The sequence below is a fragment of the Emydura macquarii genome, unplaced genomic scaffold (genome assembly GCF_026122565.2).
Source record: "Emydura macquarii macquarii isolate MOO-44397 ecotype Brisbane River unplaced genomic scaffold, CSIRO-AGI_Emac_v2 contig_294, whole genome shotgun sequence".
Lineage (NCBI taxonomy): Eukaryota > Metazoa > Chordata > Testudines > Chelidae > Emydura > Emydura macquarii.
In genome coordinates this window covers 8,833-149,118 of record NW_027130431.1, presented here as the reverse complement: position 1 = coordinate 149,118, position 140,286 = coordinate 8,833, and the positions used below count along the sequence as shown (strand labels likewise).

General features: G+C 51.1%; 2 protein-coding genes across 2 annotated transcripts; both read left to right on the top strand.

Annotated features, from left to right (window-relative positions):
* The first annotated feature begins 23,499 nt into the window (after nucleotides 1–23,499).
* Nucleotides 23,500–117,400, top strand: LOC137153874 (uncharacterized). Its single transcript, XM_067549694.1, has 20 exons — nucleotides 23,500–23,919; nucleotides 24,249–24,344; nucleotides 25,048–25,278; nucleotides 25,650–25,672; nucleotides 26,473–26,585; nucleotides 28,365–28,385; nucleotides 31,761–32,243; nucleotides 39,878–39,994; nucleotides 43,005–43,352; nucleotides 45,003–45,284; nucleotides 47,408–47,524; nucleotides 100,334–100,450; nucleotides 102,235–102,582; nucleotides 103,483–103,764; nucleotides 105,300–105,407; nucleotides 106,071–106,091; nucleotides 107,687–107,707; nucleotides 111,014–111,034; nucleotides 115,503–115,535; nucleotides 116,862–117,400. Exons 1-20 carry the CDS (start codon nucleotides 23,500–23,502, stop codon nucleotides 117,398–117,400), a joined length of 3,741 nt encoding a protein of 1,246 aa, XP_067405795.1.
* LOC137153865 (butyrophilin subfamily 1 member A1-like) lies at nucleotides 48,385–94,929 on the top strand. The gene is made up of 8 exons (XM_067549683.1): nucleotides 48,385–48,442; nucleotides 48,942–48,962; nucleotides 49,065–49,091; nucleotides 54,103–54,174; nucleotides 88,808–89,162; nucleotides 90,843–90,897; nucleotides 92,836–92,946; nucleotides 94,861–94,929. Exons 1-8 carry the CDS (start codon nucleotides 48,385–48,387, stop codon nucleotides 94,927–94,929), a joined length of 768 nt encoding a protein of 255 aa, XP_067405784.1.
* Nucleotides 117,401–140,286: the final 22,886 nt, after the last annotated feature.

The window sequence follows — 140,286 nt, the reverse complement described above, 5'->3', positions numbered from 1 at the left end:
GAAATAAATGAAAAAGCGATTTAAGATAAAAAAGAACAATGCCAACCTGAATCCACTGATCTGTGCCCTCTGTATGAATAACGTGTGGAGCCAGCTTTTAAAAACTGGCAGACAGGAATCTGAGGAGAGCTAGATCTCAGTGCCAGAGAGCAGGCGCTGGGTGAGAAAATCCAGCACCAGCTACCTGCAGAACACAGTAAAAATGACTCTGCAAGCTCAGAGATGCTGAGCTGGACCCTCATTATCCTATATAGCAACAGTGGTGAGTGCGACCAGACAGTAACATTGTACTGCTGCAGCCAGGAGAGGAAGTGTGGCAGCCGCCATCTGAGAAAGGTCACACAGCCAGCTGCAGGCACAGAATGTTATCTTCATTTGGACTATTTATTAAAAGTTGAGAAATCGACTGAAAAAGCAGGAAAACTAATAAAACAAGCAGGGAGGCGATGAAATCTACTAGTTTTGAAAATAATTAAAGAGACTTCGATACATTTGAAAGTTTTCCCAGGCTAACCTGATAATCCATTTAATTCACTGACTGCAGTCAGTCCCTCTATGTAATAAGTCATTTAGTTGTAGACATGGAACATATTTTGATATGAGAAGTTTACGTATCTAAAACATTTAAGGCTGTTGTGTTTGATAAATTTCATATGCTGTTTTGTGTGTTTAATTAAATTCCAGTTACCATCCTAATGTAGTGTGACATAAATCATGAGCAAAAAGTTAATTATCTATAAATAAGCAACATCACTCACCATTTTCTAATGTACTAAGAATGCACAACTAATAAGAATCCCAAAATACTAAGCCACATAATTGCTTAAATGAATTGACATAGACATAGTGCACTCTCTTGGTGCATCTTTTTGCTATCTAGATCTAGTGTAAAGACTCTGTTTAGTTGTGCATCCAGAGGTGTCAATGGTTCTGTCAACCAACGAGAATGCAAGTCACTAACCCAAACAGACACAGGCTTAGGAATATTTCCTTCCTGGGTTTTAGTTGAATCCTCAACCACCTCTGGTACAACCGACAAATCCTCAGTTAGCATAAGCTGAAAGGTACTTTCTGCCTGCTCCACGGACAGAACACTGGAGACCAACTCTTCCCCAGCAGAGAAACTGCTATTCTTACCAGATGAATACTATGAAATTTCCTCCCCCTTGCCCCAGCTCTCATGGCTGTTCACAGACAAAAACTGGGAGAGTTGGATGGCTTCCTTCACAGGCAATGTGCCACTGCCAATAGAAAAGCACTTGGAGACAGTTTCTCCCTCAGTAGACAAACTTCTTTTCTGAACAGGCAAGCCGCTATTTTCCACAATGCCAAGGCTAGAGACACTCTCTTCCTTGTCACAGTATACTTGGCTAAATACAGACAATTGCTTATAGTCATGCACCCCCCGCCCTTCGTAAATTTCCCTGTTGCTTACAGGTAACACAGAAGATTTACATTCATACTCTTTTGGGGACTGGGTTATGTCATTGATACTATTATTCATAGCCACAATATTGTTTCCTATTAAAACATCCACTGGGAGAAGCCCTCGAACTCCAACCATTGTGTCACCTCTAAAATCTTCCCACTCTAAGTGGATCTTTGCTAAGGACACCTTTGCCACATACTCAGAAGTGCCACCAAGTTCACACTTTGATTTGGCAAATAATCCTCCTCCCAGACTAATTTTTTTTTTGACTAAGGTAATTTCTGAGGTAGAATCCCTTCATCCAGTACACATAATCCTATTGACCCTGGCACTCTTTATGAATTCCTTATTGCCCCTCCATGTTTCTGCCCTCACATAGTTAGTGAGGCAACTCTCATCCCCCCACTAGGGATTACTAAAGTGGTAGCATTAACACCTGCCATGTTTGTTTCCAGACACAACGTGGTGGGATCAACATTTATCTGGCCAGTCTCCGTACTTAAGGTGACAGCATTCAAATTCCAGAGGGGTAGTCATGTTAGTCTGTATACAGCAAAAACGAGAGTTCTGTGGCACTTTAAAGACTAACAAATTTAATTTCAGCAGGCATAAGCTTTCGTGAGTCTCAGCTCACTTCCTCAGATGCAGTAGGTAGAAATGATACAGCAAATAGGTAACAGAGAGGCATCATATACATATACAAGTGCATAGAGGACAGTGGGGGAGGTGGATACAAGCCAGGTACTTGAGGCCTAATGACAACCATTGAGTAGGAGGTGAGAATGGGTGATCAAAGCAATTTACCTCTTGTAATGAGAGAGCCACTCCAAACCTCTGTTTAAACCCAGTTTGAATGCCTCAAGTTTGCAGATCATTTCTAACTCAGCAGTTTCTCTTTGAAGTCTGTTTTTGAAGTTTTTCTGGAGAAGTACAGCAACTTTCAGGTCAGCGACAGTGTGCCCTGGGAGATTGAAGTGTTCTCCTACTGGTTTATGGATATTATTATTTTTTATGTCTGATTTGTGTCCATTTATCCTTTTGTGTAGTGATAGTCCAGTTTGGCCAATGTACATGGCAGAGGGGCATTGCCGGCACATAATGGCACATATAACATTAGTGGATGTGCAGGTGAATGAGCCCCTTATGGTGTGATTGATGTGGTTAGGACCAGTGATGCTGTCACTAGAGTCGATGTGTGGGCAGTGCTGACAACGGGGTTTCTTGCAGGGACAGGTTCCTGGGTTGGACTTTTTGTAGGGTGTATGGTTGCTGGTAAGTATTTGCTTCAGCTTGGGGGGCTGTCTGTAAGCCAGGATGGGTATGCTGCCCACTGCCTGGGCGAGAGACGGATCATCTGCTAGGATAGTTTGTAGATCTTTAATGATGTGTTGGAGAGATTTGATTGATTTGATTGATTATTGATTATGGACTGGGGGGTTGCTGGCCTTGGATTATTCCTATCCCTACGGTTTGGACAATTTGGCTTTATATGGCCAATGAATCCATACAGGTGCAATGTAGCAGGTTTTCCCCCTCAGTAAGACGTTTCAAATTCTGGGTTTGTTTAAGACTTTAGTCAAGTTGGGACAAGTCTTATTCCTGAACCCATCCTCCCTGCTAATCTGTGATGAATAGAGGTTGCTTTTCCCCTGAGGCTTATGCCTTTCAAGGTTCCTATTCTCTATGAAAGCATCAGCAATTTGTGCAGCTTCCAAAATGGTAACAGGGTTTTTATCAAGCACAACTGCCCTGATATGGTGCGTTGCTATTTCCAGGAGCTGTTCTCTAGCAACTAAATCAATAACCTTGTGTGGCAGATAGCCGAGTACACCCTAGTGGGCCTCACGCTTCCATTGCTTGTAGTGGGTCAGGGCGTCTCCAGTCGCTCCAGTTTCCCCGAGGAGGGGGTAGGGACCCGGGCCCACCCACTCCTCCGGGTCCCAGCCCAGGGGCCCTGTGAGAAGCAGCTATGTGCTGCTGGCACCGTGTTCCCAGCTGCAAACTCTCTTCCCCTGGGCTAATTTTCCCCCTCCTTCTGGTTTCTTGAGCCTGGTACCTTCCTCCAGCCTGCTCCTCCACAGAATCTCTGCACTCAGGTCTGTCCCTCCTCGCAATCAGTACTCCTACAAACCAAACCGAACCGAACCGCACCGCACCGCACCGCACCGCACCGCACCGCACCGCACCGCACTCTTGCTCCTCCCAGCTCATGCCCTGTCTGTTTGGGTCAGAGGGTTTTTATGGAGCACCTGGCTGGTCCCTAATTAGCCCCAGCTGCTCCTAATTGCCCCCTAACGACTCTCAGCTAAACTGCAGAGAACAGAGCCCGGCACATTCTGAGGCTTACATATCTCCCTTCAATCACTTTTCTAGAGCCTTCTGCCTTCGCTATATCACACTTGCCATAACTATTACAAGCCTTTGCCCCCCCAATCCACTTTTTCATATATCCAAGCAGTTTATGAGCAGTTTCAACAGAGGTAACATTATCAGACAACTTAACATTTCTAAATGTCAGCCTATAAGACTCGGGAGTAATTAGAATAATAGAATCATAGAATATTAGAGTTGGAAGGGACCTCAGGGGGTCATCTAGTCCAACCCCCTGCTCAAAGCAGGACCAACCTGGTCTAAAACATCCCAGCCAGGGCTTTGTCAAGCCACACCTTAAAATCCTCTAAGGACGGAGATTCCACCACCTCCCTAGGTAACCCATTCCAGTTCCTCACCACCCTCCTAGTGAAAATGTTTTTCCTAAAATCCAAACTAGACCTGCAACTTGACACCATTGCTCCTAGGTCTGTCATCTTCTACCACTGAGAACAGCCTAGCTCCATCCTCCCTGGAACCCCCTTTCAGGTAGTTAAAGGCTGCTAACAAATTCCCCCCTCATTCTTCTCTTCTGAAGACTTAACAAGCCTAGTTCCCTCAGCCTCTCCTCATAAGTCATGTGCTCTAGCCCCCAAATCATTTTTGTTGCTCTCTGCTGGACTCTCTCCAACTTGTCCACATCCTTTCTATAGTGGGGGACCCAGAACTGGACAAAATACTCCAAATGTTGCCTCACCAGTGCTGAATAGAGGGGAACAATCACTTCCCTCGATCTGCTGGCAACGCTCCTGCTAATGCAGCCCAATATGCCATTAGCCTTCTTGGCAGTAAGGGCTCACTGTTGACTCATATTCACTTTCTTGTCCACTGTAACCCCCAGGTCCTTTTCTGCAGAACTACTGCCTAACCTGTCGGCCCCCAGTCTGTAGCCATGCATGGGATTCTTCTGTCCTAAGTGCAGGACCCTCCAGGCTACCTGCTTCCTGCTGCCAGGTGACACGCTCTTCCCCAGACCATATGGGCCACCTGTTCCCACTTCTGGACCACAGAACCAATGACAAGGAAAGTGACCAAACACAAATCAGGAGGAAGAGGACGATGGTGAAGCTAGTTCTAAAACCCCTGTCCAGGGACAGGGTTCGAGCAGGTCAATGTCTCGTGTGACCCGCTGCGCATTTACAGGCAGAGCTGGTCAGGGGCTCGTTACATCTCTGGGGGGTTAGTGAAGTGAACTCAAGGTGCAGATTCCCTGACAAATCCTCAGGCACTGAGTCATTGACAACATCACCGTGAAAGGGCCAATCTGGGGCCTTCTGAAGTGCCCAACCACCTAAATCAAGGGACCCAGGAATTACTGAGAGGAAATGAAAGCTGCCAGTGCCCTGGGGATGGGCTGAGGCATAGCTGAGTCTCTGGCTGTGCTGGTAGCCTTGGCAGTGTCTTCCCTGGGGATTCAGCCATCAGGGCCTGTAATTGTAGCAGCTGCCAGTGCATGAATCCCTGGTGTCGGCCAGGAGTGGCGCCATGTGCGTGGCTGGAGATTCACCCTGCTTGAAACCAGCTTTGCCTGCCTGCCCTTGGGGACTTGAACCAATGAAGCTACACCAGTCACAGGCCATGGATGGCTGAACTGGGGTGAACCCACGTATAGACCAGGCCTTAGTGAAACATGAGACCAGGGTGGAGATGGACCAGAGAGTGCATCCGGTGTGTGGGTTTCTCAGCACAGGGAGAAATGGTGGATGGATTTTGATACTAACTAGAGACGCCTTGGGCCTCTTCCCTTTAATAATAAACAGTACTTGGATTTTGCTTTCTCATCTACTTCCCCTCTTTTACCTGGAGAAAAGATATAGGTCCCCACAGGAGTACACTGGACACAGTGCTGTGTTACTTCACTCGTCAATACCTTTTCTTCTGGATTTGGGGTTGCCCAAATTTCCACATTTCAGAACAACATTGAATTTTATCTCAGATCTGGGGTGAGCTGCATGTGAACTACAGATTCTTTGAAAATAACCCTTTACACAGAATTGTACTTATCAGGGCAGGGCTCTTAACAACTTGTGACTCATTTACTTCTTTTCTAAAAATTAAACAGGAAGACACTCACCACATGTTGTCAACACTTTCCCCAGAATTAAGAAGTGCAAATAGCTCAAAACTTGTCCCCTAGTGCTTAGCTCAGCCCCCAGGGATTCTCTGTAACCTCGATAAGTCCAACAGTCCATTACATGCTCCAAAACATCATTAACATGAGTGAATGTTTCCCACTCGTGCCTTGTGCCCATCCAGAATTCTGAGTTTGCTGCATTGAAACTCTGACAACCATGAAACGAAGAGTTTTGGTACATTCCACTTCAGCAGTCCCTTGCTCAAATGACCCTATATTTGGATCTTTACCCCTATTCCAGGCTCCGAAGAAGCTAAGCAATTTTCAATACAATCGGAGTTAAACGTGGATTTTATGGCACTCCAAAAAGTTGTCTGTCCCAACAGTAAGCAAGGAGGCATGTGTGGGTGCAGTTTGTGGAGGGCAGTTCTATATTGGCTACAAGGGGGGAAACATGCATGATTTCTATCTGCAGCGTGATTAGTGACTTTAGCAGCTCCTTCTGCTCCTCCATGGCTTTTATCACGCGTTCATGACCTGCCATCACTCGTTTATGGTTTTCTTTCCTCGCCTGGTGATCCATGCTTCTCCCTGCCCTTTTTCTCTTTTTTGTCCATCTCAGAGGCCTGAAGGAGTTCTTGGAACATCTTTTTGCTCCTCCAAGGTCACTTTCTATCAACCGCAGCCGTTTGGCAGGTGTGTGATGTTTGACTGGAAAGGCCACATCTGCAGAAGCATAATAAACAATGAACAGAAGCATTATTGTGAGTGCAATAACAGCATTGGTGCATTACTGTTAAATACAGCTCTTCCTCACTGTCCCCTGGCAAGTGCACAGCTCCATGGTGAAGCAGGGAATGGTGATTCTTTCCTTGGGGTTGGAGGGGCCATAAACCCGGGGAAGAGGTTACGAGAGGGAGGTTGTTTAGGGTCTCGAAGCTGTTCGAGAGGGACAAAATTGTAAATTGTGCCACCATTTTCCATAGGCAGGGCCATAGAAGCCGATATCTCACTCCTGAGAGTAAGCAGGATGCTAGGGTGCATCTCCTCCATAAGCGCAGCTTCAAACTGGGTTCCTATGCCGCTCGCCTGTGTGCCGCTTTGATGCCTGTACAAGTGATTGCCGATTGGCATGGGAAAGTTTCCTTCAGTGGTGGAAGGAACAAAGCTGCTCTGCCAGGGAACCTTCAGCAGAGAATTTGCGAGCACCTCCAAGAAAGTTTTCTTGAGATCTCTCTGGAGAATTCCCGAGAAATCTCGGCATGCATTCACATGCTTTTCCACACACTGCCTCGCTGAAGGGGGAATGGGAAGCACATGCAAACACAGGATCTACTGTTGTGCATTTCTATCCCTTCAACCAGCTTTATAATGCAACAAACCAAAGGACAGTTTCCCTCATGTACACAAGATTAAAAAAACCACTTACCTGAGCCCCCCTCTCGCCTGGATCCAGGACACCAACGCTGTAGGTCTGGGACTGGCTGCAATCTTCTGGAGTCAAGAAGAGCTTCATGTCACGCTGGCTGGATTGGGAGGAAGGGGTATTTATGGTATTATTTAACATCAATATGTCATAATCATAATAGTTCATGTGAGATATGCCATGTCAGGTATTGTTAGAAAGGCTCTAATGTGCTAAGTAAGATGATAATGTTTCTATTCATGTGTTATATGTGTAATGGAAGTTATGGATATGGTTGCTATATCTGTATTTCAAATTGTGCTGTGTCTGGGTAACAACTCAGACAGGATGGCTGCAGCACTAGCCTGCTTAATGGCCCATTAAGAAATTCACAGGTGCAAGGGGCCCAGGCGGAGAAGCCAGGGATATACCTGATGAGTCACCAGGACTTGCCCATGTTACTCTGGACTCCATTTTGGTTCCTGTAAAAAATTCCAGAAGCAGCATGGCATAGACCAAAGGACATAAAAGGCAGCTGCCCGGGATCTATTTTGTCTTCAGTCGTGTTCAGCCTTCAGTCACCTATCTACCTCTGGATCAAACTCAACTACAACTGAAGCTGTGAAACAAAGGACTGAGACCCATCCAGGTACTGGATGTATACCAGAGGGATTATACAAGCCGGCAAACTCCACAAGTCTACTAGAAACCTGATATATATAGACTTTCAAATCATTTGTATGTATCTGATTACTTTAATCCTTCAACATTTCTCTTACTGTTTGTTTCTTTCTTTTTATAATAAACCTTTAGTTTTAGTTACTAAAGGGTTGGCTGGCAGCGTGGCATTTTGGGTAGGATCCAAAGTTATATTGGTCTAGTGATGTGGCTGACCCTTTGGGGTCAGGATAACCTTTTTGGTAAAGAGCACAGAGTTTGAATAACTTATCTCTGTAGTGGACCTAGCTGCTAACTGGGGTCAGTGACTGAAATGCAGTAAAGGGTGCTGTGTAACTTTTTGGTTTTGACTTCTTCATAAGCAGTGTGGGGGATCAGAGGCACTGCTGGTGACTGGTTGGTGAATCTAACTGCAGTGTTAGCCACCGGTTTGGGACAATCTGCTCTCCTTTTGCAGCCTGCTCTGACCTTGGCATTTTCCCTGGGCACAGATGGGCCAGAGGGGGTGTTTGTTTTTCAAAAATGTTGCAGGTAATTTATTAATTGGTTTTGTTTGTTTGTTTTCAAATCAGTGATTTCCTAAATGGAAACGCTCCCGGCTAAGTCAAATGACAATGAAAACCCCAGACTGCAAAAATAATAACCGAGCAAGAAGCCAGACAAACAAGCTTAAGAACAATGGGGCACTCACCCACCAGGCCACATTGTCCTGTCCCACGTCTTGGCCACAAAAGCAAGCTGATAGGGTCATAGAATCAGAAGATGAGGGTTGGAAGGGACCTCAAGCGGTCATCTAGTCCAACCCCCTGCTCAAATCAGGACCAACCTTGTCTAAATCATCCCAGGCCGGGTTTTGTCAAGCCACACCTTAAAAACCTCTAAAGATGAAGATTCCACCACCTCCCTAGGTAACCCATTCCAGTGCTTCACCACCCTGCTAGTGAAAAACCTTTTCCTAATATCCAACCTAAACCTCCCCCACTGCAACTTGACACCATTGCTCCTTTTCTGTCATCTGCCACCACTGAGAATAGCCTAGCTCCATCCTCCCTGGAACCCCCTTTCAGGTAGTTAAAGGCTGCTATCAAATCCCCCCCTCGTTCTTCTCTTCTGCCGACTAAACAAGCCTAGTTCCCTCAGCCTCTCCTCATAAGTCATGTGCTCCAGCCCCAAATCATTTTTGTTGCTCTCCGCTTGACACTTTCCAATTTATCCACTTTCTGTAGTGGGGGGCCCAAAACTGGACACAATACTCTAAATATGGCCTCACCAGTGCCGAATAGAGGGGAACAATCACTTCCCTCGATCTGCTGGCAATGCTCCTACTAATGCAGCCCAATATGGCATTAGCCTTCTTGGCAGTAAGGGCTCACTGTTGACTCATATCCACTTTCTTGTCCATTGTAACCCCCAGGTCCTTTTCTGCAGAACTGCTGCCTAGCCCGTCAGTCCCTGTAGCTGTGCACAGGATTCTTCCGTCCTAAGTGCAGGACCCTCCAGGCTTCCTGCTGTCAGGTGACGCTCTTCCCCAGACCATATGGGCCACCTGTTCCCCCCTCTGGGCCACATGGCTCACACAGCCAATGCCAAGGAAAGGGACCAAAAGCAAAGCAGGAGGTGGAGGATGGTGGAGCTAGTTCTAAAATCCCCCGTTCAGGGACAGGGATCGAGCAGGTCAATGTCTCGTGTGACCCACTGTGCATTTAAAGGCAGAGCTGGTCAGGGGCTCGTTACATCTCTGGGGGGTTAGTGAAGTGAACTCAAGGTGCAGATTCCCTGACAAATCCTCAGGCACTGAGTCATTGACAACATCACCGTGAAAGGGCCAATCTGGGGCCTTCTGAAGTGCCCAACCACCTAAATCAAGGGACCCAGGAATTACTGAGAGGAAATGAAAGCTGCCAGTGCCCTGGGGATGGGCTGAGGCATAGCTGAGTCTCTGGCTGTGCTGGAATCTTTGGCAGTGTCTTCCCTGGGGATTCAGCCATCAGGGCCCGTAATTGTAGCAGCTGCCAGTGCATGAATCCCTGGTGTCGGCCAGGAGTGGCGCCATGTGCGTGGCTGGAGATTCACCCTGCTTGAAACCAGCTTTGCCTGCCTGCCCTTGGGGACTTGAACCAATGAAGCTACACCAGTCACAGGCCATGGATGGCTGAACTGGGGTGAACCCACGTGTAGACCAGGCCTTAGTGAAACATGAGACCAGGGTGGAGATGGACCCGAGAGTGCATCCGGTGTGTAGGTTTCTCAGCACAGGGAGAAATGGTGGATGGATTTTGATACTAACTAGAGACGCCTTGGGCCTCTTCCCTTTAATAATAAACAGTACTTGGATTTTGCTTTCTCATCTGCTTCCCCTCTTTTACCTGGAGAAAAGATATAGGTCCCCACAGGAGTACACTGGACACAGTGCTGTGTTACTTCACTCGTCAATACCTTTTCTTCTGGATCTGGGGTTGCCCAAATTTCCACATTTCAGAACAACATTGAATTTTATCTCAGATCTGGGGTGAGCTGCATGTGAACTACAGATTCTTTGAAAATCACTCTTTCCACAGAATCGTTCTTATCAGGGCAGGGCTCTTAATAACTTGTGACTCATTTACTTCTTTTCCAAGAATTAAACAGGAAGACACTCACCACATGTTGTCAACACTTTCCCCAGGATTGAGAAGTGAAAATAGCTCAAAACTTGTCCCCTAGTGCTTAGCTCAGCCCACAGGGATTCTCTGTAACCTCGATAAGTCCAACAGTCCATTACATGCTCCAAAACATCATTAACATGAGTTCATGTTTCCCACTCGTGCCTTGTGCCCATCCAAAATTCTGAGTTCGCTGCACTGAAACTCTGACAACCAGGAAATGAAGAGTTTTGGTACATTCCACTTCAGCAGTCCCTTGCTCAAATGACCCTATATTTGGATCTTTACCCCTACCCCCGGCTCCGAAGAGGCTAAGCAATTTTCAAGACAATTGGAGTTAAACGTGGATTTTATGGCACTCCAAAAAGTTGTCTGTCCCAACAGTAAGCAAGGAGGCATGTGTGGGTGCAGTTTGTGGAGGGCAGTTCTGTATCAGCTGCAAAGGACGGGTGGGGCGAGCATGCATGATTTCAGTCTGCAACGTGATTAGTGACTTTAGCAGCTCCGTTTGCTCCTCCATGGCTTTTATCATGTGCTCATGACCTGCCATCACTCGTTTATGGTTTTCCTTCATTGTCTAGTGATCCATGCTTCTCCCTGCCATTTCTTCCTTTTTGTCCATCTCAGAGGCTTGGAGGAGTTCTTGGAACATCTCCTCTTTGCTCCTCCAAGGTTGCTTTCTATCAACCGTAGCCGTTTGGCAGGTGTGGGATGTTTGACCGGCAAGGCCACATCTGCAGAAGCATAATAAACAACGAACAGAAACATTATTGTGAGTGCAATAACAGCATTGATACATTACTGTAAAATACACCTCTTCCTCACTGTCCCCTGGCAAGTGCACAGCTCCATGGTGAAGCAGGGAATGGTGAGGTTTTCCTTGGAGGTTGGAGGGGGCCATAAACCTGGGGAAAAGGCTATGTGAGGGTTGTCTGGGGTCCCGATGCTGTTCGAGAGGGACAAAATTGTAAATTGTGCCACCATTTTCCATAGGCAGGGGCCATAGAAGCTGATATCTCACTCCTGAGAGTAAGCAGGGATGCTAGGGTGCATCTCCTCCATGAGCGCAGCTTCAAACTGGGTCCCTATGCTGCTCGCCTGTGATTGCCGATTGGCACAGGAAAGTTTCCTTCCGCGGTGGAAGGAACAAAGCTACTCCGCCAAAGAACCTTCGGCAGAGGATTTGCGAGCACCTCCAAGAAAGTTTTCTTGAGATCTCTCTGGAGAATTCCTGAGAAATCTCGGCATGCATTCACACGCTTTTCCACCACACTGCCTAGCTGAAGGGGGGATGGGAAGCACATGCAAACACATGATCTACTGTTGTGCATTTCTATCCCTTCAACCAGCTTTATAATGCAACAAACCAAAGGACAGTTTTCCCTCACATACACAAGCAGCATTAGATTAAAAAAAACACTTACCTGAGCCCCCCTCTCGTCTGGATCCAGCACGCCAATGCTGTAGGTCTGGGACTGTCTGCAACCTTCTGGAGTCAAGAAGAGCTCCTTGTCACGCTGGCTGGATTGGGGGGGTGGGGACTGGGGGCATTTATTGTACTATTTAACATCAGTATGTCATAATCATAATAGTTCATGTGAGATGTGCTAAGTAAGATGATAATGTTTATGTTCATGTGTTATATGTGTAATGGAAGTTATGGATATGGTTGATGCCTCTATGTTACCTATTTACTGTATCATTTCTACCAACTGCATCTGAGGAAGTGAGCTGAGATGCACGAAAGCTTATGCCTGCTGAAATTAAATGTGTTAGTCTTTAAAGTGCCAGAGAACTCTCGTTGTTTTTGTTGCTATATCTGTATTTCAAATTGTGCTGTGCTGTGTCTGGGCGATACCCCAGACAGGATGGCTGCAGCAATAGCCTGCTTAATGGCCCATTAAGAAATTCACAGGGGCAAGGGGCACAGGGGGAGAAGCCAGGGATATACCCGATGAGTCACCAGGACTTACTCATGTGACTCTGAACTCCATTTTGGTTCCTGTAAAAAATTCCACAAGCAGCATGGCACAGACCAAAGGACATAAAAGGCAGATGCCTGGGATCCATTTGGTCTTCAGTCGTGTTCAGCCTTCAGCCACCTATCTACCTCTGGATCAACTCAGCTACAACTGAAGCTGTGAAACAAAGGACTGAGACCCACCCAGGTACTGGGTGTACACCAGAGGGACTGTACAAGCCTGCAAACTCCACAAGTCTACTAGAAACCTGATATATATGGACTTTCAAATCAATTGTATGTATCTGATTGCAGGGCAGGGGGAAGTAACTGGCTCAGGAAGTAACGCTGAGTTCAGGGTGCGGGTGCGTTTGCTGCCTGGGAGGAAAAGCAAAACTCTTTGGTAGCAGCAGCTCGAGGGCTCAACCCTCTTCTAGTAATAAAATACACGCTCTGCTTACTGAGTGTGGGGCTGGGCCATCATTCTGGGGGCTCTGCCTGCTGGTGTGAACCCACCAATAAGGAGACCATGAGGCCACGTAACATGAGCTTGAATGTGTCTATGACCCCCCACACACACTGACATTGCTAGCTCCCCTCCCCTTCCCATCCTGTCATGCCAGATGTTGGCCCTGCAGAAGCCATTAACAAGTAAGAAGTTGTTCCTTGCTCTCTCTTGCCCTGTGCTGCTGCCTACACGTATCACAGCCAGCAGCTTACAGGGGGGCTGTATGCAACATTGCTCATGTAGCCAGAGCTGAGCAGTGAGCTGGGCCCCTCACTCCCATTACCCACCCCTACCTGGGCCTCCTGCCCCAGCTTCAGAAAGGCTTCCCTAGCCATGCCCCAGGCCCACCCAGTGCACCCGTCTCCGAACCAGGCTCCTGTGCCGCACACAGGGGTGATGTGTAGCTTAACTCTGCATTTTCTGGATTTCAGATGTTTCGATTTGTGCCAGCTTCATCCCTCCCCCTGATCCCGGCGCACATGGAGGGGCAGGGAAAGGGGCTCAGACACCCCGAGAGGAGCAGGGTCTCCCACATCTCAGTGCACACACAGAAGGGGAGAATTCATGACTGACAGGTGCCCTCACCCCATAACCTCCAACATCCTCTGCAACCTCTCACATTCTGCAACCCTTTATGTCTTCTCCCCTCCCGCTCCCCTGTAATCCTGACCTCTCCCTCTTACCTGAGCCCCCAGCCCCTTTTCCCTGCCTTACCATCCGTTCCCATTTATCCTTCTCCCCAGAATACCCCCATCCCTTGCTGCAGACCCAAGCCCTCCTCCACTATTCCCACTCCTCTTGCACCCAGAGCACCTCCCCTCCCAGGGAGCCTTCACATCTGCCATTAATTTTCTTTTCAAAAATAATTTCAGCACCTTCTGAATATTCTGCTGTACACAGGTGATATTGCTCCACAATCATCATCATCACCAAACACCTTGGCAGAGGCAGATGTTCCCCAGAACAGATGTTCACTTTTCCTTCTCAGAGTTCTGCCCACGGCAGGTTTCAAAGTTCCAGGCTCCCAGAAATGTCCAGAGGCTCAGTGAGATGCTCTATTCCCCCCACGCAGGTGAACAAACACAGCCTGACACAATAGCTCTGGGACATGAGGACTGCTCCATTCACGTCAGTGGCTGTTCCCAGCCCCTCCCCAGTGCGGGAGAGTTTCTGATACCGGTCAAGCCTGCCCATTCTCAGATCCTCACCCCACTCTCTTTCACAGATGGGAGAGAGGGAGGGAGGAGGGCTCAGACACCCCCAGAAATGCAAGTTCCCCTGGAAGTTAGCTCACATGAGGGGATTTGAGGGAGTCAGACACACATAAACTGCAGAATCATTCAGAAAGGATGGACTTCTCCTCTTCACAGGGACCAGTGCAAGACCTAGGCACGTACATCCCATTTAGAGTCCCAAAATGGGACATAAGCAGGATCTCAGCTGGGTCTAAGTCTCATGCTGCCTTCCAAATGGACGAACATTTCACACTCTCAGTCCAGTCGGGGTTTAGCTAGGTGTGGAAGCACAAAAGCAAGGCCTGGTGGGCCTTACACTGAAATGAATGATGGAAATGTAAGTTAGCATGACTATGGATGGAAAAACCCACTGAAGACGGCTGATTGCGCTTTAAGCTGTTTTTGCAACTATCTGCTCTTGTAACCGCTCTTAGCTATTCTTGTACCAGAGAAGGGGAAGCTGTTAGGTTTGTGTAATAGATAAGGAAGTATCTGTCAGACTTGTTTTGCAAGAGAAATTCCACTATGTGACTAATATGTGAAGAGCTATTCTATATAAGCCATAGGCATTCAAACCCATGGGGGGAGGGTCTCCTGACAGCAGCACAGAAACCCGGTGCTGTCCAGGGCTCCCCTATGGCCATAGCTCTGTGTGTGTCTGTCAGAATAAAGCTCTGCTCGATTTGACCCAAAAGAGAAGCTGCGTGATCTTTGCCACGACATAGGTCATCACAGAAAATGTGGAAATCTGCCTGTCAGTTATCCAGCTCCCTGTTTAGAACCAGCACTAAACACAGCGTAGCTAATTATTATCACACACAGACCGTTTCTCTCAGTTTCAGAGAGGTTGAGCAGAAGTGCCAGACATTTTTTTCAAAGAGCATTAAAATCAATTTTAGATTTTAAGAAAGCAAATTTTTAAAACCATGGAAATTCAAAGTCAAGATTCAACTTTAACTAAAACCACCCGGAAGTTTAACTTTTCCAAACCACTCTTGCAAACCACACTCAGGGTCACCCAAACAGATGTAACTCCATCACAGAAATGTGGAAAACGTTGCCCACATCTCTTGAGCATTAAACACACATCTCTGGTGTTAAGCAGAATCCTTTGACTGGAGACTGAACTCTGCTGGTGCCATGCTCAGTTTTAGGTACCTATATGGCCTCATTATCACAGTGTCTGGGCTCCTCACAACCTCACAATCATTTGTGTATTTATGCTCATAACCCCTCTGTGAGGTAGAGTCCTACTATTATCCCCATTGCACAGACAAGTACTGGAGTCACAGAGGGACAGGTTTTCTAAACAGATTGAGGCACCCAAAGATTCAGATAGGTGCCCAGTAGGATTTTCAAAAGCAACTAGGTGCCTAACTCCTATTGAAATCAATGGCATGTGGGCACATCTGAAAATCCCTCATGAGGTTCGGGACCCTCATCAGCCTTGCATTTCCCACTCCCTGTTGGAGCAGGTGCCTCCATGGCTGCTGGGCTCTCAGTGCTTCTGTGTCTCCTTCCCCCGCCCCATGCGCTCTGCTGTGACTGATGGGAGGTGCCGCTGCTGGGCTCTGCCCTCGCTGGTGGCAGGGTGAGGTGAAGAGAGGGAGGCGCCTGGAGGGGAAAGAGGAGAAGGGAAAACAGAAGAAAGGGGGAGAGGAACCAACTGAGTGAAGAGGAGCAATGACAGAAAGGGCAGGGACACCCCCTCGCCAGGGAGCAGGAGCAGGAGCAGGGAGGGGATTTTATCTCTGTGCTCGGCCCTGCTGAGACAAACACTGGGACACTGCTCCCAGGGGAGGGTGCAGAAAAGAGCCACAGATTTGATGGCAGGGCTGGAGGAAATGCCCTCCAGGGACAGACTGAAATGCTCAATCTGGTTAGTTTGTCAAAAAGAAGGGGGAGGGAGACACGGGGCACTAAAGGGCTCTGGGATCTGGTGGAGAAAGGCAGAACAAGAACCAATGGCTGGAAGCTGAAGCCAGGCACATTCAAACTAGAAATAAGGCACAACTGTTAACAGTGCAGGTGATTAACAGACTCCCCAGGTGGCAGATCCTCCAGCCCTCAGGGCGGGTCTACACGACCGCTTACATGGATCTAACCTACGTCACACAGGGATGTGAAAAAGTCACCACCCCCGTCCAGCGACACAAGTTACAGCAACCTAAGTGCTGTCTATAATGGTGCCCACAGAGGTGCAGTAATTATGCTGCCAGGAGAGTGTTCTTGTGTTGGCTTAGAGCGTCTTCACTGGAAGCGTTACAGCAGCACAGCTGTGCCAATGTAGCACTTGCCCTTCAAATGTCTTCCAGTCCAGATTGGTGCCTCTCTGAAAAGAGGCTTTAGTCAAACACAGGTTGTGACATTAGGACCGAAACAGTCAAGCAACTTTGCAAGTTGCATGGCCCAGCTCTGACTGTTCAAGATATATTATAGGAAAATACACTAGTAGTGAGGGTCATTCCTTATAAATAGACTAAATCTTTGATATGCAGGTGTATTGCTGGTAGTTATTTGCTGTTATTTACGTATCTCTTGTCAGAGGTTAGCGATGTAGATGAACTGCTTTCCTGTCTGTCACTGTTCTATTGATTAAGAGTTCAAAAGGAACATATGAACATTCAGATGGAACTTTGAATGTAACAATACTATTGTTTGTGTTTCTCTTTGAAGTTTAAGTAGTGAATACCTGTGAATGGTTGTAAACGGCCAATTACCTTGTGCTAATGTAACTAGTTACCAGTGTGCACAGGACATGGGAGATGGTACTTCAGAGTCCCAAGTAATCATCTATTAATTGTTTAAGGAGATACCTGCTGTCAAGAAAGTATCGGTCAGCCTGCATGGATCTATAAAAGACTAGGGGACTGATCCTTTTTATCTCAAATCTGTCCAAGCTTGTCAGGGAAAATTTGGATCGCAAGATTGAAATCCCAGCACCAGCCTGGACTCACCCTGCTAATTCTCATGGGAGAATTTGAACAAACTCTGCACATGGACTATTTAGCCTTCATTCCTCTGGATCAATTCATCTACAATTGAAGCTGTGAATCAAAGGACTGAGACCCATCCAGGTACTGGATGTACACCAGAGGGACTATACAAGCCTGCAAATTCCACAATTCTAGTATAAACCTGATATAAATGGACTTTCCAATCATTTGTATGTATGTGATTGCTTTGATCATTTAACACTTCTCTTATAGTTCATTTCTTTCCTTTTATAATAAACCTTTAGTTTTAGTTACTAAAGGATTGGCTGGCAGCATGGTATTTTGGGTATGATCCAAACTTCCATTGATCTGGTGCTGTGGCTGATCCTTGCGGGTCAGGAGAACCTTTTTGATAAAGAGCATAGAATTGTAAATAACTTTTCTCTTTTTACTGGACCTAGTGGCTGATTGGGAGCCAGAGACTGAAATACAGTAAAGGGGGCTGTGTATATTTTTGTGTTAGCTTCTTGATAACTAGTGTGGGGAATCAGAAGCATTGTCTGTGGCTGGTTGGAAAGTCTGACTTCAGTGTCACCCACCAGTGCTGGGAGAATCTGCTCTCCTTTTGCAGCTTGCCCTGACCTTGGCATTTTCAGGTGGCTATCCTAGGCATGGACGGGTCACACAGGTTATTGGACTCAGGAACTAGGTGAAATTCACTGGCCTGTGTTACAAGGGGGTCAGAATAAATCTAAGGGTCCTTCAGGTTTTAAAATCTATGAATCTATTAATTCTGGCAGGGCTGGGATCGTCCAAAGTCTCACTTCTGGAGAAACATTAGGAATAATACCACACGAAGCAGGCTGTGAGTAAAGTGCACCCACCCGCAGAGGCTGTCCTGCAGGTCCTTAAAAATGTGGGAGGAAGATAGGAAAGAAAATCCAAGAGTTTGAGGGTCTGAGACTAGCACAGGGCGTCCCAGGGAACAACGAATGTCCCACTGGCCTGTCTTTACGCTCACTTTCGATTTTGTGTTCGCATTTGATCATTACACAGTGACTGGAACCAACAAGAACATTCTGTTATTTTCTAGGGCTGGGGCCTGGTTTTCTCTGCTCCTAAGGACAGAAAAATCAGTGTGGTCAGCACGCACCGTCCAGTTCGGTTTATTGTTTCCTCATCCTCCCTGCCCACAGCTGCACTGGGAGTCCCTGTCACTCACTTTGCCTCTGTGGTGTAGATTGTAGCTCTCTGGGCCGGGCACGTCTCTTTGTTACACGTCTGTGATGGGGGCTCCTGGGTGCTATGTACCAGTCACTGATACTGATAACCAGTAACAGCCAGTGGGGGAATAAACCAATGTGGTGACAGTTCTATGGCCCAGGCCGGCTCCTTCATCACTAACCCCACCTCAGAGTAACGCACCACCACTTGCCCCTCCTGAACTCCCCGGAGGGCCCTTCCAGCCCGACGTTTCTATTCTCGCCTGTCTGAGACTGTCTGGGCCTTGGAGCCTGACCCCGCACCCGCTGCAGTCAATGCTCAGAGTCCCAGGGGGCCCAGGCAAACACGTGGACAGGGGAGCTGTTTTTAGGGGAGGGAAGGTACTAGAGGGAATTATTGAGCTCCTGGGGACAGACACGTCCATCACAGCATATCGGGGGAAACATGACAGGGCAGGTAGCCATTAGCTCAGCTGTAAATAGGGCCAGAGAGCTCCTGCTCTGCCCACTGGACCGGCTGCCTCTGCCTGACCCCTTTCTAGCAAGCTTGAACCCCAAATGCACAAATACAGAACGGGGATAACTGGCAGGCAGCAGCACTGCTGAGAAGGATCTGGGAGCTGTGGTGGATCCCAACCTCACCATGAGTCAGCCACGCGAGGGTGCTGCAAAAAAGGCAAATGCAGTTTTAGGTTGCATTACCAGAGGCATGGCATGCACGTCACAGGAAGTGATAGTACCCCTCTGCTCGGCGCTGGTTAGGCCTCAGCTGGAGTCCTGTGTCCAGTTTTGGTCACCAGTGCATAGAAAGGCTGTAGAGAAACTGGAAAGGATCCAGAGGCGAGTGACAAAGATGATGAAAGGGCTGGAATGCTGCAAGCCATGTCAGCAAAGGCTGAAGGGCCGGGGTATGTTTGGAAAAGAGGAGATTAAGGAGGGACATGAGAGAGGTCTTCAAATGCTTGAAAGGCTGCCATAAAAAAGATGGACAATAGATGTTCTCTCATGTGACAGACAGCAGGACAAGAGGCGATGGCTTCAAACTACAGCACAGCAGATCTAGATTAAATCCCAGGAAAAACTTCCTAGCCATAAGAACAGTGGGACAATGGCAAGGGTTGTTCTAGGAAACTCCTTCACTGGAGGTTTTCAAGAGCATGCTGGATAGCCCTCGCTCCTGGCTGGCTTAGACACTCCCTCTGTTCTCTGCTACCCTCCACTTGGCCAGGATCACCTCGTCTTAGCAGCACAATGAAGCATGGTCTGAGGTTGCCCAACCCCCAACCCACGCAGAGACCAGGTAAAGCCCGGACAGTCAGGTTTACTGGGCCCTGTCTCAGTGCAGGGAGCTGGACTTGGTGACTTCTCGAGGGCTCTTCCAGCCTGACGTTTCTATCTGTTAGTTCTCACCTGTCTGAGACTCTCTGGGCCTTGGAGCCTGACCCGGTGCCCCCTGCAGTCAATGCTCAGAGCCCCATTGGCCGTTGGATCTGGCCCTGGTGCACATCTCATCCCGTTTATGGCACTGCGCATTGTTAGGGTCCCAGCAACCCCTGGGCTATTGTTACAGCTGGACACTGCACTGAGCTCACACAGTTCTGCCTCCTCTGCTAAATCCCCTCTGGGTTTCCGCCATCCCGGCCCTGAAAATGGGAATGTACGAAAGTAACAACAGGCCTTGGGCTGACCCGAGTGATGCTACAGGGACACTGGGAGTTCGACTGCTTTTGAGTCCGACATCATAGTCCAGCCTGAACCAGGTGCCAGGTCAGCCTCAGGCAAACCCCAGGTAAGTGAAGAGAAAGGAGCACAGAGAAACGAACAGTGTAATTTTATTGGCTGTTCTTTTCTGTGGCCACATTTTTCTCCAAGAAAATAGGCTCAGCCTGGTGACAATGAGAGAGAAAAATAGTATTTAACAATTAAGGGGGAAAAAATGCAGTAAAATGGGTAACAGGAAATAGTCGTTTATTGAGCTGCAGAGGGGAGCGGTGTTCAATTGGAGCCTCTGGGGCCAGAGTCTCCTTTTTTATGGTGCATCATTGAAATATTGAAATATTGGCTGAAGACGGGAAACTTAAATGGGTCCATGTGTTACAGATAAAATTGTTCTTTTATCTAACATATGCTTAATCATTTCAAGTATCCACAAAAAATCGGGTTCTGCATGACGTCCGGTGGTCTAGATTCTGAACAGCCGTACTGGGACTGTTTCAGCCTTTGTGAAAGCCCTCGGCACGGTGGTTTCCTAACCCAAATCTTTTTCTTTTCCTGCACAAGTGTTTTTACAGAAGAACCTCCATGGAAGCTAACTAAGGAAAAGGAGGCAGGTGCTGTTTTTGAAATTATTAGCAGGATTATTTGGCTTAATAACACCTGATGCGCATTGGGGAGTCCAGCGGTTTAACTTTACCACTTGAAACCAAATCCAAATAAAATCAGCACCCAACAATCCACTGCGTGGGCCCTTTGCTTTAGTTACCCTTCAGGCCTGGGTGAACATCACTCCCAACGACCATAACTGCAATCAAAGTAAGCACTCCTATTGGACCAGTATCAAATGTGAACCCACATTGCCACCCCATCCTCCCTCGTTACCACCTTTCAAACCAGGGCCCCCAGGAACTTGTACAGTAACAGTATGGGTAAATAAGGCTATTTTTGTAGGCAATGTGATGATGCTGTTTTTAAATGGCCTTGAGCCCCAGGAGGTCCCCCTCCCGCATTTATTCAAAATGCAACCCCCTGTTGAAGTGCAAATGGCACCACTAATCATAACCCTGCCTATCACAGTTAACTGGACTAAGAATAATTTAACATTAACCCAGCCCAAGAGTACACCTGATAGCACTCCTTTGTTTAATGCTTGGTTCAACTCTCTACAGTGGGAACATTCCCCCTCCCGCCAGCGGTGGGATATAACTGATACCATAGTGGGGGGTCTGGGAGCAGACACGGGAATCCAAAATTCAGTGAATCTACACGCACTGAAAAATACGGCTAGTGTGGTAAAATCTTTACATAACAATATTGTGCAGGGGCAGGAGCACCAGATTGCTGAGCTAGTACAGACCGGGGTAGACACAATGCCCACGAAAGCTTCTGCCCAAATAAATTTGTTAGTCTTTAAGGTGCCACAGGACTTTTGCTGTTTTCTTGTAATTAAAGTAACTCTGTTTAATTGTTTGTTCTATAACATTCTAACCAACGTCTGACATGGCTCCAGATTGTAACTGAAACTCCATTTTGAAGAAGTATACTCCATTTTGTATTAACTAGTCTAAGTCTTGCTGAAAATTCATTAAGGCGTGTAAAATTTCATTTAAATATGTAAATGAGTATGAGTGAAGGCATCAGTCTCCAGCCCCAGCCTGTCCTGATGGTAGAGTACAAACGCCAGTACCACCTTGATGGCTGAAAAAAACAGACAACACCCTGGAAAAGCAAGAAGAATCCACTCTAGAAAAAACCAAAAAAACATTATAAGATAAAAGTCACGTCTGTAACTGACTGGTGATCAACGGTCACACCGAACCCTGAGGCAGCATGATACTGCAGGATCCATAGACTCACCTTAAAACTAAAACATATAAAAAGATGGGTGAAAATGAAAAGATCTGGGTAACATTCTGCATAGCAACGTCAAAGAGCATCGGTGTGTACCCAACAGAGACCCTGCTCCTCCTCCTGCCCGGCTTCCCTGGCCAGTTACCTGCCACGAACTGCAAACACCAGCTACGAACTCCAGCTGGGATCACAAGCTATAGGCAAGACTGGGAATAATACACGATTAGCTGCAGAACATTTGTGTGTGTGTGTGTGTGTGTGTCAGGTATCAATTATGAGTTATGAATGCAATTGTGCTTTTTCATAATAAATGTGGCACATTGCCTTGTCCCCTGAAAAACATCCCATGTGTTTCTATCAGCCTAACAATGTATCCAGCTTAAACATGCCATCTCCAGCTGTTTGACCAATGACTGTGCTACCCCGACCCAGCTGAACTGTTTTCATTTCTCCAAATGTTACCCAGATCGTCAAGGCCTATGACAACACTCGGTCAGCAAATTTGAATTAAACACAGATTCCTTAGAAAAGAAATAGGAGGAGGAACTAGGCCAATGATTCTTTGCTATCCAATGGAAACAAATTTTAGGCACTGCTCTGAACTGCTCCTTGGATCTCTGTTTAAGATTAATCCGGCTGACAATCCTATGGAGAATGCATGGGACCCCTCGCCAGCTGTTCAAAACTGATGGTGCTAAATCAGACAAATGTCAGGGCTGTGACTGAGCAGGTGTTAACTTAATTCATAGACTCTGGGCCTGCTCCTACACCCGCAGAACTGAACTGCAGAATTAATTTTTGTAAGCTTGGCGACCATGGAAAGAATTGAAAACCATCCCAGAAACACACCAGAAAAATTCTCAGAGCTCTGGGAAGTTTTCCTGGCAGTATCTCAATGATCCTATTTAATATATGGGGGCAACCTTCCCTCCCCCTGCTCTGCACCCACTTTCTTCCTGCCCTGTCTCTATCTCCTTCCTCTGAACTTTCCCTCCATTTGTTATTTTAACTTAATTTTTCTTTGACTAGTTGGATTTTTGGAAGCAAATTTTGTTTTTTCTAAATTGTGTAATACAAATAAGTGATTTACATTTTACTCCTCATATTATAGATATCTTTCAAATGTATCTAAGGTTAGGTAGCAAATGGTTCTCATATTGTGAGGTGTTAATGTGTTATGAGAAGTTTAGGTGCCATTGGTTATGTCTGTTTGTTCTGTTTGTGTTTGTAGCTATTTAAAAATGTAATAAAAATATAACATGACAAACCAAAGCCGCACCCAACAACTCCCCTGGCTCTGGCTCTGTCTGCCCTGCCCCGGGGCTGTGACACTGGTGGTGACTCAGTGCAGCTCAGCCCGGGCCCGCTGGGAACAGCAGGAAGGGAAACGCCCCAGCCAGCACCAGCTTCTCTGAGCTCAGGAAAGTGAAACTAACCCGCAGCGGCTGTTTCCCGGCCAGAGCAGAGGAGCCATGGCTGCTGCCGGGGAGCTGCCCCGGAGCTTCCAGGACGAAGTGACTTGCTTCTACTGCCTGGAGTATTTCACAGATCCGATGATGACTGAGTGTGGGCACAACTTCTGCCGAGCCTGCATCAGCCAGTGCTGGCGGGAGTCGGAGCCAAACTTCCCCTGCCCCCAGTGCCGAGAACCCGCCCAGCAGAGACACCTGCGGCCCAACAGGCAGCTGGGCAACGTGGTGCAGTTAGTGAAACGACCAAGGCTGGAGGCAGTGCCGGAGCCCGAGAGGGGGAGAGTGTGTGAGAGACACCAGGAGGCTCTGAAACTCTTCTGTGAGGAGGATCAAACCCCCATTTGCGTGATCTGCAGAGAGTCCCGGGCTCACCGCGCTCACACCGTGTTTCCCATCGAGGAGGCTACCCAGGAGTACAGGGTAGGGCGCAGTTATTGCCATGGCTGGGAGTTACAGGCCCAGCCTCTCTGCACTCACAGAGCCCCTGGCCTGGGTCTGACCAGCCCTGGATTGGAACCTGGGAAGTGCCCAATCCCGGGACCAAAGAACGTTCCTGGGGCTGACGGTGCTGGGGAGGACCTGGGCCGGGCCCAGCAGCTCTGCCCAGAGAGTTACCTTGGAGCTGGGGTCAGTCACTTTTCAGTGGGTTGGAGAAGGGGACGTGGTTCCCCAGCCTCTGCTCAGTGACAATCACAGGGCACAAAGCAAGGACCCGAACCAGCCCCCAGAGCCCTTGTCTGTGTTTGCAGGAGCAAATCCTGATCCGCCTGCAGCGTCTGAAGGAAGAGAGAGAAGAGCTCCAGTGCCTGAAATCCGACTGGGACAAGGAGAGCGAGAGGCTCCTGGTAGGTGCCCTGCCCCGCCCAGGAGGTTTGCACAGGGGCGCCAGCGACAGCAGCAGGGGGAATCTCTGCCCTGTTTGGTGTCTGTAATTCAGGAGGGTGAAGGATTTCCAGGGTCGATGCAGTGAGGGATTTTAGGGCATTTTAAACAGCGCGGGGCAGACTCTGCTCTCAGGTACCGGATGTAAACCAGGAGTGACCCCACTGAAGTCAGTGGGGTTAGGGTCAGATGCTCTGTGATCCTGGTGTTAATTCCCGCTGAAGTCAGGCGGTCACACAGGGTAGCTGGGAGCAGCCTCTGGCTCTGCCTCTGTAGCACTGGGGGTGAGAGGAGACTAGAACTGCTGAATGTGCACAGGTGTCGCAGGGGGTCAGGGTGAGGCTGGAAGGAGATTTTTGCTGATCCCAGGGTTTGAGTGTCAGACATTTCCAGTGACGCCATCGGGTGGTTTGGGCAGCAGCGTTTGCCAAGGCCTGGTCTACACTGAAATCTGTTGCTGGTACCGTGATGGGGTTTGGGGGGATGATTTTTGGTGACATTTTTTACTCCTGGCCAGAGCCCTGGTGTAGACACAGTTCTACTGGCAGAGAAGTGACATGAAACGCTCTGTGCAGCCTGGACAAGGCTTTGTGCCATTTCCCATGATCCCCCGCTCTCCCCGTGTCCCCACCCTGCCCTGCCTCTGCATCTCTCTGTGCCCCACAGAGGCAGACGGAAGTGGAGAGGCAGCTGGTGGTGTCCGAGGTTGAGCAGCTGCGCCAGTTCCTGGCTGAACAAGAGCGCCTCCTGCTGGCCCGGCTGGGGGAGCTGGATGAGGAGATTGGGAGGAGGAGGGAGAAAAACATCACCCAGCTGTGTGAGGAGATTTCCCGGCTCAGCGCCCTGATCACGGAGCTGGAGGGGAAGTGTCAGCAGCCGGCGCATGAATTCCTGCAGGTGAGACAGTGTCAGACGCCCCCAGAGCCCAGCGCAGGGGCTCACAGGGTAACTCAGTGCAGAGAGCACGGTCTGGGGTGTCTTCAGGGCCAGGGGCCCCAAGTCTGCAGAGGGACAGCAGTTTGGGCCATTGGGGAGGCTGGTGAAAGGCTTCTCCGGCCCCAGGGCTCAGCTCAGGGGCCTGGCCATCCCTGCAGAGCAGCTGGTGGGAAAGGGGCTCTGCTCGCACTAGCACAGCCCTTTAGTGCCTCCACCGCACTGGGGAGCAGCCGGTGGGGCTGGGGCTGTGGGAGCAGAGTGACCCGTCTGGAGCAGTGGCTGGGCTGGGCCGTGGGCACTGACTCTCTGCTCTGTCTCTTGTTCCCCTCTAGGGTGTCAGAAGTGCCATGAGCAGGTATGTCCGGGCTCGTCTGCCCCTCACACCCCGTCGTGCTGGGAAGAGGCTCAGAGACCCGACTACAGATCCAGCCCCCAGATCCCCGACAGTGGGACGGTCTCATCCTCTGTATCCAGCCCTCCTCCTTCCCCATCGCCCTGGGGCGGCTGGAGCTGTGTCTTTTTGACCAATCCGGGGGAGGGGATGGCCCCACAGCTGTGGGTTAGAGAACCCTCCCTGGGGCCGGGATAGCTCAGGGCATCATTACTGGGGCTGGGGCCTGTCACCCCGAGGGCCAAGCTAGGACCTGGCCCCAGCTCTGTCATGACACAAAGCCTGTCCCATGTGAGGGGGGCCTAGGGGCCTGTGGGGAAAGAGCCGAGTGTCCCAGTTCACAGCTCAGAGGGTCTGTTTCCACGTCCCAGAACCCCCCACCTCATGGGGAGCGACCAGGCCCCTTGGAGGCTGAGAGGAGACACTGAGGAGCGGCTGGGCCTGGAGAATGGGCCCCTCTCTCAGTCCTGGGAGTGGCCCCTCCAGGTCCTGGTGGGGAACGTGGGCCGGGCCGGGCTGGGTGTGAGGGGAGCTGGGGCTGGGGCTGCCCAGGCTGTGTTTTCTGTCTGGACGGAGAGAGGCTGCTAGTCCCCAGGCTGGGCCCCAGCAGATTGTGCAGGCACTAAATTCCCTGGGCAGCAGAGGTCACGGCCCTGTTAGCTCTGCCTGTGGCCCCAGCTCCCACCCGCTCCCCTTTCTGGCTTTGGGCAGCAGGGACCGAAGGTCGAGGTGGGAGAGGAATAAACACACTCGTGTCTCTGCAGGGGAGAGAAGGCGACGTCTCCACATCCGGTGCCCAAATCCCCTGAGCTGGAAAAAAGAATCCGGGATTTCCCTCGAGAGAACAATCTCCAGGGGGCTGTGACGGGATTCCTGGGTAAGGGACGCTCCGAGGGTTTCTCTCTTACAGTGTCCGGGCAGGGACAGGTGGGGGACTCCCACGGGGAAGCTGCAGAGCTGAGACTGCAGGAGGGAGGCCCCCGTTGTTTGGGTTATTGTCAGTCCCTGAGTGTTCATACCGAGCGGGGCAGATCACTCGCAGTCACTGCCGCTCTGGCCTGGCCAGCTGAGCTCAGGGGCTGACTCTCCTGCAGCTGCTGCTGTTCAGAATTTCTGGGTATTTCTCAGGCTCCGATTTGCTGCTCACTGCTCTAGATCTGCAGTTCAGCCAGCTGAGGTTGAACATGGAGCTGCCACGAGGATCCACAGGGCGAGAATCTGGGTCTGGGGGTCAGTGAGCAATTACTGCATCCACAGCCTCAGCCAGCACTGCTGGTGGGGCAGCCATTGATGGGCTGTGAGCTTGTGGGGCCAAGCACCCCTGGATGTCCTGGGTCCTGCCCAGAGGCCCTGGCTGGCAGGGCCACCCACCCTTGGCCCAGGCAAGCTGTTTAAGGCCTAGGGGAAACTCCTGGAGGCTGCCTTGGTACAAATGTAATTCCCTGACCTGCTGCTGGGTTAGACCCTCCCTTGTTCTTGCTTCATTGCCTTGTTCCAGCCCTGTCCCAGTCTTGCTTCTGCCTTGGACCCAGCCCTGCTCCTGCCTTCCTTGACCCAGATAACCTAGTTCTAACTCTCAGCTCCCATTCCTGGCTCTGGTTCTGGTTTGACCCTCTGCTCAGGCATTCGGCTTCTGGTTCTGGCCCTTGGTTCCATTTCTCAGCACCTGACGCCTGCTCTGATCGCTGTGCTTGGCTGCCCGTGTCCTGGCTCCTGACAGCCATGCTGCTGGGCTGTGATTGTCTCTGTTTGGAGGAGGGGAGCAGGGGGTTGGTGGATTTCTGAGCTCCAGGGAAGCTGTTCTGAGCAGAAAGGCAGATTTCCCATAAAGACATCGATGGCTGAGAACAGGAGCTTGGTGTGAAAGTGCCTTCCCCGCTGCAACTACCCCTGCGGCAGCGCCCTCCTGCTGGGAAACGAGAGTCTCCCTCCAATGTGCCCTACGTGGGCAGAGGGACAAGCGGGATATTTCTTGGGAACGTTGGTAGCTGGTCAGCGTGAGACACGTTATCACAGACAGACTCAGGCCAGGTTGTCAGCTCCCTGGTGTCAGTGGAGCTTTGCTGATTTACACCAGCTGAGCATCTGGCCCTAGTGTTTGAGCACCTTAGGCCAGATTTTCAGAGGTATTTAGGTGTGTGGTGGGATTTTCAAACACCCCAGAGCAGGTTAAGCACCTATCTCCCATTGATTTCAATAGGAGTGAAGTGTCTGAGCTGCTTCAACACTTGGACAAATCTCCCTAGGTGTCTGTCTGCACCTTTAGGTGTCTAAATCCAGTGAAAAGCTGCTTCTTGGGCCTTAGGCCTGGTCAGCACCAGAAAATCAGATCAGCAGAACTGTCTCACAGAGGCATGAAAAATGCACACCCCTAAGTGGCGTAGTTAAGCCAACCTGTGTCCCTGCCTCTCAGGGACGTGGGGTAACTGCACCGATGGGAGAACCCCTCCCTCGGCATAGGGAGCATTTACACTGAAGTGCTACAGTGAGGCAGCTGCAGCAATACCACTTAAGCGGTTTAAGTGTGGGCAAGTTCTTAGTGCCTCTTCTCTCACTGACATCGTATCATTTGGAAGCTGTGATCGAATGATTGTTAGCACTGGTGATACAGGGACTGGGACTCATTATTGATTTTTCTTTTTCTCTTTCCTTGCAGAGGGGCTGGCTGCAGAGATAGGTGAGTATCCTGAGTAGCTGTTCCTAGGGCAGTGTTACCCACACACTAGAGCACCAGACCGTTTCCAGGTCTGTAGGGCTCCAGGGAAAGGCACCTACCCTTACCCAATTCACACTCTAGGCTCAGGGTCACCCTTTCCCAATCCATAGGGCTCTGAGCATAATTCTCTGCAGGTTTGCAGGATCTTTTACCTGTGAAGGAGCCTTACACAGTAATATCCCTATTCTCTATTTATTAATAATTACCAAACATAGTACACATGCTAAGCACACAGGGCTGTGCTCACCAATCCTCATCAGGCAGGCAGACTTTCCCTCTTAGCCAGGCAAGGTCAATCTCATCTGGATTCTGGTTGCTGCATGTCAGGGTTGTGCAGAGGATTCTAGCAGGTCTGATCTTGGGCGGTCTTGTGGAGGTGGATTCTTCTTCTTCCTTCAGGTCTTTCCTTCTTATTTTTCTTGTTCCCCTTTTCTTCTTCCAGCTGCTCTGCCTCTTGAACCCCAGTTTTTATAGTGAAACATGAGTCCTGCTTAGCTACACCGTAACCAATCATATTACAAAATAAATCTTTGACCAATCCTAACATATTGCAAAATAATTCTTTAACCAATCAAACCTGACCACCTTAATTAACCACATTCAGTTCTCTTAGTTATGCAACAGCCAGAAACAATCAAAGAAGCAAACAGAAATCATTCAATACACAATAGAGAAGTGGGTCCCATACAGACAAAACAATAAGAAGTGTAGAGTTTACAACCACAACTGTCGATAAGTGATTCCTTGCCAGACAGATGCTATCAAACAACGTTTTCTTTAAGCATCTTAAGATCTGTTTCTTTATCTGGTGGTGGTCAGTACTATTAGGACAGTAGCACCTTCTTAACAGCCCGATACTCCATTGTCTGGATGTAATGTCAGGAGGGTGAAGATGTGACTGCATGCTGCTTAGCTTATGGCTGCTGTCTCCCCTACTATGGCTGTTACTGCTTAGCCAAAAAACAAGGCCTCAGACCTTACAGCAGGGCACAGCAGCTGCTGGGAGCCTGTTCCCCTGTATGGAGCAGCCCCTGGGCTGGGCGGGTGTGCAGTGATCTGCACAGGAGAGAAACCCAGCAGGTGAACGTGGGAGAAGAAGATGGGCCAGAAAATACAAAACAGTCAGAACCTGTCCAGCCCTGGGCTGTTGTGAGACGGTGCAGAGCTGGGTGCGGTGGGAACAGGCCCATGTACCTGGCTAGAGCGGCTGCTGCACCATCAGGGCTGTTTGCATCAGGACAGCAGGGTCTGCCCCCGCTGCACTGGACCCCGCTCTGGGTGCCCCTGCGGTGTGAATTCTCACCTCTCTCTCTCTGCTGGTTTGTTCCAGGACTCAGAAGAGCCCAAGGATTTGCAGGTAACTGAGGCCAAACCTGTGTCAGTGACTCCAGCCCCTCCCCTGGCAGAGATTCACTCCCTGCAGCTGCTCCTGGCACCAGCGCCCTGTAGTGCCCGAAACCTTGGCTCCCTCCCTGTGACCGGCCAGAGTCAGCACATCCCGGCTCCCCTCCCACCGGCCCCGGCACGGCTGGGCTCCGGCCAGTTCTCAGCCCGGCCCATGAGCCTGTTGGGATCCTGAGCTCGTCTTCCCGGTGCCTCCTCCTAGGGACTCACTGACCCCTGGGGAGCATCCTGTCCCCTCCCCCTGTCACCTGTCCTGGGCAGGGCACCCCAACCTGTCACCCCCTCCCGGGCAGAGTCCCAGGCCCTGAGAGACTTGCTGGCTGCCCCAGGCTGGCCAGGCCCAGGGTGTCCAGCAGGGCCGTTGGTGCTGGCGCCGCGCTCGCTGCCAGAGCTCCCAGCCCCTGACCCAGCCCGGCCTGTTGCCCTGCACTGACCCCTCCTGCAGGTGGGGACGCTGCTGCTCTGATGGCTGAGCCCCCTCCCCCCCCTCTGCCGCTGCCTCTGCTGCTGTGCTCGCCGGCTCAGCTCGTGCTGGGACCAGTGCGGCGCTGCTGGGGCGGCTCCTTCCCTTGGCACCTGCATTATCCGTGTCTGGGGCGAGTGGGCAGGGACCTGCTCAGAGACACACGCCCTGTGCTGCACCCAGAGACCAGCCCGGGGCAGGCAGCAAAGTGCCACCGTCCTGGGATTAACCCTTTCCTTCCAGCCACCCCACCAGCCCCCAACTGGGCAGTGCCAATCGACTCCCTTTGCTCTGATCCCAGAGACCCGCGTCTGGTGCTCGGGGAGTGGCTCGGAGACCGTGTGTGCCTCCCTAGGGCCTGTCCTTCGCACCCGTCTCTTCTGAGCCCCCTGTGCTTATCTGCTTCCTCACCCCACATTTCCCCCGGCTCCTGCCCCTCGCCTCTGTGCCCCTCCTTGTCTCCACCCCTCCACTAGCCCCCCTCAGCTCTTCTGGTGCCTGCCCCTTCCTCACTCCCCTGTGACTCTGGCACCCACCTCTACCCTCCCCCTCTGCCTTTTGATGTCTGCCCCTTCCCTCCCCCCAGCTCCCTTTTAGTGCCCACCACACCCCTCATTCCCCCCATGCCTCTCTGGTGCCTGCTCCACCCCTCACCCCTTTGTCCCCTTGTCACCTGCACCTTCCCCCGCCCCATCCTTGGCCCAGTTGGTGCCCCCCAGTCCCCACGCGACCCCTCTGACACTGGGGGATGCCCCTTCCCCCGCTCCCCTCTAGTCCTCTGGGGCCAGCCCCCCTTTCACTCCCCCTCTGCCTCCCTGGGGCTCCTCTTCCCCTTAAACCCCTGACACCCGCCCCTCCCATCACCCCACTCTGCCCCCTGGCACCAGCCCTCACTCTGCCCTCCGGTGATCACCCCTGCCCTAGACACCCCCGCTGTCCTGGGCTCCTGCCTCACTCTGTGCCCCTGGTGCCTGCCTGTTCCCTCCCCCGCTGCTCCTGGCACCTGCCCCACTCCTCCTCCCCCCACCCTGGCACCTGACCCTCCTATTCACTCCCCTCTGCCCCCCCTAGAGCCCCCCTCTCCTCATTCTCCTGCCTCTTGGAGCCCACCCACCCTGTTGCCTCACCCCCGTCTGTCCTCCTGGTGCCTGCTCCTTCCCTTCCCCCCACTGCCCTTGTGCCTGCCCCTCCCCTCTGCCCTTCCTCTGCCTCTCCCAGAATCAGCCTGTCCCCTCCCCTGCCCCTGGGCTGCCCTCCCCTGCCCTGTCCCCGCTGACACCTTCCCACCCCACCCCTCCCTCGCTGCTGCTCTCCTTTCCCTCAAGTTCGCTCCCATGGGCAGAGGGGCCCTGACTCCCCTTAATGGGCAACAACCCCCCCCCAGTGATTAACGGGGACGCAGGTTAATTTCCCTTTGATCCCCGTGACCAGCCCCTGCCCCGGCCCTGACTCTGTGACTCTCTCCCCAGTGGACGTGACTCTGGATCCAGACACGGCAAATCCCTGGCTCGTCCTGTCTGAGGATCGGAAACGTGTGAGATGCGGAGACACATGCCAGGATCTGCCCGACAATCCTGAGAGATTTGATCGTTGTTCCTGTGTGCTGGGTGCTGAGGGGTTCCCGGGCGGGAGGCGTTACTGGGAGGTGCAGGTGGGAGACAGGCCTGACTGGGAGGTGGGGGTTTGTAGGGAATCTGTGAGCAGGAAGGGGACGGTCACACTCACACCTGGGAATGGATACTGGGTCCTGCGGCTGTGGGATGGGGAATATGCGGCCTGCACCGCCCCCCCAACCTCCCTCCCCATGACCGTCAGGCCCAGCCGGGTGGGGATTTTCCTGGACTATGAGGTGGGCGAGGTCTCATTTTACAATGTGACTGACAGGTCCCAGCTCTTCACTTTCACTGACACCTTCTCCGGGACGCTTCATCCTTATTTCGATCCTGGTTACGGTAATGGGGAGGAAAACGCGGCTCCCCTGATCATCTGCTGAGTTCCAGCCCAGGCCGGAGGGAATCTCTGTCCTTGACAGCGACACCCGCAGCAGAGACTGTCCCCTCCCAGCGCTACTCCCCAGCCCTCAGTTCCCAGCACCAGGCCTGTCAGATGGGGGAGGGGAGAGGGGCACAGAAGGGGGTTAGAAGGAGCCAGCCGGGGGGCAGGGCGGGGTGTGTGTGGGTTGGGTGGGGGCAATGTCACTGGTGGATGCTGAGAGTGGGAGAAGGGAGGAAGACTGGGGGGTGGGTGGGTTGTAACGAGAGAGGCCCCCAATAGAAAGAACCCCTGGCCGAAATGATGGGGGGGGGAGTTGCTGGGGAGCCCAGTGAGCAAGGGGAAGGTCCCGGCATTTCCTGGGGGAGTCTCTGCCCATGGTGGGGAGTGAAATGGCCACAGGGGGCAGGGGTGAGAGCGCTGGGGCCCTGCTGTATGGGCCGCTCTGCGCGGCTGCCTCAGCCTGTGCGGGGAGCTGGTCCCAGCGCGATGGGGGGAGAGCTGGGGGAGGGGATTCGATAGCTGGGCCAGGGAAGGGCGGTGAGAGCCCAGCCCTAGGGCTGTGTGAGAGAGGGGCCAGGCTGCGTGAATGGGACCTGCTCATGGGAAGCAGCCCAGGCAGCTTTTCCCCCTTCCCCATGTGTTTGCCCCACCCCGATGCAGTGCAACAAACGGCTCCCGGCACAGGGTGATACTGGTAGGAAATACGGACAGACAGCTCGTGTCTTCTGCTGCCCCATCACATGTTGCTGCCCATCATCTTTCCTCATCCCCTGTCCCAGGGGTAGCAGACGGTGACGGACGGGGATCAGTCACTCCTGTCCGAATTTCTACTCTGTGAAATCTCAATGTAAAATATGGAAGGAAAAAAGCGAGCTTGTTCTCATTGATAAAATATTATTACTGTAACAAGGTGTCAATACGTTAATTTACATTTCAACAACATGCTTCTAAACAGATTGTTAGCAATGGAATTAACATTTATTTTGTCTTCACTCACATGCCTTCCTCTTTGCAGCCGCTCATCTGGCAAAGGCTAAAGGCCTGGCCTCTGCCTGCCTGCTGGGAACAAAGCAGGGACTATAGCCAGTGACCCCCGGGACCTGGCCCCGTTGGCTCCAAGGGGCAGGTCGTGGATAATGGAGGGCAGCATCTGGCCTGTAGCGTGTGATGCTGAGTCTGCTTCAGTTAGATAGACAAACCTCCTGCCCCGAAATGAACGTGCAGGGGGATGGGACCGTCCCACTGAGATTCTCTCTCCTATTCCTTGTATCTATTCCCAAAGGGACACACAGAGAGAAGGAGACGGTGGAGTGTGAGTTTCAGAGAGTCCAGGGGGCTCTGAGAGGAGCATTAGCAGAGGAGTAGTTGCTCCTGCAGAGAGGAGGAGGAGAGGGAGACTCTGGAGAGACTCTGGGAAACGTAGCCAAACTCTCCCAGCAAAGCTTCTCTCGGACTTGGCTGGGCATCGAGACAGAGAAGTGTCAGCTGGGCTCCTGAAGGTGAAACAGCATAAAAAATCCCCCCATCCCCTCACAGCATGTATTGGATTAAAATGAACTCGCCTCCTTGTGAGGGGCCCTGGCGCTGTAGGGAGATGATAAATTTACTTTCTCAGTGTAGGAGGACTATATAATGACTCACATTCATGGTATTCCAACATGGAGGAAAACTGCTAAGAATGGTCCATTAGTGAAATAATTCCTTACAGAAACACTGAGTTGGAAAAATAATCACTGATTAGACCTGAAAAATAGTTCACTGCATAACATGACAAAAAGCACAAAGAACGGCTCATTCAAAGAACATAGTCACTGTTCTCCTCACTGGAATGAAAACAACAAGAGTTCTGTGGCAAACTTTAAAGTGCCACTGAACTCTCGTTGTTTTTGCTGTATACAGACTAACACGGCTACCCCTCTGGAACTACACTGGAATAGTGATAATTTCACCAGGACATACACCAGACATTAAGATTAAGCTAACACCAGTGTTTCTTTTGCTTTTCCTTTTTTAAAAAACAAAATCATATATAATTGCACGTCACTATAGCAACATCCATAACAGATCAGTTTGTTACGATCAATTTGGTAGAGCAAACTTTACCCCCAAAAGAAAAAAATAAAATAAAAAACTTTAAAAAAATTGTGAAGACTAGTTTGTCACAGGAATACACCACAGCTACAGTATAAGCTAATACATTTCAAGCTACTGTATAGAAATAGGACACTAGCATGCACAACATTGTATCAATAGAGTAATGGAGCAGTAATCATTTCACTGAAGAGACGGTGTCATAGGCACATGCATTTCTTTAAAAAAAGAAACCATTCAAGCTGCTTAAAAATCGAGTCCCCATCCCCACTCCATTTTTTAGCCCCCTTGTGCGATCTTTCCTGCATAATTTTCTAAAGCAGCAACAGCAAACGCTGAAATAAAAAATGGGTTTTGTAATTCCAGTAAATCACTTCCAGATTATACAGCTAGGGACAACACTGCTCACTGGACATGAAGTGAAATGAAATAAAGTTAAGAAGCCTAAATAAATCTTCCAGTCCATGGCATTGACTGTAGGTTTCTGTCAGTTACCTGAGCTGCAAGCCTCTTCCTATTGATCTTTCCAGTAGGGTTCGTTAATCAGGCTATTTCATTTGAAGTTTGCAAAGGTGGGCTTCATTTGAAGTCACTCAGTGCAAACTCTGTGATGTTGCAAATATATGTGCACGTGGTCATTTCTAGTAAGCCTATCTTTGCATGATTTGCATGATTGCCATTTTAAATTCCATTCAAAAGCCCCCCAAAAACAGTTTATTCCTCCTGCCTTGTACTGTTCAACTGACAAGTGTGTGTCTGTCACAGGCCACCTGTGCTGCTGTGTATAGTTAGTAAAAGGGTCACCTGGCCGCACTGCGCCCCTGAGATTCCTTCAGGCTGTAACTTCAGTGTAAAGCACAAAAGATGCAAAACCCTCAGTTTCTGGGCTCTGAGCCAACTGGCTGGATTCATACAAACCACGTGAGTTCCCCTTGCACCATCCCCAGCTCCTTCCAGAACAGGGAAGGGAGGAAATGCTGCATCATCACTGCCATTTGGACAAACGCCCTGAGCCAGAGACCTCCTTGCTAACATCCCTCGGCCCAGCAGCCCTGAGCCCTCCTCCCTCTCCTCAGTGCCCCCTTCTACTGCCCCCCCCAGCACCCACACCTGTGCCCCCCAGCACCTCTCGCCACTGCCCCTCCCCCAGGAGCCCCTGCCACTGCCCCTCCCCCAGCAGCCTCTGCCCCCTCCCCCCAACACCCCTCACTGCCCCTCCCCCTGGCGGGTGCAGGGTGGTGAAAACTTTGTGGTGCTTTTTGCTGCTGCTGCTTTATTTTCTCAGCTGCAGAAAGCTGTGTTCGCTGGTGCTGCGCAGAGGGGAATTATTGGGCACATAGTGATCCATGGAGAGCAGGCAGAGCAGGCTCCAGGGGTGGCAGTGACACCCCCTGCGCTGGCATCCACATCAAACCGTCCCTGCCAGAGAATCAGGCCTGTCCCTGCATCCCTGTGACTGGGGGTGTTTCTTTAAGAGGAGTTTCCTCTCTGCCACAGTCAGCCAGAGACACAGCAAACCGTTACTTTAGTTTAGTTCAGTACTTTCCTTCTCCTTTTTGATGCAGGTGGAAGCGGCAGGGGGGCCGGGCGCTGGGCCCGGTTAATGGAGTCACACGTAACAAGTAATGGTGAGGAGTCTGGTCTCACCCTGTGGCTTCGTGACTCCCTGGGCGGAACGGGTGCCGCAGCCTCGGTAAGTGAAATGGGGGCTGATGGCGCCAACTCTCCGTGGCGAAGGGGCCGGGGGTGCTAGAGACACTGAGGGCCCTGGGAAGAGACAGACACGGCTTCAAACAAAGCTTCTTTCCAGGATTCAGCGGGGGGGAGCTCTGGGCTCTGGGTCCCCAGCTCCCCGGCTCTGGCTGAGGCGTCCGGACACGCAGCACTTGTCCTGCGGATGAGCTGCTGCTACCAACGGGCCTCACTGAAGGGATTGTCAGGGAGAAACTGGCACCTGCTGAGTCTGATATAAACCTGGCTGTGGAAACGTCCTGCAAATTCAGAGATTTCTCTGTTCATTTGAACACAGACCGGGACGCTGGCGCAGCGCTGCCCTCCCGCCCTTTTTCACTGCTCTGCTCTCTGCAGTGATGTTAGATGCTACTTGGCCAGCAATCGCTTCTTGTGATGATGATGTGAGGCGGGGGAGGGGTTTGTATTTGTTTGTGTTTCTTTCTCCCCCGTCATCACCTTTGTTGGTAAATCACTAACCTGAAGTTCAAGAATGAGGGGGTGAAAGACAAGAAGAGAAAAACCTTGGTCCAGTGAATCCTTCCCAGCCCCACCTGAGTCTGCAGGGCCAATGTTACTTCCAGAGCAGGGGGTGCTTCATCTCCCCCCAGAGCTCTGGGGTGTGAGGGGGGGAGGCCGTGAATCTGCATCCTGGATCCCTAGTCGGGCTCCCTTCCTGGCCAATGCTGGCCTCTCTGTGGGCAACGCTGGCCCTGGCGGCTTCCCAGTCTAGGGAAAGTCACAGGCACAGTCTGTTTCCTGGGAGGACATTACACCACGGCACAGCCTGGCAGGGGTCGCATGCCTGGGTGCAGCATGAGCCCTGAGTGACTCTAAGGGCTGGTCTAAACCAGAAGGTTAGGTCAGCCCAGCTACATCACTCAGGATGTGATTTAGCTGACCTAAGCCCTAGGCCTGGTCTGCACTGCCGGCAGCCGTTGACAGGAGATACACAAGTTACATTCTGTAGCTTGAGTATCTCCCGTCAACTTGCTTATGTTCCCTACTGAGGCATCTGGGACTCCTGGCTTCAACCTCGGCTTAATTTTGGCTTCACCTCCTGACCCGGACCCTGAAACCTGAGTTGGATTGTGAACCTTGGTATCGACCCTGGCCGGGAACCTGACTACAAACTCCTCTGCCACTCCCAGCCTCAGATTTGACCCTGCTCTGACCCTGGGTCCTGACTGCCCTTGTCAGGATCCTGACAGATGTTCCCCAAAGATCCCAGTTATAAAGAAAAAGAGGATGATACAAATCTCCGTGGATCTTAACAGACTTAATGAAGCAGTTGTGAGAGAAAAATGGGATGACTTCCTCCCAGTGTCAGGAGGATACAAAGTGAAAGGAGCTGCAGTGTTCCCCAAGTTGGAGGCCTTGAGCCAATTCTGGCAAATTTCTTTCACCAAAGGAAGTGCTCAGCTGACGTGTCTCAAACCCTGGGAGAGATTTTGCTTTGGAAGATTGTCTTTTGGCATTACCGGTGCAGCTGGTATTCCACAAAGACAGATTGCAGAACTGTTAATGAGCACAATGGGATTGTAGCTTTCATGGATGATATTCTGATCGATGGGTCTTCAGTGGAGTAACACAACAAAATCCTCAATGAGGTGAAAGCAGCTGTGATGCTGGAGCGTTTCCAGTGTAGACACAACATAACACGTTACCTAAAGCTCTGTGTCTCTCAGCGCTGAGGGCCAAAAGTGGCCCGTGGAGTTTTTCAAAGAGGCCCGACGCTCCCCTCCTGCTGGCTGCAGAAGGGAGCCGCCATCTAAGGACTCAGGTGGAGTGTGTTGCCGTGGGCTACAAGACCGGTGCAGGCTCCTTGCTCCAGCCAAAGGGACGAGAGATCAGTGCACCCCTCCCCCTGGCTGTTGCAGTGATTTCCCGTCCCCCTGGCTGCAGAAGGGAGCCGCTGCTTAGTTACCCAGGTGGAATGCAAGGGGCTACAGGGCACGTGCAATTTCCCTGCTGCAGCCAGGGGGATGGGAGATCAGATGGGAGACAGCCTCTGCACCGAACTCCTTACATCTGGCTGCAGTGGGAGCTGGGGATGGGGGCGGCGCGGCTGGTGGAGCAGCCAGCACCCATCATGCTTGAGGAGAGGCAGGACTCTACAAATCAGTGCCTTACCACCCACCATGACTTAGCTGCCAGGCCACGTGCTTCAGTGTGTGGGGACAGTCACCCATCTACACTAGTGCTTTGTGTGCGAGTGTGTGACGTACTGTGAGTAAGTTGTAGTTGTAAAATAGTGAATGTAAAAATGAGCACAGTAGCTGTGACCTGTCCGTGCCCAGGGCAGCCACCTGAAAATGCCAAGGTCAGGGCAGGCTGTAAAAGGAGAGCAGATTCTCCCAGCACTGGTGGGTGACACTGAAGTCAGACTTTCCAACCAGCCACAAACAGTGCTTCTGATTCCCCAAACCAGTTATCAAGAAGCCTGTATACAAATAGACACAGCCCGCCCCCTTTACTGCATTCCAGTCTCCGGCTCCCAATCAGCCACTAGGTCCAGTAAAGAGACCAGTTATTTAAACTCTATGCTCTTTACCAAAAAGTTTCTCCTGACCCCAAAGGGTCAGCCACAGCACCAGATCAATAGAAGTTTGGATCTTACCCAAAATACCACACTGCCAGCCAATCCTTCAGTAACTAAAACTAAAGGTTTATTATAGAAAGAAAGAAACAAACTATAAGAGAAGTGATACAGGATTAAAGCAATCAGATACATATAAATGATTTGGAAGTCCATATACTCAGGTTTCTAGGAGAATTGTGGAGTTTGCGAGCTTGTATGGTCCCTCTGGTGTACATCCAGTATTTGGATGGGTCTCAGTCCTTTGGTTCAGTTGCAGATGAATTGATCCAGAGGTAGGTAGGTGGCTGAAGCTGAACAGGATTGAAGACAAAAATGGATTCCCAAGCCACTGCCTTATATACCCTCTGGCCCTGGCCATGCTGTTTGTGGAATTTTACAGGAACTAAAATGGAATCCAGAGTCACATGAGCAAGTCCTGGTGACTCATCAGGTATGTCTCCAGTTTCTTTCCCCGGCCCCTTGCATCTGTGGATGTCTCAATGGTCCATTAAACAGGCTATTGTTCTGCTGCCACTCTGTCTAGGGTGTGTCTCAGACAGCACAGTTTGAAATACAGATATATCAAATACATCCATAACTTCCATTACAGATATACCACGTGAACATACACATCATCATCTTACTTAGCACATCATAACCTTTCTAACAGTACCTGACATGGCATATCTCACACGAATTATTATGATTTTGACACACTGATGTTAACCAATATGATAAATGCCCCCCCCTTCGATCCAGCCAGTGTGACAGTAGCATCAAAATGTTCCTTGTAAATATGTAGTGATTTGCAGTCCATAATGGTGTGTGCGGCAACACATTGTTTGTGAGTTGATAGACGGGTGGCCCTTCATGGTTGTAAAACTGATATTTGTGGCCCTCGAGTGAAAAAGGTTGGGAGCCACTGATCTAAACAGAGCTGACAGCCCCACAGGTGCCAGCCATGGTGTGCGCGTGGTGTGGAACGGCTGCCGGCAGCTCTGGGGTTTTAGCCACAGCGACATCGAACCAGCTCCAAGCCAGGGCAGACGAGGCCGATGGGGGAAATCCCTTCCCTGCCGGTGTATGTTCGGCAGCAGTGAGGCTTGTTCCCTCCTCCCCACTGCCCGTGTCCCTGTCCCTGCGTCACACTCACTCGCCGTCTGGTTTGTTATTTCTCCTCTTCCCCAGGCCAAGCTGCGATGAGTGGGAAGGTTCCCTCGTTCTCCCCCGGCTGCACAGTGAGCTCCGCTCTGCCCAGCTACCTCGCTCTCTGCCTCGCTCTGCAGGCACACAGGCTGGCGTCAGGTAGGAGCTCCGGCCCCTCGCTGGGTTTGCTGCACGTTGCTATTGCTGGTCATCACCGTCCCTCTCGCGTCACGGCCTGGTCTGATAACCCTCCTCTGCTCCACCCGCCTGCTGAGGCTTTGCTCTTTACACAGCAACTGGCCACATGGAGACACCACAGGGCACAGCTGGGTCCCCAGGAACCATGGTTACTAGCTACACACAACGTTGTCAGGCCTGGACACGACACCATCCTACGGCTCTGGCTGGGTCCTGGCAGCTTCTAAAACACAGAACCCAGCAAGCGCCACGGCAGGGCTCACAAACTATTTAAAGGACATTTCCCAATTTCCCCACACACCGCACTGCCCGACCACGCACGTCCCAAATCAGACTCTGCAGCCACAAACGAATCCTGAATCCCAGACTCTCCAGTTACCAAGTGACAACCCACAAGTTCCTCCTGCTGCACTGGACACGTCTGATTAGGGCTCAGAGCTAAACCTCATCTTGCGATAAGGATGTGAGGACATTTGCCGGCTTCTTCATTCTGTGCCCTTGGTGAAGCCCTTATGGTGACCCTCACCATCCCCAGCTACTCAGGCTCTGTGGTTCCATCCTGCTGTGGTTTCCAACCTGCCAATTTAACCAGCTCTCTCTGTGTCTCCTGATGCTGAATCTCTGCCCTGAGACACACCCCCAGTCTCTGCACTTTTCTATCTGCCTCTTTCTCCCTCTCCATTATCTGACCTCTGACTTCACCTGCATAGTGATGACGATCTATGTTCACATCTGTACACCTTGCAAGTCCTTACACAGTCCCTACACCCGTCGGGAAGGCCCCCCCACAGAAGCAGCATGACATGTCCTTAGTGTATCAGAGAACCAGGCCCCCCAGTATCCATTACACCCAGGGTGCCCATGAGAAGTGTTGATCCCTATTCACAGATACTAGGGACAGTGTGTAACATTCACAGGTGAGCTCTGTGTGACAGACACTGCAACCACACTCGCTATTTTGGGGATTACTGAATGAATGTTATGAATGTTCTGTGTATTTTTGTATCTGCCTTATAAATAGTATCTGTATGTGCTATGTGTATCTGTGTGTGCTCAGGGCTGTAATCTATGCCATGGGGGAGGAATATCCCATCTGCTCCACTATCTATAAACCATGGGGGGTAATTACCTCTGGGACAGGTAACAGCTCCAGATGAGTACCACTCCTAGGGAAAATTGCTTGAACTAGTTCAGACCAGGTCCCAGAAGCCAAAGAGAACAAAGATTTTTGGTATAAACCCTTGATTTAAACTGACCGGAAGCCTGGGATCTTGGACTACAAAGCAATGACCTGTTAATCAAGAGGGTGAACCCTTAGAGAAGGATCTGAAAGACTTTGGAACCTACCAGAGAGTCCCATGTGCCAGATGAGAATCTTTGTTATAAGCGGGATGTGTCCAGACCATCGATTCATTTATGTTTTCTCTGTCAGGCTTTTGTCCTTTAATATTCTCTGCTTTTGAAGAGCCGTTTGGTTACTGGTAGCTGCTGGCACACACTGTTCATAGTCCTGAGAGGGAAAGCAAAGCGCAGGTGTGCTGGACTTTAGTCAGGCCTCCTGGGAAAAGCACAGAGAACTGCAGGGGGCTGTGACCCTTCCATGCCTAGGGCAGCCACCTGAAAATGCCAAGGTCAGGGCAGGCTGTAAAAGGAGAGCAGATTCTCCCAGCACTGGTGGGTGGCACTGAAGCCAGACTTCCCAACCAGCCACAAACTATGCTTGTGATTCCCCACACTGGTCATCAAGAAGCCAGTATACAAATACACACAACTCCCTTTACTGCATTCCAGTCTCCGGCTCCCAGTCAGCCATTAGGTCCAGTAAAGAGACCAGTTATTTAAACTCTATGCTCTTTACTAAAAAGGTTCCCTCTGACCCCAAGGAGTCAGCCACAGTATCAGATCAATAGAAGTTTGGATCTTACCCAAAATACCATGCTGCCAGCCAATCCTTTAGTAACTAAAACTAATGGTTTATTATAAAAAGAAAGAAGCAAACTATAAGAGAAATGTTAAAGGATTAAATCAATCAAATACATACAAATGATTTGAAAGTCCATATATATCAAGTTTCTAGAATAATTGTGGAGTTTGCAGATTTGTATAACCCCTCTGGTATACATCCAGTACCTGGATGGGTCTCAGTCCTTTGTTTCACAGCTTCAGTTCAGTTCAGTTATAGATGAGGTGATCCAGAGGTAGGTTGGAGACTGAAAGACAGAGTAAAGACAAAATGGATCCTGGGCCTCTCCCTTTTATGTCCTCTGGCTTTTTTCTATGCTGCTTGTGGAATTTCACAGGAACCAAAATGGAGTCCAGAGTCACATGAGCAAGTCCTGGTGGCTCATCAGGTATATCCCTGGCTTCTCCCCCTGGGCCCCTTGCACCTGTGAATCTCTTAATGGGCCATTAAGCAGGCTGATGTTCTGCAGCCATCCTGCCTGACGTGTTACCGAGACACATCACAGTTTGAAATACAGATATATCAAACATATCCATAACTTCCATTACACATATAACACATGAACATAAACATCATCATCGTACTTAGCACATTATAGCCTTTCTAACAGTACCTGACACGGCATATCTCACATGAATTATTATGATTTTGACATACTGATGTTAAATAATTCAATAAATGTCCCCCCTCAATCCAGCCAGCGTGACAGGGGCTGCAATCCTAAAACCCCTGTGTGGCGGGGGAGGGTTGTGGGTTCCTGCCCAGAGAGAGGTGATGGCTGGAGGCCTGAGGGGACAATCCTTGAGCAGACCATGGAGGGGGTCAGAGGTGCAGTTACCCCAAGCCTGTGACTCTCTGCACCCACAGACATGTCTGGGGTACTGCATGGGTACGTGGTGCTCACTTCTAACGTAGGGCGCTCTCTTACTGTGAGTCTTGCTGCTGAATTCATGCCAACCCCCAGCCCCTCGCTGATTTAATTTCCATTTATCACTGCACATTTCACAGCACAGTTCACAGTGACAGGACCTGACCATCCAATCACCACCTCTCTAGGTGGGGAGGCCGTCCTGCCCTGCCACCTCTCTCCCAGGATGAGTGCTGAGAGCATGGAGCTGAGATGGTTCCGATCCCGGTTCTCTGCAGTCATGCACCTGTACCGTGGTGGACAGGATCAGTATGGAGAGCAGATGCCGGAATATCAAGGAAGAACTGAGCTCTTGAAAGTCGACATTGCCAATGGGAGTGTTTCCCTGAGAATACTCAATATCCGTCCCTCAGACGATGGGCAGTACAAGTGTTTTTTTCAGTCCGGTGTCTCTTATGAAGAAGCTTTATTGAAACTGCAGGTGGCAGGTCAGTAACTTGTTCTGATGTTTTGATATCTTCAACAAGGTGATAAGTGGAGTCAGAAGGTTCATGATGAGATGACACCTGATTTTTCTCATTGTGGTAGGACAGTAGCTCTGGTCTGGTTAAGCGTGACTCTAGTTTACTGTTGAACAGCCAGTTTTTTCCAAGTGTGCTAAAATCCACACACATGTTCAGACTGTCTTGCAAATGCTGTGACTCATTGGAGTCTGGGGTAGGGTTAATGGCGAAATTTGAGGTTGTTTGAGCAAGGGGTTAATGAGATACACAAACACCTCAAAACAGTCAGGTGACATTAACATGTTGTGGTTATTACAATTTTTTTGTGCACACCTGGGGGCAAAGGATGGCTCTAATCCTCCCCAAACTCACCAGCTGGGATTGATCTCAACTCGTGTCTGGCATCCAGAGGGTAACAGTGGTTGATACACAGGGTGCTGTAGCCCAGAACCTGGTCTAAGAACTGAGAAACTCTCCTCCAGGAAGGGTAAAGTTTGGAGGCCTCACACTTGAAGGTGGACAGAAAGGAGACAGAAGTGAAGCTAGTTCTGTAACCGTGACATGAAGTTTATGTCAGGCGTAGCGAACTCCGGCTCTACACTCAAACACTGAGCCTGCTCCACACAAACCAAACCAGACTTGCCAAATGTTATCACTCCTTCTCCTTTTCCCTGGGGAGTTCTTCTGACACATTGCCTTCGCTTACCCCACCCTAGGCCCTGGAGATCAGTCTTGTGTGCCACCAAACTAATGACAATCGCAAGGACAACCCCCATTTCCCAAATTTATGAGGGTTTTTCAATGGGTGTGTGTGTGGCTTCTGGTCTGTTTGATCCCTGTGCAATGGAGCTCCCAATTGTGACCAGAACGGTCAGTGTCAGGGATTGTGGGACAGCTGCTGAAAGACAGTTAGGGTCAATATAAATAACACGGTGTCTTCACTCGTTCTGCATCAATCTCTGTACATCAACCTCAGCTCAACATTGCGCAGGGAGGTGATGTTACTATGTTGGCGTCATGGGGCTCTTACATCGGTGGGAGACAAATTTAAGTGTAAACTGATGCACAACCAGATCAATGCAAAGTGGCGTATGTCGACCTATCATTGTAGTGTAGACCAGACCTGAGTGTTTCCTGGCTCTCAGAGGTGTCTATTTTCTGCTGCCACCTTCTGTGCTCCGGAAAAGTAGGAGACACTGTCAAGCAGCCTGAACTCCCTGTAATAAAGATTTTTGTTAGTGAATTAATATAAGGCTTGTCTACACCTACATCTGCACTGGTTTCCATGAACTAGTGCAAACCTTTGTGTGGACACAACCCTTAAATGGGTTAGGAAATGGCTTATCATGATTTATCTTGACTTAAGAGTGCCCATCCAGGAGTTTGCTCTGGTTTAATTACACAAGTTTAGTTCAACTAGAACCAGTTCATGCACAGAACAGCCCCAGACATTAACATTAATTCTACTGTGTATCAGACAGGAATCTGGCTGGATTAACTGACCAGCCCACACCCGTGGACTCACATTCAATTATTATTTTAACAGGAAATGGCTTTTGATAATAGTGTAATAAAATGTTTGGCTCATTATGGGACACTGTAGGATCATCTCAAGTTCACTTATTTCTTCTGCAGGTTTGGGCTCTGATCCTGCCATCTCTGTGGAGGGACATCAGGATGGAGGGATCCGGGTTGTGTGTCGATCATTCGGATGGTTCCCAGAGCCCGAGGTGCTGTGGAGAGATCTCCAGGGGCAGCTCTTACCATCAGCCTCTGAAAACATATCCCAAGAGGCCAATGGCCTGTTTCAAACAGAGGCTGCCATTGTTCTAACAGAGGAGTCCAACCGGAAAGTGTCCTGCTGTGTCAGGAACCCCCGACTGAACCAGGAGAGGGAGTCAGCAATTTCCATAGCAGGTCAATGCCCGTCCAAGCCGCATGTGGCTAGACTGAAGCGCTGCACACGTAGGTGGAGAGTATTTATCATTGGGTCTCCTATTTATTGGCTTGAACCTTCAAAGTGCTGAGAACTTCTTGGAAAGTCCTGAGAAGCCTCAGTGCTCTGTGCCTCCAGTAGGAGCTGAGGGTGTTCAGCACCTTGCAGGCTGGGACGCCATTGCCCAGCTTTTCAGAACAGCTCAGCACTTTCAGTGCATGGCAACAGGGTCCACACAGCCAGTGAGTGCGCAGCAGGCTGGTGCGAGGTGAATTTACTTCCCAGCTTGCCACACGTTAACTGTTCCTGTAAACGAGACAACGTAAAGCAAGGTGCGGAGAACTGGGCCCGCTGCCTTAGGGAGCAGCCCCTCTCCATTGTGGGGTCTTGTGTGTTAAGGGTCTGGATTCTAAGAAACAAAGTTGTGTTACGCTACAACCCCCCAGCAAGAATATTTGTGTTTGTCGCTAACTTCCCTGTGTGTGTGCTGTCCACACCACAGTTCTCAATGTGGGGTGGGGGAGAGAATTCTCCTTTGTTCTCAGAGAGACTCGCTCTGTGCTGAGTATTTATGAAAGTCTGGCTAAGAAGTCACTTTCCTGGACAGCACAAGGGAGCCCTGGCTATGGTCTGAGCACTGCTACTTAGATGACATCTGAAAACACCACATCAGAGTGAGAGCTGCACTGTGAGCCCGTCCTGCAGTTCAGACTCTGACTAAACTCCCACCACCTTAAATGAGAGCGTTGCCAAAATCAGAGCTGAGGATCAGGCTGTAACTTGTATTTAATAACCCAGAAAGCAGTAAATGCAGAGCTCTACAGCCCAGCCGCATAACCCCAGTCACCATGGGAATGTGCACTGCAGTTTTTCATTTCACAGTCACATAGTGGGCCTGATCCTGCCTCCCCTGTATAAGCAGGTCAATGGGAGTGCTAGCAATAAAGGATCAGGCCCAAAATATTCAGAAACAAAATCTGTTCAGGTTTTATGTATTATTATTTACTAAATAACTCTGTTAATACAGAATGACTATTTCATCACTGTCATAATAAGAATGGTGCATTTTTAAGCACCATTCATCTGAGATCTCGAAGTGCTGCACTGCTGATTAGCCTGTGGGATGCCCAGTGTTACCTGATGGGTGTGTTCAAGGCACACACAGTGAGAGTATAAAACAAAACACAAATACTCTCCCTGGCAGGCTGCAATGTAACACTGCTTTACGTCTGAGAATCCAGAACTCCAACACACCACAGCCAAATCCATATAGACAGAGAGAGAACAAAGCAGACTGCTCCTTAAGGCAGAGTGGCAGAACCAAACCATCCTGCTCCAGGCTGGCTCTATGCAGACTGACTGCAGAGGACCCAGATACATGGCCCCGGCTACAGAGCCCTCAAGCCAGCAAGCAGGCCCAGCAATCCCCTCAGGATTTAAAGTGACAACGTGTAATGTTTGCACAGTTTCAATACACCACACTGATCGCTTAGCAAAGGACTCTTTACTCAGCCATTGCTCCTGGGCCCAGGCACCAGGAATCTGGAAGTGTTTTTACTCTGAATCTCCAGGCTGAAGTTTTGTTTTTATTAAAATCCTGCGTTAACATATTTTGGGCCAGACTCTTTAGTGAACGTGAACCCCTCTGAGCCCAGGAGAGTCGGGGTGTCAGGAAGCTGGTTACAACTGGAGCCCTTTGTACAAAATACAACATTTGTATCTGCATCCGATCTGCGACCCGCAAACATGGTCCGCGGATGTAAAGCAGATATCCACAGATTTGCTGGGCTCTCGTTACAAGTATCTGATTCTGAGGGCCAGTCTGTACTGGCTGCAGCCCTGACAAGATAGAGCAGCCTAGGGAATGCTTGAGTGCAGCACAACAAAGTTCCACTCTACCCCCTCCTTACCTCTAACACGCCCCCTCCCATTAATGGTCAGTCCAGGCTAAAGCTTGGACATTCATTGGCTTAATAATAAAGTACAAAGAAGCCAAATCTTCCCTGTGAGATTCTTTTAACTGGTCACAGTGTCACCATTGTCCCAGTGCCTGTCTTCATTCTGCACGTGTTTGCTCCCAAGTCAACAGCACTTTCTCTTGCAGAGCTGTTTTTCCTGAGGCTCAATCCCTGGCTGGTGGCTCTGAGTGTGACCCTGGCTCTCCTGGCTGGTCTCATTCCCCTGGCCAGTTACTGCTTCTGGAAGCAACACAGAGCGAAAGGTAAAGTGACAAGAGGGGAGAAATTAAACACACACATAACAAGCTATAAACCCGCTGAAGGGGCAGATGTTTCAAGTTCTTCAGTCTGTGGAAAGTTATTGGGAGCCCCAGGATGGATGTCAGGGTGGGAGGTGCCTGCACGTCACCCCATGACACTAGGGGGTGCTCTGGAGCTGGCATCCTCCAATACCTATGTAGACAAGTCCTGACTTACACCAGGGGCTGCTTTAGCATGCAGGGTACCAAGCGACATTAGCTCTCATGCGCCTCTGGGGCTGCAGTGGATTTTCATGAGAGCCTAAACTTCAAGGGAACTAGTTTTATTTGGGAATTATTATCTAGATCCAGAAACAGGCCTTTAAATGTACATTCACTAGGGCCCCAGTTCAGCAGGGAAGTTAAGCACTTGCTGAACTTTCAGCCCAGGAGTCAATCCAGCCCTGTTCAGCAGGTGCTATGTGTTTTGCTGAAGCAGACTCCAAAACAGAAGCTTTTAAGAACACAGGAGTCACCAGAGCAAATGGGACGAGTCTGTCTAGTCTGGGATCCTGTCTCTGACAGAGGCCCCAGTCTCTGATCCATGACAGTCTTACCTCTCATGATTCGGTGATTGAGTTTCCTTATAACCTCGTGTGAGGAACTTCGTCAAAGGCTTTTGAAAGTCCACAGAAACCGTTGGCTCACCCACCTTGTCTAATTTTCTTGGACCAATCCAGCTCCACCAACACTGCAAACACATAAACTGTGTCAGTGGTTCTTCTTTGTCCACTATTTTATTGACATGCTCAGAGAATTCAGATAGATTTCGGGAGACACCATTTCCCTTTGCAGAAGCTGTTCTGGTTAGACCTTAGCATAGCATGACCATGGAGCTCTGTTACAATCCTATTTTAGTTCTTGTTTCACCCAGTTCAGCAGGTACTGACAGAGAGCTCACTAGCCTGTAATTCTCAGGATTACCCCTATCAGATTTTCAAGATGGGCACAACATTCCCAGCTCTCTGATTCTCCAGAACAGTAGCTGATTTTAATGAGATGCACATTCGTATTAGCAGCTCAGCTCTATCGCTCTGACATCATTTCAGATCTCCTGGACATTTGCCATCAGCTCCTGGTGACTTCTGGCTCTTTAATTTATCAGTTTGTTCCAAAATCTCCACTTCACACCCCAATCCCTGATCTTTATATCCTGAACTGAACAGCTCCAGGGCAGGACTCTCCCCAGCACCAGGTGGCCGGATGGGGTTACTGTATTTCTCCCCTTGCTGATGCCTTTGTTGCCCAGGATGTGCCAGGCTCTGGTTGCTGATGTAGCCTCCAGGCCAGTCTAAGGATTTTAACTTCTAAGGCCTTTTTGACTCGCTTCCCCTGGTGAGATAATGTGATATTGACGCGTTTCTCTTTGTTTTCTTTGTAGAGAAACTCCAGGCTGAGCTCAGTAAGTTCCATTCCCCCCAGTATCACCTTGTCTGACATTGTCTCCTGCTCAGCATGTCTGTGTTCAGAGCGTTCTCACCCCTCTGTCTGTGCTTGGTTTCAGGGTGGAGAATCGCCCAGCTCTACGCAGGTACTGTACATCCCGCTGATATTTTATCCAGGGTGAGACCCCTCCTCCCCCTGGGGGTTCTCTGCTCCTTTCCCTGCACAAAGCATTTTCCTAGGACATTCAATGGGCTAGAAGCAGCAATGTCACTGGGGCAGATGGAAAGGGGCAGACGACACCCGGGTTTATTGCAGGGCAGGGACACACCCCCTGTGGGAAAGGGTTGATTGGTGAGGAAAGACTGACCCTGCTGTCAGCTGTCCAGAGCGGTAGCTGGGTTCTGCAGGACGGACATTCTGACCTGTCCATAACTGGCACTGAACTGCCCAGCTCTCTCTTCCCAGCCACTCGATTTCCATGCTCAGACTGGGCTCTAGCCCACAATTTCCTCCTAGCATAACATGCCCAGATAGGAGCTGTTCTGTGTCTTCATGGGTTTGGGGCAATGAAGGCCCTGTCCCCATTGCAAGAGCAGACGGGTTTTTATAACCAGCTTGTGACACTCCCCAAACCCAGTTACAGCAAATTGTGCCCACACGGCACCTTTTCTGCCTCACAGCTGTGGCTGAGCTGTGTGTGTGTGTGTGTGTTTGCTCCCAGTATGCTGCCTGGCTGTGTATGCACTGGTGCATGCTGGGAGAGTCCAGGACAGCTCCAGCAGGGCTCAGAGAGCCCAAGGGCCATGCACACACATTGCAGCACCACTGGCCCAGGGGTCCCTGCACTCCGGGGTATCTTACCGCACAGAGCTGGGGGCGGGGGGCAGGCAGGAGAGTGACACAGACACCGCTGGGGGGCCTGTTAGGGTCGCCTCCTCTGAGGTCCAAAAAACCAGGACATCTGCCTGCTCCACATACCCCGCCTGTCCCCTCACCCCAGCACTGTCTGCCCAGCCCACCCTGGGAGAGCGCCCAGCCCCCACAGTCTCCTGCCTTGGGGCTGCTTCAGGTACCAACCATGCCAAGCAGGACATGACGCCAGATCTACTCCCTTCGCCCCCAGCGGTGACCCCCACAGCCAGTGCCTGCGAGGTGTTGAATGGGCCCTGCTAGCACAGAGCTTCCCATCTCACTCCCTGCTCCCAACCTGCCCCATCCCCAAGGTTCCCAGACACTCTGGATCCAGGCTCCCTCTGTGCCGTCATCGCCCCCCACAGCTCCCCACGTCCCAGAGCCACGGACACACCCGACACTTGTAGACACTCCCCACATTAGCCCTGATCATCCCCCCTGCCTGTGACACTGAACTGCTTCCCCTATGAGTCCCCTCAGCGCTCTCCAGCCTGGGGAGAAAACGCTGGACATTTCAGGCCAATCTGGCTGGGCACAGGGAGAAAATTGAGTGCTTGGCTTTGGGAAAAGTCTCATTGTAAACACAAAGGGTTCGTCTACACGGCCCGCAGCAGCGAGTCTCAGAGCCGGGTGACAGACGTGGGGTTTGCACCAAGTCACTAAAATTAGCTGTTTAGACGTGTCTGGGGCTGGAGCTTGGGCTCTGGGGTGTCTGACGTGGGGTCCCTCGTTCTCTCCTGCTGCAGACGCCCCTCAGTGTCTAAATACTGACTTGGGCCCTGGGCCAGAGCGTGAGAGTGAGAATGACTCTGCAGCCCAGTGGGTCAGGCCCTACCCGGGAGCCCCAGAGCCCAGCCCCCCTGCTCCAGTGACCCTGTAACTATTGATCCGTAACCACAGTGAGGGGAGGGGTGACAGCCCCTGGCACAGCCGTGTCTCAGCTGTGTCGGTGCCTGGTGCAAAAACCAAGTGTAGACGCTGCGTGGGTGTGAGCTGGGACTGGCACCCGGTGCAGCTTCTCCCAGATGGAGGGGGCAGTAAGTGGGGAAATGCCCCATCCCCTCCCCACTGCCCCGGCCTCATCAGCAACAGCCCCTGGTCCCCCTAGCACCAGTTACACTCCCCACTGCCCAGCCCCCCCACTGCTCTACCCTGGGGGAGGGGCTGGGCTGGGCGAGGTGAGGAGCTGGCTGTGGGGTTTGCCTGATTGGAAATTGGGCCCGTGGGGCCCGCCAGCATGGAGAGTCCCAGCTGTGCCCCCTGGGACAGGGCTGCCCGGCCAGTGTGTGTGGGATGGCACCGACCTGCTCTTAGCAACAAACCAGCCACACACGGCCCCAAAGCAACAGAGATTCCCTGGGGCCTGCCCCCCCTCACCCCTCTCTGCCCCCTGGTGCCCCCCATCTCCTGCTCCCCCTCGGCCCTCTGGCTCCTGCCCCTCCCTTACCCGTCCCTCACCCCTGGGCCCACCTGTCCCTGCCTCTGTCCTCCCCCTTTCACTAGCTCCCCCATCCCGTTTTTGCTACCCTGGGCCCCTGACCTTGTCCCCCTTTGCCTCCCTGGTATGTGCCCTTCCCCTCCACACACCTCTCCCCTGAAACCCACCCTCTCTTCGCCCCCTGCCCTCCTGGCATCTGCCCCTCACTCCCAACCACCCTCTGCTCCCATGTCTCCCACCCTCCCCTTGCCCCCATCTGCCCACCTGGTGTCTGCCACTGCCCACCCCACCCCTCACCCTCCTCTGCTGTCCTGCCTCCTGCCCTTCTCCCCTCCTCACGCCGCCCATCTGCTACCTGTGCACCCCTGCCATTCTCCTCAGCCCCATCTGCCCCCCGGTGCCCACAACTTCCCTCACCTTCCTCTGCCCCCAGTATCAGCCCCTCCCCCTGTGCCCCCCTTGTGTCTGACCCTCTGCTCCACTGCTCCCAATCCCTCAGTACCTGCCCTTTCCCCTCCCCCTTTATTCTCCTAATGTCCACACCCCTGACCACCCTCTGCCTCCCCATCATCCAGGGCTTCCCTCACCCCCTGCCTTCCCGGTGCCCAACCCTCCTTTCACCCCCTTCTCTGCCCAAGGTACCCGCTCCTCCCCTACCCCCCCAATCCTTTACCTGCCCCTTCCTTTCCTCCCTTCTGCCTCCCAACAGAAGTCGCCCTGGCACCAACCCCTTCTCTTGCTCCCTTCTGTCCCTCCCCCTGCCCCCTTACTGCCTGTCCCCTCTGCCCCCCCCCCTCTGCTCCATAGTTGCAGGCCCCTTTCCTTGCCCCCTTTGCCTCTGGCTGTCACCCCTTCTACTCCCCTGGCACCCACCTCTTCTCTTGTCCTCCCACCTCCTGATGACCCCCCTAGATCACCCCATGGCACGAGCCCCTCCCCTCACCCCCTGGTGCCTGCCCCTTCCCTTGCACCCCTCCCCCTGCCACCTTCCCCATCTCCCACCAGCCCCTGCCCCTCCACTCCCCACCCCCCATCCCCTGGTGCCAGCCCCTCCCTTCACTCCTCTGACCCCCTGGTGCCCCTCTCTACCCTCACACCGATCTGCCCCCTGGTGCCCACCCATTCCCTTGCCCCACATTGGGCCCCCTGCTATCTGTGCCTCCCCACACCCCCTTTACCTTCTGGGTCCCACCCCTCCCCTCATCCACCCTCTTCCCCCCCGGTGGCCACCCCTCCCTTCGTTACCCTATGCCCCCATAAGGCTGCCCTTCTCCACACCCCTCTCTGCCACCCTTGTGCTCATCTGTCCATCATCCCCCCCCCATTCTATCCCAGTACCCGACCCTCCCCCCTCTGTCCTCCTTGAATCCACCCCACCATTCACCCCCCTCAGCCCCCATGGCACCTACCCCTTGACTCATTCCCCCCGTACCCCTGGAACCCACCCCTATTATCCTCACCTTCTCCCCATTAACTGCCCCTTTCCTTGCTCCCCTGCTGCCCCCTGGGGTCTGCCTTTCCCCTCTCTCCCCTCTGGCCCCCCGGGCACCTGACCCTCCCCTCACCCCCCTTGTCACCTTGTCACCTGTGCCTTCCCACACGCCCCCTTTGACCACCTGGTGTGCGCCGCTGCCATTGAGATCCCTCTGCCCAGCCTGCCTGCCCCTTCCCTCACCCCCTCTAGTGTCCTGGAGCCAGCCTCACCTTTCACTGTCCCCCTGCCTCCTGGAGCCCACCCCTCTCCTCCTTCCCCTGCCCCTTGGAGCCCCCATTCCCTCATAACTCTCTGCCCCTGGTGCCTACCACCCTCCTCCTCTCCTTCTTGACGTCTGCCCCTAATCTCACTCCCCTGTTGCCCCCTTGGGTCTGCCCCTTCCCTCCCCTCCCCCATCTCCCTGTTAGTGCCCACCACACCCCTCAACCCCCCATACCTCTGTGGTGCCTGCCTCACCCTCTTCGTCCCCTTGTCACCTGCCCCTTCCCCTGCCCCATCCTTGGCCTACCTGGTGCCCCCCACTCTCCTCGTGACCCCTCTGCCACTGGGGGCTGCCCCTTCCCCTGCTCCCTCTAGTCCTCTGGGGCCAGCCCCCCCCTTTCACTCCCCCTCTGCCTCCTTTGGGCTCCTCTTCCCCCTTTGCTCCCCCTGACACCCGTCCCTCCCATCACCCCCCCTCTGCACCCTGGCACCTGCCCCAGCCCTCACTCTGCCCTACAGTGATCACCCTGCCCTAGACACCCCTGCTGCCCCTGGCTCCTGCCTCACTCTGTGCCCCTGGTGCCTGCCCCACTCCTCCTCCCCCAGCCCTGGCACCTGACCCTCTTCACTCCCGTCTGCCTCCTAGAGCCCCCCATCTCCTCATTCCCCTGCCCCTTGCAGCCCCCCATTGCCTCACCCCCCTCTGCCCCCTGGTGCCCCCCTTCCCTTGCTTCCCTGTGCCCCTGGGACCTGCCCCTCCCTGCACCCCCCTCTGTCCTCCTGCTGCCTGGTCCTTCCCTTCCCCCCACTGCCCTTCTGCCTGCCCCTCCCCTCTGCCCCTCCTCTGCCTCTCCCAGCATCAGCCTGTCCCCTCCCCTGTTCCTGGGCTGCCCTCCCCTGCCCTGCCCCCGCTTACACCTTCCCACCCCACCCCTGCCCCGCTCCTGCTCTCCTTCCCCTCAAGTTCGCTCCCATGGGCAGATGGGCCCTGACTCCCCTTAACGGGCAACAACCCCCCTCCCCCAGCGATTAACAGGGTCGCAGGTTAATTTCCCTTTGATCCCCGAGACCAGCCCCTGCCCTGGCCTGACTCTGTGACTCTCTCCCCAGTGAACGTGACTCTGGTTCCAGACACGGCAAATCCCGAACTCGTCCTGTCTGAAGATCAGAAACGTGTGAGATGCGGAGACACACCCCAGAATCTGCCCCACAATCCTGAGAGATTTGATACTCGTCCCTGTGTGCTGGGCGCTGAGGGGTTCCCGGGCGGGAGGCGTTACTGGGAGGTGGAGGTGGGAGACAAGACTACATGGGCTCTGGGGGTTTGTAGGGAATCTGTGAGCAGGAAGGGGCCGGTCAGACTCACACCTAGGAATGGATACTGGGACCTGTGGCTGAGGGATGGGAGATACAAGGCCCTCACCTCCCCCAGGACCATTCTCCCCGTGAGGGTCAGGCCCAGCCGGGTGGGGATTTTCCTGGACTATGAGGCAGGTGAGGTCTCATTTTACAATGTCACTGACAGGTCCCAGCTCTTCACTTTCACTGACACCTTCTCCGGGACGCTTCGCCCTTATTTCTATCCTGGTGCCAATGCTGGGGGTGAAAACGTGGCTCCCCTGATCATCTGCCCGGTCCCAGCCCAGGCCGGAGGGAATCTCTGTCCCTGACAGCGACACCCGCGGCAGAGACTTTCCTCTCCCAGCGCTGAGCAGCCCCCAGGCCTGTTCCCAGGGGAGGGTCTAAAGGGTATCAGCAGGGAAGGGGGTGGGGGGAGCCGGCTGCTGGGCTGCGGGGCAGAGGGTGTGTGGTTTTGGTGGGGGCAATGACAAGGGCAGAGGCTGAAGGTGGGGGTGGGGAGGGGGCTGCAGCAGCAGGAAGGGAAGATCCCAGCTGACATGAGGAAGACTCTGGCGGGGGGGGGGATGTAACGAGGGGGCAGGGGAGAGGCCCAAGTAGGAAGAGCCCCTGGCAGAAATGACGGGGCGGGAGGGTGGGGGCGAGGAGCCCAGTGAGTGTGACGCCAGTGAGTCAGGGGAAGATCCTGGCATTTCCTGCCCTGGGGGAGTCTCTGCCCATGGGGGTGGGGGGAGTGAAATGGCCACAGGGGCCAGTGCAGGGGCAGGGGTGAGAGCATCGGGGCCCTGCTGTGCAGGCCGCTCTGCGCTGCAGCCTCAGCCTGTGGGGGGAGCTGGTCCCAGCGTGATGGGGGGAGGGTGAGGGTGGGGAGAGCTGGGGGAGGGGATTCAGTAGCTGTGCCCGGGGAAGGGAGGTGAGTACCCAGCCCCAGGGCTGTGTGAGCGAGGGGTCCAGGCTGGGTGAATGGGATCCATTTACAGGAAGGAGCCCAGGCAGCTTTTCCCCCTGCAGCCTATGTATTTGCCCCATCCCAGTGCAGCGTGATAAATGGTTCCCGGCACAGAGTGATCCCACTAGGAAATACGGTACACAGCTCACAGTGGTTTTATTTGCTTGCTATATCTGCTGATGGATATTGAGGCCCTGTCATGATATGTTCACCTGCAGCCACTAAATGTTTGTTATGTATTGAGTTCCAAACAGGAAAACTGGTAAACAAGAGACAAAGCTGGAACATGAGCTGGGTGTAAGGCTGTTAGTTGGTAGCTGTTTTTTGTTTTAAAAAAAAAAGGCCTCCTGGTCCTAAGGTGAGAAGAGCAGCCCTTTCTTTTCTATTGTGCATGTTAATTTACCTAACTGGGCACCTATTGACATTGAAATTAAATAAAGATGATCAACATTTTTCTAAATTTGGATGGACGTTTTTGCAAAGATTGTGGCTGATTTTGATCAGGAATAGAGTGGATGGATGATTTGGATGGAAAAAAAATTGCAAGAAAGGTTCTGCATTTTTCAACCAGCTGAAAAAATGAATAGGAAGGCTGTTAAGATCTACATGGTCCAATAACAAAGGAACTTAGACGTTGTGATGAAGTGGAGATATTCTTGGGGTTTTCTTGGAGTGCTGCATGTGTGCCTCAGTTTACCCCATATGTTACTCATGTATTTCAGTGATGGGATCTGGGTGTGTGATCATTGCAGAGGCCAGTAGAGGGTGGATGGGCCTTCCCCAGACACAGGTCCACAGACCAGACCTCTCTGCCCTATGGGTCAACCAGCTGCAACAGGTTGCGTCAGACAGAGACAAGGAGGAGTGGCCACCTTGACTGGGAAGGAGACCAAGGACTAGGATGGGACAAGGGGATGGGTCTGGGGGTGAGGCTGGCTGAAAGATCCAGTCCGTCCTTCATAAGGGGGCTCGGGAGCAGGGCATGAGCATGGGCTCTGAGGCTCCCTAGTTGGTTACTGCTGTAACTTCGAATTCATCTGCTAACAAAATCTTAATATGTTGTGACCCTGAGAACTAGAATCATAGAGTTGGAAGGGACCTCAGGAGGTCATCTAGTCCAGCTCCCTGCTCAAAGCAGGACCAACCTGGTCAAAATCATCCTAGCCAGGGTTTTGTCAAGCCGCAGCTTAAAAACCTCTAAAGATGAAGATTCCACCACCTCCCTAGGTAACCCATTCCAGTGCTTCACCACCCTCCTAGTGAAAAACTTTTTCCTAATGTCCAAACTAGACCTCCCCCACTGCAACTTGACTGTTGCTCCTTGTTCTGTCATCTGCCACCATGGAGAACAGCCTAGCTCCATCCTCCCTGGAACCCCCTTTCAGGTAGTTAAAGGCTGCTATCAAATCCCCCCGCATTCTTCTCTTCTGCAGGCTAAACAAGCCTAGTTCCCTTAGCCTCTCCTCATAAGTCTTGTGCTCCAGCCCCCTAATCATTTCTGTAGCCCTCCGCTGCACTCTCTCTAACTTCTCCACATCCTTTTTATAGTGGGGGGCCCAAAACTGGACACAATACTCCAAATACAGCCTCACCAATGCCGAATAGAGGGGAATAATCACCTCCCGCAATCTGCTGGCAATGCTCCTACTAATGCAGCCCAATATGCTATTAGCCTTCTTGGCAACCAGGGCACACTGCTGACTCATATCCAGCTTCTTATCCACTGTAACCCCCAGGTCCTTTTCTGCAGAACTGCTGCCTAGCTCATCAGTCCCCAGTCTGTCGCTGTGCATAGGATTCTTCCGTCCTAAGTGCAGGTCTCTGCACTTGTCCTTGCTGAACCTCATCAGATTTCTTTTGGCCCAATCTTCCAGTTTGTTTAGGTCCTTCTGTATCCTATCCCTACCCTCCAGGGTATCTACCACTCCCCCCAGCTTAGTGTCATCCGCAAACTTGCTGAGTGTACAATCTACCCCATCCTCCAGATCATTAATGAAGATGTTGAACAAAACTGTCCCCAGGACTGACCCCTGGGGAATTCCGCTTGTGACCGGTTGCCAGCTAGACATGGAGCCATTGATCACTACTTGTTTAGCCCTATGCTCTAGCCAGTTCTCTATCCATTTTATAGTCCATTCATCCAACCCATACTAATAAACCCTTCTGATTTCCATGCTGGCTGTGAATCGCTGGCTTGCATGCCCCTTTGGGGGCAAGGTGGGTTCCAGACCCCCAGGGGAAGCACTGAGGCCAGATTCAGCAGGCCGCTGCACTGGTGTGTGGAGACGGGGAAGGGAAGGGGCGGGAGAAGACAGACTCCAAGTGGTTCCAGACCAGAGCACTGTTCCTGTGGGACTCCCACAGATGTAAACAGGAAAAATAGAACAGCAGGAATTTAGAGGAAAATCAGGAAAAATATCAACATAAAGCCTTTGGGGGGAAATGTACTTTTTCAAAAAAGCAGCAGCAGCAGCATGGCATTTCCAGTGCCCTAATTTCCCACCATTGATGTGGATGCAGCAACAGCAGCAGAAAAAGGAAACTTACAGGTGAGATGTGGAGGAAAGTTTACCCAAAACTGCTAGAAATCCAGGATTACTGCTGATGCTACAATGCCCGTTAGAAATTCGATCTCCTTAATATCACTGCAGAGAATCTGTGGCCAAGCAGCGATCACAGCACAGCTAAACGGGTGGAGAAGGGCTGTAATGGTAACATTAGCCCTGAATGTGTTTGTTTCTGGGGGTACGGGCTGCATGGGACCGTCCCTTTAAAGCCACTCTATCGCCATCACCCACAGGGAGCCCTGAGCAAATCGCTGCTTGAACATAGTCCGGTACAGGGCCGCTGATGAAATGTGTCTAGTTCTTTTTCACAGGCAAGGCCCTGGAGAAATGTTAATTGACCAGCCCCGTGAGCTCGCTCTGCGGTAGGTGAGCCATTGCTTCTGTTTCGGACACAGAGAGACTCAGGTGCGGAGCAGTTAGGGCTGAATTCAGGAGGCTGAAGCTTGGCACATAAATAAGTGTCGTAGCGGCTTAGCCAAGCTCCGCCCAGGGCTAGGCACAGACCCGGCTCCCCGGTGTAACCGCTGTGTAACCGCTCGCTGAGTCACCCGGCCCCGCGCGAACCGAACCACCGAGCGTCCCCGGCGGTGCCCCCGCCTGGCTCCGTGGGGCTGCCCGACACCGAGCACAGGGAGAGGACAGATACGGAGTGGGGCAGATTCTTGCTCCCGGCTCCCCGCGCTCCGCCACAGGCTGCGATGGGTTTTTTGGCATATGAGGAAATTCTTTAGTGCTGGGGGAAGCGGCCTGACGGTGCCGGATCATCGCGGGTCACCGCCGATGGAGCCGCACCGCGCAAAATCGCACCGCCGCTTGCGCCCGAGATGTTCAGGGAAAAGCCGATCCGCAGCCCGAGTCCGGAAACGGGCGGAGCAGGAGAGACACGATCTCCCTGGCAGAGCCTAAGGCGACGGGCGGTGAGATGAGCGGTGCGATCGGCAGGGAAAGAAGCGATGCGCCGGGCTGTGAAATGTCCAGCCCCGTAACGGCGCGTCTCCAAACGCAGCAGAATTTCCTCCTCTGCAAAACTCAATGGCGGGGCGGGATGCGGAGCTCGGAGAAATGAACCCTGCGATGGCGGGTGAAGTGAGCGACGTCCGGGGCGTTGTGAGAACAACGCGCTGTTCAGTGACGTGAACTGTGGGGTCGGTGTGAAAATCAACGATGCGTCGGGCGGTGAAAAGAACCAGAACCAGAATCACCTTCGCTGAACATCAGTGTCAGATCCGCATGTGCAAAGACCCGTCGCAGCCGCTGGCAGAGCGCGAGGAGCGTAGCAAGAAACCGCCGCGATCTTGCCCTGTCCTCGGTGCCGGGCAGCCCCGCGGAGCCAGGCTGCCGCCAGCGCCGGGGAAGCTCGGTGTTTCGGGGAGCGAGGGGGCGGCGGCCGAGTGACGCAGCGAGCAATCACGCAGCAGTTCCGCTGTGGCCGGGGAGCCGGTTCTGTGCCTATCCCGGGGCGGAGCTTGGCCCGATTCCGACCCACAGGCGGGTGTGACCCAGGATAAATGTCGCGGCGCCGGTCACGGCGCTCTCAGTGCGCAGGGAGCGACTCCCCCGGACACAGACACCGTAAATCTACCTCGGCTCCTTGCACCGCAGGTCCTGCATTTCACGGGCAGCCCCAGGGCGCCAGGCTGCTGCCGCCATCGCCGGGGAAGCTCGCTTTCGGTGAGCGAGGGGGCGGCGGCCATGACTCAGCGAGCAATGACACCGCAGTCTGCGCAGCCGGGGCTCTGGCTCTGTCTCTGGCCGGACACAGGCTCTGACCGGCTGCGGATCCACTCAGACCTGCGGCAGCACCGCCGCTGAGCAGCGGGAGCGGATTATTCTCGGCGAGGAATGACGATGCTGGCAATCTGCAGTGCAAACGCTCCGCACCCACGAGCAGCCGCAGCCTAGAAGTGCAGATCGCGGCTCGCAGCTTCGCCCGGCGCGTTTCCGGCTCACCGGACCCGCCAGCTGGAGCCGTGTGCGATGCAGGGTCTGCGGCGGGCGCTGAAATGCAGGAGCTGCGCTGGAAGGAGCCGAGGTAGATTTACACGGTGTCTGTGTCCGGGGGAGTCGCTCCTGCGCCCTGAGAGCGCCCTGCCCGGCGCCGCGGCATTTATCCCGGGCACCCCCGCCTCTGGGTCTGAATCGAGCCAAGCTCCGCCCAGAGCTAGGCACAGAACCGGCTCCCCGGGAACTGGTCTGGAACTGCTCTGCCCGATGAATAACCCGACCGCCCTCCCCGCCGCTCGCCGAAGCAGGAAGCGGCCATGCAACGGCAGCAGCCCGGCTCCGTGGGGCTGCCAGACACAGGGAACCGGCAGAGGAGAGATGCGGGGTCGGATTCTTGCTCACGGGTCCTAGCGCCCTGCCACCGGCTGCGATGAGCGTGTGTGTGTGTGTGTGTGTGTGTGTGTGTGTGTGTGTGTGTGGGGGGGGGGTGCATATGAGGAAATGCTTTTCTATTTGGGGAAGTGTCCACACGGTGCTGGCTCCTCGCACGTCACAGCCGATGGAGCCGCACCGCGCAGCAAATCTCACCACCTGCTATCGCCCGAAACCTGGGGGAAAAGCCAATCTCCAGCCCGGGGCCGGAGAAGCTCGGAGCAGGACGTGCTCCGCTGGGATCAGGCACCTCTGGGGAGGCCGGGCGGCGGGTTTGCGGGGCTGGCCCCTGCCCCCTGTGCAGATCGTCTGAACCCGGCCAGCTTCTTTCCGAGCTGAACACCTGCCCCGCCTCCCCCGCCGCCGGGGCCCTGAGCCCTCGATTGCTGCTCCGAGAGCCGGAGCCCAGGAGCACAGAGCCCAGCTCGCAGCTCGCCCAGCTGCTTCCCGTCGAGCGGTGGAGCCACGTGCGAGCTGTGCTGTGCGGTGAGACGGGAGGTGAAATGCAGCATCTGCGGTGCCATGAGCCGCGGGAGATTGACGGTGTCCGTGTCCGGCGGAATCTCCCCCTGCGCACGGAGAGCCCCTGCCCGCCGCCGCCACGTTTATCCTGGGCCACACCCGCCTCTCGGTCGGAAACGTGCCCAGCGGTGCCCCCGCCTAGGCACAGAACCGGCTCCGCTGCAGCTGCTCGCGACTTGCTCGCTGACTCGCCCGGCCCCGCGCTCTGGCTCCGCGAAGCACCGACCTCCCCTGCGATGGAGCAGCCTGGCTCCGCGGGGCTGCCCACACCGAGAACGGGGAGAGAGAACGGGGGGTTCATGCTGCGGGGCCTCGCGCTCTGCCGCTGGCCGCGCGGACGTTCTGCACACGAGGCAGTTCCTTGGTGCGGGGAGAAGGACTGGCTGTGCTGTGCGCTCGGGTGGCAGAGTCGCGCCAGCCCCGGATTGGCTCCAGACCTTCAATTCCCACCTCCCAGGGCGGTGCCTGCCAGCGCTGCGTCTAACTAAGGGCACAAGCGAGGAGCGTCTCTCTTCCGGGTGTTGCCCTGGTTTAGTCCCTCTGTGGACCTGGGCCTTACAGCTGTGCAACCGCCAGTGAAAACATGGGGCTGCGCAGACGTGAACAAAGCAGCAGGGGAAGGGGCTGGGGGGGGAGGAGGTTTCCTGGGGGAGGGGTGTCATTTGGGGAAACAATTGTCTCGCAGCTTGTACATGGGGCCCATTTCATAGAATTGCTGGGCATTAATAAGCCTCAATCCTCCAACGCGAGTTGTTAAAATCTTATTTGAACGCACAGCTCCAGTGTGAACCTTCAAACTCTCGAGTCCCCCTTTGTCTCAAGTCCCTTTGTGTGAGCGCCGAGTTTGCAGCCGATCCAGTTTCGCTCAATGGAGCATCTCAAAGAGCTGACGGCGTCTTCACCCAGAACAGCGCAGTCCGCTTCCCTCGAATATGAGACGTGGGTGGAAGGTGCGAGATGCCTGAGAGAGGCGCTCCACGCTTGGGAGCTTCCTTCGACACGGCTGGGAGCTTCCTTCGACACGGCGCTCTCAGGCATCTCCCTGGTAGGAGGGGAATTTAATGTCTCGAGCCAATCAGGGACACAGACGACTGGGGAAAAGCAGCTAAGTTCCATTTTCAAAAGGGAATCCGGCTCTGAGGAGCACGTGACACCCCAGGGGTTCTTCGGGAAGGAATTCACCCGATCCCTGACCGGTTCACGGATGGGACCCAGCAGTGCCCACCTGAGCTGAACGTCATCTGCTGGAATGAGCTGGTCTCTGAGATGAACGTGAACGGGAGAGAAGAGACAGATCCTCTAAAGGATCAATAGGATACAGAGCCAGGGCTTGGATCAGTGTCTCGGTTCCTTTGATTTGGAGGAGACTGAATGATGAGGACACTTCTCTGATGGGCCAGTGCTCAGCGAGAGTTCGTCCATGTGCCGCAGGGACCTGCCTACAAAGGCAGTAACAGAACGTTACTAAACAAAACGATTCACACGGGCTGTTGGACGGAGACGTGCGGGTGTTCCCGGATGTCCCTGCTCGGGATAACGGGGTGTTGTCAGCTGTCGAGCACCAAAGTCCAGATCCGCAAAGCAACTTAGCTGCCTAAAGTCCAAATTAGGCACCGCTGCGATCCACAAACCCCTGCTGGGCTCGGCTGTCACCTCACCCCGTAGGTGCTACACTCACTCAGCGCCTACACTGTCCCTGTCCGAGTTCTCCAGCTGCTAACGTCCTACCTCTGAGCACTCGCCCCGCTGCCTCCCAGGTGACTTTCAGCCCAGTGGTTCGGGCACTGCCCTAGGATGTGGGAGACCGAGGTTCAAGCCCCCTTCCCACTGATGGGAAGCAGGGATTTGAACAGGGTTTCGCACCTCTCAGGGGAGCGCTGCACCCGTGAGCGAGGCACTAATCTGACGTGGGGGCTGCCTCGGTCTCTCTTCAAGTTGTTCCACTTTAACTAACTAGCAATGGGCCAGAGAAGCAGCGAGACGTACTCTACAGCCCTGTGGTTCGGGCATTCACCAGAGAGGTGGGGACACTGGTCACATCCCTTCTCACTCCCAAGAGGGAATTGAAGCAGACGCTCTCACAAGCGAGCTGAGTGGTTCCCGGCTACGCTGGAACTGGTCTGGAACTGATCGGTGACTCACCCGGCCACCGCCCCCTCGCTCACCGCAGTAGGAAGTACTTTGTGTACGCACGAGTCCAAAGGCGAAGTGAACTGTGCGATCGGCGGGGAAATGAAGGTGGCGATGGGGGGTGACATTTTCCCAGAGATGGCCAGTGCGGTTAATGAAAGATTCGATGGCCGTTGAAATTAGGGATGGGATGTTCGGTGAAGTGAACTCTGTGATCACTGGAGACAAGCACAGTGCCCTGAGCGAGGAAATGAAGGAGGTGATGGCGGTGAAATGAACGGGAGCACGGGCGGTCCGGCGAAGGGAACTACCTGAGCGGAGGGGAAATGAACGGTTCGATGGGCGCACGATGTCACCATCATCCTAGCTTCCCAGTCCCAGGCCAGGTCCCCGCTGTGCCAGGCTCTGTGCACACACAGCAGGAAAGGAGATGTCACGCTGCAGATACACCCGGCGCAAGGCAAATGAGAGCGATCGTGGCGCTGTTTATTCAACGGAAAATGTTTATTATGTAGTCAGTTACGTTTTTGTCTCTAGCCTGGACTCGGACAGGGATGTGCAGCCCTTCAATGAGCACAGTCGACGTCTCTTGGCTCTTTGCTCCTGGCGTTTTTTGTAGGCTTTCTTCATTCTCTTGGCCAAAAGGTTAGCACATTCCGCTGCTTCCTCCTCCAGGGTCTGAGTCAGATGCTTCTTTAGAGCAACGCGTCTGCGCTCATGTTGTAGAACTCGGCAAGTCCCCAACGGCTGGATCTTACGAGTCTCGGTCCTGGGTTTGTTGCGCTCCTTAGTCAGGCGTTTCCTCACTACATGCTGACGGACACGATCCTCTTTGGAGAGGTGAAACAGCGGGCGGATTCTGCTAGCCCTCGTGGGACGCAGTCGAGGAAGCACGGTGGGATCTGTCAGGCCAGGCATGCTGAGCTTCACCCTAGCCAAGGACTCGCCAAGGCTCCGCCACGGCGCAATCTTCTCGTCCTCCCGTTCTCCCATCTCCATCACCTCCATTGCCTCCACATCGCTGCACTTGGGATCGCCCTGGTGCTGGGGCTCTGTCAGGGCACAGGCTCCTTGAGCGGCTGCTGATCCACTGAGATCCCCAGCAGCACCTCCCTTAGCAGGTGGAGTGGATTATTCTCGGGAAGGAATGACGCATGTTGGGAATCTGCAATCCAAACGCACTGCACAGCCAGGTGAGAGGGCAGAGCGCACAGAGGTCTGTGCTGCTGGCACAGGCAGGGCCATGAGGGCAAAAGCATCCAGCACGGGATAATGTTCATGGCTGCACATCTCTGAGGATGCCCCGTGGGCTGCGGTGCCTCTGCGGAGGGAGAAGCTGCTGACTCCATCTGGGCTCCTGGTGAGCTCTGGACGAAGATCCGGCCCCTGTCGGGGAGCTGGGCGGCAAGTTTGGCAGGTGGCCCCGCTCGCTCCTTCCCACTGTGCAGATTGTCTGAGCCAGCGAGCTTCTCTCCCTTGTTCCGAGCTGAACCCCAGCCCCGTCTCACCCGCCACCGGAGACCCCTAGTCCTTACGAGCAGCCAAAGCCTAGAAGTTCAGCTCGCAACTTTGCCCGGCGCGTTTCCACCACACGGGATCGGCCAGTTGGAGCGGTGGTGCGATGTAGGATCAGCGAAGGCCGGGGAAATGCAGGATCTACAGTGCAAGGAGCCGAGGTAGATTTACGGTGTCTGTGTCCAGGGAGTCGCTCCGTGGGCACTGAGAGCACCCTGCCCGGCGTCCCGGCATTTATCCAACACCCGCCTCTGGGGCCAACACACAGAACCGCCTCTGGGTCGGAATCCCGACCGCCCTCCTCGCCAAGCAGGAAGCAGCCGCCCAGGGCTGGGCACAGAACGGGTCGGATTTTTGCTCCGGGACCTCGCGCCCTGCCACCGGCTGCGATGAGTGTGTGTGTGTGTGTTTCTTTTTTGGTGTTTCTTTTTTGGGCTGGGCACAGAATCGGCTCCCCAGCTGCACAAGAACTGGTCTCACCTTGCTCGCGGACTCACCTGGTCGCCGAATCCTCCCTCAACGAAGTAGGAAGCTCCCCTGAGATGACAACTGCCTGGCTCGGTCAGGCTGCCTGACACAGGGACCTGGGAGAGGAGAAATGGGGGTCGGATTCTTCCTCCCGGGTCCCCGCACTCTGCCACCGGCTGCGATGGGGTTTTTTTTGCACATGGGGGTATTTTTCAGTATTTGGAGAAGCGGCCTCATGGTGCTGGCTCATCGCGTGTCATTGTCGGTGGAGCCGCACTGCTCACAGCTCAGCAAATCGCGCCGTCCACTTACACCCGAAAGCTTAAGGGAAAAGCCGATTCGCAACCGAAGGCTGGAGTAGGTCGGAGCAGGGCGGAAAGGATCTCTCGACCAGAGCCCTAATGCGATGAGCGGTGCCACGGGCGATGTAATGAACAATGTGATGATAGAGGTGACACGAAGGAAGGTCTGGGCGGTGAAATGAGCGAGGTGACTGGCATGAAAATAACGATCTGACTTTCAGGGAAATGAATGAGGCGTTCTGGGAAATCGCCTTTGTAATGGGAGTGAAATGAAGGTTGTGATGGGGTTGAAGTGAGCTGTGCGATGTTCGGTGAAACGAGCGCTGTGAAGGGAGGTGAAAAGGTCGATGTTATGGGTTGTGAAATAAACCTCGTGACTGGCGCTGAAATGAACTACGGGATCTCTGGTGAAATGCAGAATGGGAGAAAGATGCGATGTTCGGTGAAATGAACGATACGAGTTGTGGTGAAACGAATAATAGGATGAGCGGAAAATTGACCCATGCGATGAGCAGTGAAAGGAAAGCTGCAAAGGGCGATGAAATGGCGGATGCGATGAGGAGTGACATGAACGAGGAGGTGTTAGATGACATGACGAGTGTGATGTGTGCTGAATTAAACTATGGGATCGGCGGTGAAACAAACGTTGCGATGGGAGGTGAAATGTTTGCGAAGGGTGGGTGAACTGAACTGGGAGATGCTTCGTGAAACGAAGGATGGGGTGGGCGGTGAAAGGAATCAGAGCTGTAAGGCACCTTCTAGGGCAGAGCGCAGAGAGGTTGGTGCTCCTCGCGCCCACCGGGCCATGGGGACAACACCAGCCCACCCGGGATAACGTTCATGGCTCCGCTGCCATAAAGATGATCCGTGCGATGTGGTGCTCCGGTGGCGGCAGAAATTGCAGGCCCCATCTGGGCTTCTGTCGCGTGCTCCGCTGGGATCAGGCACCTCTGGGGGGAGGGGGGACTCGGCGGCGGGTTTGCTGGGCTGGCCCCTGCCCCCTGTGCAGATAGAGTCCTGACTGGCTTCGCTCAAGTGGTTCCAGACCAGAGCACTGTTCCTGTGCGACTCCATCACAGATGTAAACAGGAAAAATAGAACAGCAGGAACTTAGAGGAAAATCAGGAAAAATATCAATATAAAGCCTTTGGGGGGAAATGTACTTTTTCAAAAGAGCAGCAGCAGCATGGCATTTCCATTGCCCTAATTTCCCCCCATTGATGTGGATGCAGCAGCAGCAGAAAAAGGAAACTTACAGGTGAGATGTGGAGGAAAGTTTACCCAAAAGTGCTAAAAATCCAGGATTACTGCGGATGCTACAATGCCCATTAGAAATTCGATCTCCTTAATATCACTGCAGAGAATCTGTGGCCAAGCAGCAATCACAGCACAGCTAAATGGGTGGAGAAGGGCTGTAACGGTAACATTATCCCTGAATGTGTTTATTTCTGGGGGTACGGGCTGCATGGGACCATCCCTTTAAAGCCATTCTATCGCCATCACCCACAGGGAGCCCTGAGCAAATCGCTGCTTGAACATAGTCCGGTACAGGGCCGCTGATGAAATGTGTCTAGTTCTTTTTCACAGGCAAGGCCCTGGAGAAATGTTAATTGACCAACCCCATGAGCTCCCTCTGCGGTAGATGAGCCATTGCTTCTGTTTCGGACACAGAGAGACTCAGGTGCGGAGCAGTTAGGGCTGAATTCAGGAGCCTGAAGCTTGGCACATAAATAAGTGTCGTAGCGGCTTAGCCAAGCTCCGCCCAGGGCTCGGCACAGACCCGGCTCCCCGGTGTAACCGCTGTGTAACCGCTCGCTGAGTCACCCGGCCCCGCGCGAACCGAACCACCGAGCGTCCCCGGCGGTGCCCCAGCCTGGCTCCGTGGGGCTGCCCAACACCAAGCACAGGAAGAGGACAGATACGGGGGTTGGGTTCGTGCTCCCGGCTCCCCGCGCTCCGCCACAGGCTGCGATGGGTTTTTGGCATATGAGGAAATGCTTTTGTATTGGGGGGAAGCGGCCTGACGGTGCCGGCTCAACGCACGTCACTGACGATGGAGCCGCACCGCGCCACAAATCGCACCGCCGCTTGCGCCCGAGATGTTCATGGAAAAGCCGATCTGCAGCCCGAGTCCGGAAATGGTCGGAGCAGGAGAGACACGATCTCCCCGGCAGAGCCCTAAGGCGCCGGGCGGTGAAATGAGCGGTGCGGTCGGTAGGGAAAGAAGCGGTGCAATGAGCGCTGTGAAATGAGCCAGCACCGTGGGTGCTTCTCCAAACACACCAGAATTTCCTTCTATGCAAAAAACTACTGCAGCCAGTGGCAGAGAACCCGGAAGCAAGAATCCGCCCCGCTCCGCATCTCTCCGCTCCGTGTTCTCGGTGTCGGGCAGCCCCATGGAGCCAGGCTGCTGCCAGCGCAGGGGAAGCTCGGTATTTCGGTGAGCGAGGGGGAGGAGGCGAGTGACTCGGCGAGTAATTACACAGCAGTCTCCGTGCAGCCGGGCTCTGGCTCTGTCTCTGGCCGGACACAGGCTCTGGACCGGCTGCGGATCCACTCAGACCTGCAGCAGCACCGCCGCTGAGCAGCGGGAGCGGATTATTCTTGGCAAGGAATGACGATGCTGGCAATCTGCAATCCAAAGGCACTGCACCGCCAGAGACCCCTAGTCCTCATGAGCAGCTGGAGCCGAGAAGTGCAGATGTCGGCTCGCAGTTTCACCCGGCGCATTTCCGTCTCACGTTTCCGCCGCACGGGATCGGCCAGCTGGAGCGGTGGTGCGATGTAGGATCGGCGAAGGACGGAGGAACGCAGGATCTACAGTGCAAGGAGCCGAGGTAGATTTACGGTGTCTGTGTCAAGGGAGTCGCTCCGTGGGCACTGAGAGCGCCCTGCCCGGCGTCCTGGCATTTATCCGGCCCAACACCTGCCTCTGGGTCGGAATCGTGCCAAGCTCCGCCCAGAGCTGGGCACAGAATCGGCTCCCGGGCTGCACGAGAACTGGTCTCGCCTTGCTCGCGGACTCACCTGGTCGCCGAAGCCTCCCTCACCGAAGTAGGAAGCTCCCCTGAGATGGCAACTGCCTGGCTCGGTCGGGCTGCCAGACACAGGGACCTGGGAGAGGAGAAATGGGGGGTCGGATTCTTCCTCTCGGGTCCCCGCGCTCTGCCACCGGCTGCGATGGGTTGTGTGGGTTTTTTGGGGGGTTTTTTTGTTTTTTTTTTTTTTTTTTTTTTTTAGCGTATGAAGAAATTCTTTAGTGCTGGGGGAAGCGGCCTGACGGTGCCGGTTCCTCGCGGGTCACGGCCGATGGAGGCGCACCGCGCACCGCGCCGCAAATCGCACCGCCGCTTGCGCCCGATATGTTCAGGGAAAAGCCGATCCGCAGCCCTTAGTCCAGAAACGGTCGGAGCAGGAGAGACACGATCTCCCTGGCAGAGCCCTAAGGTGTTGGGCAGTGAAATGAGCCATGCGATCGGCAGGGAAAGAAGCGATGCTACGGGCTGTGAAATGTTTAGCCCTGTAACGGCGCGTCTCCAAACGCACCGGAATTTCCTCCTATTCAAAAATCAATCGCAGCCCATGACAGAGCACGAGAACCGAGAGCAAGAATCCGTGCCGCTCCGTATCTCTCCGCTCCCTGTTCTCGGTGTCTGGCAGCCCCGCGGAGCCAGGCTGCCGCCATCGCCGGGGAAGCTCGGTGTTTTGGGGAGTGAGGGGGCGGCGGCCGAGTGACTCAGAATTAATCATAGAATTGATTATAGAAGCCTGCCTGGCCTGAAACTGGGTAGCCTGAACTGTGATGGAAGCCCTCAGGTTAAATCACTGACAGGATGCCCCAAACTGAGACTGAGATAAAGATGCTAAAATCCCACAGGATGTCTCAGGACCACCATTTAAATGCAAACTCCTTTTGTGAACTCTAGCCCTTTTGATGTCTGTAAACTGACATCTCCTGTTCTGATAAGTACCAGTACCTGCCCCCCCTTTGTCTTACCGGCCCCATAGAAACTCACTCCATACAATTTAGCATTTGAACAAGTATTGTGTCACCACCCATCTTCGGGAGTTAGCCAGGGTCCCTGATAACCACATTGTATAATTAAGTGACTCTTTGGTCTTTCCTGTGAAAACATCTGGCGTACCCCATTGTACATATAATTGTCTTTCCTGTTAAGTATAAACTGTTAATCAAATTCCACTATACGATCAACATGTAAATGAACCTAAGCAACCCCTATATAAGTCTTTTGTATCTGGTAGCCAGGTGAAGTACATTTGCCCAGCATCCAGACATGCTGCTTGACTTCCCTATAGCCACCTGGGTTTTCCCTATGGCTATAGTATTCCCCATAGCTATGGTTATGTGATTGTGTGTGTGTCACAATTAAAGCTGCACCCGATCCAACTTTAAAATGTAGCAGTGTGACTTTATTTTTCCTCGACAATTTGGTGCCGTGACTCGGATCTCCAAGCGCTGGTTTTGCAAGAATGGGACCATGGATCGCTCCCCTTCAACCCCTCAGCACCCTTCAAAGGTAAGAGACCTTTTAAATCTCTATTTGGGGGTTTTGGAGGAGGGCTGTCCGTAGGCTTCCTATTCGAGAACAGCCAAGCGAGATCCGAACTTTGTTAAGGATCAGGGTGAGCTTTAAATTGTCTGTGTCTGTCTGTCTTGTCTGTCACTGGAAGGCGCGCCAGGGCTTTGCGGGCTGCGAATCAAATTTCCACCTCGGCAGAGCTAACTGCGGGCTGTGGATCAAATTCACACCTCGGCAAGTTGTACTGTGGGCTGGAGACATTAGGTCTTCACCTCGACAGTTTTACTGTGGGCTAGGGACGTTAGGTCCTTACCTCGACAGTATTGTGGGTTGAGGACGCTCCCCAACAGGCTTACTGCGGGCTGTGGATCAAATTCACACCTCGGCAGTATTGAATGCGGGCTGTGGATCAGATCCTCACCTTTTAAGGATTTTTTTTTTCTGCAGATTTAGGGATTTTTTTTTACTGCAAGCTGAAGATGGAAATCTTTACCTTGGCAGGTTCAGTTTTTTCTTTTTCTTTGCAAGCAGTGGGCTGGCCCCCACCTCAGCAAATTTTACTGCAGGGTTAAAGACTAAAATCCTCACCCCAACAAGTTCAAGCATTCACACCCAAAACATCAAGGGGTGGGAAAGTAATATGTGTGTATGATGATTTGTGTTTAGCTATATGAGCCGTTGACCAGGTCTTGGACTAAGGCAAGTTCTAGCCGCCCTGATTCCACTGCAAGCCTTGTTGGCGCTAACCGGTGTGAGTCAATTGCAAGGGGGACTTGCCTGAACCTAGTGACCCAATGGACAGGCAGAGCGTTTGTAGCCAAAAGGCTATCCCTTTTCCCTCCAAATCATGAGCCTCCAATAGATCCGTTGTCCAAATTGGACTCCTGTGACTTTTGGGGGACCCCTTCTGTGTCTTGTCTCCTTTCCCTATCCCTCTCCCGCTAAATAAGCGTTCCATCATCGGGTTCATTTCACCCCAGCAGCATTGCGGGCTGAATTGAAGTGGTGTGGATCCCTCAATAAGCCATCCCTGTGTGTGTGTGGGTAAGTGTCAGGTCCCCCAAAGGGAACCTCACAATTCCCCAATGTAGAAACATTTCTTTGAATAAGATAATGCATTTAAGGAAAGTGCTAGAATCTCATGGATCCAGGGTATCCCAGTTATAAAATGCATTTTTAATTAGTATATTGAAGCTTCAAAAAGGTCACCTACTTGAAATCTCAAAGCCTCCCAGTAAAAAAAAAAAAAAAAAAAAAAAAAAAAAAAAAAAAAAATTAAAACAGCAATGGAAGGAGGTTCGGGTCTAACATCTGTAAGACCCCTGTAAATGTTTGTCTCTGTCTCTGTCTGTGTATGCCTGTCAGCATGTGTGAGTGTGAATGAAGGTACCTGTGTCTCTGTAATTATTGTGTTAAGACTGTTTTCTTGTTACATTGTTAAGACTGTTTCCCTAAGTAAAGAACTATATTAATGTTACAGTATTAATACTTTTCCTCTTGATGCTAGTTTCTGTATTCTCAATAAGGGTGGCTTGTTGCCTCATCCCCTAGAAAAAGATCTTGTGATATTTGCTATTTGGGTAACATTAGAAATTCAAGGGGAGAACAGTAAGCATGCTATTGTTGTTGTGAATATCGGGGGTGCACACCCAAGGAAACTTTGTCAGTTTCAACAGCGCAAGAAGTCTGCTGTTAAAATCCCTATTTGTCAGTTTAAGCAGCAGTTTCAGCAGTGCAAGCAGGAGTGTTTGCCTGTTAAAATCCCCCATTCGTCAATTTCAATAGCAGAATGCAGGAGCATGCCTGCCTCCTGTAGAACTTGAAATTGGGCTTGGTGGCTGTCCCAGCCAAAAGCACATTAGAAATCCACTGTGCAATTAACAAAGTATTCTTGCAGCCTCAGGAATAAACTAGCAAGGCTGCGCTGCCAGACTTTTTGCATTTGAATGGGTTTTGGGAAGCAGGGTGACAATGTCAATTGCCCCAGGGTGCTTCAATGATGTCCTCAACGGGAGGAAAAGATCATTAAATTTCTAAAAGAAAAAAAAACATGCAAAGGTTCAGAAACCTATGGTAAAAGGATGGACAGTATGTGTAAGAGACAGTTTGATGCGGTGCTCTTGTCAGACAAAAAAAAAGCTAGAAAAAGGCAAATCTGAACCATAAATTGAAGAAACTCCAAACCCAGAACAGTGCTTTAAGGGTTAAACTGAAAGTGTAACTCCTCTGCACATCACAGTACTGCTATCATGCAATAGGAGGAATACACCGATTTAAAATTGAAAACAGCTCAGCATGTTCATAAGTATACTCCTCTCAGTACAGAGGAAATAAGGGGCTTATTAAGAATCTCCCAGATACAAAGCCCAAAGACCCAAACTTGATGTTTTGGAAATAAATGTGTGTAAAACAAGATAAGCCTGCTGCCAACAATTGTAAGCAAAAGTGGGAAAAGAGTAAAAGATTAACTCTATAGAAGCTGGAGGAAATGAAACAGTTAAAAGTTGTAAAATTGTTATAGAAAAATAAATTCTTGGTTTCGTTGCAGCCATTCTGAAGGAAAATGGGCCCTTCTCCTACAGGAATGGTCTGTAAATAAACCTAACTGAAATTAGTCAAATATGGGTGATTTAGTTTAAATCATTAACTAGAAGGAAAAAAAAAAAAAAGATTTCCATTGGAACTTAACTGCCTCCAAATGCATAAAAGGAAATGTAATTTGTGTACAAATGTGTATTCTAAGCAATAATTTGCCGCCCCCCCAAGGGGGTAGAAAAAGTGTTCTTTTATCTTTCAGGACTATAAAGAAAAAAACTGGTACCAGTAAAACAGCTAGAAAACAAAACCATGGATCTAGTGTTGCAACAAGGGTGGTGTTTTGTGTTTTATGTTTTGTCTTGATTACTAACATTGTTGTGTTGTGTTGTATTATGTTTTATATTTTGTCTTGTTACTGTTATGGTTGTGTTTAGTATTGAAGGTACTGCATTAAGCAAAAAGAAATCAGGAAGCACTGTAAATCAATGAATTTGGTAGGAAAAGAGATCCTGAAATTAGATGCTTTTGTAGTTTTGTACCAATTAGACAATGTGATTTTAAATTTCAAGTGCCTAAATTCACTAGTAGCCTTGTTACAAATTCTGATCATAGAGGCGCCAAAGCCCTCACTTCCTAATTGCAAAAGGAACTGGTGGCACAGGTACCTCAAGTTCTAATTTGTGCAAGATCTGCAAGCAGTTTATGCTGCAGTTTTTCTGTCATCCCTAATCTGGCTACTAATTTGTCATGCTTTCCTGCAGCTGCTATCTATTTGTTGGGCTTTCCTATCTATCCCAATCCCCAATCTAAGCAAATTTTTGTTGTTGTTGTTTGCCTTCGCTTCCTACTACTCGCAAGCAAATAACAAGCCTTTTTGAAATGGCAGGGTATGGTAGACAATGAATCTTAAAGTTTGCTTCACTTGTAAAATCCCTGCAGAACCTAACCTGAATTCAGTCACTGAGCTACTTATCTAATCGGCCGAGGCTGTCTTATCTCTTTACTTTTTGAGTTTTGCTGTGAGAAGGGGGGTTTGCCCACCCCAACTCAACTCCTCGGAGATCACGTTACAGCAAGCTGTCTGTCTCCCCCCTCCCTCCCCTTGCTTTCGCTCTGTAACTACAGCAGCTTTGAAGGAGCAGCCCTCTGATGCTCTTTTTAAACTATAGCCATTCCTCATACTGTGGCTGCCTACTTTTAAAGGGCAAAACCCAACAGCCATCTAACTCTAGGCAAACTGAGTATGAAAGGCTTTTCCTTTCAGCCCTAATGCTCTGTAAACTTAGATCTAACCAGTTAAAGGTGATGTATACCTTTTATTCTTCTGTGAAACCTGTACTGCTTAAAATGAATTTGACTGTTTTAAAAGAGTGCCTGTACATCCTAATTTGCAGAACCAGTTGCACTGCCAAACAGAATGGGCACAAAGTCATGATTATAGGTATTTGCAAGAATTGCCCACCAGCAATCTATGAAGGTAAAGTTTGGAAGGTAAGCCCTTACCAAACTTGGCCACAGGATCCTTTGGGTTACCCTGGGTTATAAGTCAGTGGTCTGGGAAAGAAAAAAAAAAAAAAACCGCTTGGATATCAGGGGCTGTAGTACATGTAACCCCACAAATGGGTCTGCCTATCCATACCTTCCTCCATAGAACCATGCAGCAGGACTACCACAGTGGCGACATGTATTTGGAATAAAATAGAAAATGCCACAAGAGTTCTGTACATTGGACAGTGTATCAGTGTGACATCATGGAAGAATGGGAGTACTAGAAATTGTAGGAAAATAAAAATGCAATGTAAGTGTTCTGTATACCACAAATCCAAGGGTACAATACAACTCTCACTGCCAGCCTAACTGACTTTGCAGTAAACCTTGGGTTAAATTGGTCTAAAATAGCTAATCACTTGTTACAGAAAGCAAGAGTAACCCAGTTTCTGCAGCAAACAAAGCAAGATGCTGGAAACAAAATTAGAATTGCTAAAGCAGAATAAGAACTTACTGCATATCATGGGTATAATGTTTTTACTGGATGGTCCCCCACCTCTTCAGGGATAATGTCTATTAATACTTCCCTCATTGTTAATTGTTTTAGTTAAGTTGTATTTGTTTAAGTTAGCGTATGTGCCATGTGCTGTTGGAAAAAAAAATATATATATACGCTAAGTTAGAAGCCACAGGTCCATAGTGTAGGCCCAGCAGACCTCTACACTGTGATATTGTAATACCTTGCATACTGTGCCCGTGCAACTCACTCCGTGACTCACACGAGCAAAGGGGGGATGTCATTGTGATTTGATTTGATTTCATCGTGATTTTTTATTTGATTTTTATTTTTAATTTGTTTTTTAAAGAGTATTTCATCGTCTGATTTCATCGTGATTTGATTTTTATTTTTTATGTCATCTTGAGTAATTTGATTTTTTGGCAATTTGATTTTTGTGTCATCATAATTTCATTTGATCTTGATTGGGTTGCCCTGAATTTTGGGTTACCCTGAATTTTCCTGTTTTTCCTGAATTCCCAAATTTTTCTTTTGCCCGAATTTTTTGTTTTCCTGAATTTTTCATATTTGCCTAGCGTCCCTTTGTAAACTTCACCTCCTCCGTGGGGACCCTTGGTGAACTGGCAAATGGATTACATCCAAATGCCTAAATGTTGTAACTTTGAATATGTGTTAATCATCATTGATATGTTTTCAGTATAGGTAAAAGCATATCCTTGTAAGCAAGCAGATGTGAGTAACTGTCGCCAAGAAACTATTGAAAGAATTTATATCTAGGTTTGGGTTACCTCTCATCCTGGACAGCGATAAAGGAACCCACTCCACAGAACAAGTCATTCAAAACCTATGTGCAAAGTGGCCAGAAATACTGTCAACTTAAAACATGGACTACCTCCACATGAGATCCTTATGGCCAGATCCATGAGATCACCACTAGACTCACAAGGATTGGATCTGCACTTAACTGATGATGTGATACTGAACTATTGTAAATTATTAATGAAGTGTGTTAAGTCTATCTACTCACAGGTTCAAGAAGCCCTTCCAGCACCTGCAACAGAACTGTACCACTCCCTCCAATCTGGCAATTGGGCCTGTGTAAAAGTCCACCAACAACAGAATGTGTTGCAACCTCGGTGGAAAGAACCTTATTTAGTGCTGCTAACCACTAATACTGCAGTGCAATGTCAAAAATACCCTAACTGGATTCATGCTTCACATTGTAAGCAGACTCTACCGCCAAAAGAAGAAAACAACCAAGAAATCCAGCAACTAATGGACATTTTTGTTTTGCTGTGAAAGTTCAAAACCCTCCAAGGAGACCTTACATTCTAACTACCTTGACTGCCTGTTAATCTCGTTTGATGTAATGTAACCTGGACATTTGCACAAGTTTTAAGATTGTGCCTTGTAAAAATGTTTGATCATATCCTATCCTAGTCTCTCCTCGAAGACCAGGCCTGTAGTTTTGGGTATTATTGTCCGAGCAGACAACCGCCTCCCTTGCCTCCCCGTAGCATGCCCAGTGGATAAGGCACCGGACCAACCTGGAGCCAGGGCCTCCTGGACCCATGCCCCACTGGTCAGTGTGCGGGAAGGGTAGGTGCCTGGACCACTCTTTAGATGAGAGTGAGGGTGTGTGGAAAAGTATACTCTAGAGCAGGACAAGTACTTGAACCTGAACTACAGAAAATGGCTTCGTGGAACAGGCAAAGCTAAGTGTGTTTAGCAAAAGTTTTTGCTTCAATATTGTTGTAATTCCCCCCCAATAGTAATCGATAAGAGAGGCCACAGATACTTATGCCGTTTCAAATCAAAGTCTTCTTATGTTGTACTGGAAGTACAAAAGGGAGGATTGTGGAATCAAATAATTAATCATAGAATTGATTATAGAATGCATGGCCTGGCCTGAAACTGGGTAGCCTGAACTGTGATGGAAGCCCTCAGGTTAAATCACTGACAGGATGCCCCAAACTGAGACTGAGATAAAGATGCTAAAATCCCACAGGATGTCTCAGGACCACCATTTAAATGCAAACTCCTTTTGTGAACTCTAGCCCTTTTGATGTCTGTAAACCGACATCTCCTGTTTTGATAAGTACCAGTACCTGCCCCCCCTTTGTCTTACCGGCCCCATAGAAACTCACTCCATACAATTTAGCATTTGAACAAGTATTGTGTCACCACCCATCTTCGGGTGTTAGCCAGGGTCCCTGATAACCACATTGTATAATCAAGTGACTCTTTGGTCTTTCCTGTGAAAACATCTGGTGTGCCCCATTGTACATATAATTGTCTTTCCTGTTAAGTATAAACTGTTAATCCAATTCCACTATACGATCAACATGTAAATGAACCTAAGCAACCCCTATATAAGTCTTTTGTATCTGGTAGCCAGGTGAAGTACATTTGCCCAGCATCCAGACATGCTGCTTGACTTCCCTATAGCCACCTGGGTTTTCCCTATGGCTATAGTATTCCCCATAGCTATGGTTATGTGATTGTGTGTGTGTCACAATACACCACTCAGCTCAGTGTCCTGCCCACGGCCCCTGGGATCTTCTGATGGGGGGGGGGCTCCCTCAATCTCTCTTGTTGAACCTATGACACTTCAGGTGAGTCATGACAGAGTCCTTGGAAAGGGGACTGGGCCCTTCCGGGCGGGTGCCCAACCACCGGCCTGCAGAGTCAATCTCGCTCTCTGGCCTAGTGAACGTCCACACCAGGGCTGGGCCCAGAGGGGTTTTAATGAAGGTCTCCCCCCAGCGCAGACCCCACTGGGGGAGCAGCAGCTGCTCAGTTCGGGCTCCCAGATCCCAATGGAGGACGCAACAGCTCCTGATCCAGGATGAAAACCAGCGACAGATCAAGTGCAGCCTTCTCTCTCTGAGCAGGGACCAGACCCCTCTGGACACAACCGCTGCTGAATCAACTCACCTCACTCCCCTCCCTGCCAGACCCCCAACCCTGGAGGGAGCAAGGGAAGTCCAGGCTGGATTAAGGCACAGGCACCCTAGGCATGAGACTGGGGGCCAGTTCATGGGGGTCTGGGGGGGAACACTGCCCCACAACAGAGCTGTCTTGGCTGTCCCACTGCCCACTCCGGTTTGGCTCAGGCTCGCCCCTGTTTCAGGCGGGGGGTGGGAGGATCAAGGCCAACACTGAGTGAGTGGTCAGTGGTGCTGAGAGCTGGTCGGTGGCAGGGCTGAAAGTGAGTGAATGATGCTGTAACCCCACGCACCACGTCACAAGGCCACTCACTCAGTTTTGGCCCGGTGCCCCCCTGCTAATTACGATGGTGGAGATGGGTTCTGGGGCCAATCCTGAATGGACAGCGCACCCGTGCCTGAACCAGACCCGCTGGAGCTTCACTGCCGACATCCAAGTGCCCGACAGGGAGCTGCGGAGGGGATCCCTGGGTGGGGCGCAGACCTGAGGGGGTTTTGCCCAGAGCCCAGGGATGGGTTAATCTGGACTGACAAGTAACTGGAGGAAGCAGATGGCAGAGCTCTGACAGCGCCATGATCCGAGCTAGGGGAGCAGAGCTCCTAGTCCAGATCCAGGACTAGTAGCCAGCCAGCCTGGTGTGGAGACAAGGGACTGGCTCTGACAAACTGCTCCCTGGGACCATCTGTTCCCAGAGCGACTCACACAGGGAGGGTCCCCGGCGCCCCATCTCCCTGGGCTCCCTCCTGATGGGGGCCCTGGCCTGATTTCAGAGCTCAGCCACTCCTGTGTCAGACCGGAATCACTGCCAGCTGGGCAGGGGGCGAGGGCGGCTGGGCAAAGGAGATCGGGCCCTGCCTGACTGTCCCTGGGGGCGGCAGGGCCAGGCCAGGGGAGCATCAGGCGGAGCTGCTGCCGCCAGAGGGCCCTGGTTGTGGCGGAGGCGGGTGTGTCCGCGGATCCGCTCCCCGCTCATGTGGCCCTAGCAGAGCCAGGAGATGAGCTCCACGCACTGGATCAGGAGCTGCCGCCGCCACCTCCATTTTGATCTGGGAGCCAGAGATCTGCGTCTCCTCCAGCCAGGAGAGACCTTCGGTAATCCCCTCAGTTCCCAGCCTGTGGGGGACGTGGTGAATTACTGGCCAGGTAATTCAGGCAGGAGATTGGAGCCAGGCTCTATTGGTCACAACACGATGCTCCTTGGGGTTTGCAGAACAAGCCCAAAGTCCAGGTTTCTTCTTTCCACTTTTATACTTTATCCATCCCCCTTCGGGTCTATGGATTTGTCATTTCAGATGATCTTCTTGTTTGATGTAATCATCAATTCCTGTTTGCTGCTGCAAGGGTGAAAACTTTCCTTCCTGTTTTACATCTTATCTTGTTCCTGTTCTGGGGTTGTAAACTCCCCCCTGCTTTCCAGGGTTCCTTATCTCGATCTTTGGCCAAGTGGGTCATAAAAATTCTCAAAACAAAGACATCTCATCTTCTCTCCCTCCTGCCTTCGAGGCTAAAAATATTGCCTCAGCAGTCATTTCCTTACCGTCTTATCTCAACAGTCACACCACATTCATTTCTCATTCACACTTGATAAAAATTATTACATTCTTATTTCATTCCATTAACACCATTCTTGTTTTTACCTTATTTACTATCTTAACACAAATATTTATACCTACACCAATTTTACTAAAAAGAAAATACAAATACACTCATCTTAAATCTTACTTGTCCCCTCATTGCCCCCTGATTTACACATCAGCCACATTCCTGATCCGCATTGGGCATTCTCATTGCACTTATCAATTAAAACACAATCAGATTTCAAGATGTTCCCAAACATTTACTCCAAGTAACCAACAGCAGGTTCGAATATGGTGTGAATGTTCAATCACAGAACGTTTAGGCAGGATGTCCTTACTCCAGGTAATGAGCAGAGTGGAGCCTGAGGTGGCATGAACAAACAATCAATAGGTCCGGAATTCCCTTATTGATATTGCGTTGTTTTGTTCTTGTTTTTAGTGTAAAAATGAACCCTTCAGCTTCACGTTAGAATCATAGAATCATAGAATATTAGAGTTGGAAGGGACCTCAGGAGATCATCTAGTCCAACCCCCTGCTCAAAGCAGGACTAACTTCAGCTATATCATCCCAACCAGGGCTTTGTCAAGCCTCAGCTTAAAAACCTCTAAAGATGGAGATCCCACCACCTCTCTAGGTAACCCATTCCAGTGCTTCACCACCCTCCTAGTAAAAAACTTTTTCCTAATGTCCAACCTAGACCTCCCGCCCTGCAACTTGAGACCGTTGCTCCTTGTTCTGTCATCTGCTACCACTGAGAATAGCCTAGCCCCATCCTCCCTGGAACCCCCTTTCAGGTAGTTAAAGGCCGCTATCAAATCCCCCCTCATTCTTCTCTTTTGCAAACTAAACAAGCCCAGTTCCCTCAGCCTGTCCTCATAAGTCCTGTGCTCCAGCCCCCTAATCATTTTTGTTGCCCTCCGCTGTACTCTCTCCAACTTGTCCACATCCTTTTTGTAGTGGGGGGCCCAAAACTGGACACAATACTCTAAATGCGGCCTCACCAATGCCGAATAGAGGGGAATAATCACTTCCCATGACCTGCTGGCAATGTCCCTCCTAATGCAGCCCAATATGCCATTAGCCTTCTTGACAACCAGGGCACACTGCTGACTCATATCCAGCTTTTTATCCACTGTTGTGGTGTTCAGGTTCAGGCCTGCTTTGGTTCAGATCTGGGCAGGGCAGGGCTTCGCTGGGGCCTACAACTGCAGCTGTCCCAATGAATCTGATTCCCCTTCACTGTCCCACAGCTGTTCTCTTCAGCCTGGCCTGGCATCGGGAACCTGCGGGACACAGGAGAGGGCCCCTGTCAGCTCGGGTAAGTCGATCACACTCAGTTGGTGGCAGTTCTTCTCTGCTCTAACAGGATCCCGGCCTCTCCTCCAGCTCTGCCCTGGGGGCTGCCCCCTCTCCACCACTGTCAGGGGCCTGGTTGGGGTCTTTAACGGCCTCTCCCTGCCTAGATCCCAGGGATCCGCTCCATCCTCATCCTCCCTGCTGCGCTACATCGTGCCCATCCCCCTCTCCTGCTCCTCGTCTCCCCACCAGGCTGTGCAGACGCTGCCCCCTCCAGGTCCCCTCCTGCCTCCCTGGCTGCTGTGTTCTCCCCTCCTCCCCTGCCCCACATATCTGGTGATCCCCAGGGCTCTGGCCTGGCCCCTTTGCTCCAGCCTGGCCCCAGGGCTCCAGCCACCACCTCTGTGCTGGGGGACGCACAAATCTCTCCCTGCCCCATGACTCTATCTGCTCCCGCCCAGCCCCCCTCTCAGCCAGGCTCCCCATCACCCCACCTGGGTCCCAGCATCGTCTGACACTGAGACCGGCTCCCGCTGGGACCCCGACTTTCCCCCAACCCTCCCCCAGCCCCTTTCACCCGTAGAGGGGAGGGAAAGTGTTTGACTCAAGGAATCACTCACAGGGTGAGATCCAGCCGTGAGCCGTCCAGCCAGGCCCAGGCCTCCTGCGGGGAGGGGACGGACAGTCCGACCCAGAACTGCTTTGACCCTTGTGTCAGGTCCTTTAGGAACTCCTGCAGTGAGCGTGCGACAGGCAGCTGGTGACTGTAACGCTCTGGTCTTGCACATCCAAGTCTTCATCTACGTCAGCCCCACAACTACAGGCTGTTGTATCCATCTGGCAATCCCCATAGACAGCTGTCTGTCCATCCCTCCCTTTACATACCTTGCTCTCTCTCTCACACCCAGCCCCTCCATTCCAGCTGAGCTGTGTTTTGCACACACAGAGTGGGGAGGCTCACGATGGCCTAAAAGCGCCTTTGTCTTCCAACCCCAATCCCAGAGCTAGTGATTTAGGCTGGGCGTGTCAAAGCTGCCTATTGGGTTTGGGCACTGTTATTAACACTTAATGGGAATGGAGTGTCCAAACACCCTAGGCAGCTGTGAAAATCCAAGCCCTAAAATGTATCTGAATGAGCCCTTTGGCCTGTTCCCAGGGCCCCATCCCTGCAGGGGCAGCTCCAGCGGGATGCTATCATCTGTCTGTCTGTCCATCTATCCCCATACACACCTAGCTATCTAGACATCCATCCATGTATCCATCCTATGCTCACCCCTCTCTCTCTGTCTGTCCATCCATCCCCAGCCCTCTGTCTTTCTATCCATAAAGACTCCAAGTGACAGGGAATCCATCATTGACACCCGGTCAAACCAGCAAATGACTTGTGTCCTGTGCTGCAGAGGAAGGTGAAAACCTCCCCAGGGTCTCTGTCAGACAGGGGGGAAAATTCCTTCCTGACTCCACAGCTGGCGATCAGTTAGACCCTGAGCATGTGGGCAAGACCCACCGGCCGGATGCCTAGGAAGGAATTCTCTGCAATAACTCCGAGCTCTGCCCATCTGGGGTCCCATCACCAGCCACTGGGGATATTTGCAGCTCGCAGTTGCAGATCGGCTACACGCCATTGTAGGCCGTCCCATCACACCAACCCCGCCACAAACTTGTCAAGCTCAGTCTTAAAACAAATGATGTGTTTCGGCCCTGCTGCTCCCCAGAGCTTCACTCCTCTGCCGGTAAGAAACCTTCATCTAATGTCAAGCCCATATGTGTTGGTGGCCAGTTTATGTCCATTAGTTCTTGGGCCAGCAGAGGTCCTTGACTCAGATAACTCCCCCCCTCCCTGCTGTTGATCTCTCTGATGTACTAATAGAGAGCAATCATCCCCCCGCAGCCTTCCTTGGGTTCGGGTTCATAGGCCCAGCTTCTTCAGTCTCCTCTCGTAAGGCAGGTTTCCCGTTCCTCGCATCAGCCTCATAGCCCTTCCCTGCACCTGGTCCAGTGTGAATTCATCTTCCTCAGTCATGGCAAACCAGACCTGCCCACGCAGTATTGCAGAGTGGCACTCACGCCTGCTCTATGTAACCGTACAGTCGTAGCCTGAGAGGTCTCCTAGTCCAGTCCCCTGCACTCAAGACAGGACTGAGTATTATCTAGACCTTCCCTGATGGTGTTTGTCCAACTGCTCTTAAAGTCTCCAATGTCGGAGATTCCACAGCCTCCCTGGGAGATTTACCCAGCGCTGCCCTGCCCTGACGCTCAGTATTAACGAACAGTGCGAACGCTGCCCTGGAAATATCTTGCTAACGTAGTCCTAGGCTGCAGCAGGCTTTTTTCATGGCCTCATGTTGGCTGCTCATAAGCATCCTCCCCGCCCAGCTGCTTGGCGCGCAGACAGACATCTGCCTCTCTATATCTGACAGGACACTGTGCAGGCGGCTCCCGCTCACTCCAGAGGCATTGCCCTGCATGGACAGCTAGCAGAGCTGGGGGTCTGGCGGCCATGCTCCCTCAGAGGGGCAGGGCTTAGGGCAGACCCTCCTTATCTCCCATTGGCTTGCACAGGTGTGTCCCCGCCTAGTGCGCTGGCTGCTGTGAATGCCAATCTCCCTCCCTCCCCATTGATGGTGCAGGGCAGCCTGGGGGCCGAACTCAGGCTCGCTGGATCCCGCTGTTGTTCCCGTGATTTTTCTTGGCGTCCCAGTTGGGTGTTGGGACGCGGTATCACAATGCCCTTTGTGTGTCCGGGCCTCCCTGCCTTGACGCGCAAAAGGATGGCCCAGGCGTTGGGATGTTAGTCTGGGACCTGCAAAACCCGGCTTTTTTAGTGTCTAGAGGCCTCATCTGAAATTAGTGGCCCCATTGTGCTAGGTGCTGTACAAATACATAGGAAGAGATGGTCCTAGCTGAGGGAGCTTAGCCCAAATCCAAAAGACAGAACAAGGATGGAAGAAAATAAGTATTGCTGTCCCCATTTTGCAGCTGGGGAACTGAAGCACAGAGAGATTTTGACTCATCCAGTTCAGACAGGAAGTCTGTGGCAGTGCTGGGAATTGAATGTTCGCTTCCTTTCCTTAAGGAAAGGTTTGGTTCCCCACCACCTCGGCTGAGTCTCTTAGTCCAGCTCTTCCAGGGTATCACGGTTGCCTAAGTGCCACTGAAATGACCCTGGGCCTCAGTTCCCATCTGTACCAGGGGTAACACAGGAAGCGCGGCCCTGCCTTGTCGGGCTGAACACATGGAAGGTCAGGTGACGAGATGCTGTTGTGATGGGTCCATAGCGGAGCCGAGCAGATGGGAGCTTGGGGGTTGCGCAGTGCGACTGCAGCTTAATGGAGTCGTGATGAATTGTGAATAGTCCGGAGAAAGATCCTGGTTTGGCAAACAGAGGATATTACTGGTGTGCAGAGTGTGCTGGAGGAGCAGGAAGTGTGTGTGTGTGTCTGTCTGTCTGTCTGTCTGGGGGGCGTGTTCCTCACCAGAAGCAGTGAAGGAAATGAAGGCGGCTGACCCAAAGGCCAGGCCCACCCGTCGGACCCACACTGAGCAATGGGGGAGGCCCAGGAGAAGGAGAATGATGGTTACTCGAGGGGCGTCTCTTCTCATCAGCCCCGGAACTGTGCACAGACGCGCCTTGGGCCCAGAGGGGCTGTGGGAGACCCGGGCCGGCGCCTCCACTGTTCCGCACAGGAAGGGGTGAGGCAGCGCCGCAGGCGGGTCATGCTGGGGAGCTGCTCATCAATCCGCCCCGTCCTGTAGCTCATTCTCTGCCAGCCTCTTTCTCTGGTCAGTGGTTTGCAACTTCTTGTTCTTTGGCTGAAGCAAAACCGCCATCGTCTGAACCCAGGAGCTCAGACGGGCCTGAGTCCTGCTGTCACTGCCCTGCTGGGCGCGGCCTTATTGCTTCAGGTCCTGTCCAGGGCTTCAGAACCTGAGGAGACCCCCGAGTCTGTGCGGGCCTGGCTGGAGCCCGCCTGGAGGTGACTCCGGCTCTGAGCGCTGCTGGGATCGGCCAGGGCCGCTGTTCGCTTCGGCATTTCATTGATGCTGCCCCCGAGCCAGGTTCGCCCCCGCCTCCCGCCAAACCTAAAGCAACGGGCGGCCAATCAAAGCAGGGGGAGGAGTCAAAACGGTCTCCCCATAATTAGTGGTGGCTGGAGGGGGGGGGGGTGTCTCTCTGCTCCTCCAACGGGGCTCCTAGTCCGGCACTGGGCTGCTCTGCAAACCCAGGTGGAATTAACCCTTCCGTTGCTGCCTGTCCTGCGTAGAGCTGGCTGGAGGCTGCGGACCAGGTGAGCAGGGAGCTGCAGACGGGCGGGGAGTCGGGCTGCCTCCGTCCTGTCTCCCCCCTGCTGTGTCCGTGAATCCAGTTTAGCTCCCAGCTCATTTGCCGAGCTACGGACCAGCCACCAGGGGTTGCAGGAGAGTAGGGCACGCGGGGTATCCCTGGGAAAACACTCATAGTGATCCTGGCCGTCCGTCCCCCCGCAAGGCGGCCGCCCATCGGCGCCCCCCCTCCCACAAATCCCCCCCCAAGGCTGGTCATCGGCAGTCACGCTGGGTATTGAACTCTGCAGAGAAATCGCCCTTGGAGGCAGCCCCGACAGATCCGGGTGGGGAGGGGGACACTAGAGGAGGCAGAAGGGAGGAAATGGGGGGGAGGGATGACGAAGCCGGGCGGGGGGGGGGCGGATGGGCGGGGGCTGCGGGTGGAGCAGCTGCAGGGACCCAGCGCGGTCGCTGACCCGACCCAGGCCGGTTCCTGCCCCTACCCTGCTCGCTGCTGGGGGACGCGACGCGACTCTCGGTTTGCGGCCCCGTCCCAGGCCGGGTGCGGCGGGTGCTGGTCGCTGGCGCGGCGTGTGTGGACCCGGCGGGGCAGGATCGTCCGCGGGTGGCGTTTTACCCCCGCGGGGCAGTGACGGGCTGAGGGGCCGGGCTGGAGAAACGGGCCCGGCCTGTGCCCAGGGACTCGCGCTGGGGAGTGGCTGCACTTTCTGTCCCGGTCCCTCTGCCCGGGCAGGCACTGGACGGGCCGGGAAGGACTCGGGGGTCTCAGTCCATGCTGCAAACAGCGATTTCCCCGCACGCGAACCGACCGGCGGGAAATGGGGGCTGAGGATCAAACTGCGCAGCTCGGCCCGTGGGAAAAGTGCCGTGTGAGCTGGACTCACGTCGCCGTCCAGGGACCAGACTTCAGGGCTGGTCTGGTCATAGACGGGCTGGGACCAGCTGGTGACACCAGGGATGGTTTGTGGCTAGAAGGACATTTACCGGCCGTATCTGGAGATGTAACATCGACCGTTCATGGTGTCCCGGTTACAAAGCGTTCATGTTTGGAAGCTCCGCGTCTCCTCTCGTTAAATCATCGTCTGCTCCCCGCAGAACTTCTTGCCACTGTGTGAATTGAAACAACATTTTCCATTGAAATTATTTAAAAAAAAAAAAAAAAAAAAAAATCCAATTCTGGGAAGCTGGGTTATGAGACCAAATCGGGGCTGTCGGGCAATTCCCAATGACATGGACGACCAGTTGTGCACCCTGCAATGGCTCCACTGCTCTGCTGACACCCTAGAGGAGTCGTCAGAGGATGGGGAAGTGAAGTTCGCTACCTTGGATGGATCAGTTCCTTTATTGCCTTCTTGACTGAAGTGACATTTCACGTCGCTTTCATTGAGGGGGTAGACATGATCAAATCCATTTTGTAATGGCTTTCATTCTGTTCCCCCAAAAGATGGATTTGAGCCACTCCCCTCTAACTTGAAAAGGTGGCAAATTCCAATCCGATTGGGGGGATGTGTTTTCACACCAGGCACAGCTAGCCTGTGGAACTCCCTGCCACAAGATCTCCTTGGTCAATCTTCTGTTCTGAATCCTGCCAGGTCTTGGCATTTAGAGGGATAACGGGACCATCCAGCATTATAACAACCAGTGTTACACAGTAACCTGGAGTGGGAAGCGCTCTAAACCCTCCTGTGGCAAGGTGCAAGCCCCAGCTTCTAACCAATGGGGAGAGGGAGGAATCTGTCCTGGAGGCAGGTTATTCCATCACTGTGCACTAGAGGGGGTGTCTTGCCCCTTACTTTGAACCAGCTGATGCTGGCAGCTGTTGGTGATGGGGTGCTCGGGGTCTGCTCCTCTTTCAGAAGGCTCCGCTGGCAGCCTCTTTCTAGTGCCACTTTCCCAGTCCCTGTCCTGCCATGGTGCTGCGACTTCATGGGGCATCCCCCAGGGGCAGGAAGCAGGAAGGGCCCATCCACGTGTGACACTCCAGCTCTCTCATTTAACCATAACTACATGTAAACTCTTGGCAGTAAGGGGAAGCGATCACGCCTGTCGATTCAACTGTGTCTGTAACAACTGCACACACAGACACAACGACACACAACTGCAGGGGCGCTATGGCTAGCTTCACCACTCGTGTCCAGGGTCAGTGATGTCAACAGAGCTGCTCCGGTTCAGTTCACACCCGCCCAGGATCTGCTCCCCTCTCCGCACATGGAGGTAACTCCAGTCCAGCACATGCATCCGGGTGGTCACCTTTGTCAAGTGCTTTGGGATCCTTCAGATGAAAATGGCTGCAGAGCAGGGGCCGGTCCTGCTGTGAGCAGGGGTGGGATTAGACACCCCCTGAGGTCCCGGCCAACCCTCCTCGTCTCTGACTCTGTGACTTAGGGCAGTGCTGGCTCTGTCAGCTCAGATCCTGCTGTGCCGGGCTGTGACTGGACGGATAAAACAGCAACACGAGTGAGCAGAATAACCCTGACCTTCTCTCTGCAGGCAAACTCTCCAGCACAGACCAGACGGGGCTTCACTGGAAAGAAACCAAACACAGAGGGTTCGGCAGCCTGGGGCTGGTTTGCTCAGCGCCTGCGCAGGCCAGGGTGCCCCTGGGATCCAAGCCGTGTCAAGGAGAGCTCGGTTCGTTCTGTCACAGCTGGATTGGGGGTACTCGGGCAAAACTCACAATCCAGTTCCCTGAGGGAGTCAAAGTCCGCTTTTCTGAAGTCCATGGTCCGTATCCTGCTGTTCTTCTTTCTTCCTTTTGTCAGGATCCTGAACTCGACCATCTCATGGTCACTGCTGCCTAGGTTGCCACCCACTTCTACTTCCCCTACCAAATCTTCCCTGCTTGTGAGCAGCAGGTCAAGAGAAGCACGGCCCCTAGTTGGTTGCTCCAGCACCTGCACCAGGAAATTGTCTGCGACACTCTCCAAAAACTTCCTGGATTGTTTGTGCTCTGCTGTATTGCTCTTCCAGCTCTCATCTCTAATGATGTGCTTGGTTTTAGGGTGGAGAAAACACGTGGCACTATAAAAGAAGGTAATTAAAGACAGTATTTTATCAGTGTCTATATATCAGTTCCCATGAGACAATGTTCCTCTTCTTCCTTGAATGTGGCAGTGGATGTGTTAGTTCATTCCCCAGCACCCTGCATTTCACAGTGTATCATGAGGTGAGGCAGGGTTTGTGATTGTGTCCTAGCACACCACAATGATCTAGATCAAATTGCAGCTACTCTTCCTGCCTCTCCACTGCCTACATGGGCTCTGCACCCGACAGAGATTTGTGAGAGCAGCTTCCACTCACTGTACAGAGCCAGTGGGAAATGCAGCTCCACAACCTCTAGCCTAGGGGGAGTTCGTTTTCTCCCCAGGTTCTGGTGGCCTGTCTCCACTGCCGCTCTGTTTCTTCCTTCATCTTCTCTACGGAGGAAGCCAGTAGCTCTGCAGTGACCTCTTGGTGAGCAGGGAGTGTGAATGTGGGTGATCCTTGCTCTAATCTCAAGCAGAGGGACAGAGCCTTGATCACAGACAGAGGCTCTCCTGGCTCCACTATACAGACCCAGGGAGCTCCTGTGATCAGGCTGCTACACTAGAACACAGCAGAATAAAAGCAGCACAGACGGGCTCTGCAACCTGTGATCTTGTCTCTTTTCTCTTCTCCCCAACTACCATGACACCAGAATTCTCCTGTCCTTGTTAAACAGGACAGCACTTTAGTCTCCCATCACTAGCATGGCCCTCTCTTTCTTTCCACCAGCCACCTACTCCACAGCTCCCCCCACACATAGCTTCTTCCTCATTCAACTATGAGCCCTTCCCCTGTGTTAACCCCTCCCTCATGCTCATGTACTTTTGTGTTGCAACTGCTGCTGAGCAGTGCAATTCTGGGCATGTTCAATCCTGCTCCTGTTTGGCCCATTGCTGTCCGAGGACTGACATTTCAGAGCAGGCAGGATACCAGCGGGAGGGAGGCCCCAAACCAAAGTCCAGCTCAGGGGCTGCAGGGACAGAGTGAGATTGAAGCTGGGGAGGGGGAGGGGAGCCCTGTCAATGTTCACTGAGTTGTACAATCTACTAGGGCCCCCAGAGTCTCTAGGCCCCTCTGTGGGGAGAGGTCGGGGCAGGGGGGAATATTCCAAGTCCCAGGCTTGGCCCAGCTGATTCTTTCACTCTGTGACTCACTCGTCTCTGCCAGGCAGTGACTCTCCACAGCACTTTGCTGCCGTCTCGGAGCTGCCGGGTAAATCCTGGAGGAAGGAGATTTCCTGATTCACTCTCCAGGTGGGGCAGATTCTGTCACTGACACCATCAAACCCTCCCCCAGGGCTGAGCTCTGCCCCTCATGCTCTGATTCTCTCTCCCCAGCGAATGTGACTCTGGATCCAGGCACGGCTCATCCCGAACTCATCCTGTCTGAGGATGGGAAAAGTTTGAGAGGGTCAGACACACGGCAGGATCTGCCCAACAACCCTGAGAGATTTGACACATTGCCCTGTGTGCTGGGCTGTGAGGGATTCACCTCGGGGAGACATTGCTGGGAGGTGGAGGTAGGGGGTGGGAGATACTGGGCTGTGGGGGTGTCCAGAGAGTCTGTGAGGAGGAAGGGAGAGATCACCCTCAGCCCTGACGGGGGAATTTGGGCTCTAGGGCAGATGTGGGGGGATCAGTTCCAGGCTTTCACCTCCCCTCGGACCCCCCTGCCCCTGGGCCGGGTCTCCAGCAGGATTCGGGTGTGTCTGGACTATGACCGGGGGCAGGTGACATTTTTTGATGCTGGTAATAAGGCCCCGATCTTCACTTTCCTGCCGGCCTCTGTCCCTGGGGGGAGAATCCGCCCGTCTCTGGGTGGGGCCAGGATCCCAGCTCAGCCCGTGTCCCTCAGATACCAGGGGAACATCCCACTGGGGACCCTGAAATCAGCCTCTCTAGCCTCACACTCCCTCATCTGTATGACCCTGTAGGACTCCCATCTACCCAGTCCCAGGCCCAAGCCCTTCATCTCTATGACCCTGGAAGCTCCTGCCCCCTCCCTGGAGCACCAGGGATGGGAGGGGGAGGCGATGAAGAACCCCTGGAGCTGCAGGGGGAGCAGAGGGGCCCTGAGGGGCAGATGTGGGGCTGGGCAGGGGCAGAATTAACAGCCGGGCTGGGACAGGCAGATGTGGGGGTGGCCGGACCCAGCATTAATTAATGAGGGTTTGGGGGGTTGGGAAGAAGCTGGAAGCTCCGCAGCGGCAGGGAGGGTTTTGTACAATCTGTGGGGTTAGATCTCACTGGGGCTCCCAGCCAGAGCTCCTGCCGCAGGGCCACAGTCACCTTCCTCTGTCGCTGCAGGGCTGGCACCACAGTCTGTGTTGTTTTGAAACCTCATATTTTGCAGGTTCAATTTCACGACTTTCAGTACTGACTCATGATTTTTAACTTCTGGGGTTGGCACAGCCCCTGGGGCCAGGGTGGGTTGAACCAGAGCAAATAGAGGAAAGAAAAGGGAAAGATAAAACAAGATAAACAGAGATTCCTGGAGAAAGGTGTAAAATAGCCATGAAAACAATGAGAGGAAAACATTCTGAAGAGGGGAACCAGCCAGAGGCACTGTGGGGGGAAGGGATAAATTCAGGGAGAGAATGGAGAACGTGAGTGGGGAATGATCTGTGACAAGGACCAGAGGAAAGTGGAAGAGAAACAGAAATAAACAGGGTTGGGAAATGTGGGTTAGAAATATGGTGAGTAAAAGTGAACAGTGTGAAAGAAAAGGGAGGACAAAAAGGGACAGAGAGATTTATAAAACATCACTGAAGATGACACTTTAACTCATTAATTGCAAGTGTCACTTTCTTGACTGTTGCCATTTTTTTGTCATTAAAAAAACTGTGCCCAAAATCTGTGTCTCTTTTCCATTGCTGGGGTTATTGAAGCTACTTCTTAGCTCCTTTTCAATCTGACGAGTATTTACATTAAATTACATCACATCAAAGCATGCAAGACAATTCTGATTTATTTTTTGTTTTGTCAATTTCCCAGCTGCAATTGTTGGGGGTAGAATCGTGGGATTTGCTTCCCTACTTGGTTGTGAACCTCCAGCAACAACAGGGAATATACCGGCATGTCCTTATGATGTGAGCTGAGGCTTTACTGTGATATGTTGCTATCCAGCCTGTGCTCTGTCTCTTGTGCTGTCTATAGCCATGTAAACCAGGCATTCGTCAGTTGTGCTCTGTGGAGAGAAGGCTGAACATGTGGTGCTGATTCTCCTCTTCTTTCCAGAGGTACTGAATTTATTCAAAGGTAGCTGAAGGTATATGAAATATGTTGTTCACATTTCTTCTGCCCATCAGCAATTGCTGTGGGCTCCAGGGAGGTGTTGATGGGATGGGACCAGCTCTAAGAGACAGTCTCTGGGCATTTGTCTAAATTGGGGCGTAGGATTCTCTCTAACATTGTACAATCTGTGTGTAGACAAGACAAGTGATGCTTTCACTTTCCCTCTGGCCTCTGTCCCTGGGGAGAAAATCTGCCCCTGGCTTTGGGTGAGGCCAGGATCCCAGCTCAGACTGTCTCCCTGAGACATGGGGTTGAAGTGGGAATGTCCCTGGAGGACTCTTGTCTACTGAACCCCTGATACCTCATCATGACCCCCTGGAAGTGTTTTTTTCCATCGCTCTGGTTAATCCATCCTTCTGAGAGGCGGTAGCTAGAGGAATGGAAAAATTCCACTGTCTACACCGGGGGTTAGTTCGATCTAGTCATGGCATTCAGGGCACAACATTACTGCAGTGACGTAATTAGGCTGATCTATGTTTAAGTGTAGACCAGGCGTAAACGGGGTTTCCCTGGAGTTAGCTGAAAACACAGGGGCCCAGGGATTAGCTGGCAGCTGTGTGCAGTGTGGGAAGCAGAAAGCCAAGAAATGCAGCCGTGAGTGTGATCCTGGCAGGAAACAGAGACAGAGCTTGCTTCAGGCACAGGATTCCCTGCAAAGGCAGACGTGGTTTCTGAGTAAGGAAACTGCCTGGTGCTGTTTGTTTCTCCTGTGCTCAGGACACAGGAATGTGTGGACATTGTTTGTAAATAACAACGATTGCACCCAAGGAATACCTAATTCCTGCCATCAATTTCTCCTCCTTATGGAAGAACCTAGCAAAGCCCCAACTGCTGGCTAACTGCTCAGGTCAAAGGAGCCGTTGTACAACCCGAGTCAGGATCTAGACCAACAGCAGCAAATGTGTTGGTGGGAAACACATGCGGGGAGTCCCTCAGCAAAGACCCTGTGCAGAGGAGTAGGTTGCTGCTGACTGTAGACTTCAGCATATCCAGCTTTCTGTACTGAACGGTCCTTGTTGTCCCTTCTCTCCAAGCTGACATTCCTCTCCCCAGAGCCACACAAAGCAAAACATGGATCCCGGGCACGTATTTCCCCCTCCCCTGCCCACAAAGCCAGGCCGCACAGTGATTATGAGCTCAGTTTTGGACCAAGGAGAAGAAACGACTGGAAGAGACTGGGGCAGCTGGAAGGGGGAGGGAGGTGAGTAGGATTGTTACTTTCCCTTCTGTGTGTGGAGTTATATGACGTTAAAACCCAAAACCTTCTTTCCAGCTCTGCCCTGGCGTTGTGAATTGGCTGGGCTGGGCTGTAGCCTTGAGTCTGCAAAGTCATAAAGCTTAGACCAGGGGTTCCCAACCTTTTTGTATTGAGGCCACAAATACCATTTTTAGAACCCTGAAGGGCCACCAGTCTATCAACTCATAAAAAATATACTGACGTAGAGACCATTAAGGACAACAAATCACTACATATTTAAAGTAAACATTTGATGCTACGGTGCTCATTTTTACATTCACTATTTTACACCTACAAATTACTCACAGTACGTCACACACTCGCAGACAAGGCACTCGTCCAGCGGTTTCCAACCTGTGGTCCGCAGAACCCTGGCGGTCCACGAGGGTGCTACAGGGGGTCCACAGAAAAGAAAAATAATAACATCCTTACCAAGGAAATGTACAATTTCAAATAAAAAAGTAATTTCATATAGTTTAAAATCAACTAGTAGCATGTGATGGTCCGCGAAGTGTTTGGAGGTTGAAAAGGGGTCCTGTAGGAAGGTGCCGTGGCCTTGCTTAGAGCGTGGCCCGAGGAAGGGCTGCAGCACCCTGGCTGGACAGTACCAGTCTTGTCAGGGCAATCTGCCCGGCAACAGAGGGGCGGAGCTTCTGCAGGAACAGGAAGTATAAAAGGCAGGCCCCACAGCTCAAAAGGGGAAAGGCTGCCACCGGAGGCAGATGTGCCTTCCTGCTGGCTGCAGCTTAGGCCTGGCCCCAGCCGAGCAGCTGCTCTGAGTAACCGCCTCCCAGGGCGGAGGCCCCAGAACCTGCCAGACTTGCCAGGCCCCAGGGACTGGATTGAAGCTGCCGGGCCCAAGGACTGGACCTAGGCCCCAGGGGCTATCTCCCCTGGGGCCGGCCAGGACCTGGAGGAGCTGCCCGACGCCAGAGAATCCCAGGAGCCCTGTGACCTGGAGGAGCTGCCCTCTGCAGAGGAGCTCCCCGACTTGCCGCCACTCGATGAGGAGGGACTGGTGAGACTGCCGTGTGCTGAGTTACCCCAGCGACCCTGAGGACACGGAGGACTCTCAGGTACCTGGGCACCAGGGGGAGGAAGTGGCCCAGGGACAGCCAGCTGGACAGCGGCTGAATCAGGGGCTAGCCCCAATCAGTGTGTTGCGGCTGGAGCCCCCATGATTCAGTGGCAACGGCTGTGCCACTGCTAGGGCCCTGGGCTGGGACGCAGTGGAGACGGGTGGGCCTGTGTCCCCCTCCCCCCTTCCCTGACCGCTCTGGGAGGAAGTGCTCTCCCCTGCCGCTCTAGACAGCGGATCCACTGCCAGCCTGCCTCGCCCCGCCTGAGGGCCGGAGGCCATAGACTGCGAACCTGTCTCACCCTGCGTGGGGGTTGGAGACTATAGGCTACTTGTCTGCCCGCCCTGCCTGAGGGCTGGTGCTCAGACTCGTGCGCAGGCACTAGAACATTCCCCTGGTAACAGGGCGCTGTGGCCTTCCTCGGGGCCTGGGCCTGAGAAAGGGCCGCAATGCCCCAGGCAGACACTACCGCTGGCCTACAGCTCCACACCCTCGAAAAGGTTGGGAACCGCTGGACTGGTGTGGATGAGTGACTGTCACCACACACTGAAGCACATGGCCTGGCATTCATGTCACGGTGGGTGACCTGCTTAGTGCGGGCCAAAGCGCAAGGCTCTGATTTGTAGAGTCCTGCCCCCTCTCCTCAAGCACGGTGGGTCCTGGCTGCTCCCCCACTGCAGACAGACAGAAGGAGTTCAGTGAGCAGGCTGCCTCCTTGCTGATCTCCCGCCCCGCTGACTGCAGCAGGGAAACTGCACGTGTCCTGTAGCTCCGTGCGCTCCACCTGGGTCCCTAAGCAAGTGGCTCCCTTCTGCAGCCAGGGGAACAGGAGATCAGTGCTCCCCTCCCACTGCCTCCAGCAGGGACCCAGCGCCTACGGACCCAAGCAGAGCACTTTGCCATGGTCCCTGCTACAGCCAGAGGAGGGGAGCGCTGATCTCCCGTCCTCTTGGGTGCAGCAAGGAGCCTGCACTGGTCTTGTAGCCCCGCGGCAACGTGGTCTGCCTGGGTCCTTAGGCAGCACATCCCTTCTGCAGCCAGCGGGAGGGGAGCAGCGGGCCACTTTGAAAGACCCCATGGGCCACTCTTGGGAACCACTGGTGTAGACAGACCCTGAGTTTAAGCTTTTGTGTCCTTGTTTGTTTGTTTCCTTCCCACCTTTTCCTTTCATTCCCTTTTTGCTTCTTTACACCCTGCTGCTCCCGTTCCTTGCCTAGGGAGTTCCTGCTTCCTTCTTTTCTTATCTTTCTCCTGCTCCTCCTCCCGGCCTCTCCTCTTTCTTCACCTCATTCTGCACCTGTGCAGCTGATGTCAGTGGGACACACCCCTCCCATTATCAGCCAAACCATTTCTGTGCAGAGGGAACAGAGGAGCAGAGATCCCAGCAGCCATGGCCTCAGCGACTCCGGTACAGGAAATCCAAGAGGAAACCAAATGTCCCATCTGCCTGGACTGTCTGACGGACCCGGTGACCACACACTGTGGGCACAACTTCTGCTGAGCCTGCATCACTCAGCACTGGGAGACATGGACAGAGGGGGACTATGGCCCTTTGTGCTGCACCAACTGCAGAGCCCGGATCCAGACAGGGGCTCTCCGGAACAACTGTCAGCTAGAAATATAGTGGAAAAAATCAAACGACTGGATTTCAAACCAGGAGGAGGGAATCTGTGTGAGAGACACGACAAAGCCCTGGATCTGTTCTGTGAAGAGGATGGGGAAGCCGTGTGTGTGGTTTGTTGGAGATCCCCAGAGCACAGATCTCACTTGGTGCTTCTCATGGAGGAGGCTGCCAGGAAATACAAGGTAGGAAACTCTCCGGATCCGGGTTAATTCAATCCTTTTCTTTTCAGACTAAGGCCCTGGCTACGCTACAGAGCTCACAGCCGTACAGCTGCACCACGGCAGCGCTGCTAGTGTAGATACTCGAAGCCACCACAACAATGTAGGGGGCTTCCCGTGGGTAACTCACAGAGAGCTAACAGCTGAATGCTTCGTGTCATGGTGTTGCCAAACTAAGGCATTGAAGAATCATGAATCCAGTCTCCCCAAGTGATGAGATTGTATCATGATATTTAATAATAATGTTAATATGACTATAATAATTAATACCAGAACTAAATGTTGGGCTCTTTTCATTCGCCTTTGGAGTACTGAGCCTTTAGGCTGCACTTGGGTCTCATCTCCAACTTTTTCAGGTTTTCTCTGTGGCCATAAGAGTGAGGAACATCCATGTTTTAGGGCACGACTACAGCAGAGATTTTACTGCGGTTCAACTGCCCCGATGCTCTCTAATGTGTAACTTATGTCACTTGGGGTGTGATTTATTCACCCCCCTGAGCGGTATAAGTGATACCGACATAAACTGCAGTGCAGACATAGCCTTGGAAAATAAAAGCTGAGACTCTCCTAATCACATGCGTCCAGGAGCTGGGGTGTTACCAATCACATCAGTGATTGGGGGACACGGTCAGCACCGAGGTCTCTTTCCAGAGCAGTGTTAGTGTCTGTGGGGATCAGGCCTTTCAAACACTGATTCCAGCTTCACCACAGTTTTAGCCTGTGAATTTAGTATCACTCCTGAGACACACAGATCCTGCTCCTGCCAGCTCCTCTGCACAGGTGCTGCTGATGCCCCCTTGACCTGACACAAGGGGCTGATTGCAGGATCAGAGCCCTCCGGGGACATTTTGCACAAAAGCCTCAAAAGGTTTAATGTGACCCGTGCGATCATTCCAGCTCAGCAAAGAGCAGAATCAGTTTCAGGAGGCGAAACATCCGGTGGTTGCTGCAGGGTGTGTTTGTGAGCTCATGACAGTGAACATCACAGTGCAGGTCTGTGCCAAATACTATTTGCATTGTGTATGTGGGCGAGGACCAGCCAAAGTGGCTCCCTGAGTCCCACAGTGCAGCCTTTTCAACTCTCCCAGAATCCACCTCTTCTAAGAGCCTTGTTAGGAGCTGGGTGATACCGACCCAGAGGGCATTGCAGCGGAAAGGGATTACGACAACGAACCCTAACCCTCAGCATTCTTATTTCTTAGCACTGCTACTGGGCTTGGCCATAGAGCTGAGGTCCTTTTATGCCCTGCACATACATTCCGCACACACAAAGAGAATTCATCAGGATACTTTTAGGTTCCATAGTACAAGTTTCAGGAACGAGTTCACTTCAAGAAACTAACAAGATGGAGTCTGCTTATGCCACACTAAACAGCACTACATCATTAACATAACAGTAAAGGAAAAATCTCTCTCTACCTCTATCTGACTTACACAATAAAACAAGGAGTCTACATCTGATTTGTTTGCACAGCTGCTGGGGATGGTTCACACCGAGAACATGACAAGAACAACACTGTGATCCACAAAGCCTGACTTAGGTGCCCATGAACAGATACAGACAGCTGCCTTAAAATGCAATTCACAAGAGCCAGGTGGGGAGCCAGCTAAACTAGTCACTGCAGATCATAACAAGGTGTGTCCTAAGCCCCACTCCTCTCTGAAAGCACCTAAAGTTATGTCTACACTGCAGCTTGTTTTAGCATAATTTATATCGCTCAGGTGGCAGTGTGAATAAACCACTCCACTGAGTGACATAAGTTACACTGACATAAGCACCCTTGTGTACAGAGCTATGTCAGCGGGAAAGCTGCTCCTGCTAATAGATTATCTGCCGCTCACGGAGGTAGTTTTATTATGCCGACGGGAGAGCTCTCTCCCTGCATTGGTGCAGGAACACCGCTGCAGTGCTGTACGTGTAGACATGCCCTGAGTCTGGATTGCTGAGGGACGCCTCCTCTGCATATCAATCCACGGATGGAAACCCACCGCCAGAGACATTTCTTGTGGGAATGAGTTAGGCACCTGCTGCACTGCACATAGCATGTGGGGGAGGAGGGGCAGGTTGTTTTGGTGCTGGTAGCCACTTTATAACTTTTAGCTCAGTGGTAGCCCACTTGCCTGGTTCAATTGTCCTCTTGGCCAGAGGGGGAGAAAGGGTTTGAACAGGAATTACTCATTATCTAGGTGGGTGCTCCAACCATGGAGCTATGGTATAGTTGGATGGTGGGATTCTTCAATCTCCCCAGTCCTCACTCACCCTGAGCATGAGATCCAGACCAGCTCACAACCACCCCAAGCATCTTCCTCATTCTGGCTGGGGGATGGGAGTTTTTGTTCATACATATGAAATTGTCAGCAGCAGAGATGGGCTGGGCTTGCACCTTCAGCCCTGGCAGCGATACAGACACAGGCTTCACCGCACCCCCGCTCAGCAGCACAACGGGGGTTTGTTACTTCGGTGATGAAAGGGGAAGTTTCCATTCGGGGCTGAGATGAAAATGTACCGAACATCGTGACAGTGTTTAGCAGTTCTCGCCCCAGCCAGATCGGGCCGTGGAAAGCAGAGCCTGCTGCCCTCAAACACCCGGGGGGTCTTGGAGAGAGGATCCTTCCCCCCAAATTGTAACGAGGATGTGACGGGCACTGACAGCCCCGCCTCTTTCCTGTTACTTTGCTGCTTTCGCTTCCTTGCTCGGTGCAGGCGTCGAGGCAGATCCGTTTCTAGCGGCGCCCGGCAAAGGATAAAGACCAGAATTAATTCTTCAGCCTCGGAACTGACCCAGCCGCGGACAGTCTAAACTCACTGCAGGGGAATGGGTGAGGAGTTTAGAAAACCCCAGATCTCAGAACTGCCCCGAAGCTGATCCCCAGGAGCAGGTGGGTGAGCTGCTGTCGCTTGAATGTATCTGCCTCTGCATCGCTCTCTGCTATTCCCAGCAGACATTTATCGCTGCCCCGCGGTGAATTGATAACCGCTAGACAGGGGCGTAAGGAGGGATGGGGGAGGGGACTGGCCACGCTCCTCGCCCCTCCTCCCCTTCCCGCCTCCGCATGAGTTGGACTCCTCTTTCGCCGCCCCACCTCCCCTGGTCTTTGCTTAGCCAATAGGAAGGCAGCGTGTGGCAGAGCCAATAGCAGGGCTGGGAACCTGCAGCACTTTTTAAAAGTCCCAGAGGGGAGCCGGGTTAGTCTGTGCACAGCAAAACCAACAGAGTCTGCGGCACCTTAAAGACTGACACATTTCAGCAGGTATAAGCATTCATGGGCTGCAGCCCACTTCATCAGATGCATGAAGTGGAAATCACAGATAGGGGGTAGGTATATATACATCTAAGGGTAAGAAACATAACAATGGGGAGGGCAAGTGCTAACAAAATCCATTCAGTTAGAGTAGCAGAGGCCTATTCACAACCACAGATTTGGAGGTGAGAATGTGTGAACAGTGACAATTACTTCTTGTAATGAGAGAACCATTCCAAGTCCCTGTTCAGACCCAGTCTGACTGTGTCAAGTTTGCAGATGAGTTCCAGCTCTGCAGTTTCTCGCTGAAGTCTGTTTTTGAAGGTTTGTTGTAGAAGTACGGCAACTTTCAAGTCAGCTACAGAGTGTCCCAGGAGATTGAAGTGCTCTCCCACTGGTTTATGGATGTTACCATTTTTTATGTCTGATTTGTGTCCATTTATCCTTGTGCATAGTGACAGTCCGGTTTGGCCAATGTACATGGCAGAGGGGCATTGCTGGCACATGATGGCATATATTACATTAGTAGATGTGCAGGTGAACGAGCTCCTGATGGTGTGGCTGATGTGGTTAGGATTTGTGATGGTGTCACTAGAGTCGATGTGCAGACAGAGCTGGCAACGGGGTTTGTTGCAGGGATAGGTTCCTGGGTTAGTGTTCTTGTTGTAGGGTATACGGTTGCTGAGTATTTGCTTCAGGTTGGGGGGGCCTGTCTGTAAGCAAGGATAGGCCTGCCTCCCACGGCTTGAGCGAGTGAGGGATCATCTGCTAGGATAGGTTGTAGATCCCTAACGATGTGTTGGAGAGATTTTAGCTGGGGGCTGTAGGTGATGGCCAGTGGTGTTCTGTTGTTTTCTTTGTTGGCTCTGCCCTGTAGTAGGTACCCAGATGTCCATGAAAGCTGATGCGTGCAGAAATTTGTTAGTCTTTAAGGTGCTACAAGACTCTCGTTGTTTTTACTTTTTAAAACGTTCACTCTTGAAGCAATCACTGACTCGGCGGCAGGGCAGCTCTCAGCCGCAGGCTCTGGCTTAGTCTGAAGCTGCTGCAGATTTCACCGTGATCTGCCCCCACCTTCACATGCTGACATGTTAGAAAGGCTGCAGCAAGCACCTTGTGACACCAGTAGAGCCAGGGCTGCTCAGGCAGGAGCGGGAGCTGCTGCCCCGGGGATGATGATCCGCACACACAGTCCCGCTTTGGAAGTTTAAGGACCCCAGGGAGCCGGGGGGACCCCAGCGTACAGGAGCCGGTCAGCCAACTCAATGGCAGGGATCCAGAGCAGGACCTGTCACACACACACACACACCCCCCGCCACTGGGCAGCCCGGGGTATCTGCCCCTGTCCCGCTCCCAACTGCACCACAGTGAGGGGAGAGTGGGGGACGATGGGAAACAAGACCTCAGACCCCCCTTGCCTCCGTGGGGTACTGCCGCTGCCACCGATGTGGGAGGGGGAGGCGCAAATGCAATCATTGGCCCCCTGACCCAGAGTGCACCAGTGCTGCAAAATGATCCTGTAATCCCAGGATAAATGGGTCTTACCCTGAGTACAAACTTCGCTTTTGAGTCTATATTCAAAATGCTACATGCTCTATTTTCTCCTTTCATTCTAATTTAACATCAACCTCTTTTAGTTATTGGATTTAACAATCTATTTCTTTCCTCTTATATTTTATTGAAGAAAACTGGACCTGAACCTGCTCTCAATGCATTCAAAGGGAGATTTGATATGAATGAATTCACTGTATGTTTCTGTTTTCTAAAGTAAGTTACAAATTCATGCAAATCCAACTTTATGCGGGAGCGTCTTACTCTGTCGTCCCTGCTATTTCATAGGTCTGGTTATGGGATGGAATCTTTTTGCCTGTGATATGTTGAAAGAAAAAAATGGGTAAAAAAAACCCCAACAAGAATCGCTCATTCACACACACACTCACACTCTTTCTCATTCCTTAATATTTTTCTCCATTGATGGAATTATTACTGACTCTGATTTGACTTTTTTTTTAATGTAGATTTTGTAAAGCTGGCACAAAATCAAACTCATAAAGGAAATACATTTTCAAATTTAATAGAATGGCTGTTCTAACTACATAATATGAAGGAGTTCACTTAACAATATATTTACTCCTTTTTTATTTAATGTCTCCTCTTTAATGTTTGACTAATGATTCAATGTGAAACAATCTTATGCTCACTATGAGAAGTCTTTTTTTTCTCCTCCTTCCTGTTGTCTAGATCAAGTTGCAGTGAAGATGAAGGTTCTCTCATTCAGCCACAGCTTCAGAGCCTGCTTCCCTCTCCCTAGTTTTATTATTTTCTTTCTTACTTTTTACGTTCACAAGATGGAATCAGGTAGGAATCCGCAATGTGTCTGCTGTTTCCAAGAGCATTGTTTCTCAGTGACCGGTCTGTGGATCAGACTGATCCCTGAGATCTCCCTGACACAGTTTAGGAAGGCTCCAAGCTGAATCTTGGTATCAAAAAGGTTAAACACTGTCTTAGAGGATTTATTAAGGTCCATGAAGTGTCTTAAAAACATGCTTAACTCCAAGTCAAACTTAACCACACAGCAAGATCAACACCTTCATTATTAATTTTTGCTCTGACTGTGTTGCTCCTGGGTTATTTTATTTCTTCCTGGGACAGTGTACACAAGTTTCTTCACACAAGTATTTTTAAAAGATAGTCAAGGATGCCCAAATCATTGGATGAACATTTATTGAAGAGTTTAATAATAATAATTGCCAATAAAAAAATCAATACATTAACTTAGTGGGTTTCAGATGTAAAAAAGAACAGAGCCCTATTTGAGACTCACATGTTCTGAAAAATTTAAGAACCAGAATATATTGATGTCATGTGACTTTTTTATTGGGCCTGTTACCTAATACATGTAGGTTAGGTGTAGTATACACCATATTATTAGGTATTATGTGCACAATAGTCCAATAGTATGTATTATATATATATATATATATATCTGTACAGTGTGGGAAAGTTAAATTAACAGAATGTATTATGCTCTTCCCACAATTCTGTTGACCAATATCAAGTATCCCACAAAACGTTGCAAAGCTGAAGTTAGCATTCAGAAAAGAAAAAAGGAAGCTTATCAAAGCCAAGACACATGAATGGTGTGTCCTAGCACTGCTTGGGATGTACCTCTACCCACCTGGTTTGTATGTCGTGTCCACAAAGAGATAAGGAAGTTATTGAACATGTTGAGGAACTGGTGGGTTGGATCGTAGGTGATGTATGTAGTGCTTTTTCACTTGTAAACTGCCATGATATAAATATAACTGGGTTTGGGAGTGTTTTTTTTTTTTGAAGCACATCTGTGTAAAGTGAGCACGCTGCCAGATGAGGATAGCTTCCAGGAGAGAGGATATGTGTGCCTCCTTTTTGTAGTGAACTCTTTTCCCTTTAGGCAACACATTTGGTTAAATTCAGTTATTTGGTCTCTTGTTCATATGAAGTATTGAACCATAATAGACCAGCCAGTGGCTGTAGCAGTAGGGCTCTGTCTCAGGAGCACCTTGGTGAAAGAACACCAGACAAGGTCCCCACCAGCCCCGGTGAGGCCCAGTAAATGTCATGGCAATGTCAGGAAGCAAGTCAATTTGAGAGCACTTAGGAAAACAGGCTGTTGAATAGGAAGCTTGTCTCAACTACACACCAAGCACGTCCATTCCCAGTTCTCTGCCTCAGTTTCTCTGATGTGTGACTGTGCCATGGACTGATGCACCCCTCTTCGGCTTCCCACCCCGTGTCAGCACCACATGCCTGTGCCATGCACTGAACTGTCCTATTCTCAGCTCCCCACTCTCTCCAGTGCTCTGTGCCTGTGCCATGCACCAAGCTTGTCTGTTATCAGCTCCATGCCCCCTCTCAGTGCTGTGTGTCTGGGCCATGCACTGCGGCTGAGTGTTCTTATAACACAGCCCCACTCCCACTGCACATGAGCACTGCTCTCCCTGAAACATTCAGGCTGAAATTTTCCATGCCGGGTGTCTGCCTCTGGCTGAACTTTTTGGAAAGTTTGTATCAAATGGAACCTGTTGGATGTGTCCTTCCTATCCAATTCCCACCTTCCTCTGAGCCATGTTTGTTGTTTTTGTCCTGGTGCTTTTTTCCAGCCAAGTTCACAGTGATTGGATCCCGTGACCCTGTCATTGCCACCCTGGGTCAGGACACTGTGTTGCCTTGTCACCTGTCCCCCAGGATGAGCGCTGCAAACATGGAGGTGAGATGGTTTCGACCTGAGCTTTTATCCTTTGTGCACCTGTATCGTGATGGGAAGGATCAGTATAAAGGGCAGATGCCAGAGTATCGGGGAAGGACAGAGCTTTTGAAAGCTGGACTCACCGATGGAAATGTTCCCTTGAGGATTCTCAATATCAGACCCTCTGATGAAGGACAATACGGCTGTTTTGTTCAAGAGGATATTTTGTATGAAGAAACCGTATTGGAACTGCGGGTAGCAGGTCAGTGGTTTGTGACAGTTTTATCTTTGCATGGTCTGCAGGATTTATTCTTTCCTATTACAACAACTGTGACTCCCTGCTTGTGAAATATTTCACAATAAAACAGTGTGTGTCTAAATTTGAGGAAACAGCCACTTTCATATTCGGGAAAATATGCTGACATCTTTACTGACATGTTATTAAAAACATTTTCAGGGTGGTCAAGGCACTTCCTTGCCATATCTTGATTCACTCCTAACGGGGTCTTAGTTCATGGGGAAAGGAATTGTGGACAAATGTAGCCTTCCATTTGCTCTGCAGTCATTTCTAGGATGTGTGGCTAAGGTGCTCTTGCCAGACTTTTATGGCCTTCTGATTGGTTCACTACCGGTTGTTACTTAGGGGTGTAGTTAAAATCAAATTGCAGCCTTTGTATTTGCTGAGACTATATAATGATGATGGGGGTGGTGGGGAGTTATGTATTTACCACTCTTAGACAAGACGGATCTGTCTCACATGCTGCTTTGACACTGTAACCATGAAGACAATTGGATTTTTTTTTTTTTTAAATACATCTATCCAATGCACTTACTGTCAGATTTTCAAAAAGTTCCTATCCCATTCGGATATCAAAATGAAGGGGTCATATCTCCAAAGGTGCTGAGCACTCAGTTGCTTCTGTGTTGAGAGGACAATATTTCTCACTGATTCGGTGCTATTATTTTAAATATTTCTTCACATTTTTGTGTGTCCATGAGCATTGGGATTTCAGAAATTCCAGTATCCATTTATCCCTTCAACTGGCTACCCACAGGAATTAGTGCTTTCTAGTAGGAGGAAGGGATCCACAAACTGTCCCTAATTCCTTATGCCTTATAAAATAATTCATGGAATTAGCACCTTTATGTATTTCCCCCTTAGGACTAGGCTCTGCTCCTCTCATCTCTGTGGAGGGTCACCAGGATGGAGGGATTCGGGTGGTTTGTCGATCAGCTGGTTGGTACCCAGAGCCTGAGGTGCTGTGGAAAGATCTCAATGGGCGACATTTACCATCACTCTCTGAAACAAAATCCCGAGGGGATAACAACCTGTTTGACACAGAAACTGCTATCATTATAAAAAAACAGTCAAACCAAAACTTGTCCTGTTGCATCAGAAACACCGTTCTCAATCAAGACAAGGAATCGGCAGTTTATATAGCAGGTCAGTTACCGTTCAAATCCCACCCTGAACTCACCATCGCTGGAAATAAAACATGACAGAGGAAGAAAAGAACTGAAACATCTATGCTGGGTATTTCATAATCCACATACAAAGAAAGAAGCTGGGAGGCTGGTATCTTTAAGGGGTCACAGTTTAGGCAGCCTGATTCCCTTAATTGTGAGTATTAAGACTATGAATATTTTGGATTTCATGTAAATTTAATATTAAGCCTGACTTTCCTGATGTTCTAGTGCGCATGCACACGCACACACACAAACCTTCCACCATTGTTAGATGAAACTTTCACTCAATGCACTGACACAATCTGTTCCTGCAACCTTAAATTCATATTAATGATTAATTTAAATGAGGTAAATTTTGTGCTGTGGCTTGTTTGTGATCTTGTCGCTGCACCAATTAATTCCTGATTACTTGTGTGAAATGTCACCTAAATCATATGATGATGTTGTTTCTACTGACTTTCAATGGGATTTGTGCTCCTTAAGTTACTTTGTTCTAGATCCACAAAGGGACTCGATTTACCCTGGTCTACACACTAAAGTTGCACTTATTAACTATTAAGTTAATCAATGGTACTTGCTTGCGTGAGCGCTCCTACAAGTTTCAGCGTGCCCTGTGTAGATTTATCTTGAGTCAATTCCTTACTGACTTTAGCTAAATGGATGCAGGGCACTGTTAAGCTAATTTATTATTTAAGGATTTGTGCAGTAATTTATATAAATTGGTGGAAGGCACAGAGGTTGTCAACTCTTGAACCTATTTAAAAGTGACTCAATGAGAGGGTGGCCCCAGTTTCACTAAATAAGAGCACAGACAATGTGCAGAGAAGATTTCAGGCACATTTGAAAAGTACATCCTGGTTATATCATTCATGAAGTCTTTAAACTGTGATCTGAGGAATTCAATAAGTCAGTCATAGACTAGGGGTCTATTACAGGAGAGGGTGGGTGAGGTTCTGTGGTCTGCGTTGTGCAGGAGTCAGAGTAGATGATCATATTGGTCCCTTCTGACCTTAAAGTCTATGAGTCTGTGACTGAACCACTGTGAACACAAGACCAGCAAATGAAAATTAGTTAGTTTGCTGCACCAATATCTTTAGGAATTGTGATTGTGATTTCTACAAATATTTGAAGGTAATAGGGGATTTTTCAAAAATATTCTAATTAATCTGACAATTTCTGAATGTTGCTGAACATTAAGGGACAAATTATTTGCTGGTGTAACTCTATTGAAGTGAATGGGGTCCTATGCGCAGATAATTTGGCCCTGAAGTCTACGGCCACCTAAATAGCAATGAATCAAACCAGGCCTGTTTTTTCAAGGATAAATCATTGTTAAAGCTGTGTTGGTTGGAGCCATATTTAAGATCAGTTTCTGGTCTTTTGTGTAGTACACACATGGCCGTTCTTTCACTATCCTGCTGGGCACTATCTATGTATTTGTATGAAATAAAAACATCTGTTTTTAGTCACCACTTCCAAACTAAGGCAAGTCCTGGGTGTTTTGTTTTTCAGATCCCTTTTTCCCGAGGGTGAATTCCTGGATGGTGGCTCTGAGTGTGATCCTGATGGTTTTGTTTGTTTGTTTGATTGGCCTCGTTATTTATCACTTTAAAACAAAAGGTAACTATCAGAGGTACAAATACACTGGACATAAAGGTTATATTCTAATAAATAAATAAGAGAAATTTAGGAACTGAACAAGAAAAAAAATGTGTGACCTGCTGATCTTATCCTAATAAAGAAGAAGAATATATGTGCATTTATTGATAGAGGGTGGCGGCAGAGGTGGGTGGGAGAGAGAATAGAAACTGAACAGACAATCAGATTACAGCAGACACAACTGTGTTTTACTCGGTCCTCCATCTCCCCCTCTTTCCCAGTTCTCAGGGGCTTACAGCTGTCTGTCTCTGGTCTCACTTGAGACAAGGTTCTGCAAAGCCTAGGCTCCCATACGGGTACTTCAAATCTATTTTTGCTAATGAAGTGTAGTGCACCTTGACATTACAGTGATGGGCCCTATAGAAATGCCCAGTGGTAAAGCAGTAAATGAACACATTTGTTCTTCAGTCATGGGGGGAAAGGGTCTTATAAACTTTCAAATAATTCAGACATCCCTGTCCATGCCTCTGTTCACTTAATCCACAAAGAATATCTGCCCAATTTCCAAATAAATGGGACATGTCCCTCTATGCTCCTAATGAATTTTCTTACTAGAGCATGTCGTCTTCTAACTCTCATGAAGCACGAGATGAGAATAATGTGTTTATTTCTGTATTTTTTAAGGGAAACTCACTGAAGAAGTTGGTAAGTTTCAATTTTCCTTTTTCCACAAATACAATTTTTGACGATAGTTACACATTTGTATATAGGCTTGGTTGTTTCTTTGATTTATTTTTATTTTTGTGTGTGTCAGGGTGGGTGGGGGGAAGGGGCTGGTGTGTGTGTGATCGGCTGAACCTTTTAGGGTCTGTTTGGGTGTTTTCAGAGACCCTTTCCCCTAAAGTCCTTTTAATTAGGGAATGAGCTCAGCATAGGCACGTGTCTCATGGTTGTTGATTTTTCACACACCTGAGAGAAGTGGCTATGCCAAGTTTTCAGTGCAGATGAGACCTCAATCTCAGAGTTTTTCACAAGAATCTACAGAGGTCTGGCTTGTTAATGAAGGTGTGCTGATGTGGGAATTTTCTGTAATATGTTTATCAAGCATATGTGTGCCTCAGTTTCTCCTATATGCAGCATTGTTACCCAGTAGGAAGGAAAGGACTGTTTGCTCTCAGAGCAGGCTAGGAGACATAAGTACAGGTACTGCCTAATATCTGGACCTTAGTCCTTATGTCAATGGAGCATCTGAGAAGACCATGGCAACTCCAGTCACCTGGACATTGGCACCTAGCGACCAATGACCCAGAGGCAGATGGATTTCACCACACCTGAGCAGGGAAGCTGAGCAACATCCTCCAGCTGAAGTAGCAAAGGACTGGAGAGGTGTGAGGTGGGGGATAGATGGTGGCTGCTGGAAGGAGTCGTGGCTCTCACCTGGGGTCTGACCAATGGGGTCAGACAGACAGAGAGCCAGACAGAGCTAGGACAGTGGGGTTCACTACAGCTTGGCTGGGCTCTGGGCTGACCAGAATGGTTTGTGCTGTAACCTTCCATTCTCGGTGACAAGCTGATGACTTTCTAGGCAGCTGTGTCCAGGTAACTAATACACCCGACTGTTCTGACAGCGCTCTTTGAGTGTCACTGTGAATGTTCAGTGAGGTGCATTTATCCCTGAAGAGTGTGCCGAGGGAGTCTGTCAGACTGTAGGGTCTGGAGGCTGTTGCAAAGCTGGGGGTGTAGCACTATCCAGTGAATCCATGACAGATTTTTAAGAACAGCTGGACCCCAGGACAGGGTTTATCTTCAACCACTCCCTGCTGCAGTCAGCTTGGACCTGGTCTGAAGGGCCCTTTTGAGTAGGAAACGTTCACAAGTTGTCTTCCTACCAGCGGCTCTGTTGCAAGAATCGCCTACCTCTGAGTTCCAGCAGCCTTCCTCCTGCCTGCCACCCCCTTCCTGTGACAAACTCTCCCTTTCAGGATCATGTCCTCCAAGTGGAGCAGGCCCTGCAGCAACGCCTGGTTAATACCACTTGAGCCCAGAGGAGTTTTCGTCTTTTCCCGTCTGTGATGGGGTGTGGCCCTTTGACAGAGTCCAGTTTTATAACATTTGGAGTAAGTCTAAATTAGATAAACTTCACACCACCATGTTATTTGGGGTGTGGGAAGAAGCAATAGAAAAGAAGTTGAATAGCAATAATCACCCTGCCTGAACTTTTGTATTGATGATAAAGAGAAACAACACAGAAGGGAAGGAAAACTCATAAACTTTTATATGTATTTCAGTTTTTTCTCTAGGAAATCGAGATCTGGAAATTGGTAAGTGTCATTGTCCTTCCTCTGATAAGAAATTTTTGTACCAAATTGGATCCTCACATGGGAGTGTAATTTGAGTCATCGCTGGGTTATGTGACCTAGTGGTTAGTACACTTTGTGCCCCCTCCCAGTGGGCAGGTCTTGCCATCCAGGTCCTCTTTTAGTCAGAGGAGCAGGGAGTCAGGCAGTGGTAGGGGAGTCCAGGCCTGTCTACTCCACTGGGCTCTGACCCAAGAGGAGGGTCAACAGTGTCTGGTCTCCAAAGTGGTCCTTTGAGTTGCCCTCCCTGCATCACTTCCTACCCTCTCCTGTTCTCCTCCAGCTTCCAGTCCAAGATGGGGGAAAAGAAAAAGAAAAGGCAATCAAACCATCAGCCCCAACGAGGCTAAGCGTACAGTCAGTCACTTGGGGAGACTTCTCTGGCAGCCTTGTTGGAAGGCTTCTCTGGCCACTCTCAGAAGACAGGATACTGGGTTAGATGGATCAATGGTCTGACCCAATATGGCTGTTCTTGTATTCTTGTCAGGACCCTTCAGGGTAGGTCTGTCATTTACAAGGATTGAACATTCACAAGTCCATGGGGCCAGATGCAATGCACCCGAGGGTGCTGAGGGATTTGGCTGAGGTGATTTCAGAGCCATTGGCTATTATCTTTGAAATCTCGTGGCAACATGGGGAGGTCCCTGAGGACTGGAAAAAAGCAAATCTAGTGCCCATCTTCAAAAAAGGAGGAAAGAGTATCCAGGGAACTACAGAACAGTCAGCCTCACTTCAATCCCTGGAAAAATCACGGAGCAGGTCCTTAAGGAATCCATTTTAAGGCACTTGGAAGAGAGGAAGGTGATCAGGAACAGTCAACACGGATTCACCAAGGGAAAGTCATGCCTGACCAACCTGATTGCTTTCTATGATGAGGTGACTAGCTCTGTGGATGTAGGGAAGGCGGTGGATCTGATATACCTTGACTTTAGTAAAGCTTTTGATACTGTCACAGTATTCCTATCAGCAAGTTAAAGAAGTATGGGTTGGATGAATGGACTATAAAATGGATCAAGAACTGGCTAGAGCATAGGGCTCAACGAGTAGTGATCAATGGCTCCATGTCTAGCTGGCAACCGGTCACAAGCGGAGTGCCCCAGGGGTCGGTCCTGGGGCCGGTTTTGTTCAACATCTTCATTAATGATCTGGAAGATGGGGTAGATTGCACTCTCAGCAAGTTTGCGGATGACACTAAGAGGTTCAACAAAGAAAAGTGCAGAGTCCTCCACTTAGGAAAGAAGAATCCCATGCACAGCTATAGACTGCGGACTGACGGGCTAGGCAGCAGTTCTGCAGAAGAGGACCTGGGGGTAACAGTGGATAAAAAGCTGGATATGAGTCAGCAGTGTGCCCTGGTTGTCAAGAAGGCTAATAGCATATTGGGCTGCATTAGGAGGGGCATTGCCAGCAGGTCGCAGGAAGTGATTATTCCCCTCTATTCGGCATAGGTAAGGCCGCATTTAGAGTATTGTGTCCAGTTTTGGGCCCCCCACTACAAAAAGGATGTAGACAAGTTGGAGAGAGTACAGCGGAAGGCAACAAAAATGATTAGGGGGCTGGAGCACAGGACTTATGAGGACAGGCTGAGGAAACTGGGCTTGTTTAGTCTGCAAAAGAGAAGAATGAGGGGGGATTTGATAGCGGCCTTTAACTACTGAAAGGGGGTTCCAGGGAGGATGGAGCTAGACTGTTCTTGGTGGTGGCAGATGACAGAACAAGGAGCAATGGTTTCAAGTTGCAGGGGGGGAGGTCTAGGTTGGACATTAGGAAAAAGTTTTTCACTAGGAGGGTGGTGAAGCACTGGAATGGGTTACCTAGGGAGGTGGTGGAATCTCCATCTTTAGAGATTTTTAAGCTGAGGCTTGACAAAGCCCTGGCTGGGATGATATAGCTGAGGTTAGTCCTGCTTTGAGCAGGGGGTTGGACTAGATGACCTCCTGAGGTCCCTTCCAACTCTAATATTCTATGATCCCCAGCCTCTCACTTCTGAGCTGAATTACTCCCTTTTCACCCCTTTCTCCAGTTGGAGCATGATTTGCAGGGCTGGAGGGTCAGGGATACCTGGGCCCAGTACTGTTCTTTCACGCTTCAGGCCAAGGGTAGTTTGTATACTACCCCCTTACACACCCTTCCCCTCAGACTTTGGGCTATGGTGTCCTGGGGCCAGTTCGTGTCCCCTCCATCCTGTGATAAGAAGTCAGCATATTTGTTTTCTGTGCCTGAATAATGTACCAGCTGAAAGCTACATGGCTGCATTGAGAGATACCACTGCATATTACCTGCATTACGGTGTATATATGCGTAGGATTTCTGTGGCCACTCTGTCCATCAGTGGCTGGAAAGTGGCAGCAGCCCCGTGAAGTCCAAAGGGCTTAGATTGAAAGAGGTATACACCATTACAGGGAGTTTGTTCAGTTGTTGTGGAGATGTTTGATTTATATTTATTTTTTTTTTTCATTATTTAACGTGTTTTGGGTTTTTTGCTTATTTGTTTTTTTTATTATATTTCTTTCTTTGTGGGGCGTGTATTTTTTAATGTAAGTATATACAACATGGGGAAAAACTAAACTGGATGAATTTCACACCAAAAGCTAATTTGAAAAATTAATATGAAATAGAGTCATTGAGTCACAGAGTTTAAGACCAGACAGGATGACCGTATCCTCTAGACTGACCTCCTTAAAAGGAGATTGACTAGAAATAATGTCTCAATCTTTACTGTTTTATTGATGATAAAGAGAAATAAAAACATAAGAAAAGGAAAACACCTTACAAACAATATGTGTATTTCTGTTTGATTTTTAGGCAAAAGAGATGAAGAAATTGGTAAGTGTCAGTATCCTTCCTCTAACAAGAAATTGTTTGTATCAAATTGGATCCTCAGGGGGGATTTTATTTAATTGTTGTGGAGTTGTTTGTTTTTAAATTTAACTTTTACAATTTTTTTGCAATATGTAAACATTTTGTTTGTTTGTTTACTTTTTTTAATCACTATTATTCTTTTTTGGAGAGGTTAGTGTTATTGTATAAAATGTGGGGAAACAATAATTGGACAGATTTCACACCAAAAACTGATTAGAAAAACCGATAAGAAATAGAGTCAGAGTTTAAGACCAGAGGGAGTTACTGGTTCCTCTCTCATCTGACGTCCTGAAGAGGAGTTTGATTTCTCTCAGCCTTCACTATCATATTGATGGTAAAGCAAAATAAAACATAAGGAAAGAAAAACGCCTAACAAACAATATGTATTTATTTCTCTTTACATTTTAGAAAAACGGGATCAAGAAATAAGTAAGTGTCTTTATCCTTCCTCTGACAAGAAATTGTTTGTACCAAACTGGATCATCCTGGGGGACTTTGTTTAATTGTGGTAGAGCTGTTCGTTTTTAAATTTAACTTTTACAATTTTGTTGTAATATGAAACTTATTTTAGTCTGTTTACTTGCTTTTTATTACTATTATTCTTTTTTTGGCGGGGTTAGTGTAATTTTATAAAATGTGGGTAAACAATTCACACCAAAAGCTAATTTGAAAGACTGATAAGTAATAGAGTCATAGAGTCACAGATTTTAAGACAAGAAGTGACCTTTGGTCTCTCTCGTTTGACATCCTGAAGGGGAGTTTGATTTCTCTCAGACTTCTTATCCTAATAAAGAAGAATATATGTGCATTTATTGATAGAGGGTGGTGGCAGAGGTGGGTAGGAGAGAGAGTAGAAAATGAACCGGACAATCAGATTACAGCAGACACAACTGTGTTCTGCTCGGTCTTCCATCTCCCCTTCTTTCCCAGTTCTCAGGGGGTTACAGCTGTCTGTCTCTCGTCTCACTTGAGACAAGGTTCTTCAAAGCCTAGGCTCCCATATGTGTATTTCAAATCTCTTTTTTGCTAATAAAGTGTAGTGCACCTTGACATTACAGTGATGGGCCCTATAGAAACACCCTGCGGTAAATCAGTAAATGGACACATTTCTTCTTCAGTCAGGGGGAAAAAAATCATATCAACTTTTACATAACTCAGACATCCCTGTCCATGCCTCTGTTCACTTAATCCATAAAGAATATCTGCCCAATTTCCAAATAAATGGGACATGTCCCTCTATGCTCCTAATGAATTTTCTTACTAGAGCATGTCGTGTTCTAACTCCCATGAAGCACGAGATGAGAATAATTTGTTTATTTCTTTATTTTTTAAGGGAAACTCATTGAAGAAGTTGGTAAGTTTCAATTTTCCTTTCCACAAATACCTGTTTTGACGATAGTTACACATTTGTATATAGGCTTGGTTGTTTCTTTGTTTTATTTTTATTTTTGTGTGTGTGTGTGTGGGGTGGGCAGGGGGAAGAGGTTGGTGTGTGTGTGATCGGCTGAACCTTTTAAAGGCTGTTTGGGTGTTTCGCAAGATCCTTTCCCCTAAAGTCCTTCTAATTAGGGCATTAGCTCAGCAGAGGCACATGTCTCAGGGGTGTGGATTTTTCACACACCTGAGAGAAGTGGCTATGCCAAGTTTTCAGTACAGACAAGACCTCAATCTTAGAGTTTTTCACAAGAATCTACGGAGGTCTGGCTTGTTAATGAAGGTGTGCTGAAGTGGGAATTTTCTGTAATATGTTTATCAAGCATATGTGTGCCTCAGTTTCCCCTATATGCAGCATTGTTACCCAGTCGGGGGAAAAGTAGAGTTTGCTCTCAGAGCAGGCTAGGAGACATAAGTACAGGTGCTGCCTGCTGTCTGGGCCTTAGTCCCTATATCGATAGAGCATCTGAGAAGACCATGGCAAATCCAGTCAGCTGGACATTGGCTCCTAGCAATGAAGGACCTAGAGGGAGATGGATTTCCTCACCTCTGAGCAGGGAAGTTGAGCAACATCCCGCAGCTGAAGTAGCAAAGGACTGGAGAGGTGTGAGGTGGGGGATAGGTGGTGGCTGCTGGAAAGAGTCGGGGCTCTCACCTGGGGCCTGACCAAGGGGGTCAGACAAAGACACAAACAGAGCTAGGACAGTGAGGTTCACTACAGCCTGGTTGGACTCTGGGCTGACCAGAACGGTCTGTGCTTTAACCTTCCATTCTCGGTGACAATGTGAGGGCTTCCTAGGCGGCTGTGTCCAGGTAACTAATACACCCGACTGTTCTGACAGCGCTCTTTGAGTGTCACTGCGAACGCTCGGTGAGGTGTGTTTATCCCTGAAGAGTGTGCCGAGGGAGTCTGGACAGCTGGACCCCAGGACAGGGTTTGTCTTCAACCACTCCCTGCTGCAGTCAGCTTGGACCTGGTCTGAAGGGCCCTTTTGAGTAGCAAACATTCACAAGTTGTCTTCTTACCAGCGGCTCTGTTGCAAGAATCGCCTACCTCTGAGTTCCAGCAGCCTTCCTCCTGGCTGCCACCCCCTTCCTGTGACAAACTCTCCCTTTCAAGATCATGTCCTCCAAGTGGAGCAGGCCCTGCAGCAATGCCTGGTTAATATCATGTGAGCCCAGAGGAGTTTTCGTCTTTTCCTGTCTGTGATGGGGTGTGGCCCTTGACAGAGTCCAGTTTTATAAAATTTGGACTAAGTCTAAATTAGATAAACTTCACACCACCATGTTATTTGAGGTGTGGGAAGAAGCAATAGAAAAGAAGTTGAATAGAAATAATCACCGTGCCTTAACTTTGTATTGATGATAAAGAGAAACAACACAGAAGGGAAGGAAAACTCATAAACTTTGTTATGTATTTCTGTTTATTCTGTAGGGAAACGAGATCTAGACATTGGCAAGTGTCATTGACCTTCCTCTGATAAGACATTTTTGTACCAAATTGGATCCTCACGTGGGAGTGTAATTGAGTCATCGCTGGGTTGTGACCTAGTGGTTTGTACACTTAGTGCCCCCTCCCAGTGGGCAGGTCTTGCCATCCAGGTCCTCTTTTAATCAGAGGAGCAGGGAGTCACGCAGAGGTAGGGGAGTCCAGGCCCGTCCACTCCACCTGGCTCTGACCCAAGAGGAGGGTCAACAATGTCTGGTCCCCAAAGTGGTCCTCTGAGTCACCCTCTTAGTTTAATTGTTGTGGAGTTGTTTGCTTTTAAATTTAACTTCTATAATTTTTTTGCAATATGTAACCTTTTTGTTTGTTTATTTTCTTTTTTATCATTATTATTCCTTTTGGAGGAGTTATTGTAATTGTATAAAATGTGGGGAAACAATAATTGGATAGATTTCACACCAAAAACTGATTAGAAATAGAGTCTCAGAGTTTAAGAGCAGAAGGAGTCACTGGTTCCTCTCTCATTTGACGTCCTGAAGAGGAGTTTGATTTCTTCCAGACTTCACTGTGGTATTGATGGTAAAGAGAAATAAAACATAAGGAAAGAAAAACACCTAACAAACATATATATTTATTTCTCTTTACATTTTAGAAAAACGGGATCAAGAAATAAGTAAGTGCCTTTATCCTTCCTCTGACAAGAAATTGTTTGTACCAAACTGGATCCTCCTGGGGGACTTTGTTTAATTGTGGTAGAGCTGTTCACTTTTAAATTTATCTTTTACAATTGTGTTGTAATATGAAACTTCTTTTAGTCTGCTTACTTGCTTTTTATTACTATTTTTTTTTTTGGAGGGGTTAGTGTAATTTTATAAAATGTGGGTAAACAATTCACACCAAAAGCTAATTTGAAAGACTGATAAGTAATAGAGTCATAGAGTCACAGATTTTAAGACAAGAAGTGACCTTTGGTCTCTCTCGTTTGACATCCTGAAGGGGAGTTTGATTTCTCTCAGATTTCTTATCCTGATAAAGAAGCAGAATATATGTGCATTTATTGATAGAGGGTGGTGGCAGAGGTGGTTGGGAAAGAAAATAGAAAGTGAACCAGACAATCAGATCATAGCAGACACAGCTGTGTTCTGCTCAGTCCTCCATCTCCCCCTCTTTCCCAGTTGTCAGGGGATTAAAGCTGTCTGTCTCTGGTCTCACTTGAGACAAGGTTCTGCAAAGCCTAGGCTCCCATATGGGTACTTCAAATCTTTTTTTTTTTTGCTAATAAAGTGTAGTGCACCTTGACATTACAGCGATGGGTCCTATAGAAACGCCTTGTGGTAAATCAGTAAATGAACTCATTTGTTCTTCAATTAGAGGGGGAAAAGTCATATCAACTTTCACATAACTCAGACATCCCTGTCCGTGCCTCAGTTCACTTAATCCACAAAGAATATCTGCCCAATTTCCAAATAAATGGGGCTCACTACAGCTTGGCTGGGCTCTGAGTTGGGTTATGTACAGGGTCTCTACATTGGAAGGTGGCTTCTGGTACAGAAGACAGGTATAGGTAGTGACCAAGAACATATGGCCACAGGGAAACTGTGGGAAAGCACTGGAGGACTATCGGCAGCTGAGATGATCAGCCTCCATCCACACCTCAGAGTACCCAGGTAACCAACCTGAATTAAAGTGGAACCTGGACTGTAGCCTATACCCAAAGTCTTGCCAGCCAGCCTGAGTTTAAAGGAGCAGCAAACTTGAGTCCGAGTTTTTGTGCTTGAGCAATAAACAGCTTAGGGGCAGCAGCCAAGTAAGATCCTGGGCTAACTCTGCAGTGAAGATACACCCTGGGAGAGAGAGACTCATGCAGTCAGTGGAGGTTCTGATGATTTATATGACAGGATACTTCTGGAAAACTTATCACTTTATTTTTCCCTCATTGTAAGAGTTTGTACAATATTGAATCATGAAATACTTGTTGAGATCAGCTCTCATCTCTAATGATGTGCTTGGTTTTAGGGTGGAGAAGACACGTGGCACCTATAGATGAAGGTAATTAAAGATAGTGTTTTATCAATGTAAATATATCAGTTCCCATGAGACAATGTTCCTCTTTTTCCTTGAATGTGGCAGTGGACGTGTTAGTTCATTCCCCAGCCTCCTGCATTTCACAGCACATCATGAGGTGAGGCAGGGCTGTGATTGTGTCCTAGCACACCACAATGATCTGTATCATATTGCTGCTACTCTTCCTGCCTGTCCACTGCCTACATGGGCTCTGCACCCAACAGAGATTTGTGAGAGTAGCTTCCACTCACTGGATGGAGCCAGTGGGAAATGCAGCTCCATAATCCCTAGCCCAGGGAGAGTTTGTTTTTTCTCCATGTTCTGATGGCCTGTCTCCAATGCCGCTCTGCTTCTTCCTTCATCTTCTCTATGGAAGAAGCCAGTAGCTCTGCAGTGACCTCATATTGACTTGGTGAGCAGGGAGTGTGTCTGTGGGTGATCCTTGCTCTAATCTCAAGCAGAGGGACAGAGCCTTGATCACAGACAGAGGCTTTCCTGGCTCCAATATACAGACCCAGGCAGCGCCTGTGACCAGGCTGCTAAACTAGGATGCAGCAGAATAAAACCAGCACAGACGGGCTCTGCAACCTGGGATCTTGTGTCTTTTCTGTTCTACCATGATACCAGAATTCTCCTGTCCCTGTTAAACAGGACATCACTTTAGTCTCCCATCACTAGCATGGCCCTCTCTTTCTTTCCACCAGCCACCTACTCCACAGCTCCCCCCACACATAGCTTCTTCCTCATTCAACTATGAGCCCTTCCCCTGTGTTAACCCCTCCCTCATGCTCATGTACTTTTGTGCTGCAACTGCTGCTGAGCAGTGCAGTTCTGGGCATGTTCAATCCTGCTCCTGTTTGGCCCGTTGCTGTCCGAGGACTGACATTTCAGAGCAGGCAGGATACCAGCGGGAGGGAGGCCCCAAACCAAAGTCCAGCTCAGGGGCTGCAGGAACACAGTGAGATTCAAGCTGGGGAGGGGGAGGGGAGCTCTGTCAATGTTCACTGAGTTGTACAATCTGCCAGGGCTCCCAGAGTTGCTAGGCCCCTCCGTGGGGAGAGGCTGGGGCAGGGGGAAAAGATTCCAAGTCCCAGGCTTGGCCCAGCTGATTCTTTCACTCTGTGACTGACTCGTCTCTGCCAGGCAGTGACTCTCCCCAGCACTTTGCTGCCATCTCAGAGCTGACGGGTAAATCCTGGAGGAAGGAGATTTCCTGATTCACTCTCCAGGCGGGGCAGATTCTGTCACTGACACCATCAAACCCTCCCCCAGGGCTGAGCTCTGCCCCTAACGCTCTGATTCTCTCCCCAGCGAATGTGATTCTGGATCCAGGCACGGCTCATCCCGAACTCATCCTGTCTGCAGATGGGAAAAGTGTGAGAAGGGCAGAAACAAAAAGTGCGACATTGGGAGACACACGGCAGCGAGTGCCCAACAACCCTGAGAGATTTGACACTGAGCTCTGTGTGCTGGGCTGTGAGGGATTCACCTCGGGGAGACATTGCTGGGAGGTGGAGGTGGGGGGTGGGCGACACTGGGCTGTGGGGGTGGCCAGAGAGTCTGTGAGGAGGAAGGAAGGGTTCATCCTTAGCCCTGCAGGGGGGATCTGGGCTGTGCGGCTGTTGGGGGGTCAGTTCCAGACTCTCACCTCCCCTGTGACCCCCCTTCCCCTACCCATGGTCCCCAGCAGGATCCGGGTGTGTCTGGACTGTGACCGGGGGCAGGTGACATTTTTTGATGCTGGTGACCAGGCCCAGACCTTCACTTTCCCGCCGGCCTCTGTCCCTGGCGGGAGAATACGCCCCTGGCTCTGGGTGGGGCCAGGATCCCGGCTCAGCCTGTGTCCCTGAGACACTGGGAACCCTCTCTAGCCGCACACACCCTAGTCTCTATGATCCTCGAGGACTCCCATCTACCCAGGTCCTTTATCTCTATGATCCCTGGAAGCTCCTTCCCCCTCCCTGCAGCACCAGGGATGGGAGAGGGAGGAGGGTGAAGAACCCCTGGAGCTGCAGGGGGAGCAGAGGGGCCCTGAGGGGCAGATGTGGGGCTGGGCAGGGGCAGAATTAACAGCTGGGCTGGGGACAGGCAGACGTGGGGCTGGGCAGGGGCAGAATTAACAGCCGGGCTGCGGACAGGCAGATGTGGGGGTGGCCGGACCCAGCATTAATTAATGAGGTTTGGGGGGTTGGGGAGAAGCTGGAAGCTCCGCAGCGGCAGGGAGGGTTTGTACAATCTGTGGGGTTAGATCTCACTGGGGCTCCCAGCCAGAGCTCCTGCCGCAGGGCCACAGTCACCTTCCTCTGTCGCTGCAGGGCTGGCACCACAGTAATTGTCACACACACGCAGGGGAGGGGAAGGGAGAGTTCAAAACTCACAGGATCACCCAGAATACAGTCTGTGTTGTTTTGAAACCTCATGTTTTGCAGGTTCAATTTCATGACTTTCGGTTCTGACTCATGATTTTTAACTTCTGGGGTTGGCAAAGTGGTGGAGCTCCTGGGTCCAGAGTGGGTTGAACCAGAGCGAATAGAAAGAAAAGGAAAAGATAAAGTAAAACAAAATAACCAGAGAGTCCTGGAGAAAGAGTGTAAAATAGCTATGAAAACAATGAGAGGAAAACACTGAAGAGGGGAAGCAGCCAGAGGCAGCGAGAGGGGAAGGGATAAACTCACTGAGAGAATGGAGAACGTGAGTGGAGAATGATCTGTGACAGGGATCAGGGGAAAGAGAAATAAACAGGGATGGGAAATGTGGGCTAGAAATATGGTGAGTAAGAGTGAACAGTGTGAAAGAAAAGGGAGGAGAAAAGGGAACACAAAAGGGACAGAGAGATTTATAAAACGTCACTGAAGATGAGACTACAACTCATTAATTGCATGTGTCACTTCCTTGGCTTTGTTGCCACTTTAGTGTCATTAAAAAAACTGTTCCCAAAATCTGTGTCTCTTTTCCATTGCTGGGGTTATTGAAGCTACTTCTTAGCTCCTTTTCAATCTGACGAGTAATTACATTAAATTACATTACATTAAAGCGTGCAAGACAATTCTGATTTGTTTTGTTAATTTCCCAGCTACAGTTGTTGGGGGTAGAATCGTGGGATTTGCTTCCCTACTTGGTTGTGAACCTCCAGTATCAACAGGGAATATATCCGCATGTCCCTATGAAGTGAGCTGAGGCTTTACTGTGATATGTTTGTAAGCCAGGTCTGAGTGTCTCATATGAGATCTGCGAACTCCTCAGGTTTTCAGACTCTTCTATGGGTCTGGTAGGACAATCCACCAACTGCAAGGGAAATCCCTTCTGGTTTCATCTCCCGTTTCCCTGCCTCCTGTGGAAATAGAACCAATGAGCCTGGGGAGGCTTTTTTTTTAACCTTAGCGGCGCAGTTGTGGCTAGAAATGGTAACAGTGTGTTTTGTAAGGGGCTCGGAGGTCTGCTGATGAAAAGTGCTATCTAAGAGCCAGGCAGTGTTTTGATTTGTTTTTGGCCTGGCAAAGTGAGGCCCAGCACTTAACTCGACGGCCTTTGTCTGTTTGGCGCGATGCAAAGGCTTTGGATTGCGGCATCTGATCCAGTCAAACTTTCAGGGAACGTTCTAGGCAGCCATGGGGAGAAGGCTGATGAGTTGGGTGAAAACTGGAAAACTATAGGGGGAAATGGGGGCACTTGGGGCACAGCAGGCCCATCTGCATCAGCCAGGTCTGCCATTGTCGACAGATCCAAGATCTGGTGGATGGCAGCCGCTAAGGCCTGGCTGAACAAATGGACTTTGGTGGTGCAAAGGGCAACTTTTGGTGTCTAGAAAATCCCTGGAACAACAGTTGGATCCACAAAGCCCGAGCTGGTCACCCAGGCTGCCCTAGGGAGCTCCATTACAAGTGGAGAGACAGGAACCTGAGAACAGGAGTCACAACACCCTAGTCTAGTAGGCACAGTCTAGCCGGGAGCTGCCTAAAGCAGCCAAGAGGAGATGCTGCGGGGAGGGCACTGTCTGATCCCCGCCCCTCTGCCGGATATAAACCCTTCCCAGAGCAGGCGTCTCTCTCTGACTGTGAATCCACAGCTGGGAACCCTCTGCTGCAGTCAGGTGTCTGAGCGCTTGTGAGAAGGAGTGAGGCAGGCACCTAGCTCCACACAAAACACCCGCAGGAGGTAAGTGTGCCGGGTGATTCCTCCTTTACATGTTTAGCCCAGGGCTTAGAGCAGGTTAGATTCTCCCTGTGCCCGATGGGAGAAAAGATTTGAACAGGGGCCTCCCACACCACTCAGGTCAGTGTCCTGCCTACAGCTCCTGGGATCTTCTGATGGGGGGGGGCTCCCTCAATCTCTCCTGTTGAACCTGTGAGACTTTGGGTGAGTCATGACAGAGTCCTTGGAAAGGGGACTGGGCCCTCCCGGGCGGGTGCCCAACCACCGGCCTGCAGAGTCAATCTCGCTCTCTGGCCTAGTGAACGTCCCCACCAGGGCTGGGCCCAGAGGGGGTTTTAATGAAGGCCTCCCCCAGCGCAGACCCCCCTGGGGGAGCAGCAGCTGCTCAGTTTGGGCTCCCAGATCCCAATGGAGGACACGACAGCTCCTGACCCAGGATGAAGAACAGAGACAGATCAAGCGCAGCCTCCTCTCTCTGAGCAGGGACCAGACCCCACTGGACACAACCGCTGCTGAATCAACTCCCCCCACTCCCCTCCCTGCCAGACCCCCAACCCTGGAGGGATCAAGGGAAGTCCAGGCTGGATTAAGGCACAGGCACCCTAGGCATGAGACTGGGGGCCAGTTCATGGGGGTCTGGGGGTGGGGAAATCTGCCCCAGAACAGAGCTGTGTTGGCTGTCCCACTGCCCACTCCGGTTTGGCTTCGGCTCGCCCGTTTCAGGCAGGGGGTGGGAGGATCCAGGTCAAAACTGAGTGAGTGGTCAGTGGTGCTGGGAGCTGGTTGGTGGCAGGGCTGAAAGTGAGCGAGTGATGCTGTAACCCCGCGCACCACGTCACAAGGCCACTCACTCAGTTTTGGCCCGGTGCCCCCTGACAATTACAATGGTGGGAGATGGGTTCTGGGGCCAATCCTGAATGGGCAGCGCACCCGTCCCTGAACCAGACGCGCTGGAGCTTCACTGCTGACATCCAAGTGCCCGACAGGGAGCTGTGGAGGGGATCCCTGGGTGGGGCGCAGACCTGAGGGGGTTTTGCCCAGAGCCCAGGGATGGGTTAATCTGGACCGACAAGTAACCGGAGGAAGCGGGTGGCAGAGCTGTGACAGCGCCATGATCCGAGCTAGGGGAGCAGAGCTCCTAGTCCAGATCCGGGGCTAGTAGCCAGCCAACCTGGTGTGGAGACAAGGGACTGGCTCTGACAAACTGCTCCCTGGGACCATCTGTTACCAGAGCAACTCACACAGGGAGGGTCCCCGGCGCCCCATCTCCCTGGGCTCCCTCCTGATGGGGGCCCTGGCCTGATTTCAGAGCTCAGCCACTTCGGTGTCAGACCGGAGTCGCTGCCAGCTGGGCAGGGGGCGAGGGCAGCTGGGCAAATGAGATCGGGCCCTGCCTGACTGTCTCTGGGAGCCAGAGATCTGCATCTCCTCCGGCAGGAGAGACCTTGGGCAAACCCCTCAGTTCCCAGCCCAGCTGCTTGGCGCGCAGACAGACGCCCGCCGATCTCTATCTGACAGGACACTGCGCCGGCGGCTCCAGCTCACTCCAGAGGCATTGCCCTGTGTGGACAGCTAGCGGAGCTGGGGGTCTGGCTGCCACGCTCCCTCAGAGGGGTGGGGCTTAGGGCAGACCCTCCTCATCTCCCATTGGCTGGCACAGATGTCTCCCCGCCTAGCGTACTGGCTGCTGTGAATGCCAATCTCCCTCCCTCCCTCCCCATTCATGGTGCAGAGCAGCCTGGGGCCGAACTCAGGCTCGCTGGATCCTGCTGTTGTGCCGGGATTTTTCTCAGCGTCCCAGCTGGGTGTTGGGACGCGGCTCACGACGCCCTTGTGTGTCCGGGCCTCCCTGCCTTGACGCGCGGAAGGATGGCCCAGGCGTTGGGATGTTAGTTTGGGACCTGCAAAACCCGGCTTTGGTTCCCCACCACCTCGGGTGAGTCTCTTAGTCCAGCTCGTCCAGAGTATCGCGGTTGTGTAAGTGCCACTGAAATGACCCTGGGCCTCGGTTCCCACCTGTACCGGGGGTAACCCAGGGAGCGCGGCCCTGCCTTGTCGGGCTGAACACATGGAAGGTCAGGTGATGAGATGCTGGTGTGATGGGTCCATAGCGGAGCCGAGCAGATGGGAGCTCGGGGGTCGCGCAGTGCGACTGCAGCTTCATGGGGTCGTGACTCCGGCTCTGAGCGCTGCTGGGATCGGCCAGGACCGCTGTTCGCTTTGGGATTTCATTGATGCTGCCCCCAGCCAGGTTCGCCCCGCCTCCCACCAAACCTAAAACAACGGGCAGCCAATCAGAGCAGGGGGAGGAGTCAAAACTGTCTGCCTATAATTAGTGGTGCCTGGCGGGGGTGTCTCTCTCTCTGCGCCTCCAAAGGGGCTCCTAGTCCGGCACTGGGGCTGCTATGCAAACCCAGGTGGAATTAACCCTTTCGTGGCTGCCTGTCCTGCACGGAGCTGGCTGGGGGCTGCGGACCAGGTGAGCAGGGAACTGCAGACGGGCGGGGAGTCGGGCTGGCTCCGTCCTGTCTCCCCCCTGCTGTGTCTGTGGATCCAGTTTAGCTCCCAGCTCATTTGCGGAGCTACGGACCAGTCACCAGGGGTTGCAGGAGAGCAGGGCACGCGGAGAATCCCTGGGAAAACATTCATAGTGATCCCGGCTGCTCCCCCGCGAGTCCCCCCCCCCCCGCGTCCCGAGGCGGCCGCCCGTCGGCACCCCCCCCCGTGAGTCCCCCTTCCTCGTCCCGAGGCAGCCGCCCATGGGCGCCCCCCCACGTGTCGTTTCCCCGCCCAGGGTAGTCGTCAGCGGTCGCGCGGGGAATTGAACTCTGCAGAGAAATCGCCCTTGGAGGCAGCTCCGACAGATCCGCATAGGAGGTGTAGGGGGGACACTAGAGGAGGCAGAAGGGAGGAAATGGGGGGGGAATGACAAAGCCGAGCAGGGGGGCGGACAGGCGGGGGCTGCGGGAGGAGCAGCGGCAGGGACCCAGAGCGGTCGCTGACCCAGCCAGGCCGGTTCCTGCCCCTGCCCTGCCACGCTTGCTGCTGGGGGATGCGACGCGACTCTTGGTTTGCGGCCCCATCCCAGGCCGGCTGCGGCGGGCGCTGGTCGCTGGCGGCGCTTGTGGACCCGGCGGGGCAGGATGGTCCCGGTGGCGTTTTCCCCCTGCTACTCTGCCGACAGCCCGGAGCAGTTGTCGGAGAACGGGGGGTGCAGTTCTCTACCTTGGATGGATCCGTTCCTTTATCGCCTCCCTGCCGGAGGTGACATTTCACATCGCTGTCACTGAGGGGTGGAGGTGATCACATCCGTTTTGTAACGGCTTCCAGTCTGTTCCCCAAAGATGGATTTGAGCCACTCCCCTCGGACTGGAAAAGGGGCAAGTTCCAATCCGACTGGGGGGATGTTTTCACACCAGGCACAGCTAACCTGTGGAACTCCCTGCCACAGGATCTCCTTGGTCAATCGTCTGTTCTGAATCCTGCCAGCTCTTGGCATTTAGCGGGATAACGGGACCATCCAGTGTTATCACAGCCAGTGTTACACAGTAACCTGGAGTGGACAGGTCTCTAAACCCTCCTGTGGCAAGGTGCAAGCCCCAGCTTCTAACCAATGGGGAGAGGGAGGAATCTGTCCTGGAGGCAGGTTATTCCATCACTGTCCACTAGGGGGGTGTCTTGCCCCTTACTTTGAACCAGCTGATGCTGGCAGCTGTTGGTGATGGGATGCTCCAGGTCTGCTTTCCTTTCAGAAGGCTCCGCTGGCAGCCTCTGTCTAGTGCCGCTTTCCCAGTCCCTGTCCTGCCATGGTGCTGCGACTTCATGGGCCATCCCCCAGGGGCAGGAAGCAGGAAGGGCCCGTCCACATATGACACTCCAGCTCTCCCATTGAACCAGAACTACATGTAAACTCTTGGCAGTAAGGGGAAGCGATCACGCCTGTCGATTCAACTGCGTCTGTAACAACTGCACACACAGACACAATGACACACTGCAGGGGCGCTACGGCTAGCTTCACCAGCTCGGGTCCAGGGTCAGTGATGTCAACAGAGCTGCTCCGGTTCAGTTCACACCCGCCCAGAATCTGCTCCCCTCTCTGCACATGGAGGTAACTCCAGTCCAGCACATGCATCCGGGTGGTCACCCTTGTCAAGTGCTTTGGGATCCTTCAGATGAAAATGGCTGCAGAGCAAGGGCTGGTCCTGCTGTGAGCAGGGGTGGGACTAGACACCCCCTGAGGTCCCGGCCAACCCTCCTCGTCTCTGACTCTGTGACTTAGGGCAGTGCTGGCTCTGTCAGCTCAGATCCTGCTGTGCCAGGCTGTGGCTGGACGGATAAAACAGCAACACGAGTGAGCAGAATAACACCTCAGCCCTGACGGGGGGATTTGGGCTCTAGGGCGGCGGTGGGGGGATCAGTTCCAGGCTTACACCTCCCCTCGAACCCCCCTGCGCCGGGTCCCCAGCAGGATCCGGGTGTGTCTGGACTGTGACCGGGGGCAGGTGACATTTTTTGATGCTGGTGACCAGGTCCCGATCTTCACTTTCCCGCCGGCCTCTGTCCCTGGGGGGAGAATCCGCCCCTGGCTCTGGGTGTGGGAATCCCTGCTCAGACTGTGTCCCTGAGACACCAGGGGAACATCCCACTGGGGACCCTGAAATCAGCCTCTCTGGCCTCACACACCCTAGTCTCTATGACCCTGTGGGACTCCCATCTACCCAATCCCAGGCCCTTCATCTCTATGATCCCTGGAAGCTCCTTACCCCTCCCTGCAGCACCAGGGATGGGAGAGGGAGGAGGGTGAAGAACCCCTGGAGCTGCAGGGGGAGCAGAGGGGCCCTGAGGGGCAGATGTGGGGCTGGGCAGGGGCAGAATTAACAGCCGGGCTGGGGACAGGCAGACGTGGGGGTGGCTGGACCCAGCATTAATTAATGAGGGTTTGGGGGGTGGGGAGAAGCTGGAAGCTCCGCAGCGGCAGGGAGGGTTTTGTACAATCTGTGGGGTTAGATCTCACTGGGGCTCCCAGTCAGAGCTCCTGCCGCAGGGCCACAGTCACCTTCCTCTGTCGCTGCAGGGCTGGCACCACAGTAATTGTCACACACACGCAGGGGATGGGCAGGGAGAGTTCACAAATCACAGGATCAGCCAGAATACAGTCTGTGTTGTTTTGAAACCTCATGTTTTGCAGGTTCAATTTCACGACTTTCAATACTGACTCATGATTTTTAACTTCTGGGGTTGGCACAGCCCCTGGGGCCAGGGTGGGTTGAACCAGAGCAAATAGAGGAAAGAAAAGGGAAAGATAAAACAAGATAAACAGAGATTCCTGGAGAAAGGTGTAAAATAGCCATGAAAACAATGAGTGGAAAACATTCTGAAGAGGGGAACCAGCCGGAGGCACTGTGGGGGGAAGGGATAAATTCAGGGAGAGAATGGAGAACGTGAGTGGGGAATGATCTGTGACAAGGACCAGAGGAAAGTGGAAGAGAAACAGAAATAAACAGGGTTGGGAAATGTGGGTTAGAAATATGGTGAGTAAAAGTGAACAGTGTGAAAGAAAAGGGAGGACAAAAAGGGACAGAGAGATTTATAAAACATCACTGAAGATGACACTTTAACTCATTAATTGCAAGTGTCACTTTCTTGACTGTTGCCATTTTTTTGTCATTAAAAAAACTGTGCCCAAAATCTGTGTCTCTTTTCCATTGCTGGGGTTATTGAAGCTACTTCTTAGCTCCTTTTCAATCTGACGAGTATTTACATTAAATTACATCACATTAAAGCATGCAAGACAATTCTGATTTATTATTTGTTTTGTCAATTTCCCAGCTGCAATTGTTGGGGGTAGAATCGTGGGATTTGCTTCCCTACTTGGTTGTGAACCTCCAGCAACAACAGGGAATATACCCGCATGTCCCTGTGATGCGAGCTGAGGCTTTACTGTGATATGTTGCTATCCAGCCTGTGCTCTGCCTCTTGTGCTGTCTATAGCCATGTAAACCAGGCATTCGTCAGCTGTGCTCTGTGGAGAGGAGGCTGAACATGTGGTGCTGATTCTCCTCTTCTTTCCAGAGGTACTGAATTTATTCAAAGGTGGCTAAAGGTATATTAAATATGTTGTTCACATTTCTTCTGCCCATCAGCAATTGCTGTGAGCTCCAGGGAGGTGTTGATGGGATGGGACCAGCTCCAAGAGACGGTCTCTGGGCATTTGTCTACATTGGGTCATAGGATTCTCTCTAACATTGTACAATCTGTGTGTAGACAAGACAAGTGATGGTTTCACTTTCCCGCTGGCCTCTGTCCCTGGGGAGAGAATCCGCCCCTGGCTTTGGGTGAGGCCAGGATCCCAGCTTAGACTGTGTCCCTGAGACATGGGGTTGGAGTGGGAATGTCCCTGGAGGACTCTTGTCTAATGAACTCCTGATACCTCATCATGACCCCCTGGAAGTGTTTTTTTTTCCATCGCTCTGGTTAATCCATCCCTCTGAGAGGCGGTAGCTAGGGGAATGGAAGAATTCCATTGTCTACACCGGGGGTTAGGTCGATCTAGCCCTGGCACTCAGGGCACAACATTACCGGAGTGACGTAATTAGGCTAATCTACGTTTAAGTGTAGACCAGGCGTAAACGGGGTTTCCCTGGAGTTAGCTGAAAACACAGAGGCCCAGGTATTAGCTGGCAGCTGTGTACAGTGCGTGAGGCAGAAAGCCAAGAGACGCAGCCGTGAGTGTGACCCTGGCAGGAAACAGAGACAGAGCTTGCTTCAGGCACAGGATTCCCTGCAAAGGCAGACATGGTTTCTGAGTAAGGAAACTGCCTGGTGCTGTTTGTTTCTCCTGTGCTCAGGACACAGGAATGTGTGGACATTGTTTGTAAATAACAACGATTGCACCCAAGAAATACCTGACTCCTGTCATCAATTTCTCCTCCTTATGGAAGAACCTAGCAAAGCCCCAAATGCTGGCTAACTGGTCAGGTCAAAGGAGCTGTTGTACAACCCAAGTCAGGATCTAGACCAACAGCAGCAAATGTGTTGGTGGGAAACATGTGCGTGGAGTCCCTCAGCAAAGACCCTGTGCAGAGGAGTAGGTTGCTGCTGACTGTAGACCTCAGCATATCCAGCTTTCTGTACTGAACGGTCCTTGTTGTCCCTTCTCTCCAAGCTGACACTCCTCTCCCCAGAGCCAGACGAAGCAAAACATGGATCCCTGGCATGTATTTCCCCCTCTCCTGCCCACAAATCCAGGCCGCACAGTGATTCTGAGCTCAGTTTTTGACCAAGAAGAAGAAACGACTGGAAGAGACTGGGGCAGCTGGAAGGGGGTGGGAGGTGAGTAGGATTGTTACTTTCCCTTCTGTGTGCGGAGTTATATGATGTCAAAACCTTCTTTCCAGCTCTGCCCTGGCGTTGTGAATTGGCTGGGCTGGGGCGTAGCCTTGAGTCTGCAAAGTCATAAAGCTTAGACCAGGGGTTCCCAACATTTTTCTACAACCCTGAAGGGCCACCAGTCTATCAACTCATAAAAAATATATTGACGTAGAGACCATTAAGGACAACAAATCACTACATATTTAAAGTAAACATTTGATGCTACTCTGCTCATATTTACATTCACTATTTTACACCTACAAATTACTCACAGTACGTCACACACTCACAGACAAAGCACTCGTGCAGCGGTTCCCAACCTGTGGTCCGCAGAGCCCTGGTGGTCTGTGAGGCTGCTACAGGTGGTCCACGGAAAAGAAAAATAATAACATCCTCACCAAGGAAACGTACAATTTCAAATAAAAAAGTAATTTCATATAGTTTAAAAACAACTAGCAGCATGTGTTGGTCCGCAAAGTGTTTGGAGGTTGACAAGGGGTCCTGTAGGAAGGTGCTGTGGCCTTCCTTGGAGCCTGGGCCCGAGGAAGGGCCTCAATGTCCTGGCTGGACAGTAACAGGTCCGTCAGGCAATCTGCCTGGTAACAGAGGGGGCAGAGCTTCCACAGGAATAGGAAGTATAAAAGGCAGGCCCCACAGCTCAAAAGGGGAAAGGCTGCCACCGGAGGCAGATGTGCCTTCCTGCTGGCTGCAGCTTAGGCCTGACCCCAGCCGAGCAGCCGCTCTGAGCAACCGCCTCCCAGGGTGGAGGCCCCAGAACCTGCCAGACTTGCCTGGCCCCAGGGACTGGACCGAGGCCGCCAGGCCCCAGGGACTGGACCGAGGCCCCTGGGGGTGGGAGATACCCCCTGAGGCTGGCCAGGACCTGGAGGAGCTGCCCGACACCGGAGAATCCCAGGAGCCCTGTGACCTGGAGGAGCTGCCCTCCGCAGAGGAGCTCCCCGACTTGCCGCCGCGCGATGGGGAGGGACTGGTGAGACTGCCGTGTGCTGAGTACCCCAGCGACCCTGAGGACACGGAGGACTCTCAGGTACCTGGGCACCAGGGGAGGAAGTGGCCCAGGGACAGCCAGCTGGACAGCGGCTGAATCAGGGACTAGCCCCAATCAGTGTGTTGCGGTTGGAGTCCTGCTGATTCAGTGGCAACGGCTGTGCCGCTGCTAGGGCCCTGTGCTGGGACGCAGTGGAGACGGGTGAGCCTGTGTCCCCCTTCCCCCTTCCCTGACCGCCCCAGGAGGAAGTGCTCTCCCCTGCCGCTCTAGACAGCGGATCCACTGCCAGCCTGCCTCGCACCGCCTGAAGGCCGGAGGCCATAGACTGCGAACCTGTCTCACCCTGCGTGGGGGTTGGAGACTATAGGCTACTTCTCTGCCCGCCCTGCCTGAGGGCCGGTGCTCAGACTCGTGCGCAGACACTAGAACATTCCCCTGGTAACAGGGCGCTGTGGCCTTCCTCGGGGTCTGGGCCTGAGGAAGGGCCGCAATGCCCCAGGCAGACACTACCGCTGGCCCACAGCTCCACACCCTCGAAAAGGTTGGGAACCGCTGGACTGGTGTGGATGAGTGACTGGCACCACACACTGAAGCACGTGGCCTGGCATTCATGTCACGGTGGGTGACCTGCTAAGTGCAGGCCAAAGCGCAAGGCTCTGATTTGTAGAGTCCTGCCCCCTCTCCTCAAGCACGGTGGGTCCTGGCTGCTCCCCCCACTGCAGACAGACAGAAGGAGTTCAGTGAGCAGGCTGCCTCCTTGCTGATCTCCCGCCCCGCTGACTGCAGCAGGGAAACTACATGTGTCCTGTAGCTCCGTGCGCGCCGCCTGGGTCCCTAAGCAAGTGGCTCCCTTCTGCAGCCAGGGGAACAGGAGATCAGTGCTCCCCTCCCACTGCCTCCAGCAGGGACCCCAGCTCCTAGGGACCCAAGCAAAGTGCTTTGCCATGGTCCCTGCTACAGCCAGGGGAGGGCAGCGCTGATCTCCCATCCTCTTGGGTGCAGCAAGGAGCCTGCACTGGTCTTGTAGCCCCGCGGCAACGTGGTCTGCCTGGGTCCTTAGGCAGCACATCCCTTCTGCAGCCAGCGGGAGGGGAGCAGTGGGCCACTTTGAAAGACCCCACGGGCCACTTTTGGGAACCACTGGTGTAGATGGACCCTGAGTTTAAGCTTTTGTGTCCTTGTTTGTTTCCTTCCTTCCCCCCTTTTCCTTCCCTTCCCTTTTTGCTTCTTCACACCCTGCTGCTCCTGTTCCTTGCCTAGGTAGTTCCTGCTTCCTTCTTTTCTTATCTTTCTCCTGCTCCTCCTCCCGGCCTCTCCTCTTTCTTCACCTCATTCTGCACCTGTGCAGCTGATGTCAGTGGGACATGCCCCTCCCATTATCAGCCAAACCATTTCTGTGCAGCGGGAACAGAGGAGCAGAGATCCCAGCAGCCATGGCCTCAGCGACTCCGGTACAGGAAATCCAAGAGGAAACCAAATGTCCCATCTGCCTGGAATATCTGACGGACCCGGTGACCATACACTGTGGGCACAACTTCTGCCGAGTCTGCATCACTCAGCACTGGGAGACATGGACGGAGGGGGACTATGGCCCTTTGTGCTGCACCAACTGCAGAGCCTGGATCCAGGCAGGGTCTCTCCGGAACAACTGTCAGCCAGCAAATATAGTGGAAAAAAATCAAACACCTGGATTTCAAACCAGGAGGAATAAAGCATGAAAGACAATTCTGATTTATTCTTTTTTTAATAATCCAGCTGCAGTTGTTGGGGGCAGAGTCATGGGATTTGCTTCCCTACTTCATTATGTTGCCCCAGCACCAACAGGGAATATACCAACATGTCCTTATGATGGGAGCTGGGTTTTACTGTGATTTGTTGCTATCCAGCTGGTGCTCTGTCTCTTGTGCTGTCTATAGCCATGTAAATCAGGAATTGCTCAGCTGTGTTCTGTGGAGAGGTGGCTGAACACATGGTGCTGTTTCTGCTCTTTGTTTCCAGAGATATTGAGTTCATTCAGATTGCTGGCTAATGATATATAAAATAGGCAGAACACCTTTCTTCTGCCTATCAGTAATTGCTGTGGTGTCCACGGGAGTGTTCATGGGATGGGACCAGCTCTCTGGGCATTTGTCTACACTGGGTTGCAGGTGTCTCTCTCTCTCATTGTACAATCTGTATGTAAACAAGGCAAGTGGTGGTTTCACCTGAGTGTAACTGGTCAAAAAGAAATCTGTGGGTTGGAGGGTGTGGGGGAGATTATGGGTCACCTTGATTAGCTACACTGAGGTGAAAGCATCACTTGCCTCATCTCCACTAGGACTGTACAATGAGATCTCGGCCTCAGGTTTGCTTTCACACTGAAAAAAGATTAAAAAAAACCCTTTCACCTAGGATGGACATGCGCTAAATGATGGGATGTAAAGGGAAAGACTCGTTGCCAGGGCTGTGACTTAATCCTCTGTGAGCTTCTAATTTTAATGACTGGGTGTAGGATCCATAAAGGGACTTGTGCGTTGCAACACTGAGCGTCACTGTAACTAACTTTTAGGTTCCTAAAACATCACAAGAACAATCCTGCGACCCACAAAGCCTGAGGTAGGCGCCTAGTCTCCCTGTATGATGAACGGAGACAGACAGATGCCTTAAAACGCAATCCACAAGAAACCAGCATGCTGGCTGGGGAGCCATCTAAACTAGTCACTGGGAGATGCACACAACAGGGTGTGTCCTAAACCCTGCCCCCTCTCAAAGAGAGGCACCTAAGGCAATGTCTACCTACAGGTTGTGTTGGTATAATTTATGTTGCTCAGAGGTGTGAATAGCTCCTCTCCCTCTGGGCAACATAAGTTACATCCCAGTAAGCGTCGTTGTGTGCAGCACTATGGTGACGGGAGAGCTGCTCCCGCTGACGTAGCTGCTGCTGCTCGTGGAGGTGGTTTTATTATGCCAACGAGAGACACATGCCCTAAATCTGGGTTGGGGGCCGAGCGCCTACTCTGCATGTCAATCCACCACCAGAGTCGTTTCTTGTGGGAATGAGTTAGGCACCTGCTGCGCTGCACACAGCATGGGGGCGGGTTGTGGGGTTGCTAGCCACTTATAGCTTTTAGCCCAGTGGTAGCACACTTGCCTGGGATGGGGGTATCCAGGTTCAAAGTCCCCCTCTTTGACCTAGGGGGAGAAAGGATTTGAACCACGGAGCAATGGTATAGTCTGATGGTGGGATTCTTTAGTCTGTCCTGCCCTCACTCGCCTTGAGCGTGAGACCCAGACCAGCTGACAACCACCCAGAAGCATCTTCCTCATTCTGGCTGGGGGATGGGAATTTTTCTTCTTCCATGTGAAATTGAAAGCAGTGTCTGCATGACTTCCTCAGCAGAATTTCATATGGGCTGAGACTCTATTTTCTTGAATGATTGTGCTGGAAGGATCCAAAATTTAAAGTCCCCTGGTCTAACTTTTATTTATTTATCACTGGGAATACAGTTCTGGGCAGATCCTCAGCTGGTGTAAAGTTTCATTGCTCCACAGCGCTGCTGAGATCTGCCCCAGCAAGTTTACAATGCATTGAATGTCGCCTCTTCCCTAACACAGCTACATACACTAAGTCAAGCACAAGGGCTAGAACTGCATAAGGAGGAGCTGTAACTTCAGAGGAAGGATTGTCCGGTGGTCATGGCGTGAACCTGAGACTGGTGACCCAGGTTATATTCTCTGTTTTGTGAGACTTTCTGTGTGGTCTCAGGCAAGTCACTTCATTTCTCTGGGCCTCAGCCCCCACCTGTGAAAAGGGGTGAGAATGTTTCCCTATTTCACACGGCTGGTGTGAGGATAAATACACTGAAGACGTGTATCACTCAGCTCTTACGATAATGGAGGACATAAAAGAACCTAAGGTAGCTAGAGGGGAAACGCACACACACAGCTACCTTCCCTGCTGCACTCAGTTTTGGTCCAATCAGTTGCTCAAGTTACCCATTAGCAGCACCTCTAAACCCAGTATGTCACAAAGGGCAGCGTCCCTGAGAAGGGAAACCAGAACCTTATCCCCAACACAACACAGCCATCAAAGGAAATGGACCAAACCAAACAAAGACAAATATTTTTCCTTATGTTAAAAACTACCAAGTGGAAAAGTTCATTACAAACAGAAACCTTTCGTGCTTAATTGGTGTCCTTCAGTTTCTCCAGGGAAAGTCTCCTTCAGTGACATGGGCGGGAGAGGAGGACAAGAACAAGGTCTGTGTGTGGATGGAGGGGAGGACGGTCAGGAGTTGATGGTGAAAGGTGGGAAATTGATACAGAAACAACTTTCCCCCAATTTTTTTTCTCAAGTCAGTTAAAAATATCTCAGATTGTGATGCTGGTCACACCCCCAGTGCCACTGAGCTGAGTGCCCAAGTCCATCCCTGGCACGGGCTGGTGGGCAGTGCTGGGGGGGCAGGGAATAGGAAGCAAAGAACACTTATGTAGGACCAGGCTGACATGGGCGAGTCTCGATTGTTCATTGAAAATGCCCCCAGTCAGGCTGGTACCAGAGTCCCAGCTGGGCTGGTCAGTTCTCTGTGGGGCCCGGCTGGCTGGACCCTTGCCCAGAGGCACCAGGCCAGCTAGCTCAGCTCAACGTAGGGATGGGGTACGCTGGGGACATGTCATGGACATACAGAGCTCAGACTGACGTGGTGCTGAGGGGCAGAAGTGAGGGCTGAGCAGGGGGCAGAATTAATAGCTGGGCTGGAGACAGGCAGATGTGGGGGTGGCTGAGACACAGAATTAGTTAAATACGGTTTGGGGCTATGGGGAGAAGCTGGAAACTCTGCCCCAGCAAGAAGCGTTTTGTAAATCGAGCCTGCTGGACACAATCAAGGACTGACAGACACACTGGATTTATGGCTCATTGCAACCAGCTGTAACCCACTAACCCTCTTTTTGTCCTATGGCTGTAGTGATGTTAATGGCCCCTCGACTGTGACTGGTCCTGTCGAAGAGCTCTGTGTGGCTAGAAAGTTTGTCTCTCCCCAACAGAAATTGGTGCAATGAAAGAGATGAGCTGCCCCATCTTGGCTGTCTAATTGTATTCATACAGTCAGGGCTTCCCTGCTCTTTCGAGGCCTGTTCATGTGACGGAGGGCAGTTACATGGACCTGTGAAACCATCGCACTGCGATTGTCTTGGTCTGACCCCATCAATGCGCTGCCCACTTGTAAAGGAGCAGCAAGAACCTGGAGGGTTTGATTCAGGGATTCAGGAACCTGCGGTGATGACTCGGCCCAGGAGAGCAACGTGTCTGCACTGACCATCCGAACTGCGAATCAGCTAACGCTGCTTGATCCGGGTTAGGCTCTGCTCTGAGAGCAGAGATGGGCTGGGCTTGCACCTTCAGCCCTGACAGCGATAGATCATAGAATCATAGAATATAAGAGTTGGAAGGGACCTCAGGAGGTCATCTAGTCCAACCCCCTGCTCAAAGCAGGACTAACCTCAGCTATATCATCCCAACCAGGGCTTTGTCAAGACTCAGCTTAAAAACCTCTAAGGATGGAGATTCCACCACCTCCCTAGGTAACCCATTCCAGTGCTTCACCACCCTCCTAGTAAAAAACTTTTTCCTAATGTCCAACCTAGACGTCCCCCCTGCAACTTGAGACCGTTGCTCCTTGTTCTGTCATCTGCCACCACCGAGAACAGCCTAGCCCCATCCTCCCTAGAACCCCCTTTCAGGTAGTTAAAGGCCGCTATCAAATCCCCCCTCACTCTTCTCTTTTGCAGACTAAACAAGCCCAGTTCCCTCAGCCTGTCCTCATAAGTCCTGTGCTCCAGCCCCTAATCATTTTGGTTGCCCTCCGCTGCACTCTCTCCAACTTGTCCACATCCTTTTTGTAGTGGGGGGCCCAAAACTGGACACAATATTCTAAATGCGGCCTCACCAATGCCAAATAGAGGGGAATAATCACTTCCTGTGACCTGCTGGCAATGCCCCTCCTAATGCAGCCCAATATGCCATTAGCCTTCTTGACAACCAGGGCACACTGCTGACTCATATCCAGCTTTTTATCCACCATTACCCCCAGGTCCCTTTCTGCAGAGCTGCTGCCCAGTTTGTCGGTCCCCAGTCTATAGCTGTGCATGGGATTCTTCCTTCCTAAGTGGAGGACTCTGCACTTTTCTTTGTTGAACCTCATTAGATTTCTTTTGGCCCAATCCTCCAGTTTGTTTAGGTCACTCTGTATCCTCTCCCTACCTTGCAGGGTATCTACCACTCCCCCCAGCTTAGTGTCGTCCGCAAACTTGCTGAGGGTGCAATCTACCCCATCCTCCAGATCATTAATAAAGATGTTGAACAAAACCGGCCCCAGGACCGACCCCTGGGGAACTCCACTTGTGACCGGTTGCCAGCTAGACATGGAGCCATTGATCACTACTCGTTGAGCCCTATGCTCTAGCCAGTTCTCTATCCATTTTATAGTCCATTCATCCAACCCATACTTCTTTAACTTGCTGATAAGAATACTGTGAGAGACAGTATCAAAAGCTTTGCTAAAGTCAAGGTATATCACGTCCACCACCTTCCCTACATCCACAGAGCCAGTCACCTCATCATAGAAAGCAATCAGGTTGGTCAGGCATGACTTTCCCTTGGTGAATCCGTGTTGACTGTTCCTGATCACCTTCCTCTCTTCCAAGTGCCTTAAAATGGATTCCTTAAGGACCTGCTCCATGATTTTTCCAGGGATTGAGGTGAGGCTGACTGGTCTGTAGTTCCCTGGATACTCTTTCCTCCCTTTTTTGAAGATGGGCACTATATTTGCTTTTTTCCAGTCCTCAGGGACCACCCCCTGTTGCCACGAGCTTTCAAAGATAATAGCCAATGGCTCTGAGATCACCTCAGCCAACTCCCTCAGCACCCTCGGGTGCATTGCATCCGGCCCCATGGACTTGTGAATGTCCAATCCTTCTAAATAGTCTTGAACCCGTTCCTTCAGCACTGCGGGAAGGATACAGACACAGGCGTCACCGCACCCCCGCTCAGCAGCACAACGGGGGTTTGTTACTTAGGTGATGAAAGGGGAAGTTTCCACTCGGGGCTGAGATGAAAATGTACCGAACATTGTGACAGTGTTTAGCAGTTCTCGCCCCAGCCAGATCAGGCCGTAGAAAGCGGAGCCTGCTGCCCTCAAACACCCGGGGGGGATTTTTGGAGAGAGGATCTTTCCCCCCAAATCGTAAGGAGGATGTGACAGGAACTGACAGCCCCGCCTCTTTCCTGTTACTTTTCTACTTTCGATTCCGATCTCGGTGCAGGGGCCGAGGCAGACCCGTTTCTAGCAGTGCCCAGCAAAGGATAAAGACCAGAATTAATTCTGCAGCCTCGGAACTGGCCCAGCCGCGGACAGTGTAAACTCGCTGCAGGGGAATGTGTGAGGAGTTTAGAAAACCCCAGATCTCAGAACTGCCCCGAAACTGATCCCCAGGAGCAGGTGGGTGAGCTGCTGTTGATTGAATGCATCTGCCTCTGCATCGCTCTCTGCTATTCCCAGCAGACATTTATTGCTGCCCCGGAGTGAATTGTTAACTGCTAGACAGTGGGTGTAGGGAGGGAGGGGGTAGGGGACTGGCCACGCTCCTCGCTCCTCCTCCCCTTCCCACCCCCTCAGGACTTGGAGCAATGACATTGCTTGCTCCTTTTTCCCCACCTCCCCCCAGTCCCAGGCTGGTCGTTGCTCAGCCAATAGGAACGCAGCAGCGTGTGGCGGAGCCAATAGCAGGGCTGGGAACCTGCAACACTTTTTAAAAGTTCCAGAGTGGAGCCGGGTTAGTCTGTGCACAGCAAAACCAACAGAGTCTGCAGCACCTTATAGACTGACACATTTCTGCTTTCCTGGGCTGCAACCCACGTAGTCAGATGCATGAAACAGAAATCAGATGGGGGTGTGTATATACATCTAAGGGTAAGACACATAGCAATGGGGAGGGCAAGTGCTAACAAAGTCCATTCAGTTAGGGTAGTTGAGGCCTATTCACAACCATTGATTAGGAGGTGAGAATGTGTGAACAGTGACAATTACTTCTTGTAATGAGAGAACCATGCCAAGTCCCTGTTCAGACCCAGTCTGGTTGTGTCAAGTTTGCAGATCAGTTCCAGCTCTGCAGTTTCTCGCTGAAGTCTGTTTTTGAAGGTTTGTTGTAGAAGTACGGCAACTTTCAAGTCAGCTACAGAGTGTCCTGGGAGATTGAAGTGCTCTCCCACTGGTTTATGGATGTTCCCATTTTTATGTCTGATTTGTGTCCATTTATTCTTTTGCGCAGTGACAGTCCAGTTTGGCCAATGTACATGGCAGAGGGGCATTGCTGGCACATGATGGCATATATCACATTAGTAGATGTGCAGGTGAATGTGCTCCTGGTGGTGTGGCTGGTGTGGTTAGGACTTGTGATGGTGTCACTACAGTTGATGTGCAGGCAGAGTTGGCAACGGGGTTTGTTGCAGGGATAGGTCCCTGGGTTAGTGTTCTTCTTGTATGGTGTACGGTTGCTGGTGAGTATTTGCTTCAGGTTGGGGGCCTGTCTGTAAGCAAGTATAGGTCTGCCTCCCACAGCTTGAGCAAGTGAGGGATCATCTGCTAGGATAGGTTGTAGATCCCTAATGATGTGTTAGAGAGATTTTAGCTGGGGGCTGTACTTGATGGCCAGTGGTGGTCTGTTGTTTTCTTTGTTGGCTCTGCCCTGTAGTAGGTACCCAGAAGCCCACGAAAGCTGATGCCTGCAGAAATTTGTTAGTCTTTAAGGTGCTACAAGACTCTCGTTGTTTTTACTTTTTAAAATGTTCACTCTTGAAGCAATCACTGACTCCGCTGGAGGGCAACTCTCAGCCGCAGGCTCTGGGCTTAGTCTGAAGCTGCTGCAGATTTCACCGTGATCTGCCCCTCCCCCCCCTTCACATCCACCTGTTAGAAAGGCTGGAGCAAGCGTCTTGTGTCACTGGCACAGACCAGGCTCCTCAGGCAGGGGCAGGAGCTGCTGCCCCGGGGATGATGATCCGTACACAGCCCTGCTTTGGAAGTTTAAGGATCCCAGGGAGCCCTGGGGATCCCAGTGCGCAGGGGCCGGGCAGCCAACCCAGGGGCAGGGCTCCAGGGCAGAACCTGTCACACACACCCCCGCCACTGGGTGACCCAGGGGCATCTTCCCCTGTCCCGCTCCCAGCTGCACCCCAGTGAGGGGGGAGTGAGGGAGAGCGGGAAATAAGCCCACAGACCCCCCTTCCCTCCATGGGGCACTGCCACTGCCACCGATTGGGCAGGGCGCAAATGCAAGCATTGGCCCCTGTGCGCCGGAGACCCACAGTGCACCAGTGTGGCAAAATGATCCTATAATCCCAGGATAAACGTGTCTTACTCTGAGTACAAACTTTGCTTTTGAGTCTATATTCAAAATGCTACATGCTCTATTTTCTCCTTTCATTGTAATTTAACACCAACCTCTTTTAGTTATTGGATTTAACAATTTATTTCTTTCCTCTTATATTTTATTGAAGAATACTGGACCTGATCCTGCTCTCAATGCATTCAAAGGGAGGTTCAATATGCTTCTGTTTTGTAAAGTAAGTTATAAATTCATACAAATCCAACTTTATGGTGGAGCATCTTTCTCTGTATTCCCTGTTATTTAATAGCTCTGGTTATGGGACTGTATCACTTGCCTGTGATATGTTGAAGGAAGAGAAATGGGTAAAAAGAAAAATCAAGAATCTCTCTTTTGCTTTTTTTGTAGGGATGGGACAAAATCAGACTCATAAAGGAAATATATTTTCAACTTTAATAGAATGGCTGTTCTAATTCCATAATATGAAAAGTCACTTAATAACGTATTTACTCATTTTTAATGTGTTTTCTTTAATGTTTCTCTTTAATGATTTAATGTTAATGAGGGTTATGCTCACTATGTTAAGGTTTTTTTCCCTCCTTTTTCCTGTTGTCTAGATCAAGTTACAGTGAAGATGAAGGTTCTCTTTTTCTGTCATGGCTCCAGAGCCAGCTCCCCTCTCCCTGGTTTTATTTTCTTCCTTACTTTTTATGTTCACAAGATGGAATCAGGTAAGAATCCGCACTGTCTGCTGTTTCTTAGAGGATTTATTTAGGCCCCTGAAGTGTCTTAACAACATGCTTAACTCCAAGTCAGTGGGACAACTCTCAGTGTGTAAACTTACCCAAACAGCAAGATCAGCACCTTCATTATTCAATTTTGGCTCTGATTGTGTTGCTGCTGGGTTATTTTATTTGTTTCTGGGGCAGAGTAAAGGTCTCTTTATTCACACAAGTATTTTTAAAAGACTGTCAAGGATTAATAAAGCATTAGATGGACACGTATGGAAGAGTTTAATAATAATAATAAATAATCATTAAATAAATCAATAAATTAAATTAGTGAGTTTCAGATGTAAAAATGATCAGAGCCATCATCTGAGACTCACATGTGCACAAAACAGAAGAAGAATCAGAATATATTGATATCATGTGACATTTTAATTGGGCCTGTTAGTGAATACATATACGTGAGATGTAGCATACACCATATTATTAGGTACTATGTGCACGGTAGTCCTATAATATGCATTATATATATAATGGAGGTATCTCTACACCCCCCTGGTTTGGAATGTGGTGTCCAAAACACAGATAAGGAAGGTAAAGAGCACATTATGGAAGTGGTGGCTGAGATCGCAGGTGATGTATAAAGTGCTGTTTCACTTATCATGATATAAATGTAAGTGGTTTGCGGGGAGGGGGTGGTATTTCTGAAGCACACCCTCTGTGTACAGTAAGCACACTGCCTGATAATAATTGCCTCTCGGAGGGAGGGTGTGTATGTCTCCTTTTCATAGTGAACTGTTTTGTCTTTGGGCAACACACTTGGTTAAGTTTGGTTATTTGGTCTCTTGATCATATGTCGTATTGACCCCTAATAGTCCAAGAATTGTCTGTAGCAACAGAGCTCTGTCTCAGGAGCACCACGGTGAAAGAACACCAGATATGGCCCACCTACCCTACCCTTAGTCCTGTTGAGGCCCAGCAAATTTCATATGAATTCCAGAGCACTTAGGAAAACAGGCTGTTGAATAGGAAGTGTGTCTCAACCACACACGAGCACGTCCATTCCCAGTTCTCTACCTCAGTTTCTCTGATGTGTAAATGTGCCATGGACAGAACGCACCCCTCTTCAGCTTCCCACCCTGTGTCAGCACCTGTGCCATGCACTGAACCTACCTATTCCCAGCTCCCCACTCCCTCCAGTGCTCTGTGCCTGTGCCATGCACCAAGCTTGTCTGTTATCAGCTCCACGCCCCCTCTCAGTGCTGTGTGTCTGGGCCATGCACTGTGGCTGAGTGTTCTTATAACACAGCCCCACTCCCACTGCACATGAGCACTGCTCTCCCTGAAACATTCAGGCTGAAATTTTCCATGTCTGGTGTCTGCCTCTGCCTGAACTTTTTGGAAGTTTGTATCAAATGGAACCTGTTGGATGTGTCCTTCCTATCCAATTCCCACCTTCCTCTGAGCTTATTTTATTTTTTTCCTGATTCATTTTGCAGCAAAGTTCACAGTGATTGGATCCCGTGACCCTGTCACTGCCATCCTGGGTCAGGACACTGTGTGGCCCTGTCACCTGTCCCCCAGGATGAGCGCTGCAAACATGGAGGTGAGATGGTTCCGACCTGCGTATTTATCCTTTGTGCACCTGTATCGTGATGGGAAGGATCAGGATGAAGGGCAGATGCCAGAGTATCGGGAAAGGACAGAGCTTTCAAAAGCTGGACTCACAGATGGAAATGTTCCCTTGAGGATTCTCAATATCAGACTCTCTGATGAAGGACAATATGGCTGTTTTGTTAAAGATGATACATTTTATGAAGAAACCATATTAGAACTGCAGGTAGCAGGTCAGTGACTTGTGTCTGTTTTATCTTTGCGTGGTCTGAAGGATTTATTCTTTCCTATTACAACAACTGTGACTCCCTGCTTGTGAAATATTTTACAATAACAGAGTGTATCTAAATTTCAGCAAACAGCCACTTTCATACTAGAGGAAATATGCTGACAACTTTCCCGACATGTTAGTAAAAACATTTTCAGGATGGCCAAGGCACTTTCTTGCCCAATCTTGATTGACTCCAAAAAGGGTCTTTAGTTCATGGGGAAAGGAATT

Coding starts and splice junctions, on each gene's coding strand:
- LOC137153874 (XM_067549694.1), top strand. CDS start 23,500: ATGGCTGCTGCCGGGGAGCTGCCCCGGAGCTTCCAGGACGAAGTGACT. Junction 23,920..24,248: donor AGGCTACCCAGGAGTACAGG/GTAGGGCGCAGT, acceptor CTGTGTTTGCAG/GAGCAAATCCTGATCCGCCT. Junction 47,525..100,333: donor GAAGCAACACAGAGCGAAAG/GTAAAGTGACAA, acceptor CCTGTTGTCTAG/ATCAAGTTGCAGTGAAGATG.
- LOC137153865 (XM_067549683.1), top strand. CDS start 48,385: ATGACCATGGAGCTCTGTTACAATCCTATTTTAGTTCTTGTTTCACCC. Junction 48,963..49,064: donor GAAACTCCAGGCTGAGCTCA/GTAAGTTCCATT, acceptor GCTTGGTTTCAG/GGTGGAGAATCGCCCAGCTC. Junction 54,175..88,807: donor AGATCAGAAACGTGTGAGAT/GCGGAGACACAC, acceptor AAAGTTTGAGAG/GGTCAGACACACGGCAGGAT.